The sequence below is a fragment of the Malaclemys terrapin genome, chromosome 15 (genome assembly GCF_027887155.1).
Source record: "Malaclemys terrapin pileata isolate rMalTer1 chromosome 15, rMalTer1.hap1, whole genome shotgun sequence".
Classification (NCBI taxonomy): domain Eukaryota; kingdom Metazoa; phylum Chordata; order Testudines; family Emydidae; genus Malaclemys; species Malaclemys terrapin.
The window spans coordinates 8,416,517-8,559,270 of NC_071519.1; the positions used below are offsets into that span (position 1 = coordinate 8,416,517).

General features: G+C 48.1%; 2 protein-coding genes, 2 long non-coding RNA genes and 4 other non-coding genes across 10 annotated transcripts; 3 read left to right on the forward strand and 5 right to left on the reverse strand.

The window, feature by feature from the left end:
- Positions 1-1,713: 1,713 nt before the first annotated feature.
- Positions 1,714-28,171, forward strand: LOC128823118 (uncharacterized). Of its 2 annotated transcripts, none has more exons than XR_008441670.1 (10): positions 1,714-2,268; positions 3,025-3,111; positions 4,847-5,068; positions 5,708-5,730; positions 7,148-7,263; positions 7,564-7,595; positions 9,572-9,596; positions 10,816-10,904; positions 11,598-11,724; positions 26,483-28,171. It is a non-coding gene; the product is annotated as an uncharacterized LOC128823118 (long non-coding RNA). The 2 variants fall into 2 exon arrangements; XR_008441671.1 differs by having other exon boundaries at positions 7,151-7,263.
- On the reverse strand, positions 1,747-1,818 carry TRNAM-CAU (transfer RNA methionine (anticodon CAU)). The gene has a single exon. It is a non-coding gene; the product is annotated as a tRNA-Met (tRNA).
- Positions 28,172-28,908: 737 nt separating the features above from the next.
- TRNAV-AAC (transfer RNA valine (anticodon AAC)) lies at positions 28,909-28,981 on the reverse strand. The gene has a single exon. It is a non-coding gene; the product is annotated as a tRNA-Val (tRNA).
- Positions 28,982-34,873: 5,892 nt separating this feature from the next.
- LOC128823028 (zinc finger protein OZF-like) lies at positions 34,874-84,159 on the reverse strand. Of its 2 annotated transcripts, XM_054005050.1 has the most exons (7): positions 83,999-84,159; positions 79,470-79,558; positions 78,672-78,798; positions 68,774-68,917; positions 65,417-68,444; positions 62,100-62,668; positions 34,874-34,957 (listed from the first exon to the last, which is right to left on the reverse strand). In XM_054005050.1, the coding sequence occupies exons 2-5, from the start codon at positions 79,548-79,550 to the stop codon at positions 67,192-67,194; spliced, it is 1,605 nt and encodes a 534-aa protein (XP_053861025.1). In that variant the 5' UTR covers positions 79,551-79,558; positions 83,999-84,159; the 3' UTR covers positions 34,874-34,957; positions 62,100-62,668; positions 65,417-67,191. The 2 variants fall into 2 exon arrangements, with proteins under 2 accessions (XP_053861025.1, XP_053861024.1); XM_054005049.1 differs by lacking the exon at positions 34,874-34,957 and adding an exon at positions 61,076-61,143 and having other exon boundaries at positions 62,100-68,444.
- On the forward strand, positions 34,920-35,872 carry LOC128823137 (uncharacterized). The gene is made up of 3 exons (XR_008441690.1): positions 34,920-35,008; positions 35,102-35,172; positions 35,497-35,872. It is a non-coding gene; the product is annotated as an uncharacterized LOC128823137 (long non-coding RNA).
- A 67-nt stretch (positions 84,160-84,226) lies between the features above and the next one.
- On the forward strand, positions 84,227-116,040 carry LOC128823025 (zinc finger protein 436-like). Its single transcript, XM_054005037.1, has 5 exons — positions 84,227-84,596; positions 105,518-105,600; positions 108,245-108,371; positions 112,264-112,380; positions 112,789-116,040. The coding sequence occupies exons 1-5, from the start codon at positions 84,425-84,427 to the stop codon at positions 113,946-113,948; spliced, it is 1,659 nt and encodes a 552-aa protein (XP_053861012.1). The 5' UTR covers positions 84,227-84,424; the 3' UTR covers positions 113,949-116,040.
- A 647-nt stretch (positions 116,041-116,687) lies between these two features.
- Positions 116,688-116,759, reverse strand: TRNAC-ACA (transfer RNA cysteine (anticodon ACA)). The gene has a single exon. It is a non-coding gene; the product is annotated as a tRNA-Cys (tRNA).
- An 11,221-nt stretch (positions 116,760-127,980) lies between these two features.
- Positions 127,981-128,053, reverse strand: TRNAK-UUU (transfer RNA lysine (anticodon UUU)). The gene has a single exon. It is a non-coding gene; the product is annotated as a tRNA-Lys (tRNA).
- Between the last annotated feature and the right edge of the window lie 14,701 nt (positions 128,054-142,754).

Consider the following 142,754-nt stretch of genomic DNA (forward strand, 5'->3'; position numbering starts at 1 on the left):
CAGGGTTGGAAGGGACCTCAGGAGGTCATCTAGTCCAACCTCCTGCTCAAAGCAGGACCAATCCCCAACTAAATCATCCCAGCCAGGGCTTTGTCAAGCCTGACCTTAAAAACCTCTAAGGAAGGAGATTCCACACCTCCCTAGGTAACCCATTCCAGTGCTTCACCACCCTCCTAGTGAAACAGTGTTTCCTAATATCCAACCTAAACCTCCCCCACTGCAACTTGAGACCATTACTCCTTGTTCTGTCATCTGGTACCACTGAGAACAGTCTAGATCCATCCTCTTTGGAACCCCTTTTCAGGTAGTTGAAAGCAGCTATCAAATCCCCCCTCAACTCAGTGGTGAGGCTGCACCTTTCTGCTGCCTACTCTAGGGGTCCAAAATGACATGCCTGCTGTCAAGGCTGTATCCCCACTTTGAACTTTAGGGTACAAATGTGGGGGGCCTGCATGAAGACTTCTAAGCTTAACTACCAGCTTAGTTCGGGTCTGCTGCCACCATCCCAAAGCTAATTCCCTTCCCTGGGTAGCCTTGAGAGACCTTCACCAATTCCCTGGTGAATACAGATCCAAACCCCTTGGATCTTAAAACAAGGAGAAATTAACCTTTCCCCCTCCTTCCTTTCACCAACTCCTGGTGAATACAGATCCAACCCCCTTGGGTCTAAAACAAGGAGAAATTAACCCTTCCCCCTCCTTCCTTTCACCAACTCCTGGTGAATACAGATCCAACCCCCTTGGATCTAAAAACAAGGAAAAATCAATCAGGTTCTTAAAAAGAAGGCTTTTAATTAAAGAAAAAGGTAAAAATCATCTCTGTAAAATCAGTATGGAAAATAACTTTACAGGGTAATCAAACTTAAAGAGCTCAGAGGACCTCCCTCTAGCCTTAGGTTCAAGAATAGCAAACAAAGATAAACACTCTAGTAAAAGATACATTTACAAGTTGAGAAAACAAAGTAAAACTAAGATGCCTTGCCTGGCTGTTTACTTACAAGTTTGCAATATGAGAGACTTGTTTAGAAAGATGGGGAGAACCTGGATTGATGTCTGGTCCCTCTCAGTCCCAAGAGCGAACGACTTCCCAAACAAAGAGCACAAACAAAAGCCTCCCCCCACCAAGATTTGAAAGTATCTTGTCCACTTATTGGTCCTTTGGGTCAGATGCCAGCCAGGTTACCTGAGCTTCTTAACCCTTTACAGGGAAAAGGATTTTGGAGTCTCTGGCCAGGAGGGATTTTATAGTACTGTACACAGGACAGCTGTTACACCCTTCCCTTTATAGTTATGACACCTGCGCTGTTGGGGAGGGGTGCATGACCACTCTTGTGACTTCCCTTTTCTTCCCCATAAGAAAGTCATTTTTTCTGCAGGGAAACAAATAACTCTGTGGGGGATGTGTATTCTGTGTTTGTGAAGTGGTGCAGAATTTCCAAAGGAGTAAGATTTGAATCTTTCAGATGGCTTGTTTTAGTTGCAGAGTATTAATGAGGCTACCTCTGCTCAGGAACCGTACTGCTCCTCCAGGAAAAAAAAGACCCTGCTGCAGAAGAAACCATGTGATTGGAGTCATAGCACATCTCTCGCCTTATAGGAATGGACTCTGTGGGATAAGGCTCTGCTGGGGCTTTATTCCTTCCTTTAATGACTGTGGAAGGGTAAACAGCAAGAGAATTTGTTCTTTTCTATGCAGAACAAATGAAGGAAGGCTGAATTATTTCCAGGGTTGTAATAAAACACAAGCTAGCAGAGGATGGTTTCGATCCATCGACCTCTGGGTTATGGGCCCAGCACGCTTCCGCTGCGCCACTCTGCTGTGGCAAAAAGGGCCTTCCTGAAGGATGTAGTCACAGTGCAGCTCACAAGCTGTGCACTGGAGAGTTGTGCCCATGGGATTTAGACGCTTTAGAGGAAGGTGATTATATATGTGTTGTGTTACATCTCCAACGTTGAACTGAAACGTGGTCGCTGCATTCTCAGCCGGGGTCTCCTTAGTCTAATGATTCAGGAAAACCAGCCCCGCCCCCTGCTTTTCTCCTGGTAAGATCCAGCCAGTCTCCTGCCCCCCTCCAGGTTGAGGATTTCCTGATTCCCCGAGTGTCACAAACCCCCTGCGAGGGGCCCGGCGGGGCAGGGCCAGGCCCCGGGAGGAGCCGCCTCTTCCTGCCCCAGCCCAGGAACCCTTTGTTTTTGCAGCGGGGCCATGGACGGGGCCGGGAGCGCAGCGCGGAGGCTGCTCCAGCCCTGCAGCCCGCGGGGCAGCGTGGTGGGTCCGGGGGCAGCGCGGAGCGGCCAGGGCCCGGGTGGGCAGAGACACGCGTGGGGCGGACACGCTCCTGCCAGGAGGGGCCGGGCCCGGCTGCCTGGTTCGCCCCCTGCCCGGGTGGGTCCCCGAGCTCCCCGCGGCTGGAGAGGGGCTGCCCGGGGATGCCCGGGGCGAGTGTCCAGGGCGGGACGGAGCGGAGCAGCCTCTGCTGCGGGGCCGGGGCGACGGAGCCCGGGAGCGGCTGGGCCGGGAGCTGCAGGAGGGGCCTGGAGCGCGGCTCGGCTGCAGAGCTCGGAGCCCAGGAGCGAGGGGATGGGGGAGCTGGGGAGTGGATCTGGGGTGTCAGAGCCGGGCTGTGGGGTGGAAGAAGCGGCTGGTACTGGGGACTGGGGCTGCTGGGAGTTTTGGGTGTGCTGGGGGGTCAGGGCTGGGGATTGGGGGATGTCTGGGGGGCTGCATGTTCGGATTTGGCCCTGCGGGAGCTTTGGGGACTGGAGCTGGGGAAAGTGGGGGACTGTCTGAAGTTGGCTGCTTGGGATGTGGGTGAGGCCCTGGGGAATTGGGCTGCAACCCTGTCACTGCAGCCTGGGGCTCTGCCTTTTCTCTGGAAAAGCTGCTCCCTGTTTCACCATCTCCTCTCAGTCTGAGTCCCAGCGACTCTGCACAGGAGTCTGCAAGGCAGGATGGGCCCTGAAATCTGACAGCTGGGAGGCCCTTTACAGCAGTTTCTAACCCTCCCTCCCCTGCTTCTTCCAGGAGGTACCAGAAAAGCATCTGGCCCCTCTGGGAAAAGAGAGAGAAGCAGCCAAAGCCGAGGAGGAGCGGCAAAGCGAGGAGCTGCTGGTAGGTCCCCAGAGCTCCCCGCCACTTAGATTTGCCTGGCATAAGAATGACATGGTGAATGCAGAGCCCACCCTGCCAGCCTCAGCCAGGGAACCATCCCCACTGGAGCCCAGGGAGCCTGCGGGGTCAGATACATGGGTAACATGAAGCCCTTAGGATGCAGGAGGCTGCTGGGCAGGAGAGGGTCAGTCTGCGTTAGCCCAGAGACCTGCCCACGGGCTGTCTGGATGTCACAGTGACTAGGGATCCTTTCTAGCTTCTGGGGGGGAGGGAAGGAGATGAAATGTGGGCTGCAGAGATGGAGGATTTGGCTCGGTGAGAGTTGATGAGGTTTTGGGGAGAAGAGTCTCTCCTGTTGGTGATGTACAGCTCACCCCTGCCCTGATCCCTCCTCTCTTCCCGGGATTAATGAACTTCTCATCACTCACCGCAAGAGATCTTGTGTTCTGGTAAATAACTCTGCCACCCGCCCCGAGGCGCATTTATGATTTTCCTCAGTTACCGAGCAGATGAATTTCAATGTTGATAAATGCAAACTAATACACATTGGAAAAGATCATATCAAATACACATAATATGATGGTATTTAAATTAGCTGTTTCCACACAAGAAAGAGATCTTGGAGTCACTGTGAATAGTTCTCTGGAAACATCCATCCAATCTGCAACAGCAGTCAAAAAAGCAAACAGAATATTGGGAATCATTAGGAAAGGGATAGACAATAAAACAGAAAATATCCTATTGCCTCTATATAAATCCCTGGTACGTCCACATCTTGAATGCTGCCTGCAGATCTGGTCGCCCCATCTCAAAAAAAATACATTGGAATTGGAAAAGGTACAGAGAAGGCCAACAAAATGATGAAGGGTATGGAACATGTGGGGATAGATTAATAAGACTGAGGCTATGGCTACACTCCGCAGCTTTTAGCAACATGGTTTTGCCGCTACAGCCGTGCTGCTAAAAGGCGCGCAGTGTAGCTGCTGTTTGTTGGCAGGAGAGAGGTCTTCTGCCGACAAAAATCTTCCACCCCCCACAAGCGGCAGCAGCTTTGTCGGTATGAGAGTGCTCCTGCTGACAAAGTGCTGTTCACCCTGGCACTTTTCATCGCTAAAATTTGTCATTTGAGGGTGTGTTTTTTTAACACCCCTGAATGACAAGTTTTGCCAGCAAAGTGCCAGTGTAGACAAAGCGTGAGACTGTTCAGCTTGGAGAAGAGACGACTAAGGAGGGATATGTTAGAGATCTATAAAATCATGACTTGTGTGGCGAAAGTAAATAAGGAAGTGTTATTTACTCCTCATAACACAAGAACTAGGGGTCTCTAAGTGAAATGAATAGGCAGCAGGTTTAAAACAAACAAAAGGAAGTATTTCTTCAGACAAAACACAGTCAACCTGTGGAACTGCTTGCCAAAGGATGTTGTGAAGAGCAAGACACTTACTGGGTTCTAAAAAGAACTAGATCAGTTCATGGAGGATAGGTCCATTAATGGCTATTAGCCAGGATGGGCAGGGATGGTGTCCCTAGCCTGTGTTTGCCAGAAGCTGGGAATGGGCGACAGGGGATGGATCACTTGATGATTCCCTGTTCGGGTTGTTCCCTCTGGGGCACCTGGCATTGGCCACTGTCGGAAGACAGGATAGTGGGGTAGATGGACCATTGGTCTGACCCAGTATGTCCGTTCTTATGTTCTATGTTCCCCTGTTACTGAGCCACCCTCTCCCTGTTGCAGAAACAGACGGAAGCTGAGAGGCAGAAGATCGTCTGGGAGTGGCAGGAGCTGCGAGGGTTTCTGGAGGGGCAGGAGCAGCGGCTGCTGTCCCGGCTGGAAGAGCTAGAGAGAGCCATTGTCCAGAGAAGGGATAAGGGCATCTGCAGCCTGTCCTGGGAGATTTCCCTGCTAAGTGAGAGAGGAGGAAAGAAGGGGCAGCAGCCGCTGAGCTAACCCCTGCAGGTCAGGCTGTTATTGCAATGATCATACGCAGCGTTTCTATAAGCACTTCTGAGCCCTAGATCTCAAAGCACTTTACAGAGTGGGGTCAGGGGCATTATCCCTATGGGGCAAATGGGGAAAGTGAGGCAGAGGGAGGGGCAGAGCCCTGCCCAAGGTCACACAGTGAGTCTGGCAGTGGCGACAGGGATGGGTCCTGGGAGTCCTGGATGCTGCAGCCCCAAGACCTTCTCTCCTGGAAATGTCTGTCTGCATTTGCACTTGGAGGGTGAAATCCCCTCTCCCACCATGCTGAGGTCCCAAGCCAGGCCTAAGGTCCCTCTCACTGCAGGTTAATGGGTTTAGTGGGGCCAGGGGACTTCTGGGTCTCTCAGCAGTGGAGGGAATTTGATTCTCAATGCAGAGATATATCTTCTGCCTATAAAGTGCCTGGGGAGAAGATTTCTGCAGTGGCGCCCTGCCCGCAGGGATTGCTGGGGCTGTGTAGGGGAAAGTCCCTGGTAGGGGGTGGCAGCTGCTCTGGGAATGTAAACCTGAAATTCCCCTACTGCCTGAGGCTTCAATGGTGACTTCTGCAGAGCAGGAGGCCTCCCCACCCAGGGACAATCCCACTGACGGCCTCTTCTTTCTCTCCCTTTTTAGGGTGCTGGGAGCACTGGGGGCAGGTAAGTTCAGGGCTCCATTTCCCTTCCCCTCATGGGCCGTTAGGTTTGATAACTGCACTGAAGCTTCCTGTGATTCTGTCTCCCCTAGTGGCTGACTCGGGTAGGAGAAGAGCCGTTTACTGTCTGATCACTAATGAGATCACAGCAGGGCTGCTAGACACAGGGCCGGTGGGACAGACCAGGCCTGTCTCCTGGACTGATGTGGCCATGTCATGTATTCAGAGGGTGCAGAATCTCAGCTTTTGCATTTTTTAAAGTGAGTTGGTGGCCCTCAGCACTCCCCAGTGTAAACGGAGACAGTGTTGCCTTGCTGGGGCTGGTAGCAGCCTGAAGCCATAGCTCTGACAGTGAACTCTCCCATCCCCTGTTAATGTAATGGGAATGTCAACTGAAATGACAACACTTTGATGTCAACATTAGTAGCTGATCAACTGAGCAGGTGGATCGGGGAGGGGGCGGAAGTATAGCCTTTTTAGGGTGGGAATAGGGGATTGCTGTAGGGAGGGAAGAACAGAGGAGAGACACAATGACAAGGAAGCAAGAGAGAAATGGAGAAAGGAGGAAGGGAAACACAGGGAAGAACTAGCAGAGGCCCTACAGGGGTGTCCGGGAGGGGGTTGTTTTCCTCCTGAGTGACACTGAGTGTGATAGACAAAGACTTGGCAAAATAATGAGAGCTAAAATTTTATTTCCGATATGAAGGGCAGATTCTCCCCTTGTTCCTTGTACATGGGTGTCCTATGTAGAGCAGTGGGTGTTCTGCTGTGAATAGAGCAAGGTCTCCTAAAATAATGCCCTGGGCCACTGACCATAACAGACAGTGCAAAATGGCCTTCTGCCAAAAGAGCGGAACGCCCCAGGGTTATGGCTTCAGCTGAATGGTTCAGGGTTTTTGGTGTTTATGGGCCCACGTTCATTCCCTCTTGGAGACCTGGGCTCTGTCTGTGGCCACTGTCAGCATGTAGGACCTGTCCACTCTTTGGTCTGTGTCTCTTGACAAAGCCCTGGCTGGGATGATTTAGCTGGGAATTGGTCCTGCTTTGAGCAGGGGGTTGGACTAGATGACCTCTTGAGGTCCCTTCCAACTCTGATATTCTATGATTCTATGATTCTTCCCTTTCCACATAATCCCAGTGCTGGTACCACTTGTTACTGCAGTAAACTAGCATAGGGGGTGGCTCTGCCCCCCACAGAACCAGAGCGTCCCTGAGAAAGATCCTGAACAATGTCTCCATTCCTTGCTCTAGTATCTCCCCACTTCCCATCTCTCTGGGGAGCACAGGGTTGAGGGCAGGTGACTCATCATGATAATGACCATCTCAGGCTACAAAGCTCAGATCCAGGTTTCCTGGAGTTTGGGGGTTGCTGGGCTCAGGGTCTGGGGATCAGGCCTATTTCTCACCCCTCCTTTCCCCAGCAGGGAGAACGGGATGTTTTGGAAACCAGAGCCCGGGTTTGTGGAGCTGGAGAAGAGACTCCGAGATTTCTCTCTGAAAAGTGCCATCCTGCAGGAGGTGCTGCTGGGATTCAAAGGTGAATTGGAGTCTGGAGGTGGCATCTCCTCTGGTTAGAGTGACCCTCGCCCTTGGGAGGAGTCAGGGACTCTAGTGATGTCACTGATCCTCGGCTCCATCTCACTGCCAAGCTCAGCGAGTCGCCCTTCCCCATAAAGCGGCCCTGTGGGGCTGGCTTTGTCTGCAGCAGCTGCGTTATCGGTCTCTGATCTCTGTCACCATCTCGTAGTTAACAGCAATTACATTAATAAGCAATGGGGATTTTTCCATGAATGCGAGGGCCTGAATTTTCACCTCTCCCATCTTCTCCTTCGCCTAGAGACTCTGCGACGGGGCTGGGGAGCAACACAGGTACGTGTCTGTCCCTGACTGGCCATGGGGAGATTTCAGACCAATAACCATGTTAACAACAGGGATCACAGCCTCCAGCACCTGAAAGCTGTGTAATGATGTGAAGCGATGTTACTTTGTTCTTGCACCAGTATATTTTAAACTGACTTCTCTAAAATATTTTAGCTCAGGGATCGGCAAACTTTGGCATGCAGCTCGCCAGGGTAAGCATCCCGGCAGGCTGGGCCGGTTTGTTTACCTGCGGTGTCCTCAGGTTCAGCCGATCACAGCTCCCACTGGGCATGGTTTGCCGCTCCAGGCCAATGGGGACGGCAGGCAGCACATCCGTCGTCCCGCGCCACTTTCTGCAGCCCCCATTGGCCTGGGACAGCAAACTGCAGCCAGTGGGAGCCGTGACCGGCCGAACCGGTGGATGTGGCAGGTAAACAAACCTCTCAGGCCCGCCAGGATGCTTACCCTGGTGAGCCGCTTGCCAAAGGTTGCCGATACCTGTTTGAGCTCATCAACATCACGTAAGCATTTAAAATGTTTTGCAGTTTTTTAGTACTCATTAATTTTATTTGCTTTTACTTTAATTGTTGCATTTTTTACTGACTACAATAATTTCAAGAATTTTATTTTGCAGTTTTAATTGCAGTTATATTAATAGTGTTTTTAATTGAGTTTACATAGTCTGATTTTAAAGCCTTTTTTTAAAGACCACTAAGACCTTGACAACTTTCTTGTTTTTGAATGGCTGCTTGATACCTTTTTAAAAAAATACAAAGGCGGAGCTTTTTCTTTAGCATATTTATTTGAAAGTTTGTTAGTAAAGTTAGAGTTTTTTGGCTTTTTAAAAAAATAGACTTTTTTTGTTGTGACTTTTTAAATGGGTAATCTATTCATATTTTTAACTTTAAATTATTTTACTGCACTATTTACCTCTTGTGACACAGGTTGTAGCTGATTTTTACACTTTAAATAAAACATCTATTAGCATCTAATTTTGTTAAAAAAAAATTCAATATTTCTTTTTTTGCATAACCTGCACTTCTTTAAGAATGCAACGTTTGTTTGGTTCTTTTAATTAACTTTTTAATCTAAACTTTTTTTTATGCTTACATTATGCCTTAAATTGATTTATATTTCTTGGAATGATTGCATTCATTTAAGATAGAATCTTAATTCCCCCCCCAAATACATTCCTAGCCATCCCAATGATAATTAATTTCTGGGAAATATCCTCAGCAGAATTATTTGAAAGTGTTGCACCAGAGAGTAAGGGCACAGAGGCAGTGGCTTGTGGGAAACAGGATAAGTTTCATTACTAATCCTACTCTTAAAAAGAGGGGTCTTTTTAGAAAAATAGTTTAGCTTACCAGCACTGAGAGACTTTAAGAAAGTCACTAATCATGGGAGCAATGGGTCTCTTTGGAACATATTTTAATTGACAAGGCCTTACAGCCTTTCTGAGAAACAGGATAGAACTATGGTCAAAATTAAGTGCACATTAATAATCATGCATCATGAGGAGAAAGAGGAGGGAATACAAGTTAAAATATAATGAAAAAAAGCCTCTCAGAAAGGAAATATATCAGTTTAGTAGCAGTTTTGCCATGTCAGGGGTGAGGTGGGAGATGATTTTCTTTCTCCTGTCCCCCCCCCCCCAATCTCTTTTTAAAAGTCCCAAAAGGACTAAAAGTGGGTGGCTTAGTTTATTTTTTATTATTTTGTTTACTAATTAAATCCATATCCCTAAGGCCAAATTTGGCATAGGTAACTTTGTTCCCATGTTTTCTTGTTCACCAAGCATAGATCTTAGTACTGGCCCTGAACGACATTAGCCCCCTTTTGTTTGGATTAATTTAATTTTCTGTAGTTGGTCTTCTTGCACCTGTGCATGGCCTTCATGGCTGCAAATAATTTAACCTACTTTTCATCAACTTGTTGCTGTAGAGTATGGTAAGATCTTATGAACTTTTGTCTTCTTTTTACAGTGAAGTAAGGAAGAGAGTTCAAAATGTGAGTGTTGTTGGAATTATCTTTGGTGGTTAGTAGAGATGGGGACGAGGCAGAAAGTTTGGATACAAACCAGCATTCAGTGCTGTCAGTGATCGCAGGAGAGCAAAGGAACCCATAGATCATTGGTTACTAAATCACCCAGGCAGAGGGAGGGGAGAGGGTAAAAGAGAAGACAGAAAATGAAGGAGAAATAAGTGTGTGTTTGCGGGGGGAGGGGGCGGGAGGTCACAAGCTCCCAAACCTGCCCACATCCAGTCATAGAGTCATAAAGTCTAAGGCCAAAAGAGACCACTGGATCATCTTGTCTGACGTCCTGTCTAGCACTGGCTGCCAACACCACCCAGCACCCGCCCACTAAACCCAACAGCTGGAGTGAGACAAAAGTCTTGCAGTCACCAGGAGACTAGACCCTTACATGCCCGAGGCAGACAATAGGAGGGACTGGGGTGCACCAGTGCTGCAGGCCCCTGCAGTGGCAGGGAAATGGTTAAGTGAGATAATTCCGAGTAATCCTAGTGAGTGCCCCACATCCCACACTGCAGAGGAAGATGAAAACCCTCCAGATCACTGACAGCCTGATTCGCGGGGGGAATATTCCTTCCCCATCCCACTTATAGTGATCAGTTAGACCCTGAGCATGGGAGCAAGAACCAGCCAGCCAAGCCCTGAGAGAGAGAGTGATTGATGTCACCTCACAGCCCTCGTCCACCCCGCCCAATAGCCTGTTGTCTTCTCCAGCATTTCCTGAAGCTTCAGAGGAAGGAGATTAAAAACCCTCTCAAAATACATTGGAGGGAAAAGATCCCTTCCTGACCCCTGTGAGTTGTGGCCCTGAAGCATGAGGCTGAGCAACGTAAAACAGAAAATGGAAGTGAGCCCCACTTAATGTTCCGCTATTTGTCTCTATTGACAATGGCTTCCATCTTAATATCACCGGCAAACTTCATTTAATTTATCACACCAGCATTATGGAGTCTTTGTCCTGTCCCTGCCTCTGCCTGGTCCCCACTGTTGTGGGAGTTGCTTCCAGGATTTTAAATCTAGCACAGTGGGTTTAGTGCTGCTGGAAGGGATAAGGTCTGCGCTGTGATAAAGTGATGGAATGTTTTCCCAGCATATGACTCAGAAACATTTTGTGCAGGGAAAGAGCCAGGGCAAATTATGATGTGACAGAAACTAACTTCTGAAATCTTCCCTGTTACCCTTCTCACCCTGATAGGCAGCAGAGTAACGCCCACCTTTGGCTCCAGATTGTCCCAGCCTCCCACACCACAGGGAAGGGAACTGGCTGTAGTGGAGCCAGTCCAGGTAGGGATTATTGCAGGGTTGCTAGTGAGTTCCTGCTGGAGGGAGAGGGGCAGGAAATACTGAGGGCCTGGGATCTTTGCGGGAGCTCAGTCTGGAAGTGGGATGGGGGCAGGAAATACCCAGGGTGGAGAAAGGGAGGGGGACAAGGCATGTGACAAACTTGCTGGGAATTGTTTAACCCAAGTCCTGGATTCCGGGAACAGACTCATGGGGTTTGGGGAGGAAATTATCGTATTTGTAGAACGGGGCTGGTGGGGGAATGCTGGACAGTGCTGGGAAAATGTATGAGATTCCCAGTGCAAGAACATAAACCTACTCGCCAGAGGCTGCTACAAGATTCAAAGGAGTGGGGTGGGAGGTTACCCACCAGTGTGGCCTAGAGTAGATAAGCCCTCCCCTTCCTTCCAGCTGCTGGCAATGGGAAGTTTGTTGGGATTCCTACTGGGAAGCCAACCCTGGAGCCTGCTGGGGACCCCATTTCCCATATCAGCCTCTGGCTTGTAAGTGTGTGATGAATGAGAAGACCCTTCCCCCTCTGTTTGCTGGGAGGGATGAGGGGATCTCTATCTCACTTCCTGTTTTGCCTCCTGGTTGCTCTGAGCAGGGTGGGGGTGGGACTCTGCTGACTGTGTCTCTGTCAGAGCATCCATTTGATTGGCTCCTTTTCCCCATGAATAGTTCTTGCTCTTTCAGGGGCTGGTGACTTTTGAGAAGGTGGCTGTGTATTTCACCAAGGAAGAGTGGGCTCTGCTGGACCCCCGTCAAAGAGCCCTCTGCAGAGACGTCATGCAGGAGAATGATGGGAATGTGACTTCGCTGGGTAAGGATTCCTGTCCCCTCTGTTCTTAGAAGGGGAAATGAAGAGTTAAGGTTCATGCCACTCCCACAATGTCACCTCTAATCTGCCCTGTCTCAGCAACAGCCCATTGAGTGCATTGAAATGGGGAAGGCTAGGTCCCTCAGGATTCACATGCACCTCTCTGCATACCACAGTAACAGCTCTGCCAAGGTGCTCCAACTACTCCCTCCACCATCCAGTTACAGCTGACCCAGTGCACAGAGCTGGAGGGCATGTCGATAAATGCTGGTATTTCCATCTCCAGAGGTGAAAGTAAGCCGGTACAGGCTGGTACAGAGGACCGGTAAGAAAAGGAGACTGGCTGAGGGAGGGAGAAGCCTGCCCCCTGCATAAGAACAGTTTAGTCTCAGCTGTTCCCTGCATGGTTCAGCCCCTGGGGTAAGGAGCCGTTTCTGGCATCCTTGTTAATTTCACTCACAGTTGCTGGGGGGAGGGTGTGTTTGACCATAGCAGGGGCAGGTCTTTTCTGCCCCCTGGATGAAGGGATCTCTCCAATACAAATATACATCACAAATACAAGCATTTGGCTGCACAGCTTAAATCCAGAGCTAATAAAAGCAGGTGGAAGGGGAAAACTCACTGTCACATTGGTTTCTCGTCTCCTCCCTCCTCCTCCAGCCAGGCTGCAGACAGTAAGGCTCTGCATTCCTCCCCACCCCGCACTCAGCAGGGGCTCTCCTCTAGGGTCTAGCTTGCAGTGAGCAGCGAGAATGGCTGAGATGCCTGCTGCTGCTGCCTGCAATAGGGGTTGGCAGGTGGGGGCTGCAGCTCCAACAGGAACCACTACCCACAGCAAAGCCACCCCAGCCCCCGGCTCAGTCCTGGCACATGGAAGGTGTGAGTGGGCCAGCCCAGCGTGGGCAAGAAAGGGGCATCCATGGGAAGGACTGGATGGAGCAAAGCATCCTTATAGCATCTCTCACATTGGGCCATACAGCTGCTCCTGCTGCTCTCCCTGTTGTCGTGCCATGCCTCGAGATGAATATGCTGCACATCGGCCCTTTCCAAGCCACAATTTCACATACGGCATGGGATTCCACTGAGTATAAGAAGGTCCCACACACGAAATGAATAGCGAGTCCGCTATTAGAGAAAGTTTTTCAATTTCAGCCTGTGCACTCTGCAGGCAGGACAAAACAAAAAGAGATCTGAGATTGCACCCAATGTCCTAAGGACATTTCAGGTGTTCAAATCAATATATAAAGAGGGTGGAATGAAAACTACTACTTCTTTCAAAGGAGGCACAATAATTTCCCTGAATATCCAGTTTTCCCCTCCAATCCCTTTGTGGTTTTGTCTATGGGGGCTATTTGCTTTCCCTGTGATCTTTAGTTGCTTTAGCAAAATTGATTTGCTCAAAATAAACCCTGATCATCATGACACATCTTTCCACCATGTTCTCCATGTTTTTTGTGTGTTTTTTTTTTTAAAGTAACATTTCAAAGAGGATCTGCAAGCCGTTTGGACATCACAACCATGATCTTCTGCTGGGGAGGCAATGGGATAGATTTGAACTTGGAAATGGTTCCTGATTTTGATTGTATTTTTTGTGTATAATAGATCCCATCATCCCAGGGGCAGAAAAGAACTGCCCCTTCCATGGTCACACACACCTTTCTCTGCCCTCCCCCTCACAACTGGGAGTGAATTAACAAGGATGATGCCAGAAACGGCTCCTAACGCTGGGAGCTGAACTGCGCAGGGAACAGCTGAGTTTAAACTCTTTTTATGCAGGGGACAGGCTTCTCCCTCCCTCAGCCAGTCTCCCTGCTCCCTGCTGCAAGCTAGAGGGAAGCCCCTGCAGCCGCTGCTGAGTGCCAGGCAGGGAGAAAGCAGGGAGCCTAGCATTGGCAGCCTGGCTGGAGGAGGAGGGAAAACATGGAGAAAAATGTGACAGTGAGTTTTCCCTTTTTCAGGCTTATTCCAGTATTAAAGTTTTATTACAGACAGTATTTTTAGTAGAAGTAGCAGCTTTATTTTCTATATCTATGTCATGCAATGGGAGGGATCCATGAAGTACGTAGGAGAGGTGGGTTGCTTGCTTGCGATTGGACCATATGGGTAAGAAATGTAAATTACTTTCACCCCTGCCCAAACCCCAGGGCTCCCAGCTGCCTCTGCAGCTGGTAGCTCCGGGGGTGATTTAAAGGGCCCGGGGCTCCTAGCTTCAGCCGGATCCCCGAGCCCTTTAAATCCAGATTTAAAAGCCCTGGGATTTAAAGGCCCCATCTCTTCCGGTAGAGGCCACGCCTCTTCCAGCCGAGGCCCCTCCCCCTCCGCAGGACTCTGGAGTACCGGTAAGTCCTTTAAGTTACTTTTACCCCTGCCCATTTCTGAACACAACACAAACAATGGCACGTTCTTCGTCCTTCATATCTATTGTAGAATCATAGATTTTATGGCCAGAAAAGGGCTATTAGGTCATCTAGTCTGACCTCCTGTATAACACAGGTCATAGAATTTCATCCAGTTACTGCTGTATTGAGCTAAATACCTTGTGTTGGACTAAATCTAACGTAGCTGGGGATATAGCTCAGTGGTAGAGTGCATGCTTTACATGTAGCAGGCCCTGGGTTCAATCCCCAGCATCTTCACATTTTTCTTTTGGGAAGGAAGGAATAGCTCAGTGGTTTGACTATTAGTCTCATAAACCTAGGGTTGTGAGTTCAATCCTTGAGGGGGCCACTTAGAGGGATCTGGGGCAAAATCAGTAGTTGGTCCTACTAGTGAAGGAAGGGGGTTGGACTTGATGACCTTCCAGCTCTATGAGATAGGCATATCTCCATATTTAAAAAAGAAAAAATATTCTCCTCCAGAAAGCCATCCACTCTGACTTAAAGACTTCAAGAAATGGAGAAACCTCCACTTCCTTTGTTCGTTTGTTAACCTTTGCACCAGCCTTACTGAGCCATTCCCAGTGGCTAGTGGGAGCTGCAGGGCTAGGGACAGAGTTAAGGTTGCATTTTAGGGGTGGTGTGTATATTAACACTTCCTTTTCTGGTTTTCAGAGGTGTAAGTTTAGCCACCACCCACATAGTGGAAAGGTATGCAGCAGAACTGGGCAACCTGTACTTGGTATTTATGTAGGTTATGGGCATTTGATTTCCTTATTTTTAATAGACTTTTTCGGCATTCGGTGTCTGCATGAGAGATTTTGCCAGCATAATTCTGTCAATTAAGGATGTGGTTTTTCCAATCCCTAACAAACAGAGCTCTGCTGACAAAACTTTGCAGCTCAGAAGAGGCCAGAGTCTGCAAGTAGATTTTAAAACACTTTAAAATATTGCTCTCAGCCCTGACATTTTAGAATCAGGGGGAAACATCTAAGAAGAACTCCTTCAGAATGCAACCAAAACACACAAAACACATAGCCTGAAAGTTAACAGTGGTATCGCTCCGACTCAGCTGAATGAGTGTAGCTCAGAGGCAGTGGCCACAGCAGGTCCTCTTGACCCAACCAACCAATGACTGTGAGAGCAGTGTGAGGTTCCTGTTCAGGAGTTCTTGTGGGGGTGGAGGGGGGAGGAGATCAGGGAGCAGTGAGGGGAGAATATGATGGGGGAGCTAGTGCTTTAGGGTGACACAAGGTAGGGCAGGCTGAGTGTAGTGGGAGGAAAGGGATAGGTATGTGGAAGACTAGACGGAATCAGGGAGGGATGGGTACCATGGAAGGAAGAGGAGGTGAGGAATCAGAGACAGAATCTCCTGGGAAGAGGCAGTGTGGTGGTTTGGGGGAGTGGGAGCCTGGGAATGGAGAAAAGGGGGTGGAGGTCCCAGCAGTGGTGCTGTTGGAGGGGGAGGATTGGGTAGGAGATCTGGGATACTTGGAAGTGGAAAAGACTGAGGTTAGTGGGAAGGGGATGGGGAGTGGTTGCTCCAAGGAGCAGGAAGGATCTGGTGGCAGTGGGAAGGGAAGGTTTCAGGGAGGCAGATATTTGGGGCCCTCCACTGAGAATGCTTTTGCCATAGTCTCTAATGACCTTTCTCTAAGCAAAGCTCAGAACCAATACTCCATCCTTATTCTTCTTGACCTGTCAGCTGCCTTTAATACCAATGACCATGGTCATCTTCTTGACATCTTGTCTTCTTCCTGGCTCTCCTCCTACCTCTGTAACCACTTCTTCAGCGTGTCCTTAGGAAGATCGTCCTCACCCCCACTCCGTTTTTCTGTGAGGGTTCTACAGGCCTCAGTCCTTGGTCACTTCCTCTGCACTTTATCTCTGGGAAATCTCACCCCCCAAACACAAATTCTGCTACTGTCCGTATGCTGATGAATCACAGATCTACCGCTCTACTCCAGACCTGTCTCCTTCTGTCCAAACTGAAATCTCAGCCTCCCTCTGATGACTCCTCGTGGATGGCTAGCCATCAACTCAAGCTCAACAGTTCAAATGTTGATAACAGAGCTCTTAATCCCCCAGACCAGCCCCCCTCCTCCTTTCTTGCTGTTCACTCCAGAATTAGCTGATGGAATGTCAGAGCCTCTGGCAATATTTCAAACTCAGATAACAGGAGAGGTCCCAGAAGATTGGAGAAGGGTTAACATAGTGCTCATCTTTACAAAGGGGAAAAAGGAGGAGCTGGGGAACTATAGACTAGTCAGCCTGACCTCAATACCAGGGAAGCTACTAGAGCAATGTATAAAACATTCAATTTGCAAATACCTGGACAATGAAGGGGTAATCGATAGCAGCCAGCATGGATTTACTAAGAACATAACATGACAAACCAGCTTGATATCCTTCTTTGATAGGGTACATGGTTTGATGGATAAAATAGACCTGGACTTCAAAAAGGCTTTTGACACAGTCACATGAGTAAGCTGGAGAAATGCAGGAACTCCCATGAAGTGGATATATATTTGGTTAAACAACCGCAAGGAAAGAGTAACTATTAACGGAATGATGTCAGATTGGAGGGATTTCTCAAATGGGGTTTCACAGGGTTCTGTTTTGGGTCTGGTGTTATTTAACATCTTCATTCACGACCTGGATGTAAGAATAGAGAGCATACTGATCAAATTTGCAGGTGACACAAAGCTGTGGGGGTGGGGGTTGCAAACACTTTGGAAGATAGAGCAAAACTTCAAAGGGATCGTGATTAATTGGTGAACTGGGCTATAGGCAACAATGAAATTCAGCAAAGACAAGTATAACGTGCTACACTTGAGGAAGAAAAACCCAATGTACAAATACAGAATGGGGGATAACTGGCATGGCAGGGGCACCGCTGAGAAGGATCTGGAAGTTGTGGAGGATCACAACCTCAACATGAGGTCAACAGTGTGGTGATGATGCAAAAAGAAGCAAATGCATTAAGAGAAGCATAGCATGCAAATCACAGGTGATGATAGTACTGCTGTACTCAGCACTGGTTAGGCCTCAGGGGGAGTCCTAGGTCCAGTTTTGGTCCCCAGTGACTAGATAGGATGTAGAAAAACTGGACAGAATCCAGAGGCAAGTGACAAATATGATCAAAGGGATGGAACACAAGCCAGTGCACAAACGCTGATGGAACTGGGTGTGTTTAGTTTGGAAAAAAGAGTTAATGGGGGGGATATGACCGTGATCTTCAAATACTTGAAAGGCTGTGTAATCGTGCATGGCCGTCCCTCCTGGTCTGTCTCTGAGGGAGGCCACACCTCCTCGCTGTTGGGCTCTTAGTACTGCAATCAATTAAGGGGGAATTAGGAGTCTTCAAAGCTCAGGGCACTTGATCCAGGCTGAGCAATAGTGAGTCTATGATGCCCGTCCCTCAGGCTGGACTGGGCACTGACAGTCAGTGCTCTGGCCTGAAATCAGGGCAGATTTGCAAAGTCTCCAATCCCAGGCCCTCAGTCAGGGTGGGACAGCAAACAATTAAGCGTTTTGCCCAGGGTGAGCACCAACAGTCTAGAGTTCAGGAAGGTGTGGGCACCAAACAGCCTAGCGTCCTAGCTCGGTGGAGGGTAGACCAACACAGGCCTCCTGGCCGAAGCTGAGGAGGCTACCGCCCCACAGGCGGGGTGGCAGGAAGTAGGGGGACCCAGGGCAATCTGACTCCACCAGGTCCCAGCCCAGTGCCCTAACAGTGGCAGTGTAGTACGCCACTGGATCAGTGGGGATCCACCCACAACACACTGACTTAGTGTCAGGTGAACCCTCAACCAGATGATGGTCTAGTTTCCCTGAGCTACTTCCAACAATTCCCAGGTACCTCTGACCTCCGTCGGTGGTCTGTGGCAGCCCCATCATCGGCTCATTGGCCCCTCGACTGGCTGGTGACGCTGGGAGCTCTGGCCAGTCCTCTGGCAGCAGCCCCAGCAGCTCCTCAGTGTCCCGCTCCGGCAGCTTGTGATAAGCATTTGTCTCCCTCAGCAGCTCCAGCCCAACTGAGCTGCAAGTCCCTCCTTTTGTATTTCTGCTTCGTTTCCCGCCCCTCATTCCGGAGGGGTGGAGGTGGCTTTCCTGGCTCTGTAGCCCAATGGGCGGGTTGTGGTCCTTGCTGGTCTTCCTCATTACAGGCTGCTATACAAAGGATGGAGAACCGTTCTTCTCTCTTGCCACAGAGGGCAGGACAAGAATCAGTTGGTTCAAACTACAGCACAGCAGATTTAGATTAAATCTCAGGAAAAACTTCCTAACTGGAAGAACAGTAGGACAATGGAACAGATGCCTGGAGGTTTTCAAAAGGAGGCTGGAGCCATCTGTCTTGGGTGGTTTAGTTGCAGCAAATCCTGCACCTTGGCAGGGGGTTAGACTAGATGATCTTTGGGGTCCCTTTTAACTCTATGGTTCTAAGGGGAACAGGGGGTCAGCCTTGGAAAAAGCTAAACCTAGCGTGTCGCCCATTAAGGGTATGTCTGCACAGTGTCTGGAAACTGCCTCCCAGCCAGAGTCCATGCTGACTCACTACAAATAACGGTGTAGGCACTGTTGGTTGGGCTGTAGCTTCGGTTCTAAAGCCAGGACTTGAGGGGAGTGGGTGGGCTGGACGGTCTGAGCTCCAAGAAGAGCCCTAACATCAAAGCAATGTCTCCACAGCCATTTTTAATGCACTAGTGTGAGACTCAGCCTGGAAGGCAGCTGACTCCCTGATGCACTGTAGACATACCCTAAAGAGGGGTTACCAAGGGAGACTATATGAAGGTTGGGTCACCGAACTCCCTGTAAATACATGACCCAGCCCCCTCCCTTGGCACTCTGTCACCACGCCTTAGTGGGTCACAACTGAGGATGCCAAATTCAGGACAAATTGCTGAGAAATAGGGAAAAAACAACCCAAAACTTGTGGTTATTCTTTTATAAGATGGACCAAACCACCCACAAAAGTAAACTCCTGTTTCACCACTCTGGCTAACAAGAAAACATAAAGGCAGTTTTCTCAGGCATTCCAGTTCTTATAACACCAGCAAAAACACTGGATTCAGAGATGAGTGGTTCTTTACAACCAGTGTCATTAAATAATAGTTTCTTCTGATCCCAAAGGGCCAGCCACTCCTGGGTCAATATACAACTTAGATCTTACCCAAAAATCACACTGGTGCCAATCCTTTAGTATCTAAAATCTAAAGTTTTATTCATAAAAAGAAAGAAAGGTGAGAGTTAAAATCGGCTAAGGGAATCAATTACATACAGTAATGGCAAAGTTCTTGGTTCAGGCTTGTAACCGTGATGGAATAAACTGCTGGTTTAAGTCAAGTCTCTGGAGTACATCTACAGCTTGGATGGGTCACAGTCCTTTTTTCAGAGCTTCACTCTGTAGCAAAGTTCCTCCAGAGGTAAGAAGCAGGATTGAAGAGAAAATGGAGGTGTTTCCAGGGCCTTTTATAGCTTTTGTCATGTGGAGGGCATTTCATTGTTCTTACTGTGAAAAATTATAGCAACAAGCTGGAGTTTGGAGTCTCATGAGCAAGTCACATGTTCATGCCCAATTTCCCTGTCATGCCATGTATTCTATCTCTCTTTGATGTGGATTTCTATCTTTCCTGAAGACTGTTTGGTCACCCAGTTGGATATTAGTTGAGTTTGATAGGATGTACCTCAGATTTATTGGAGAACTTAAGACATATGACCATTTGCTAAAGTCATCATTTCTCACTTCAGCTTTACTTTTTCCCAACCCTCCATGATGACATGGAGAAAGTTCAAATGCAGTTCTGTCAACAGGAGAGAACTCTCCAATTTACTGGACATGCTAACAAAGAAACAGCAGTGATTTAAAATCTCCATTCAGAAATGGTGAACAACAGCAGAACCCCAACTAACTGAAGGAAGTGCATATGGTCACAGTGTAGTTCAATTGTTGAATTCAATATTGTCTCACATGATCTGGGGAGGGAATTCCGTGATAAATGATTTTGAAGTAGGCAAAATGCCCATGTATTTTGTTCCCAAAAGATCTCTCCTAGCTAATCCTATGTTATGGGGAATGCTGCCCTTCATGACGCAGATGTTGAGGAAATAGAAGTGGGTTTTTTGTTGAATTAATCCATTGTAGGTGTTAAAAAATGTTTATAAAATTAGTGTTGGAAATATAATAGCTGCAGAAAAATAGCTATTTTTGAATAGAATCTCCAGCTCTGATAACAAATAAAGCTGCAATCGTCAACCATCAATAAGAAGAAAAAGGTTGAAGTCCATTACCTTTCAGGTCAATAAGACATCTAAAGGCTGGTCTATGCTGAAAAGCTGTGTTGACATAGCCACATCTCTCAGGGGTGTGAAAAGTCCTCTCCACTCAGAGTAGTAGTTATTGTGACCTGAGCCCCAGTGTAGACAGTGTTAGGTTGTCAGAAGAATATTTCCAGTCTTTGACAGATTGATTCCCTATGGGAAGCGAGTCATGACATCAATTCCAAATTTGACCCATCTCCCTGTATGTGAGAAAGGTGCTAGTATGGAGGGCTGAGCCAGCTGTCCTATCACCTGGTTCCTCAACTGTACCTACAGCTTTTAGTACCCATGAATGCAAAGACTGAGAGAAATGGAGAGTTCCAACCATTGTTATTTTGATATCTTATTGTTCCTTTTTCTATTTTTTGTGCTGACCTTTCTATTATATCAGGGTGTGACTGTATAGCTCATTGCATGCGTGACAAAAGCTTATTGGTGCCAATTGTCAAAGGGGTCACTGTTATTCACAAGCAACTCAGACCTGACAAATTCGCCACACCTAATTCAGTGCTTTTATATTATTTATCCAGGAAGCATAGCAGTGAGATCTCTACTGAATACTTGTAAATTATTGATAGTCCTACGCACTACGAGAGGTGTGTACATGTCATATTTAAGGAGTAATGTAAGTACATAGAAAATTATGTCCATGTGGTATTGTCATGAGGGTGAGTCAACCCAGTCATAGGTCTTGGTGGGGACGGCCCATTCAAATGGGAGGGAATTGTCTTCCGTCCCTTGCTAATCAGTTATGCGATGTATTGCTAAATTGTCAACCTTTGCACCAACCCAGAAAAACCAATGGAAAACCATCAAAGACAAACTATAGACATTGAAACCCTGTGGAAGTTAAAAGGACAATATGACAATCAGGAGATAGTCCTTTCTGTGAATAAAGACAAAAGACTGATTCAGTTTATAACAGGGTGGAGAAAAACAGTCTGGGTCCATTCACCAAGGAGATCCCTACTGACCAGTGGTGCTTCATGAAAGGCAGGGCCCTGGCTTCTAGGACTGACGTGTGAGGTGAGAATCTACTTAGATAGGAAAGGTAACTATTAAAAAGTGTAGGTTGCATTTTATGATTTTGTTTTGTTGGTTATGGTTCGTTTCCATCACTCACATTTGTTTCTGTTTAAATCTCTATCCCTTGTTAAATACATTTCCATTTCTTCGATGACTGTACTCAAGTGCTGTGTGTGATACAATAGCCATGGTCTACAGTAAAACTGGTAACCTGGGATATACCATTGCTTCGGGAAGGGAGGATCTGTGATTTCTCTGAGTATCTGGTGATTGGGGCTGGACCCCAGAGGGGGACACATTGAAGGAAGTCAGGGCTAGGGTGCCTCTATAGTCAACTGGCAGGGCTGCTGTAGCTCAGAGGTGGGTGCTTGAGTGCCTGACAGGCTGGTTGAGTTTGGTCACTAACATCCAGCTGCCAAAAGCAAAAGTCCCTCTTCCTAATGGCAGGTGGCAACAAGGAAACTCACAGCCCTCAGCTCCTTGAGAAGGGTCACAATGTGCATCTATGTTGATCCACCTGTCAAATTCACACCGGGAAGGCATCCTATAGTATGGCTACCTGAATCACAATAGCCCTAAAACTCTCCCCTATAAAAAAGCACAAAGTCCTGTGCTTAGGATGGAAGAATCCCGTGCACTGCTACAGGTTGCAGACCGACTGGCTAAGCAGTAGTTCTTCAGAAAAGGACCTGGATGAGAAGCTGGATATGAGTCAACAGTGTGTGCTTGTTGCTATAAGAAGCCTAATGGCAAATTGGCTGCATTAGTAGGAGCATTGCCAGCAGATCGAGGGCAGTGATTATTCCCCTCTATTCGGCACTGGTGAGGTCACATCTGGAGTACTGCATCAAGTTTTGGGCCCTCGACTACAGAAAGGATGTGAACAAATTAGAGAGAGTCCAGTGGAGGGCAATGAAAATGATTAGGGGACTGGGGTACATGGTTTATGAGGAGAGGCTGAGGGAACTGGGGTTATTTAGTCTGCAGAAGAGAAGAGTGGGGGCTTTAAACTACCTGAGCAAGAGTTTCAAAGAGGATGGGTATCAGCTGTTCTCAGTGGTGGCATTTGACAGAACAAGGAGCAATGGTCTCAAGTTGCAGTGGGGGAGAACTTAATTAACTCCACTCACCTGGGTTAGAAACATTTGTTTCTTTCAAGTAGATAGTGGGAAATGAGACATTAATTCAGACCCAAGAGGCAAGGAAGAGGCTTCATGAGTCAACAGTGTGATGCTGTTGCAAAAAAAGCAAACATGATTCTGGGATGCATTAACAGGTGTGTTGTGAGCAAGACATGAGAAGTCCTTCTTCCGCTCTACTCTGCTCTGGTTAGGCCTCAGCTGGAGTATTGTGTCCAGTTCTGGGCGCCGCATTTTAAAAAAGATGTGGAGAAATTGGAAAGGGTCCAAAGAAGAGCAACAAGAATGATTAAAGGTCTTGAGAACATGACCTATGAAGGAAGGCTGAAAGAACTGGGTTTGTTTAGTTTGGAAAAGAGAAGACTGAGAGGGGACATGATAGCAGTTTTCAGGTATCTAATAGGGTGTCATAAGGAGGAGGGAGAGAACTTGTTCACCTTAGCCTCTAAGGATAGAACCAGAAACAATGGGTTTAAACTGCAGCAAGGGAGGTCTAGGTTGGACATTAGGAAAAAGTTCCTAACTGTCAGGGTGGTTAAACACTGGAACAAATTGCCTAGGGAGGTTGTGGAATCTCCGTCTCTGGAGATATTTAAGAGTAGGTTAGATAAATGTCTATCAGGGATGGTCTAGACAGTATTTGGTCCTGCCATGCGGGCAGGGGACTGGACTCGATGACCTCTCGAGGTCCCTTCCAGTCCTATAATCTATGAATCTATGAATCTATAAGGGAGAGAGGAAAAGCCCAGAGCTGCTTTTAGTCCCAAGTTGAGGTCTCCTGGAAGATGGAAAAGTCTCTTGATCACTGAGGATCCCATGGGATCTTCCTGCTCCAGATTCTCCGAAGTCCTGGGTGCGGGGAGGGCGCCACTGCAGAACGTGAAATTCAAGGGAGGACCATGGAAGGGAAGGGAGGAACAGAAAATGGAGAGGAATGAAACGGGGGAAATGCCTCTTCTCTCTCCTGTTCCCCTTCCAGCAAGAAATGTGATCAGTGGGGAAACTCCCCACCATGATGTGCAGAAATCACAGAGATATTCGCCACACTGAGCAGTGATAGACTTGTTGCCTCCTATCCCAGTGAGAGCAAAGAGCCACCAGAGCTGGAGCTGTGGGCTACTGTGCTTTCCTTCCCAGATGCTGGAATAATTTGCAGCACGGAGGCCTGGCTCGGGGCTGATGAGGTGGAAGATCTGCTTACCACAGTGGCGGGGGGGGGGGGTGTCCTCGGGGAAAGAGGCTGAGGGGAGGCAGGACATGGGGGCAGAGCAGAGGCAGGGCCATGGTGAGAGTACCAGTGGTTTCCCCACTCCTCAGGAGGTTCTTTTGGTGGCACTCCAAAGGCGGTGGCCCAGTACTCCTCCAAAGAGAGGTGTGTCACATCCAGCATTTCTTGCCCTGTTTGGGGATTCTCAGCCTCCCCGAGCCCCTTATAGCCGCCGCCCACGCGCAGTGTCACTGGTAAATTCAGTCAAATGAGACTCTGGGAGCCTAGGGGGTGAAACACCTGGATGAAACTGGCTGCCTGAGCACAGCCCCTCTGCACTCAGGGGAGCGGTGAGAGGGGGAGGGGACTCAGTGAGTAAATCCTCAGAAATCTCACACCTGGGTTTGTAATGTCAGGCTCCAGCAAACAAGTACCTTTATGTGTGAAGGGAGGGGCTGTGAAGGGGAGACTCCATGTGGGTGTCAGTGTGAAGAGGAGGGGCTGTGAGGCGGAGAGTCTGGGGGTGTCAGTGTGAGGTGGAGGTGCTGTAAGGGGGAGAGTCCATGTGGGTTTCAGTATGAGGTGGAGGGGCTGTGAGAATATGGTCACCTCCGGGCAGCAGGAGCCTGCTGACATAGGAGTTGAACTGCCCCCTCTCCCCAGGTGGCCTAGAGACCAGCTGCTGTCCCTGCAGGGTCCTTGGGAGTCACAAAGGGGTGATGTGAGGTTACTGCCACATCAATCCTGGGGTGGGGGACTGGAGCCTCTGGAACAGCACTGTGGGGAATTCACTGTCTGTGGAAAAGCAAGTCTAGGAATTGGGATTCCCAGCTGCATTAAAGTGCCATGAAGGAGAAGAAAGAGTTAATGCTTTAGAAAAGTCTGGGTGCGCTGGATGTGAAGGAGAGTGCCCAGCTCTCAGTCTGCAAAATGGCCAACCCCAAAGGTTCAAAAACCCTGAGTCAGGCTCACCAAAAATCATGAGATTGGCTTTAAAATAATGACATTATGTAATATTAATAGATTTGGGGATCTTTTTATTTGCCTTCTGCTTAATGAGCCTTTAGGGCGCACTGGGGTGACATTTTGAATCTTTCTCCACAGCCATAAGGGCTAGAAAGGTACTGTTTCTTTAGGAGCGAAGGCTGAAATCATCACATCTCCACTTGACTCCAGGAGCTGGGGCTTTAAGGAAAACAATAACTCTCATGAGACTCAAGGCAAAACCATTGGAGTTGGCAGCACTGAGTCGGATTGAGTTTTTATTCTCTGGGATTCCCTGGAGCAGGGATTCCCAACCTTTTTCTTTCTGTAGCTCCTGCCCAACGTGGTATAAAACCTCCACAGCCTACCCATGGATCTTGATGGCCCACTTCATGATCTTTTCAAAAATTGTAAAAGAAACATTGGGGTGCAGGGTCTGGCCAGGAGCTAGGGTGGGGGAAGGGTCTCAGGGTTGGGGCACGAGGTTGGCTTGTGGAGCGCTTACCTGGGGCAGCTCCTCTTTGGTAAGAGAGGTGCAGGTGGGAATGAGTGGCGGTGCAGGAGCTCCCGTTTGGTGCTCTGGATGGGGGTGGGGATGTGGGGAGGTGCAGGAAGCAGGGCATGGGGAGGATGTGGGGAGGTGCAGGAGTCAGGCAGGGGTCTGGGGAGGTGTAAGGGGGAGCAGGGGTCAGGGCTGGGGACTGGGGAGGTGTGAGGGGGTGCATGGGTCAGGGCACGGGGCTGGGGAGGTGTGGGGGGTGCAGAGGTCAGGGCAGGGGGCTGGTAGTGTGTGAGGTGGGTTCAGGGGTCAGGGTGGGCACAGAGCTGGGGGTGTGGGCTGTTGTCATGGGGGTGTTCACAGCAGGGGGCTGGAGGGCCTATGCCCTGATTCCAGCCCCTTCCCCAAGACCCTGCCCCCACCTTGTCTCCTCCTCCTCCCTGGAGTGGGGAGTGCACTGAGGCTCCACTCTTCCCCTTCCCTCCTGCCGGCAAACAGCTGATCGGTGGCAGGGAGAGGGGCAGGAACGGAGCACACTGGGGGAAGAGGTGAGAGAGGAGCCTGGCTGCTGGCGTATGCTGCCCTGCTGCAGCAGGAACCAGCAGCATCAAGCTTCTGCCCCCACAGGAGAGAGCGGGTGCGGAGAAGAGTGGGCTGGGGCCCCTTTGGACCATGGGCCTGGTGCCATGGTGCTAGTTGAACCAAGGTAAAAACAGTACTGGTGGGAGGGGAGGCAGCTCTGTGCACTGCCGCTACCCCAGGCAGTGCATGGAGACCCTCTGCTCCCCTCCCCAATGGGTGTGCAGAGATGTGCCAGCAGCATTAAGGGGGCTCCCTGCCCACTCTACCTCTGTCCCTCCATGCTGCTCCCAGAAGTTGCTGGCATGTCCCGGCATCCCCTGGGGCGGGGGGGAGTGTCTCCATGTGCTGCCCCTGCCCCGAGTACCAACGCCTCAGCTCCCATTGGCCAGGAACTTCAGCCAATGGGAGCTCTGGGGGCAGTGCCTGCAGGCAGTGGCACATGGAAACCCTCTGACCCCACCCACCTAGGAGCTGCTGGCGAAGGACTGTGTGTACCGGTCACTTCGGGAGCTGCACTGCCCGGGGTAAGCGCCACCCCTCCTGCACCCCAACCCCCTCCCCCAGTGCGGAGACTGTAGCCCGCACCCAAATTTCCTTCCATAGCTTTGCTTGTCTTCCTTTCACCCAGAACCATCCTTCAACTCCTTGTGTGCAAGTAGCCATCCCTGGGATGCAAAGAGACAGTCACAGGATTCTACCTCCCAGCAGCCAACCACACCTTCCCAGGCTTTGGCAGAACGAATGATGGTGCTCTACTAACTCCACTTAGTTGCACTGGGGTGCTTAGCTTCCTCAGCATGACTTTCTTCTTTTGTCCCATTCCTGCCTCACTTCCGCCTTTGGCAAGTCACGCAAAGGAGGCCAGCAGGAATAGCCAGCCTTCATAGGCCAACGACCAAGGTCAGAGGAGACCAAACCACAAGGCTTCTAAAGGTGACTGGCCTAGGTCCTCTAGCTTTCCCCTGCTGATGCCAAGGCTTTTTCTCAGCTCATTTCACCACCCTCTGTCATGCAGGGGTTGGGGTTATTGCAGGTGTTATCCAAAATTGGGCCAGCTAGTAAGCTTAGGAAGGACTAATGACCCACCAGAGTTTGGCAGAAAGCAGCACGTTTATTATATTTGTATAATATATCCTATATAATATATATGCAGAGTCAGGATGAGCTCTACCCTGACATCTGGTGGTGAATTATGGCGAGTGTGGAAAAGAGCTTTAGGGGCTGATCTTGTTTGAATAGGCACACCCACACTGCCTAGCATGAGCCCACAGCAGCCCAAAATGGTCACTTTGGCAGCTGTAGGATCCTCAGTTTCTCTGTTATTGGGGCAGGAGGAATAAAGTGTTGTTACCCTGATGATGTGAATCAAGGACAATGAAACTGTTTTATGACAGAGGGTCTCACCATCACCTAAGTAGCACTCACTAGACAAGGGACATGGGTTCCAACACCCAGTGAAGTAAGAGTGGTTGGGGATATATATGTGTACTTCAGGATATGGGTTCCTTTTCAGGTCATTGACCACTAATTGTGCTATTCTCTTTTTCCACTGTTGAATAGCAGATCTGATTTTGTTTCTATTAGAAATCTAGCTAGAGGTTGCTGAACTGAATTCACTTTGGGCCAATGGTGTACTGGGGCTCTTCCACTACAAGCTGATATTACTAAGAGCTAAAATTGCTAGGATGAGATAATTGAGTACTGTGTTAACTAGTGGGGGAGCCTGAAGATATATTGCTAAGCAGCTAGTAGAGTGGAGCAGTTTGTGGGATGGTTGGAGCAGCCCATGGAACAGTGAGCGGAGTAGAGCAGTTTGCGGGGATAGCTGGAGCGGCGTGGCGCGGCTGGTAGAACAGAGCCATTTGTGGTGAAGGCTGCAGCAGAACTCCACGGAGAGGTGGGACAGTTGGCCTCGGACCACGTAAGGTGCCCCTTAACACCCCGTGTTTCCAACCAGGCTGGTGGGGGGGGGGGGGGTTAAACTCTGCAGATAAACATTTGAACTCTGGGGTGGCACTGACCAAGGACAGAAACTTTTGGGTTGTTGGACTTTGGGGTGATTGGACTTAAGACCCTGAGGGGAAAAGCACACTGCCAAAGTTACTTGGAGGTGGGTCTTTTGCTCATGGTTTGTGTTATGAATCCTGTTTGTGGTGTTTCCCCAACATAATGCCACATTGTTTCCCTCCTTTATTAAAAGGCTTTTGCTACACTCAGACTCCATGCTTGTGAGAGGGGAAGTATTGCCTCCTAGAGGTGCTCGGGGGATGGTATGTAATTGTCCCAGGTCACTGGGTGGGGGCTTGAGCTGGTTTTGCATTACGTTATTGAAACAGAACCCCTAGATACTGAACCTGGCCCTTGTTGGTGACAACTCAGAGGGGCAGAAGGGTTACATTTTGATAGCTAAGCTCAAAATAAGGGGGAGGTCACACTCACATACTCATGGTCCCAGGACAGGCACGGCCCTGGAGATGTCAGGATTCTTCAAGGTAAGTGTCCCACAGTGCAGCGACAGAGGGTGCTATGAAGGGAAGTCTTCCTGAGGCACAATGAAATACATCGCAGTGAACCACTGGCCAGGTGGTCCAGGTGAAGGGCATTCACTGGAGAGACAAGCTTATGAGTGCACTCCTGAGCACATGGCTCCTTCCCCTTTTAAGGACCTGCTCTTCATGGCCTGCGACTAGAGATGACTTGGCTGCATCTGGTTGGTCACACTCCACCTTGGGCAGTGTCCACGCATTGGGTGTGTGAGTGCTGCCTAATTAGAGTCCCAGATACCTTGCCTACCTGGGAGGTCTTCTGATCTTCCAGCTGTTCAACCAGCCCATTTATCCCACAAGCATTCCAGGAGGGAGGGAAAGGGGGAAAGCCACTTCACAGGTATTCAGAGAGGGAGAGGAGACAAAAGCGGGGGGGAAGTATAACAGACATTTTGAGCATACAGATTATACATAGCATAGTTATACAGAGAATACAGACCACTGCTGCTTCTACAACAGCAGGGACAGACCAATGGCAGCAGTAGGAACTGGGAAAAGTAAGCCATCATGTTTCTGCCCGGTTTTAAACCAGGGACCTTTTGCGTGTTAGGCAAACATGATAACCACTACGCTACAGAAACTCTGTCATAGTGTTCTGCCCCTCCCTACATAAGAACATAAGAATGGCCATACTGGGTCAGACCAAAGGTCCATCCAGCCAGTATCCTATCTGCCAACAGTGGCCAATGCCAGGTGCCCCAGAGGGAGTGAACTTAACAGGTAATGATCAAGTGATCTCTCTCCTGCCATCCATCTTCACCCTCTGACAAAGAGAGGCTAGGGATACCATTCCTTACCCATCCTGGCTAATAGCCATTAATAGACATAACTTCCATTAATTTAACTGCAAAAAGAACGAGGAGTACTTGTGGCACCTTAGAGACTAACAAATTTATTTGAGCATAAGCTTTCCTGGGCTAAAACCCATTCCATTGGATGCATGCAGTGGAAAATACAGTAGGAAGATCTATATATATATATAGAGAGAGAGAGAGAACATGAAAAAATGGGTGTAGCCATACACACTATAACAGGGGTTCTCAAACTATAATGAGAGTGATTAGTTAAGGTGAGCTATTATCAGCAGGAGAAAAAAACCTTTTGTAGTGATAATCTGCATGGCCCATTTCCAACAGTTGACAAGAAGGTATGAGTAAGAGTAGGGGGGAAAATAAACATGGGGAAATACTTTTACTTTGTGCAATGACCTATCCACTCCCAGACTTTATTCAGGCCTAATTTAATGGTGTCCAGTTTGCAAATTAAGTCCAATTCAGCAGTCTCTCGTTGGAGTCTGTTTCTGAAGTTTTTTGTTGTTGTAATATTGCAACTTTTAGGTCTGTAATCGAGTGACCAGGGAGATTGCAGTGTTCTCCGTATGGTTTTTGAATGTTATAATTCTTGACGTCTGATTTGTGTCCATTTATTCTTTTATGTAGAGACGGTCCGGTTTGGCCAATGTACATGGCAGAGGGGCATTGCTGGCATATGATGGCATATATCACATTGGCAGATGTGCAGGTGAATGAGCCTCTGATAGTGTGGCTGATGTGATTAGGTCCTATGATGGTATCCCCTGAATAGATATGTGGACAGAGTTGGCAACGGGCTTTGTTGCAAGGTTAGGTTCCTGGGTTAGTGTTTTTGTTGTGTGGTGTGTGGTTGCTGGCAAGTATTTGCTTCAGATTGGGGGACTGTCTGAAAGCAAGGACTGGCCTGTCTCCCAAGATCTGTGAGAGGGAGGGATCGTCCTTCAGGATAGGTTGTATGTCATTGATGATGCGCTGGAGAAGTTTTAGTTGGGGGCTGAAGGTGATGGTTAGTGGCATTCTGTTACTTTCTTTTTTGGGCCTGTCCTGTAGTAGGTGACTTCTGGGTACTCTTCTGGCTCTGTCAATCTGTTTCTTCACTACAGCAGGTGGGTACTGTAGTTGTAAGAACGCTTGATAGAAATGTTGTAGGTGTCTGTCTCTGTCTGAGGGGTTGGAGCAAATGCGCTTGTATCTTAGAACTTGGTTGTAGACAATGGATCATCTGGTGTGGTCTGGATGAAATCTGGCAGCATGTAGGTAAGTATAGCGGTCAGTAGGTTTCCAGTATACGGTGGTGTTTATGTGACCATCGCTTATTAGCATTGTAGTGTCCAAGAAGTGGATCTCTTGTGTAGACTGGTCCAGGCTGAGGTTGATAGTGGGATGGAAATTGTTAAAATCATGATGGAATTCCTCAAGGGCTTCTTTTCCATGCGTCAAGATGATGAAGATGTCATCAGTGTGGCGCAAGTAGAGATGGGGCATTAGGCGACAAAGCTGAGGAAGCGTTGTTCTAAGTCAGCCATAAAAATGTTGACATACTCTGGGGCCATGCGAGTACCCATAGCAGTGCTGCTGACTTGAAAGTATACATTGTCCCCTAATGTGAAATACTTATGGGTGAGGACAAAGTCATAAAGTTCAGCCACCAGGTTTGCTGTGACATTATCGGGGATACTGTTTTTCATGGCTTGTAGTCTATCTTTGTGTGGAATATTGGTGTAGAGGCTTCTACATCCATAGTAGCCAGGATGGTGTTTTCTGGAAGATCACCAATGGATTGTAGTTTCCTCAGGAAGTCAGTGGTGTCTCGAAGATAGCTAGAAGTCCTGGTAGTGTAGGGTCTGAGGAGGGAGTCAACATAGCCAGACAATTCTGCTGTCAGGGTGCCAATGCCTGAGATGATGGGCATCCAGGATTTCCAGGTTTATGGATCTTGGGTAGCAGATAGAATACCCCTGGTCAAGGTTCTAGGGGTGTGTCTGGGCAGATTTCTTCTTGTGCTTTTTCAGGGAGTTCCTTGAGCAGATGTTGCAGTTTCTTTTCCTAACCCTCAGTGTGATCACAGGGTAATGGCTTGTAGAATATAGTGTTAGAGACCTGCCTAGCAGCATCTTGTTCATATTCCGACCTATTCATGATGACGACAGCACCTCCTTTGTCAGGCTTTTTGATTATGATGTCAGAATTGTTTCTCAAATAAATTTGTTAGTTTCTAAAGTGCCACATGTACTCCTCATTCTTTTGGCTGATACAGACTAACACGGCTACCACTCCAAAACCTATTAATTTATCTAGTTCTCTTTTAAACCCTGTTTTAGTCGAAGGCTTCACAACCTCCTCAGGCAAGGAGTTGGACATGTTGACTGTGTGCAGTGTGAAAAAGAACCTCCTTTTATTTGTTTTAAACCTGTTGCCCATTAATTTCATTTGGTGGCCCCTAGTTCTTATATTATGGGAACAAGTAAATAACATTTCCTTATTCACTTTCTCCACACCACTCAATATTTTATATATCTTTATCATATCACTCCTTAGTCTTCTCTTTTCCAAGTTGAAAAGTCCTAGTCTCTTTAATCTCTCCTCATATGGGACCTGTTCCAAACACCTAATCATTTTAGTTGCTCTTCTCTGAACCTTTTCTAATGCCAGCATATCTTTTTTGAAATGAGGAGACCACACCTGTATGCAGTATTCAACATGTGGGTGTATCATGGATTTATATAAGGGCAATAATATATTCTCCATCTTATTCTCTATCCTTTTTTTAATGATTCCTAACATCCTGATCGCTTTTTTAACTGCCGCTGCACATTGCGTGTTCATCTTCACAGAACTATCCATGATGACTCCAAGATCTCTTTCCTGATTTGTTGTAGCTAAATTAGCCCCCATCATATTGTATGTATAGTTGGGGTTATCTTTTCCAATGTGCATTACTTGACAGTTATCCACATTAAATTTCATTTGCCATTTTGTTGCCCAATCACTTAGTTTTGTGAGATCTCAGTCTGCATTGGTCTTAACTACGTTGAGCAGTTTAGTATCCTCTGCAAACTTTGCCACCTCACTGTTTACCCCTTTCTCCAGATCATTTATGAATAAGTTGAATAGGATTGGTCCTAGGACTGACCATTGGGGAACACCACTAGTTACCGCTCTCCATTCTGAACACACTGATGGGCGAACTTGGAGAAAATGGTGGCAGCCCTTCGATAGGTCAGCTGGTAGAGCAAATGACTGGAGCCAGCACTCAGGAAGTTATCCTTATGTCGCCCTTGTGACACCAGCTTGAAGGAGAGCTTCTTTTTCTACTCATTGCTGAGAAAGTCCAAGAGAAGAAAGAAAGGTCAGGTGGGTCAACTCAGTGCAGAAGTCCATGCTGTCTTTTCTTGCTTGGGAGCCTGAAATGAGGGACTCATGGCAGGTAAAATCACTGTTGTGATTCTAGAAAACATCCCACCGCTGCACACAAAGGGACCAAAGAATATACCAAATTCTGGGATTGAACCTCTAGATCTTCAGTCTAACACTCTCCCAACTGAGGTACTTCAGCACCTGGAAAGCACATTTTTAGCCTGCTGCCTCTCTGTCTGGGATGTTTTTGTCAGCTATGGCACACAGAAAGGGCATCATTGTGAGCACCAATGAAGGCAAGATAATTATTTGCCTGCCTTGCTCAGCTTGACTTGCTTGCTCATCCCATTCCTGCCTTAGATCCTGGGTTACATGGTGGCTGAAGGTAGTCCATTGTCTGAAGCAGTGCCAGAGCCTGACACAATGCCCCAGGGCAGACTTTGCTCTGCACATGCCAGACATGCACATTTGCAAATACTTTAAACCTCCTGTCAGTAAGTTCTGGGGACAGTTGCTACCTTCAGAGGAAGTTCCCTAAAATTTGTCTGTCTCACCCAGTGGTACATTGACCTCTGTTCAGACTGAGCCAAAGCGGGGGCCTCACTGCTGTGGCCACCACTGCGGTTAGGGCGGCCAATGATGAGGATGAAGCCATGCTGTAATCACCTTCCACCTAGCCATCCACTGAAAATCCTGTAGGATGTAAGGTGGGAGTAGAAGAACATTAGAGGGGGTGGGCTTCCTAATCTTCTCCCCCTTCCGTCATCATCAGCCATCCCATACCCGGTGCTGCACCCAGTGGGATAAAAAAAATATGGCCATATCCGAAGAGTCATTTGTGTTCTTTGTGATTGCCCTGCCATTCCCCTCCAGCTCAGCCACCCACTGAAAACTGAAAAATAAAAAAGTAGAGTTGTAAAAGACTTCAAATCCCACCAGGCCCAACCCCCCTTCTAATATGGCAGAAAAGTCACACTTCCCCTGGCTAGGTAGGGACATCCTATTGCCCCACAAGTGGAAGGCCATCATGTTCAGTCTCAGCAACACTCGTGGAGCAGGGGAATATAAATGGATGAGGAAATTCCCCGCATCCAAAAGATAGGTCTTGAGCATTACAACCTTGTAGGTAATGACAAGGTCCACTCGCATCTTCAGGAACTTTGGTCTGTTTCAAAAGCTGGAGGAAGGGACTTACTTCCCAGACCCGAAAATAACCATTGGGGATGTTGAAATGCCTATCGTTATCCTTGGGGACCCAGCCTACCCCTTAATGCCATGGCTCATGAAGCCGTACACAGGCAGCCTGGACAGGATTCAGGACCTGTTCAACTATAGGCTGAGGAAGTGCCGAATGATGGTAGAATGTGCATTTGGACGTTTAAAAGTGCGTTAGCGCAGTTTACTGACTCGGATAGACCTCAGTGAAGCCAATATTCCAATTGTTATTGCTCCTTGCTGTGCGCTCCACAATATCTGTGAGAGTAAGGGGGAGACATTTATGGTGGGGTGGGAGGTTGAGGCAAATCGCCTGGCCACTGATTACGCGCAGCCAGAGACCAGGGCAGTTAGAGGAGTACAGCAGGGCACGGTGCACATCATAGAAGCTTTGAAAACCAGTTTCATGACTGGTCAGGCTAAAGTCTGAAACTTCTGTTTGTTTCTCCTTGATGAAACTGCGCCCCCCTCCGGTTCACTCTACTTCCGAGTAAGCTAGCCACCCTCCCCTCTCCCTTGGATCACTGCTTGCAGAGGCAATAAAGTCATTGTTACTTCACATTCATGCATTGTTTATTAATTCATCACACAAATAGGGGGATAACTTCCAAGGTAGCCCGGGAGGGGTGGGGGATGATGGAAGCACAGGGTTAAATGGGTGAGGAGAGAAGGACAAGGCCACACTGCACTTTAAAACTTTGAAACTTATTGAAGGCCATCCTTCTGTTGCTTGGGCAATCCTCTGGGGTGGAATGGCTGGGTGGCAGGAGGCCCCCGCACCGCGATCTTGGGTGTCTGGGTGAGGAGGCTATGGAACTTGGGGAGGAGGGCTGTTGGTTACACAGGGACTGTAGCGGCGGTCTGTGCTCCTGCTGCCTTTCCTGCAGCTCAACCATATGCTGGAGCATATCAACTCTTGCCTTCTGTCAGCAAGCTGACGCCACTTATCCTCTTCAGCCCGCCACTCACTCTCTTCAGCCTGCCATTCAGCCCACCACCTCTCCTCGCGTTCATATTGTGCTTTCCTGCACTCTGACATTGTCTGCCTCCACAGATTCTGCTGTACTCTGTCAGTGTAGAAGGACAGCAGGAGCTCCGAGAACATATCATCCCGAGTCCACCATTTTCTCCTTCTAATCGTCACTAGCCTCTGCGAAGGAGAAACATTTGCAGCTGGTGGAGGAGAAGGGAGAGGTGGTTAAAAAAGAAACATTTTAGAGAACAGTGGGTACACTTTTTCACGTTAAATTTTGCTATTCACATTACACAGCACATGTGCTTTCGTTACAAGGTCGCATTTTTCCTCTTATATTGAAGGCCTTCCGGTTTGGTGTGAGAGATCGTTCACGCAGTGCTAGGCAACAGAATTCGGCTTGCAGGCAGCCATGGTAAGCCACAGTCTTTTGGCTTTCTTAACCTTCATAACATGTGGGAATGGTTTCAGACAGCAGCACCCTCATTTCCCATACTAAGTACCCTTTGGGTGGGCCATTAAAATGGGTTTGCAATGTAAAAGGAGGGGCTGCGGTTTCTGGGTTAACATGCAGCACAAACCCAAGTAACTCTCCTCCCCCCCATACCCAATTCTCTGGGATGATCATTTCACCCCTCCCCCAGACCGCGTGGCTAACAGCGGGGAATATTTCTGTTCAGCCAAGAAGGAATGGGCACCTCAGAATGTCCCCTTAATAAAATCACCCCATTTCAACCAGGTGACCGTGAATGATATCACTTTCCTGAGGATAACAAAGAGAGATAAGGAATGGATATTGTCTGCATGCCAGCAAACACCGGGACCATACGCTGCCATGCTTTGTTATGCAATGATTCCAGACTACGTGCTACTGGCCTGGCGTGGTAAAGTGTCCTACCATGGCGGACAGGATAAGGCAGCCCTCCCCAGAAACCTTTTGCAAAGGCTTTGGGAGTACATAAAGGAGATCTTTCTGGAGATGTCCCCGGAGGATTTCTGCTCCATCCCCATACACATTAACAGACTTTTCCAGTAGCTGTACTGGCTGTGATTGCCAGGACAAATTTATCATTAATCATTTAACATGCTTCCTTTCAAATCATGTGCAATATTTACAAAGATACACTCACTAGAGTTCCCTTGTGTGCCCTCAGGGTCTGGGAGCAAGCCTTGGGTTAGTTCGGGGGTTACTGATTCCAGATCCAGAGTGATAAACATATCCTGGCTGTTGGGGAAACCGGTTTCTCCGCTTCCTTGCTGTGAGCTATCTTCATTCTCTTCATCATCATCTTCCTCGTACCCCAAACCCGCTTCCCTGTTGCATGATTGTCCATTGATGGAGTCAAAGCACAGGGTTGGGGTAGTGGTGGCTGCACCCCCTAGCATGGCATGCTGCGCCGCGTAGAAGCGGTATGTCTGCGGCTCTGCCCCAGACCTTCCGTTTGCCTCTCTGGCTTTGTGGTAGGCTTGCCTTAGCTCCTTAATTTTCACGCGGCACTGCTGTGCGTCCCTGTTATGGCCTCTGTCCTTCATGGCCTTTGAGTCTTTTTCTAATATTTTGCCATTTCGTTTACTGCTACGGAGTTCAGCTAGCACTGATTCGTCTCCCCATATGGCAAGCAGATCCTGTACCTCCCGTTCGGTCCATGCTGGAGCTCTTTTGCGATCCTGGGACTCCATCATGGTTACCTGTGCTGATGAGTTCTGTGTGGTCACCTGTGCTCTCCCCACTGGGCAAACAGGAAATGAAATTCAAAAGTTCGCGGGGCTTTTCCTGTCTAGCTGGTCAGTGCATCTGAGTTGAGAGCGCTGTCCAGAGCGGTCACAATGAAGCACTGTGGGATAGCTCCCAGAGGCCAAAACCATCGAATTCCGTCCACACTATCCCAAATCCAACCCGGAAAGGCCGATTTCAGCGCTAATCCCCTCGTCAGAGGTGGAGTAAAGAAACTGGTTTAAAGGGCCCTTTAAGTCGAAAAAAAGGGCTTCGTCATGTGATCGTGTCCAGGCTTAATTTGATTTAACACTGCTAAATTCGACCTAAACTCGTAGTGTAGACCAGGCCTGAGTGATCATTTCCAATTGTTTAACCAGACCAGCTTCCACAGCACACTCACTGCTGTGCCATTGTGTAAATGTGTCCATGGCTAAACTGCAAGAATTCCTGCTATTTCTGTTCTGGCTGGAGCATGTTGAGAGTATGTTTGTGGTTAATGATGTTGCTGTAGATTGTCGTCCATTTCCTGCTTTGATTAATCCTGCCTTAATTCAGACAGTCCCTTTCCCGTCATATTCCCAGAACATCATTGATTACAATAACTGGGGGCAGGTTTTCTCTGGGGCACTAATCTTTGCCAGGGTGGGTTTCATGGGAGGGGTAGAGAGGTGTGAACGGTGGGCAGGGCAGGTGTCAGGGGAGGTGTCAGAGAGGTGAGAGGGGTGGGCAGGGCAGGTCTCAGGGGAGGGGCAGATAGGTGTGGGTGGTGGGCAGACCTTCGGGTGGAGGGTGGAGCGGCACGAACAGGACGCAAAGAGGTGTCAGGGGAGGAGAGGAGTGGCCAAAAGGTGGACTAGCTTCTAGCACTCATGCCCAGCCTCTCCAAATGCAAGAGTCATGGGCCACCTATTCTCTGGACCTTCACTAACCAAGCGCCTCCCCAAGCTATGTTGATGGGAGAAGCTCTTCTGTTGACACAGTGCTATCTACACCGGGGTTAGGTTGATATAACTGCATTGCTCGGGGGGGGGGCGTGTAAATTTTGTACACTGGTTGGGAAATTACGCAGTTTGCTCTGTGTATGCAACTGAAATATGTTATGAGGTTGGGAAATGCCCACAACCAGCCTTTCAGGTGCGACTATGGAGAAGCCAGACTCGCTGCTGGCCCATTAAAGGTATCCACACTCCCAAGGACTATCCCAGGAACCGTGTACAATGCAGACTTCTCCAAGATAACACAGAGTCAATGGACACTGCTTGACTCACATCATAGCAAAGATTCACATTTACAGATTCAGACTAACACGGCTACCCCTCTGATACTTGACACCATGCAAGGCACTGCATTTAGCCATATGGAATGGAAATCTATCAACCTCATAAAGAAACTTGCACAAATACAGACAGATATCATCTTCCTTTCCAAATGCAAACTGATGGACATCATACCAAATGGACTGAAGGTGAAAAATCCATTGCTATCTACATACTGCACAGACCACAGTGAGAGATTATGCCATACACTATCATAGAAACTGAGGAACCACCTGATCAGCATCCTATACAGCAAAGAGAAAAACATCAAGAAAGAGCTCTCCAACCTGGAGACTTTCATAAATAACCAACCCTCGACACAAATGGACTTTACTAAAATAAGACAGGAGATCTACATTACACACTTCACCTCTCTACAAAAGAAAAAGGACCGTAAGCTGTCTAAAATCCTACCTGCCACATGGAGCAACAACAGGGGTACCCCTAACTCACCCAACAATATTGTCAATTTATCCAGCTACACACTCAACCCAGCAGAAGAGTCTGTCCTATCTCGGGGACTCTCTTTTTGCCCCAGCACTCCCACGAACATGATACAGTTATGCGGTGATCTGGAAGCCTACTTTCGCCGCCTCGACTCAAAGAATACTTTCAAGATAACACTGAACAGTGCACTGATACACAGATACCCTCCCACCAACAACACAGGAAGAAGAACTCCACATGGACTCCTCCTCAGGGTCGAAATGACAGTCTGGTCCTATACATAGAATGCTTCTGCCGATGTGCACAGGCAGAAATTGTGGAAAAACAACATCTCTTGCCTCATAACCTAAGTCGTGCAGAACGCAATGCCATCCACAGCCTCAGAAACCACCCTGACATTATCATCAAAGAGGCTGATAAAGGAGGTGCTGTTGTCATCATGAACAGGTCTGACTACCAGAAGGAGGCTGCCAGACAACTCTCCAATACCAAATTCTACAGGCCACTTTCCTCAGATCCCACTGAGGAATACACTAAGAAACTGCACCATCTACTCAGGACACTCCCTACACTAACACAGGAACAATTCAACATATCCTTAGAGCCCCGACCGGGGTTATTCTATCTACTACCCAAGATCCACAAACCTGGAAATCCTGGACGCCCCATCATCTCGGGCATTGGCACTCTCACCGAAGGACTGTCTGGATATGGGGACTCCCTACTCAGACCCTACGCCACCAGCACTCCCAGCTATCTCCGTGACACCACAGATTTCCTGAGAAAATTACAATGCATTGGTGACCTCCCAGAAAACATCATCCTAGCCACCATGGATGTAGAGGCTCTCTACACAAACATCCCACACACAGATGGAATACAAGCTGTCAGGAACAGTATCCCTGATGATGACACAGCACAACTTATTGCTGAGCTATGTGACTTGATCCTCATGCACAGTTATTTCAAATTTGGTGACAATATATACCTCCAGACCAGTGGCACCGTTATGGCCACCCGCATGGCCCCACAATATGACAACATTTTTATGGCTGACCTGGAACAATGCTTGCTCAGCTCTCATCCACTCATGCCCCTTCTCTACCTACACTACATTGATGACATCTTCATCATCTGGACCCATGGGAAGGAGACCCTGGAAGAATTCCACCATGATTTCAACAGCTTCCACCCCACCATCAACCTCAGCCTGGACCAATCTACATGGGAGGTCCATTTCCTAGACACCACCGTACAAATAAGCAAAGGCCACATTAACACCACCCTATACCGAAAACCCACCGACCACTATGCCTACCTTCATGCCTCCAGCTTCCAACCCGGTCACACCACACAATCCATTGTCTACAGCCAAGCACTGAGGTACAATCGCATCTGTTTCAACCCCTCAGACAGAGACCAACACCTACAAGATCTTCACCAAGCATTCTCAAAACTATGATACTCACACAAGGAAATAAAGAAACAAATCAACAGAGCCAGACGTGTACCCAGAAGCCTCCTGCTACAAGACAGGCCCAAAAAAGAAACCAGCAGAACTCCACTGGCCATCACCTACAGTCCTCAGCTTAAACCTCTCCAACGCGTCATCAGTGATCTACAACCCATCCTGGACAATGATCCCTCACTTTCACAAACCTTGGGAGGCAGGCCAGTCCTCGCCCACAGACAACCCGCCAACCTTAAGGATATTCTTACCAGCAACCACGCACCACACCGTAACAACTCTAACTCAGGAATCAACCCATGCAACAAACCTCAATTCCAACTCTGCCCACATATCTACACCAGCAACACCATCACAGGACCTAACCAGATCAGCTACAACATCACCGGCTCATTCACCTGCACGTCCACCAATGTTATATATGCCATCATATGCCAGCAATGCCCCCCTGCTATGTACATTGGCCAAACTGGACAGTCACTACGCAAGAGGAGAAATGGACACAAGTCAGATATCAGGAATGGCAATATACAAAAACCTGTAGGAGAACACTTCAACCTCCCTGGCCACACAGTAGCAGATGTAAAGGTAGCCATCTTACAGCAAAAAAACTTCAGGACTAGACTCCAAAGAGAAACTGCTGAGCTCCAGTTCATTTGCAAATTTGACACCATCAGATCAGGATTAAACAAAGACTGTGAATGGCTTTCCAACTACAGAAGCAGTTTCTCCTCCCTTGGTGTTCACACCTCAACTGCTAGCAGAGCACCTCACCCTCCATGATTGAACTAACCTCGTTATCTCAAAATTAAATAGAAGGGTTAAATCAAAAAGCAGATACTTGTTTTATTCAACTTGGAATACAAAGTGTTTGGATAAATCAGGAAAATGGGTTATACTAAAGTCTAATACATTTGCTTAAGTAAGAAAAAGAAACTTCATTGGCCAGATTTTTTTTAATTGTAAAATTGTTGTTAAAATTTGCATACCAACAGTCTTTGGAAGCAAGGATATGGAAGGTTAACCCACTCCCCATATTGCACATGGGATCCTTCTGGCTACCTCAGATTTCTAGCCAGAGGGCTGGGGAGGGAAGAAAGCTATTGGACACCAGAGGTTGTACCAAGTGGACTCCTTAAAAGTGGGTGTGCTTGTCCTGGTTTGTTGCTCCAAAGCTCTGTATAGAAGTTATTTTACTGGAAGGGTGTATATGGCATACATTGAATAATAAGACTAATGTACTGTATAATGGCAATGTGTATGTGTTCATTGTTGGGAAAAGGTGTATGAGTGAAGAGTGGAAGTTTCCTTTGTAGATTAAAAGAAGCCAAAAAGGGGAGAAGGAAAAAGAACAGAATGAGTTAATTGAAAAAAATAGCTAGGAAGCTCAGTCTAAAGATAAGATGCTGGCCTCATTCAAGGACACTGCTACAGCTAAGACTTGGCTGACAACCAAGAAAAGGGGGGGCCTGAATGTGCCCAAGCAACTATGAGATCTGAAAAACACTGCCAGGCATTAATAAAATGTGTTAGGTTTATTTTCTCACAGATAAAAGAAGTGCTACCCAAAGACCCTAGTAGCCCTGCCATTCATTGAAACAAGAAGACTGAGTCTACTTAAAGTCCATCAACAAAAGACTGCTTTGGCTCCACACTGGAAAGGCCCTGTTCAAGTCCTGTTAACCACCAACACCACTGTGACGTGCCAAGGACTACCTGCCTGGACCCATGTTTCTCACTGGAAAAAGACCCCTCCACCTAGGGAGGACTCTCTGACTGATAAGCCTATTTCTCCTTCTAGCTCTGCTGTGCCTTCCGGACAGCAGGAAAATGGAAAACAAGACAAGTTGAAGTGCTAGTAACCTCTCCCTTGTCCACTGACAGACCTACTGTGCCTTTGGATTTTTCTGGAAGAAGCAAAACCATTACAGGGTGATGTGCTGGTAACCTCTCCTCTGAATGATGCTGAACCACATTGTTTCAGGAAAAGAGAAGAAGGAACACTTGCTTCATTGAAACCACAAAGTCCAGGGATTCCTGACTACAAAAGACATTAAGAACTGACCCTAGTGAAGAAACAAAGAATTATACGCTGGCAGGAAGAAACGTGTGGGACCCATGCTTGGGAACGTGGTATTGATTGGATTTTGGGGTTTATTCTACAGGCTGCGCCCTGTTTTTTTGGATAAATCTTTCAGCATTTATAGCCCTCCCTAATTGGATTTTAAATTATGAGTACCAAAGGCACCTTGTTGCCATTGCCCCTGCCATCTCCTCCATTACATTATTACCCCTGTAACACATCCGAATATAGACAATGCCATATATTTGATAAAACCAATGGCCAAGGCCTTCACACGTCAGTGATTTATTTTAATATTGTTTGAAAATTTTTTTTGAAGGTTCAGGATATCCCATATAAATGAAAAATTGAATGGAAAAGAATGGATCAGTGGAGATGAAAGTATATGATATCACTACTAGTGAACCCCAAGAATCTGTAATTGCAATTGATGGGTTCTATAGTGAAGTAGATATGATGGCTGTTCCTGGAATTTGCACTGTGTTAAATGAGAGAGGCCCTTATTGTTATTTGGTCACCCAATTAGTGAACAATTAAATGAATACCCACGGAGCTTGTTTTGCCACTGGAAATTTTACCTGCATAGAAATTATTCCAGTGACTAATAATGTTACTTCCGCCCTTAGTTCTATGACCTAGAAGTTGCTGACAGAGATGGTATTGAATATCACTGAGGCTGGGAAGGCATTGAAGTGGGATCTAGCATGTTCAGAAATTCAGGATTTCCTGAATGACCAGCTAATGGCCATTCAGAATGATCTAGAGCATCAGGCTTGGCCCACTGCCCTTACAGACACATCAGGAATACCAACTGATCTGTGGCCATGGAGACATACTTGGAGACTTTCTGGGTGGAAGTGCAGATGTTCTCAGTGCTCCTCCCAAGCATATGGACCGGTTTGGGGGGGTTGTGGGCTCCCACATACCGAATCCTGCCGAGTCCATGGGGAGGATGCACGTGGGATTGGGTAATTCACCGAGATATCTGGGAAACTAGACCTCCTGGTATGCCCAATCGATTTTTAGTTCAGTGCTCCTGGGATTACATCTGACATTTGGATGGGGTTAGGGAGTCAATGGACATTTTGGCCGTTAGAATCCCCACAGCTTCAGTGTATCCGTAAACTGAAGCCAGGAGCAGTTGTTACTCTTCATGACTACATTTGCTGGGAGGGTAGAGGACAAGGAACTACCCTGACATGATCAAGCTAATGATAGCTGTGTGTATGTTAAAGCCACCACATTGCAAGACATACATTTTAATCTCATTACCACTTCAGGCAATCATATTAATTACTGGCCTGCAGATAGAATTTTGCAAGTAGCCCTTACGTTCCAGATATCCTTTAATTGGACTAGTTTAGTACCTGATCGATTTCAAAGTTTGCTTTCACTTTTACCAAAGGTTCAGAAAATCTCTGAAATACAAGGGCAAATTCACATGCTTTAATATATATATTAAGTTGAAAAGTATGCCTTTCATATAGCTTATAGAGTGTCCACTTTATGTACTAAGTATGATGTATTGTGTTTTATGACTAAGACTGTACAACAACCCCATCATATTATTGCTATGGGAATATTATTGTTTGTGTTGGTGTTAATTAGTGTAGGAGTATGTTATTGTTGTTGTAAAGGACGTAATAATAGTAATACCTTTCATGTCCATGCTCATCATGCATTGTCATTACATCCAATCAAAACCCTTAAGGTTGAAGCATCTGAAGTAGAATCTGAATTCAAAGACTTAATGCAAATAGAGGTTTGAAAACGTTTGTTGTACTAATAGTACAAAAGGGGGGGTTGTGGAAGCAGAGAAAGAACTGACAGGAAGGGGATGCAATATATGACAGTTCGTTAGCAAGAGTCAGGCTAACTGTAACCCTAATAACATGAGATTTGTAGAAACGAGGAATGTGTGAGGCGAGTAGGAAAGAACTGTGTGAGACGTTGTTGCAACCTTGTGTAGATAACGTGTAGATAATATGGAATGTAGACTAAAAGTCTACATTAGTGAGCAAAACAAATATCAGAATGACCTATGTATAAGCAAAATGCAGCTGTTGCTTATTATTGTCTGTAACAAAAGGTATAAATGCTTGCTGTAATTGTTTACCTGTTGAGAGACCTGTTTAGCTCTCTCCCTCTATGCAATTGCTTGAGAAAATAAAGTATCTGACTTGCTGTACCCAAACAAAAAGTGAGAACTCTGTTATTCTCCGACAGCCTGCTCCCCCCACCGCCAGCTCACCTACCTGCCCACCTTCTGCCACTGCCCCGATCCCCATCGCTGGCTCATCCTCACTCCCCAGCCTGCCTCTGGCCTCTTCACCACCCTGCCCAGCTGCCGGCTGGCCAGCCAGCCAGCCAGCCATTAGCTTGTCCCACCCCATCGCTTGCCTACTTACCCCCCCCCCCGGGCCGCACAGTGAGCCCATGTGGGCCACATGTGACCCGCGATCCATATGTCGTGCAGGCCTGAGCTAGATCATATCACTACAACTGTCCCTGCTCTAGGTGGGCAACTATTCTCCACACTTCTAGTGATGTCTCTTCTGACAAGAGAGGGGGCGTGTGTGTTAGGACTATTAAGCATTACTGCTGGCTACGTAGGGAGAAGAGAAGACCCCCGAATGAAGAAAACAAATTCTGCAGACTATAGAATCTATGATGTGACTGGGCTGTGAGTGGCAATCTACAAATGCCTGTCTCGTTGCTCTGCCGGGGTTTTGGACAGAAGACAGAGCAGATGATAGGCAAATAGCCTGGAGGCCCTGCAGTGCACCTGTTAGTATACTAGAGTTTAGCATCCCATTAATCAGTCACAAAGTGGGGATGTGTGTAAAATACTCATTTAAACGAATTTCAGCCAGGCCTGGCAGAGCATTAAAAGACCTAATGCTGAACGCATCTGGTGTGTATAAGCAAGCTCTGTAGCCAGTCCCTGTCTAGTACAGAGGAACATCATTATCTTCAACTCAATGGCATTTCTCTTATTGTCCGTGGTTGGGTCAATCAGATGTGCTGATGCATTTGTTTTTGAATATGATAGTCTATAATTTTCATTCACAAACACAGTGCACAAAACAGAGATCAAATCTCATGGAGCATAAATGAAGGTACCTCACATTCAGCAGACTGTGGCATATTAGAGATGAGATTTGCACTTCCGAAGACAGACAATGTCAGCTGGGAGGGGAGTGTAACATTGACCAACCAGCTTTACACTCCCATACATTCTGGAACTTTGTCACTAGTGCCTGTGTAATTTAAACCATCCCACCCCCGACTCCCTACCAGCCTCCACCTATGCCTGACAAGCTCAGCTTGTGTTAGGATTCTATCAAACAGAGCAGTGAGTTCCAGCAAGCATTTTTGACTTCTTGCAAGGATTTTCTTGAAAAGTGTGTGTTTTTGTGTGTGTGTGTGTGTGTGTGAGAGAGAGAGAGAGAAAGAGGATGTTTGTGAGTAGCATGTTTGGTCACTAATATTACAACACTAAAAACAAAAGTAACAGGAAGTTTCATAGCAGCATTTCCACCTGTGTGGAGACACCCCAATGAATATCTGTTCCATCGCATTAAGCACTCAGCCAAAATTACCTAACGTCCAACTTCTTCACAAACCTTCAGTTGAGCTCTCTATAGGAGGGAGCTTCTAGGAATTGGTATTCCTGGCTGCAGGTTGGGTCTGGCTTCCCCCAGCCTTCGGATCCATGTAATACATGATCCCAAGGGGAGCCATCTCCTAGAGCTTCCCCATGTCCCGTGGAACTCAGGACAGTGAGAAACATGTAAGTTATCTGTAAGGTGAAAATTTATGTAAACCATGAAAACATTTCTCCTTTAGTTGCAGTAGAGGGAAGCCTAATAATTCCTATGAGGCCAAATTCTGATATTTCTGTGGATGTCTGCTTATACAGGGAAATTGACAGTTTATATTGATATCAGCAATTTCTGGGTATCATTTATATAAAGATGTGCTCTTTAATAGTCTATCAAATTTATCATTCAGCAATGTAGTATCTGCTCACTTTTATCAATGTGTATGTAGAGAGGATATCAATTATTCTCTGAATTCACACATGGGCATGGTCCTCCCCTCCTCTTGCCCTGCCCTCGGTTGCTCTGTGGCGTTTAAGCCTTTCCTTAGAGCTGTAAGCAACAGCTGTCTCTGCTCTAGGGCCCAGAGGAGGAAAGATGTGCTGGCTCCAGCCTCGGACTCTCTCTCCCTCCTGCTTTTCCCTGACTATTAAGCCTGGCCCTGGTACTGCTTCCCTTAAGTGCCGTGTAGGGAAGAGGGAGAGCATGGCAGCTGCAGTTACAAGGACCAAATTGTGGGCATCAGGTGAAGCAGCAAGAAACACAACCATCAGGTCAACCCGCAGGAATCTCACATCAGACTTAAATTCTAGGGCCCCAACCTATTGAACCAGCCAGACCAAAGACCTAGCTCTAGTGGGCATCAGTCACCCAGCAGGAAGGAAAGAAAACCTCACTTTGGTGCACCTAGGAACAGGGAAGTCAAGCATGTTGAGCTCGAAGGCATTACAACAAACCAACATAGCACCAGAAGGTCCCACTGAGATTTGAACTCAGATTGCAGGATTTAGAGGCCTGAGTGATCACCATTACACAATGGGACCTATAGCCATGGTTTCTTCAGGACTCCTGTGACCCTCAGATGGTCAGTTTGCACTCTGCATTCATTGCTTCCCTCCACTTGCTTCCTCTCTTGGGACTCTTTCTCCTACCCTTGACATTGAACCCAGCCCTTGTTGCTGCTAACACCAACTGGCAGAAGGCCCTATAAGTGCCCTGCCTGAGGGGAGGCCAATGCATGTGGTGGGCCATAGGCACCACAGGTTTTAACGCTGTTTGCTTCCTTCCCCATGCCTCTTACTTAGCCTATATGGAAGTACACCTATGGCTGCGGATATGAATTTGTGGACACAGCATTGTGCAGTGGGCTTCCAAGACAGCCTGTAATTCAGCAAGGAGTTTGCAGCTGGGCCTGGCCTGGAGGCGATTTTCTCTTCACACAGCAGATGGGGGATGCACTGGGACCAGCTCCTTGCTCTTTTTTGTGAACTGGTTCCCCATGAGGACACACCAGAGATCACTGCAATCTACATAGGGAACAACCACCTGGAATTATTCTCCAGGCCCCAGCTGATTTGGAAAGTTAAACATGATATTGCACAACATGGCCCTATAGTTCTAGGTCCCATAAGAAACGAATGGGAGCAGGGGAAGAGAGAGCACAGAGAAGAGAAGGAGAGATGGGATAGAAAAATGTCTCTAGAGCGGGAGCAGCTGGAGAGAACCAAGGAGTGCAGTGGACAACAGGGGCAGCAGGTTTGTAGAGATTTTGGTGGTGCCCAGAACGCACAGAGCCTGCCCCCCCAAACTCTACCCCCACATGCCTAAGGCTCTGGGAGGAATATTGGTTGGGGGGGGGTCATCTCGGGTGCAGAGGATTTGGGTGCAAGCACTGGGAGTTTGGGTGCAGAAGGGGTGAGAGGGTGGGCTCTGGGAGGGAGTTTGGGTGGGGGAAGGGGTCTGGGCTGCAGGCTCTGGGATGGAGTTTGGGTGCTGGGCGCAGGCTCCAGGCTAGGGCAGGAGGGGGTGAGGGGTATAGGCTTTGGGATGGAGTTTGGGTGCAGGCTCTGGGAGGGAGTTTGGGGACAGGAAGGGGTGCAGAGGGAGGAGGTGCAGGCTCTGGGCTGGGGAAAGTAGTGAAGGGGTATAGGAGGGGGGTGCAGGCTCCGGGAGGGATTTTGGGTGAAGGCCCCTGCCTTAGGCAGGGGCTGGGGGTACAGAAGGGGTGAGAAGCATGTAGTCAGTCATTTCATAGGGCAGAATTTTAAGGCTATTAAGATTTGGGGAACTATTCTTCCTAGCATCTTCCCTTTGTAGATTTCAGAGGCGTTCACACACTCACACCCACTGAGCCACCCTGTTACACCCCAATCTAAAAAAAGGAACAAAACGTTTCTAAGATTATAAGGGGTTGGATCTCTGCACCTCTCGGTCTTTGGATTCACCTGGAGTAGGAACTGTAGCTGCAGTTTAGGAACCAGGTAATCGCAGAGATGGTCCAGCACTTCGGGCTAGCAGGCTTTTCAGGTACATGGAGATGAGTGAAGGCTGCATAGTCTGTAGACATTGTGCTTCATTCCCCAGAGGGGATCAGTCCTGGGATCCTGGCAGTCAGTCTCTCTGAGGCTATGTCTACACTGGCAGAGGTACAGTGCCGGGAGATACAGTGCTGCTCAGAGAGTGCTGAAGGGAAACCGTTATTGTGTTCGCACTGTCAGCTGCCTGTGCAATAGCGTGTTCACACTTGTGGCACTTGCAGCGGTGTTCAGAACGGTGCACTCGGGGCAGCTATCCCACTGAGCATCACTTACTCTCCTGCCGCTAAATGTCGGGAGAGGGCAGAGGGGGTTGCGGGGCATCTTGGGTCCTGTCTCAATGCCCCGTGGTGCATTGCTTCCCATCCCAGAAATCCCTGTGCTTCCATCCACATTTGGCCCCATCGTTCAATGGTTGGTGTACTGCGCATTCTGCCTCTTCGCGCTGCAGGAATGGATCCAACACAGGTGACCAATATACTACGTGTCACGAGTGGCACTGGAGTTGTTCCTTAAAGTACAAAAGCGGAGGAGTTCAACATTGATCTCACCACATATAGTAGCTATGACATGAAATTGCTTGTGGCATTCACGGAGGTGCTGACCACAAAGGAATGCCACTTTTGAGCTCGGGAAACAAGCACTGAATGGTGGGATCACATTGTCATGCACATCTGGGATGACGAGCAGTGACTGCAGAGCTTTCGGATGAGGAAAGCCACAGTCATCCATCTAGCCCAGTGAGCTGCCTGAGAGTGACCAGTGCCAGATGCGTCAGAGGGAATGACCAGAATAGGCTTGTTGACCTACAAGGTGAGAGTCTTTCACCCTTCCCTTTAACTTTATTGTTGTCAATTCCTACTTATCCTATCTTACCCCACCTCCCCCGAGATCTCTGGGCAAAACAGGTGTGAACCACTCCTTTGATACAGATGTATCCTAATCCAGCTGAATAGAGGCAGACTTTGGGCCAATGTCAGTTTGGAAAAGGCCCGCTTAACCCAGCAGGTTTCTCAAAGTAGCTGTTGCTGTGAACCGCATGTAGTGTGGAGTGTGAACCCCAAAGATATCAAACATGACAGAAACACAAGGCCAGTTCTGAGGAGATTTCCAGAGCCAGGCCTGTGGGTTAAACAGCTGTGCTCAAAAGGAAAAGGGGCCTCAGCACCTATAAAAATAACTGGTTGCAAAAACAAAACAAAAATTACATTAAAAAAACCAAACAAACAAAAAACTCAGAAAAGCTACCATCACACATCCATCACCATTGCAGATTTTGACATCTCCTGCCTGCTGAGACATCTTTGCTTTGCAAACAAGAGACACGGAGAACTCTGTGGCTGTTACCCTCTAACTGGGTCACTCACTCACTCAGTCATGCCCATCACCCCAGTCGGGGTATGGGCCGCCAACCACAGATCTCCAGAGTCCTCTATCCTGGGCCATTTGCTCTAGCTGGTTCCAGGTATAGCCCATTTTTATGTTATTAGCCTGAAGGTCACGTCGCCAGGAAGATCCAGACCTTCATAAATAGTTGCCTTAGAAGGATTCTCCAGATGCGCTGGCCAGACACAATCAGCAGCAGTAACAGCAGCATCTAACTGGGTAAAAGGTTCCAAATCTCACAGATCTTGGGAGACAGACCTGTCCTCGCTTACAGACAACCCCCCAACCTAAAGCAAATACTCACCAGCAACCACACATCACTGAACAAAACCACTAACCCAGGAACCTATCCTTGTAACAAACCCCGATGCCAACTCTGTCCACATATCTATTCAAGTGACATCATCATAGGACCTAATCACATCAGCCATACCATCAGGGGCTCGTTCACCTGCACATCTACCAATGTGATCTATGCCATCATGTGCCAGCAATGCCCCTCTGCCATGTACATTGGCCAAACCGGACAGTCTCTACGCAAAAGAATTAATGGACATCAGGAATCAAATACTGACATCAGGAATTATTCCAGTTTAGTACTAATGTGGACACGAGAACGAATGGATACAAACTGGCCGGGGGGAAGTTTAGGCTAGAAATTAGACGAAGGTTTCTGACCGTCAGAGGGGTGAAATATTGGAACGGCCTTCCGAGGGAAACGGTGGGGGCGACGGACCTGTCTGGTTTTAAGATTAAGTTGGATAAGTTTATGGAGGGAATGGTTTAATGATAAAACATAGTAGCCAAGGAAAACCAAGCAATGGTACATGAACAACATAATGGCCAACAAGGGTCAGGCTAGAGACTCTTGCCTATATGCTCGGGGTATTACTGATCGCCATATTTGGGGTCGGGAAGGAATTTTCCTCCAGGGTAGATTGGCTGAGCCTCTGGAGGTTTTTCGCCTTCCTCCGCAGCATGGGGCAGGGATCACTAGCAGGAGGGTCTCAGCCGATTGAAGTCACTAAAACACAGGACTGGGGACTTCAACGGTAGAGTACAGGGAAGGGTCTTGCGGCCTGCAGCATGCAGGGGGTCAGACCAGATGATCATAATGGTCCCTTCTGACCTTAATGTCTATGAGTCTATGAGTCTATGAATCAAAATACTCAAAAACCAGTGGGAGAACACTTTCTGTCTGGTCATTCAGTGACAGACCTGCGGGTGGCTATATTACAACAGAAAAACTTCAAAAACAGACTCCAAAGAGAGACTGCAGAGCTAGAATTGATATGCAAACTAGACACAATCAACTCCGGTTTGAATAAGGACTGGGAATGGCTGAGCCATTACAAACGTTGACTATCTCCCCTTGTAAGTACTCTCACACTTCTTATCACACTGTCTGTACTCGGATAGCTTGATTATCACTTCAAAAGGTTTTTTTTTTTTTTTTCTTAATTAATTGGCCTCTCAGAGTTGGTAAGACAACTCCCACCTGTTTATGCTCTCTGTATGTGTGTATATATATCTCCTCATTATATGTTCCATTCTATATGCATCCGATGAAGTGGGCTGTAGTCCACGAAAGCTTATGCTCTAATAAATTTGTTAGTCTCTAAGGTGCCACAAGTACTCCTGTTCTTCTTTTTGCGGATACAGACTAACACGGCTGTTACTCTGAAACTTGTCTCAAATAGTTTTCCTCTTAACAGAAGATTTAAAATTTATCAAAATAAATTCCATTTGAAATAGAAATAATTACAGTCTATACTAGGTCTCTATTCTCGTACATGCTATTTCTCTCACATATTCCCCCACTCTAATTCCTTTTGTTTTAATTTCAAGATTAGCCACTATTTCCTATATAGTAGGAGGGGGAAGGGAGAGAACTAGAAGAAAACCTGAATTATATTGTAACACTGAAAGTTATCACATAATCAGCCTCTTACGTTACACTAATTAACTTCATGTTTAATTTAATTGTCACTGGTAACAACTTATTAAAAGGTTACAAAATATAAACTCATAGGGCAGTTTTCTCTTCATTCCCATTTCCACCCAGTCAGCTTTGTGTGAAGTCACATTCTACAATAACCTAGAAGCCTTCCATTTCTGTGAGTTCATTTCATAGATTCAAGGACTGGAAGGGACCTCGAGAGGTCATCGAGTCCAGTCCCCTGTCCACATGGCAGGACCAAGTACTGTCTAGACTGTCTAATTGCTTCCTGGGTCTTCTCCCAGAAGTGTGGGTGGAAGGGGTCTCACACTATGTGGGAAAGCTGCATCATGAGAAAAACCACCTGTGCTCTATTTTTGCATTTTCTAATTTTTCAGAGTAGCAGGAGGTGGAGAAGTGATACAAATGCATTAGACTTCCTAGCAAAACTAAGAAACCAAACCACAGACTCTGGCCTCAGCACTCACATTTCCTGCAATCTGAACTTGGAATCTGATACAGTCCCTCTCTGGCTACCACCATTTGCCCAGCATGGAAGTGCTTCTTGTCCAACAAGGAAGCCAGACTGGGACCCATAGGCATGGAATGGCTCTGAAAGAATCAGTTGTTGCCTGGGAGTTTGCCTGGGGGGAGTTCCCACAGAGTGTTTTTGCCTTTCAGGCTTCTGTGAGAATACAATATCTGAAGACACTTTTAGGCCTGGTCTACACTACGAGTTTAGGTCAAATTTAGCAGCGTTAAATCGAATTAAGCCTGGACATGTTCACACGACGAAGCCCTTTTTTTCGACTTAAAGGGCCCTTTAAACCGGTTTCTTTACTCCACCTCCAAAGAGGGGATTGGCGCTAAAATCGGCCTTTGTGGGTCAGATTTGGGATAGTGTGGACGGAATTCGATGGCATTGGCCTCCGGGAGCCATCCCACAGTACTTCATTGTGACCGCTCTGGACAGCACTCTAAACTCATATGCACTGACCAGGTAGACAGGAAAAGCCCCGTGAACTTTTGAATTTCATTTCCTGTTTGCCCAGCGTGGAGAGCACAGGTGACCGTGCAGAGCTCATCAGCACAGATAACCATGATGGAGTCCCAGGATCGCAAAAGAGCTCCAGCATGGACAGAACAGAAGGTACGGGATCTCCTCGCCATATGGGGAGATGAATCAATGCTAGCTGAACTCCATAGCAGTAAACGAAATGGCAAAATATTAGAAAAAGACTCAAAGGCCATGAAGGACAGAGGCCATAACAGGGACGCACAGCAGTGCCGCGTGAAAATTAAGGAGCTAAGGCAAGCCTACCACAAAGCCAGAGAGGCAAATGGAAGGTCCGGGGCAGAACCGCAAACATGCTGCTTCTACACAGAGCTGCATGCCGTGCTAGGGGGTGCAGCCACCACTACCCCAACCCTGTGCTTTGACTCCATCAATGGAGAAACACACAACAGGGAAGAGGGTTTGGGGTACGAGGAAGATGAGGATGAAGACAATGAAGATAGCTCACAGCAAGGAAGCGGAGAAACCGGTTTCCCCAACAGCCAGGATCTGTTTATCACTCTGGACCTAGAACCAGTAGCCCCCGAACTCACCCAAGGCGTGTTCCCAGACCCTGAGGGCACACAAGGAAACTCTGGTGAGTGTACCTTTGTAAAGATTACACATGATTTAAAAGCAAGTGTGTTTAATGATTAATGATTAATTTACCCTGGCAATCGCGGCCAGTACAGCTACTAGAAAAGTCTGTTAATGGGTATGGGGATGGAGCAGAAATCCTCCAGGGACATCTCCAGAAAGCTCTCTTTCATGTACTTCCAAAGCCTTTGCAAAATGTTTCTGGGGTGGGGGAGGCTGCCTTATCCCATCCGCCATGGTAGGACACTTTACCACACCAGGCCAGGAGCACGTAGTCTGGAATCATTGCATAACAAAGCATGGCAGTGTATGACCCCAGTGTTTGCTGGCATGCAGACAACATCCATTCCTTATCTCTCTTTGTTATCCTCAGGAGAGTGATATCATTCATGGTCACCTAGTTGAAATCGGGTTATTTTATTAAGGGGACATTTAGAGGTGCCCGTACCTGCTTGGCTGAACAGAAATGTTCCCCGCTGTTAGCCACGTGTAGGGGGGAGGGATGAAGTGATCATCCCAGAGAATTGGGTATGTGTGTGTGGGGGTAGTTGGGTTTGTGCTGCATGTTAACGTGGAAACCACAGCCCCTCCTTTTACATTGATATTACTTTTTTAAATGGCCAACCCAATGGGTGTTCGGTCTGAGAAATGAGGGCGCTACTGTTTGAAACCATTCTACATGTTAAGAAGGTTAAAAAAGCCAAAAGACTGTGGCTTACCATGGCTGCCTGCAAGCCGAGATCTGTTGCCTGGCACTGCTTGAGTGATCTCTCACACCAAACTGGCAGGCCCTCAATATAAGAGTTAAAATGCGACCTTGTAACCAAGCACATGTGCTGTGTTATGTGAACAGCAAAATTTAACATGGAAGAGTGTACCCAGTGTTCTCTAAAATGTATCTTCTTTAACCACTTCTCCCTTCTCCTCCACCAGCTGCAAATGTTTCTCCTTCACAGAGGCTAGAGAAGATTAGAAGGAGCAAACGGCGGACTCGGGATATGTTCACGGAGCTCCAGATGTCCTCCCATGCTGACAGAGCACAGCAGAATGAATGGAGGCAGTCAATGTCAGAATGCAAAAAAGCACAATATGAACTAGAGGAGAGGTGGCGGGCTGAATCGCGGGCTAAAGAGAGCAAGTGACGGGCTGAAGAGGATAGGTGGCATCAGCTTGCTGAAAGAAGGCAAGAGTCGATGCTCTGGATGCTGGAGCATCAAACTGATATGCTCCAGCGTATGGTTGAGCTGCAGGAAAGGCAGCAGGAGCAGAGACCACCGCTACAGCCGCTGTATAACTAACAGCCCTCCTCCCCAAGTTCCATAGCCTCCTCAATCAGACGCCCAAGAACGCGGTGGGGGGGCCTCCGGCCACCCAGTCTCTCCACCCTAGATGATTGCCTTCAATAAGTGTTAAAGTTTTAAACTGCAGTGTGTCCTTTTCCTTCCCTCCTCCCCCACCCCTTCTGGGCTACCTTGGCAGTTTTCCCCCTAGGAGTGTGACGAATTAATGAAGAATGCATGAATGTGTAATAACAATGACATTATTGCCTCTGCAAGCGGTGTTCGAAGGGGGGAGGGGAGGGTGGTTAGTTTAGAATGGAAGTAGAGTAAACCGGGGCGGGGGGGCGGAGGGTTCATCAAGGAGAAACAAACAGAAGTTTCACACTGTAGCCTGGCCAGTCACAAAACTGGTTTTCAAAGCTTCTCTGATGCGCACCGCGCCCTGCTGTGCTCCTCTCACCGCCCTGGTGTCTGGCTGCGCGTAATCAACGGCCAGGTAATTTGCCTCAACCTCCCACCCCACCATAAATGTCTCCCCCTTACTCTCACAGATATTGTGGAGCGCACAGCAAGCAGCAATAACAATTGGAATATTGGCTTCGCTGAGGTCTATCCGAATCAGTAAACTGCGCCAGCACGCTTTTAAACGTCCAAATGCACATTCCACCACCATTCGGCATTTGCTCAGCCTATAGCTGAACAGGTCCTGACTACTGTCCAGGCTGCCTGTGTATGGCTTCATGGGCCATGGCATTAAGGGGTAGGCTGGGTCCCCAAGGATAACGATAGGCATTTCAACATTCCGAACGGGAAGAAAGTCCCTTCCCCCAGCTTTTGAAACAGACCAGAGTTCCTGAAGGCGCGAGCATCATGTACCTTTCTGGCCATCCCACTTTGATGTTGGTGAAACATACCCTGTGATCCACCAGGGCTTGCAGCAGCATTGAAAAGTACCCTTTGCGGTTTATGTACTCGGTGGCTTGGTGCTCCGGTGACAAGATAGGGATATGGGTTCCGTGTATCGCCTCACCACAGTTTGGGAATCCCAGTGCAGCAAAGGAATCAAGTATATCCTGCATGTTTCCCAGAGCCACTTCCCTTGATATCAGCCGGTCTTTAATTGCATTGGCTACTTGGATCACAGCAGCCCCCGCAGATTTGCCCACTTAAAATTGATTCCCGACTGACCGGTAGCTGTCTGGCGTTGCAAGCTTCCACAGGGCTATCGCCACTCGCTTCTCAACTATTAGGGCTGCTCTCATCCTGGTATTCTGGCGCTTCAGGGCAGAGAAAAGCACGTCACAAAGTTCCTTGAAAGTGCCCTTACGCATGCGAAAGTTTCGCAGCCACTGGGAATCGTTCCACACCTGCAACACAATGCGGTCCCACCATTCTGTGCTTGTTTCCTGGGCCCAGAATCTGCGTTCCATGGCATGAACCTGCCCCAGTAACACCATGATTTGCACATTGCTGGGGCCTGTACTTTGTGAGAGGTCTACGTCCATGTCAATTTCCTCATCACTCTCGTCGCCGCCCTGCAATCGCCTCCTCAGCTGGACCTGGTTTTGCTTTGGCATGTTCTGGCTCTGCATATACTCCAGGACAATGCGTCTGTTGTTCATAGTGCTCATAATTGCCACGGTGATCTGAGCGGGCTCCATGATCCCAGTGCTGTGGTGTCTGGGCTGAAAAAAGGCGCTAAACTATTGTCTGGCCGAGGGAGGGAGGGGCGAGTGATGACATGGCTTACAGGTACAGGGAATTAAAATCAGAAAGGTGGCTGTGCATCAGGGAGAAACACAAACAACTGTCACACAGAATGGCCCCCCCAAAGATTGAACTCAAAACCCTGGGGTTAGCAGGCCGTTGATTTCATGGAGGGAGGGGAAAGCAAATGAATACAGAACAAATCTGGTCCATCTATTTTTTACATCTTAAGCTGGCAGCATATGGTGCAGCATGACTGTTGGCTACCGGCATCTTCTGGGTGCTTGGCAGAAGATGCTGTATTACGACTGCTAGCCATCATCGTCAAGACAGTTCAATAGGACTGCCGGGAGGGCTGAGTCTCCAGGAAAAAAAACATGTCTGCCCAGTTGCCTCTGATCGAACTCACTGCAGAATACGATGATGATGGATACCAGTTGTAATACACCATCTACTGCCAAAAGGCAAGGAGCTGCTGCTTTGTAGCAATGCAGCCCCACGTCTGCCAGCACCCAGATAGCCGATGACAGTTACAAGTCATACTGCACCATCTACTGCCAAAAGGCAATTAGCTGCTGCTGTGTAGCGATGCAGTACCACGTCTGCTGGCACCCAGATGACATATGGTGAGGGTGAGCTGAGCGGGCTCCATGCTTGCCGTGGTACTTTGTCTGCACAAGTAACCTAGGTAAAAAGGCACAAATTGATTGTCTGCCATTGCTCTGATGGAGGGGGAGGGGTCTGACGACATGTACCCAGAACACCTTGCGACACTGTTTTTGTATCATTCAAGCATTGGGATATCAACCCAGAATTCCAATGGGCGGTGGAGACTGTAGGAACTGAGGGATAGCTACCCACAGTGCAATGCTCCAGAAGTCGATGCTAGCCTCGGTACTCTGGACACGGTCCGCTGACTTAATGCACTTAGAACATTTTATGTGGGGAGACACACAATCAACTGTATACAACCGATTTCTATAAAACCGGTTTCTATAAATTTGACCTAATTTCGTAGTGTAGACATACCCTTAGAAGGAAGACATGGATACTGAGTGATCAGCTGTTGTGACCTGCACAGGATGTGCCATGTTTGTCTTTCTCCCAGAGGATAGAAGCAACCTTGTCTGTAAAAAGTGCAAACTGGTCTCCTTATTAGAAGGTTATAGGACTAGAGCTGCAAGTATGAACCTTGCGTTGCATCAGAGAAAATGAAGACTTCCTGGAGAGAAGTCAGTGTTTGGTTCTGGAGGGACAACATACTGAAGAAGCAGAGAGGGCAGTGTAGAACAGGGAAGAAAACTGGCACCATGTGACCTCCAGAAGAAGAATGAGGAGAACCCATGTACCCCCAATGCAGATAGAGGTAAGAAACCGTTTTCAGGCTCTCTGCACAGGTTCTACTGCGGCAAATGATTTTGAAGAGCAATCTAGGGATCAGAAGGAGACCCCATCGACCAGAAGGCATGAGATGCATTGTCCTAGGGATGGGGGTTCCATGACCACCACTCCCAAGAGAAGGAGACGGGTGGTGGTGGTCGGAGACTCCCTCCTAAGGGGGACAGAGTCATCCATCTGCTGACCAAGTGTGCTGCTTGTCTGGAGCTATAATTCAGGATGTGACCGAGTGTCTGCTGAGACTGATCAAGCCCTGGGACCGCTAGCCCTTCCTACTTCTCCATGTGGGCACCAATGATACTGCCAAGAATGACCCTGAGCAGGTCACTGCAGACTACGTGGCTCTGGGAAGAAGGATAAAGGAGTTTGAGGTGAAAGTCATGTTCTCGTCCATCCTCCCTGTTGAAAGAAAAGGCCCAGGTAGGAACCATCGAATTGTGGAGGTAAATGCGTGGTTACACGGGTGGTGTCGGAGAAAGGGCTTTGGATTCCTCGACCATGGCATGTTCTGGGAAGAAGGATTGCTAGAAAGAGATGGGAAGAGCATCTTCACAGGCAGCCTTGCTAACCTAGTGAGGAGGGCTTTAAACTAGGTTCGCCAGGGGATGGTGACCTAAGCCCTGAGGTAAGTGGGAAAGTGGGATACCGGGAGGAAACGCAAAGAGGAGGATGCAGTGGGGGGCTTCCTGATTCATACTGAGAAAGCAGGGCAATCGGCTCCTTATCTTAGGTGCATGTAAATGAACACAAGAAGCCTTGGAAACAAGCAGGAAGAATTGGAAGTCCTGGCACAGTCAAAGAACTATGATGTTACTGGAATATCAGAGACTTCATGGGGCAGTTCACATGACTGGAGCACTGACATGGATGGGTATAAACTGTTCAGGATGGACAGGCAGGGGAGGAAAGGTGGAGGAGTTCCATTGTATGTAAGAGAGTGGTACGATTGCTCAGAGCTCCAGTATGAAACTGGACAAAAGCGAGTTGAGAGTCCTTGGGTTAAGTTTAGAAGTGAAAGCAATGTGGGTGATGTTGTGGTGGGTGTGTGCTATAGACCAGGAGCATGAGGTAGACAAGACTTTCTTCGGACAACTAACAGAAGTTTCCAGATCACAGGCCCTGGTTCTCGTGGGGCACTTCAATCACCCTGACATCTGCTGGGAGAGCAATACAGCAGTGCACAGACAATCTAGGAAGTTTTTGGAGAGTGTTGGAGATAACTTCCTGGTGCAAATGCTGGAGAAACCAACCAGGAGCCATTCTCCTCTTGACCTGCTGCTCACAAACAGAGAAGTATTGGTAGGGGAAGTAGAAGTGGGTGGCACAGCAACCTGGGCAGCAGTCACCATGAAATGGTTGAGTTCAGGATCATCACAAAAGGAAGAAAGGAGAGTAGCAAAATACGGACCCTGGACTTCAGAAAAACAGACTGACTCCGTTAGGGAATTGATGGGCAGGATCCCCTGGGAGTCTAAGATGAGGGGGAAAGGTGTCCAGGAAAGCTGGCTGTATTTTAAGGAAGACTTATTAAGGGCACAGGAACAAACCATCCCAATGTGCAAAAAGAATAGCAAATATGGCAGGCAACCAGCTTGTTTCAACAGTGAAATCTTCATTGAGCTTAAACACAAAAAGGAAGCTTACAAGAAGTGGAAACTTGGTCAGATGACTAGGGAGGAGTATAAAAATATTGCTCGAGCATGCAGGGGTGTAATCAGGAAGGTCAAAACACAACTGGAGTTGCAGCTAGCAATGGATGTGAAGGGTAACAAGAAGGGTTTCATAGGTATATTAGTAACAAGAAAAAGGTCAGGGAAAGAGTGGGACCCTTAATGAATGGGGGAGGCAACCTAGAGACAGACGTGGAAAAAGCTGAAGTACTCAATGCTTTTTTTTGCCTCGGTCTTCACAGACAAAGGCTATGTCTACACTATGGGATTAATCCGAATTTACAGAATTCGAAATTTGGAAACAGATTGTATAAAGTCGACTGCATGCAGCCACACTAAGCACATTAATTCGGTGGTGTGCATCCATGTACCAGGGCTAGTGTCGATTTCCAGAGCGTTGCACTGTGGGTAGTTATCCCATAGCTATCCCATAGTTCCCGCAGTCTCCCCCGCTCATTGGAATTCTGGGTTGAGATCCCAGTGCCTGATGGGGCAAAAAACATTTTTGCAGGTGGTTCTGGGTACAGCTTCACCCCTCCCTCCACGACAGACAACTGTTTTGTGCCTTTTCTCCTGGGTGAACACAGCAGACGCCATACCACGGCAAGCATGGAGCCCGCTCAGCTCAAGACAGCAGTCATGAACATTGTAAACACCTCACGAATTCTTGTGCAGTTTATGCTGAACCAAGACCAGAAAAATGAGGTGAGGAGGAGGCAGCGATGGCAGCGCAGCGACAAGAGTGATGAAGAGATGGACATGGACACAGAATTCTCTCAAACCGCGGGCCCCGGTGCTTTGGAGATCATGTCATTAATGGGGCAGGTACTATCCATGGAACGCCGATTCTGGGCCTGGGAAACAAGCACAGACTGGAGGGACCGCATAGTGTTGCGGGTGTGGGACGATTCCCAGTGGCTGTGAAACTTTCGCATGCGTAAGGGCACTTTCATGGAACTTTGTGACTTGCTGTCCCCTGCCCTAAAGCACCAGAATACCAGGATGAGAGCAGCCCTCACAGTTGAGAAGCGAGTGGCGATAGCCCTGTGGAAGCTTGCAACGCCAGACAGCTACCGGTCAGTAGGGAATCAATTTGGAGTGGGCAAATCTACTGTGGGGGCTGCTGTGATGCAAGTAGCCAAAGCAATCACTGAGCTGCTGCTATGAAAGGTAGTGACTCTGGGAAATGTGCAGGTCATAGTGGATGGCTTTGCTGCAATCGGATTCCCTAACTGTGGTGGGGCAATAGATGGAACCCATATCCCTATCTTGGCACCAGAGCACTAGGGTACCCAGTACATAAACCGCAAGGGGTACTTTTCAATGGTGCTGCAAGCACTGGTGGATCACAAGGGACGTTTCACCAACATCAACATCGGCTGGCCGGGAAGGGTTCATGATGCTCGTGTCTTCAGGAATACTACTCTGTTTAAACGGCTACAGCAAGGGACTTACTTCCCGGACCAGAAAATAACTGTTGGGGATGTTGAAATGCCAATAGTTATCCTTGGGGACCCAGCCTACCCATTAATGCCATGAAGCCATACACAGGCAGCATGGACAGGAGTCAGGAGCTGTTCAACTACAGGCTGAGCAAGTGCAGAATGGTGGTAGAATGTACATGTGGACCTTTAAAAGGTCGCTGGCGATCGCTACTGACTTGGTCAGACCTCAGTCAAACCAATATCTCCCTTGTTGTTGCTGCTTGCTGTGTGCTCCACAATCTCTGTGAAAGTAAGAGGGAGACCTTTATGGCGGGGTGGGAGGCTGAGGCAAATTGCCTGGCTGCTGATTACGCGCAGCCAGACACCAGGGCGATTAGAAGAGCACACCAGGAAGCGCTGCGCATCAGAGAAACTTTGAAAACCAGTTTCATGACTGGCCAGGCTACAGTGTGAAATTTGTGTTTGTTTCTCCTTGATGAAAACGTGCCTCCTCTCATCTTCCTGCCGCCACCTCTCATCTCGAGCGTCTCTCCTCTCCTCACGTTGGTCCCTCATGTCCTCATGTTCACTGGCATCTTTCCTATACTTTGAAACCGTGTCCTTCCACTCATTCAGATGAGCTCTTTCACTGCGGGTGGATTCTATGATTTCCACGAACATCTTGTCTTGCGTCCTCTTTTTCCAACACCTTATCTGAGATAGCCTTCGGGAAGGAGGAGGGAGGCTTGAAAAATTTGCAGCTGCTGGAGGGAGGGGAAAAAAGGAGAGAATTTTTTAAAAAGATACATTTTACAGAACAATGCTTATACTCTTTCATGGTGTACAACACTATTCACATTACATAGCACATGAGATTTCTGTGCAAGGTCGCATTTTGCCTCTTAATATTGAGTGCCTGTGGCTTTGCTGCTAGAGATCACAGACGCAGGTCCGGGCAACAGAATTCAGCTTGCATGCGGCCATGGTAAGCCATTGTCTTTCAGCTTCTGCGCCCTCCTTTCCCACATACCAAGCAAAGCCAGTTGACTGCTGTGGTTTTCCTGTTAACCTTCAGTAGCAGAAAACAAACTAACCCCCCCGCCGTCCAATTCTCTGGATGATAGCTTTACCCCTCCCCCCACCGAGTCGCTGGTATCAGGGAAGATCCCTGCTAGCCAAAAGTGAAAAGCTCAGGGCCATTTTCCACCCCCACCCCCATGCTTGGCTAACTGCAGGGAAGGATTTCTTTTCAGCCACAGGCAAACAGCCCAGTAGGAATGGCCACCTCTGTCCCCTTAATTAAATTTCCGTATTTCAACCAGGTTACCATGAGCGATATCACTCTCCTGAGGATTACACAGCGAGGTAAAGAACGGATGTTGCTTGAATGCCAGCAAACACCTGAACCATACGCTGCCAGGCTTTGTCATGCAATGATACCAGATTACTTGCTACTAGCATGGCGTGGTCAAGTGTCCTACCATGGAGGACGGAATAAGGCTGCACTGCCCAGAAACCTTGTGGAAAGGCTTTTGGAGTACCTCCAGGAGAGCTTCATGGAGATGTCCCTGGAGGATTTCTGCTCCATCCCCAGACCCGTTAACAGACTTTTCCAGTAGCTGTACTGGCCGCAAATGCATCCCAAGTCCTCAGGGAAAAGTAATCATTAAAAAAATGCTTGCTTTTAAACCATGTTTTATATTTTAAAAGGTAAACTCACCTGAGGTCTCTTCCATGGGGTCATGGTCTTGGATACTGGCTTAGGAGGGTACTTCAGTCAGGCTGAGAAAAAGATCCTGGCTGTTGGGGAGAATGGAGTGCTGTGTCCGCTCCACAAGCTTGTCCTCCTCTTCCCCGTCCGCAGAATCCTCAGGTGTGGCTGATGAGATTACCCCCACCTCGGAATCCACGGTCAGAGGTGGGGTAGTGGTGGCAACCTCCCCAGGAATTGCATGCAGCTGGTGTAGAAGCGGCATGTCCGCGGCTCAGACCCGAAGTGACAGCTTGCCTCCTTTGTTTTTTGATAGGCTTCTCTGAGCTCCTTTACTTTAACGCAGCACTCATCCGAGTCCCTATTGTGGCCTCTCTCCATCATGCCCTTGGAGAATTTTTCAAAAGTGTTGGCATTTCGTCTTTTCGAACGAAGTACTGCTAGCACTGAATCCTCTCCGCATATAGCCATCAGATCCAGTACCTCCCATACGGTCCATGCTGGTGCTCTTTTTCGATTATCGGCCTCCATGGTTATCTGTGCTGATGAGCTCTCTGTGGTCACCTGTGCTCTCCACGCTGGGCAAACAGGAAATAAAATTCAAATGTTCGCGGGGCTTTTCCTGTCTACCTGGCTAGTGCATCTGAATTCAGATTGCTGTCCAGAGCGGTCACAATGGTGCACTGTGGGATAGCTCCTGGAGGTCAATACCATTGAATTGCGTCCACACTAACCCTAATTCAAAATGGCAATATCGATTTTGGCGTTACTCTGCTTGTTGGGAAGGAGTACAGAAATCGATTTTAAGAGCCCTTTATTTTAAAAAAATGGCTTCGTTGTGTGGATGGGTGCAGAGTTAATTCAATTTAACGCTGCTAAATTCGAATTAAACTCATAGTGTAGACCAGGCCAAAGTCAGCTCCCACACTGCTGTCCTGGGCAACACAGTATGGGGAGGAGGTGAGCAGCCCTCAGCAGTGAAAGAACAGGTTAAAGAATATTTAGAAAAGCTGGACATGCCTAAGTCCATGGGTCCAGATCTAATACACCTGAGGATGCTGAGGGAATTGGCTGATGTGATTGAAGAGCCATTGGCCATTATCTTTGAAAACTCATGGCAATCAGAGGAGGTGCAGGATGACTGGAAAAAGGCAAATATAATGCCCATCTTTAAAAAAGGGAAGGAGAACCCAGGGAACTACAGACCGGTCAGCCTCACCTCAGTCCCTGAAAAAATCATGAAGCAGGTCCTCAAGGAAACCATTTTGAAGCACTTGAAGGAGAGGAAGGTGATCAGGAACAGTCAACATGGATTCACCAAGGGCAAGTCATGCCTGACCAACACTCATTGCCTACTATGATGAGATAACTGGCTCTGGCGATATGTTGAAAGCAGTGGATGTGATATATCTTGAGTTTAGCAAAGCTTCTGATATGGTCTCCCACAGTATTCTTGTCAGCAAGTTAAAGTACAGATTGGATGAATGGACTATAAGGTGGATAGAAAGCTGGCTAGATTGTCAGGCTTAACACGTAGCGATTAACAGCTCAATGTCTAGTTGGCAGCCAGTATTAAGCGGAGTGCCCAAGGAGTCAGTCCTGGGGCCACTTTTGTTCAACATATTTATTAATGAATTGGATGATGGGATAGATTGCACCCTCAGCAAGTTCACAGATGACACTAAGCTGGGGTGAGAGGCAGATACGCAGAAGGGTAGGCATAGGGTCCAGAGTGAGCTAGACACATTAGTGGATTGGGCCAAAAGAAATCTGATGAGGTTCAACAAGGACAAGTGCAGAGTCCTGCACTTAGGAAGGAAGAACCCCATGCACTGCTACAGGATGGGGACCGACTGGCTAAGCAGCAGTTCTTCAGAAAAGGACCTGGGGATTATAGTGGATGAGAAGCTGGATATGAGTCAGCAGTGTGCCCTTGTTCCCAAGAAGGCTAAGAGCATATTGGGCTGCATTAGTAGGAGCATTGCTAGCAGATCGAGGGAAATTATTATTCCCCTTTATTCGGCACTAGTGAAGCCACATCTGGAGTATTGCATCCAGTTTTAGGCCCCCCATTAGAGAAAGGAGGGCAACAAAAATGATTAGGGGGCTGGCACATGACTGAGGAGGAGAGGCTGAAGGAACAGGGCTTGTTTAGTCTGCAGAAGAGAAGAGTGAGGGGGGATTTGATAGCAGCCCTCAACTGCCTGAAGGAGGGGGGGGTTCCAGAGAGGTTGGAGCTCAGTTGTTCTCAGTGGTGGCAGATGACAGAACAATGGGCAATAGTCTAAAGTTGCAAGGTGGGGAGATCTAGGTTGGATATTAGGAAAAACTTTTTCACTAAGAGGGTGGTGACGCACTGGAATGGGTTCCCTAGGAAGGTGGTGGAATCTCCATCCTCAGAGGTTTTTAAGGCCCAGCTTGACAAAGCCCTGGTTGGGATGATTTGGTTGGTGTTGGTCCTGCTTTGAGCAGGGGATTGGACTAGATGACCTCCTGAGGTCTCTTCTAACCCTAATCTTCTATGATTCTCTCTGTGCTTCATGAAATTTTGGATCCAAATGGTAAAGACAGTTGTTCCCAATTTAATCATGGCATCCTTTAGGAGTGTGATCAATGCCACTTAACTAGGGAACAGTGTTCTAAAAATACTTTACCTGGGCCACAGGTCACCATAGCTTCCATCTCTGGGATGAAAATCAACCACCAGTACCTGCAATTTCTACCTGAGTTCTTGTCAAATCTTTGACCTTATTTGGAGTAATTTTACACTTCTCTGGTGTAGAATACTTCACCAACCACACAACATATCAGTAGTGATAGTGAGGTATATAATAAATAATAATAATATATGGAGATATCCGATCTCCTAGAACTGGAAGGGACCCTGAAAGGTCCTCGAGTCCAGCCCCCTGCCTTCACTAGCAGGACCAAGTACTGATTTTTACCCCAGATCCCTAAGTGGCCCCCTCAAGGATTGAACTCACAACCCTGGGTTTAGCAGGCCAATGCTCAAACCACTGAGCTATCCCTCCCCCACAAAAAACCTGTCTGTAAGCAAGGACTGGCCTGCCTCCCAAGATCGGTGAGAGGCCTTGGCTACACTTGAGGATTCACAGCTCCGAGGGGAGTAGCTTGCAGCGCTGCAGGCGCTGATTACACTGGAGCTTTACAGTGCTGCACTCGCTGTGCTCAGGGGGGTGTTTTTTCACACCCCTGAGCGCAGCAAGTTGCAGTGCTGTACAGCGCCAGTGTAGCCAAGGCCAGAGTGAGGGATCGTTTTCCAGGATAGGTTGTAGATCGTTGATAATGCGCGGAAGAGGTTTTACTTGAGGGCTGTATGTGATGGCCAGTGGTGTTCGGTTATTGTCCTTGTTGGGCCTGTCCTGTAGTAGGTGATTTCTGGGTATCCGTCTTGCTCTGTCAATCTGTTTCCTCACTTCCCCAGGTGGGTATTGTAGTTTTACGAATGCTTGATAAAGATCTTGTAGGTGTTTGTCTCTGTCTGAGGGGTTGGAGCAAATTCGGTTGTATCTTAGGCTTGGCTGTAGACAATGGATAATGTGATGTGCCCTGGATGGAAGCTGGAGGCATGTAGCTAAGTATAGCGGTCAGTAGGTTTCTGGTATAGGGTGGTGTTTATGTGACCATCACTTATTTGCACTGTAGTGTCCAGGAAGTGTCTCTCTTGTGTGGACTGGTCCAAGCTGAAGGTTGATGGTGGGGTGGAAATTGTTGAAATCGAGGTGGAATTCTTCAAGGGCTTCCTTTCCGTGGGTCCATGTGATGAAAATGTCATCAATGTAGCGCAAGTAGGGGAGGGGCACTAGGGGATAAGAGCTGAGGAAGCGTTGTTCTAAGTCAGCCATAAAAATGTTGGCAGACTGTGGGGCCATGCGGGTACCCATAGCAATGCCACTGACTTGAAGGTATAAGTTGTCCCCAAATCTGAAATGGTTGTGGGTGAGGACAAAGTCACAAAGCTCAGCCACCAGGCATGCTTTGGCCTCATCAGGGATACTGTTCCTGACAGCTTGTAGTCCATCCTCATGTGGAATATTGGTGTAAAGCGCTTCTACATCCATGGTGTCCCGGATGGTGTTTTCAGGAAGAACAGCAATGCATTGTAGTTTCCTCGGAAGTCGGTGGTGTCTCAAAGATAGCTGGGAGTCCTGATAGCGTAGGGTCTGAGGAGAGAGTCCAAATAGCCAGATAATGCTGCTGTAAGAGTGCCAATGCCTGAGATGATGGAAAGTCCAAGGTTTCCAGGTTTATGGATCTTGGATAGCAGATAGAATAGCCCTGGTTGGGACTCTGGGGATGTCCCCGTGTAGATTTGTTCCCATACTGTAGCCGGGAGTTTCTTGAGCAGATGGTGTAGTTTTTTAGTATTCCTCAGTGGGATCAGAGGATAGTGGCCTGTAGAATGTGGTCTTGGAGAGTTGACACGCAGCCTCCTGCTCATAATCCGACCTGTTCATTATGACTACAGCACCTCCTTTGTCAGCCCCCTTGATTATAATGTCAGAGTTGTTTCTGAGGCTGTGGATGGCATTGCATTCTGTATGGCTGAGGTTCTGGGGCAAGCGATGTTGTTTGTTCAAATTTCAGCCTGTGCACATCTGCGGAAGCACTCTATGTAGAGGTCCACTCTGTCATTTCGACCGTCAGGAGGAGTCCACGCAGAGTTCTTGTTCTTGTAGTGTTGGTAGGAGGGTTCCTGTGGGCTAGTGCTCTGTTCACTGGTGCATTGAAAATATTCCTTGAGTCAAGAGACGACGAAAGTAGGCTTCCAGTTCACTGCAAAACTGTATCATGTTTGTGGGGATGGTGGGACAGAAAGAGTCCCCGAGATAGGACAGACTCTTCTGACGGGCTAAGTGTGTGGTTGGATGGACTAACAATATTGTTAGGTGAGTTGAGGGTGCCATTGTTCTAGCCCCCTGTGGGAGGTAGGAGTTTAGATAGTTTACTGTCTTACTTTTTCCTCTGTAGAGAAATGAAGTGTGTATTGTAAACGGCTTGTCTCATTTTTGTCAAGTCCAGCCATGTGGAAGTTTGTGTGGAAGGTTGGTTTTGTATGAGAGTCTCCAGTTTTGAGAGCTCATTCTTGATCTTCTCCTGTCTGCTGTACAAGATGCTGATCAGGTGGTTCCTCAGGCCTCTCCCCTGTGTGGATTCTCTGATGTTTAGAAAGGCCTGAGCTCCTAATGAAACTTTTCCCACACTCATGGCATTTGTAGGGCCTCTCCCCAGTGTGGATTCTCCAATGCTGAAAAAGGCCTGATCTTTGAGTGAAGGTTTTCCCACACTCATTGCATACATAGGGCCTCTCGCTTGTGTGGATTCCCTGATGTGCAGAAAGGGCTGAGCTGGTAATGAAGGTTTTCCCACACTCACTGCATTCATAGGGCCTCTCTCCTGTGTGGATTCTCTGATGCGAAGTAAGGTGAGAGCTGTGAGTGAAGCTTTTCCCACACTCAGGGCATTCATAGGGCCTCTCCCCTGTGTGGATTCTCTGATGTTTAGAAAGGGCTGAGCTCTGAGTGAAGCTTTTCCCACACTCACTGCATTCATAGGGCCTCTCCCCTGTGTGGATTCTCTGATGTGCAGAAAGGGCTGAGCTGCTAATGAAGTTTTTCCCACACTCACTGCATTTATAGGGCCTCTCCCCTGTGTGGATTCTCTGATGGCGAAAAAGGACTGATCTGTCAGTGAAGTTTTTCCCACACTCACGGCATTCATAGGGCCTCTCCCCTGTGTGGATTCTCTGATGTTTAGAAAGGTCGGAGTTGCTAGTGAAGTTTTTCCCACACTCACTGCATTCATAGGGCCTCTCTCCTGTGTGGATTCTCTGATGTTTAGAAAGGACTGAGCTGCTAATGAAGTTTTTCCCACACTCACGGCATTCATAGGGCCTCTCCCCTGTGTGGATTCTCTGATGTTTAGAAAGGTCGGAGTTGCTAGTGAAGTTTTTGCCACACTCACGGCATTCGTAGGGCCTCTCCCCTGTGTGGATTCTCTGATGTACAGAAAGGGCTGATCTTTGAGTGAAGCATTTTCCACACTCACTGCATGTATTTTTCCTCTTTCCCATGAGGATTTCCTGCTGTGTTGTGGTTTCCTTGACACTCTCCTGAGTTCCCCAACAGGAAATAAATTTACCCACTTTCTCCCCTGAGTGGTGTCCTTGCTCTCTTTCTGGTCTGTGCTGAATCTCACAGGATTTTTCCTTCTCATAACTCCTGGACACATTTCTTTTTGATCTTTGTGATAATGCTCTGTGTTTATCCACTTGCTCAACGTTTTCCTGCTGAGAATTCTGCTCCTCTTTCTCACATACCATTGCATCACCTGCTGTGATAGAGACAGAAACCTCAAACAGGGATGGAAAGGGGAAGGCCAAACCAAAACAAGTGCTGGAGAGAGGTCAAATAAAAACAGGAAATGAACTCTTCCAAATTCTTCCCCTAAATAGGAGAGAGGAGGGGATCATTTTGGCTTTCACATCCCATCCAACTTCACAGGGGGAAGGGAGGAAGCTACTACCTGGTGTCTGCTAGGATCTACAGGAAGCCATGAGCTATATTTACCCTGAGGATACAATCCCGCTAGGAACAATAATGAACTGAGAGAAGTCCCAAAGGCTTTGTAGGACATCCCAGATGTTTCTTTCAGGCACTTACAGATTCTGAGTTGGTTTAATGTTTCCTCATCTGTGCAAGGAGCTCTCAGGATCTCTCTTTCCTCTGAATCCTGGAGGTCTGGGACCCAGGGCTCTTCCCCTTGTTCCAGCTGGGAGATCACATCAGATTTGGAAACTAGAAACCCTGCTCAGATGAAAGAAAACAAAGGAGTTCAGTTGATTTCATACGACTGTGTCATAAAAAACACTATTAATTTAACTTCAGTACTTAGTGTGACCTGGTGTGCCTGGGCAGTCCTCACTGAAAATGCCAAGATCAGGGTAGGCTGAAAAAGGCAGAGCAGATGCTCCCCAAACTGATGGTTAACACTGAAGTTAAATTCACCGACCACTCACAAACTGTGCTTCTGATCCCCCACGCTGGTTATCGAGAAACTGAAAAAAGAAATCACAGCCCCCTTTATTGCATTGCACTTCTCTGACTCCCAATCAGCACCTAGGTCCAGTACAGTGAGAGGTTATTTAAAAACTCTGCTCATATAAACAAACTGTTCTTCTGACCTCAGAGTCAGCCACATTACCTGGTCACTATAGTATTTTGGGTAAGAGCCAAACCTATGATGCCAGCCAATCCTTTAGAATCTAAACTAAAGGTTTATAAGACAGAAAGCAAGAAAGCATCTCAACTAAAGGTTTATTATAAAAGAAAGAAAGAAAGAAAGAAAGAAAGAAAAAGGGAGTTGTTCAATGGGAAAGCAGTTAGATACATTCAGAAATCTATATATCTGGTTCTTAGCAGCATTGATAAGTTCCTGGCTTGAAAGCCTGTCTGGAACACATCCACATTATTCAGTTCTTTGTTCAAGGCTTCAGTTTGTAGAGAAGTTGATCCAGAGGTAGGAAGAGGGATTGAAGACAAAATGGAGATGGTGCAACTGCCCTTTATATTCCTTTTGCAGTGTGGCTTCTACTTCCTTTGTCCCAAACACAAGCTTCACAGCACATGGCATGGAAAAGCCTTGGAGTTCACAGTACACAGGCATACCCCTGCATGTCTTGCTGACTCAATAGGTGTATCCCCTTAGTTCTTTCCAGGGGCTCATTGTAAAGCTGATGACCCTGGATGGGCCATCGAACAGGATAGGCAGCGCTGATGCCAATGTGTCTGGGAATGTCACCCAGAAACACTGCACAAGTCTGGAAATACAGATATACCCTACATATCTATAACTCACAATACAAAGGTGATACAAAGATAGAAACAAAATTATCATACTTGGAAAATCATAATATTTTCATTGACACCTTACATGGCACATCTAGCTCTGACGTTATTGATATAATCTGGGACCATATAGATCATTGTTGCAACCAAGGTCCTGTAGTGGCACGCAAATCTTGCATAAAGGGGGTCAAATGGGGTGTCTAAGACAAGGTTATGGTTTACTGGTTATGATTATGCTGTCTATATGTGTGTATCAATTTTGTAGTTGAAGTTATGAATATTGTCTCTATACTGTCTGTATTTCAAACTTATGCTATGCTGCTGGGTGACATCCCAGACAAACTGGTGTTAGCTCTGCCTAGCCTCCTTGATGGCCCATTAAGAACCATCAGCTATACAATGGACCCATTGAGAGAAGACAAATATGCCTTGAGACTCAGCAAAATATGCAGGAACTTGCCCATGTGACTCCAGACTCCATTTTGCTGTAATTTTCCACAGTAAGAACAAAGAGGTGTTCTTACACCTGGAAAAGACTATATAAGGCTGATGCCTCATCTCCATCTGGTCTTCAATCCTGCTTCATACCCCTGGAGGAACTTTGCTACACACTGAAGCTTTGAACAAAGGACTGAGGATCCATCCCAGCGGGGGATGTATTCTAGAGACTTGATTTGAATCTGCAGTTTATTCTATTGCTGTTGCAAGCCTGAACCAAGAACTTTGCCATTACTGTATGTAATTGATTCCATTTAACCAATTCTAACTCTCGTCTCTATCTTTTTCCTTTTATGAATAAATCTTTAGATTTTAGATTCTAAAGGATTGGCAACAGCGTGATTTGTGGGTAAGATCTGATTTGTATATTGACCTGGGTCTGGGGCTCGGTCCTTTGGGATCAGGAGAACCTTTTTCTTTTACTGGGGTATTTGTTTTCATAACCATCTGTCCCCATAACGAGTGGCACTGGTGGTAATACTAGGAAACTGGAGTGTCTAAAGAGATTGCTTGTGAGACTTGCTGTTAGCCAGTGGGGTGAGACCGAAGTCCTCTTAGTCTGGCTGGTTTGGTTTGTCTTAGAGGTGGAAAAAACCCAGCCTTGGGCTGTAACTGCCCTGTTTCAGCAATTTGTCCTGAGTTGGCATTCTCAGTTGGGTTCCGCCAGAACCTCATTGTCACACTAGCAGAATTCATTGCAATTTTATCATATTGGTATTCATAATAAAATAATAATAATATAAAGTGTCTCTCAATTCCATACAGAGTCACTTAATAAACCAGTGAATTCCCAGGACAGACTCCCCTGGTCTTTGAAGATGCCAAACACCTTGATTGTGAGGGATTGAAATACCCACATATATGTTGGGAAAACACATAGACACTGTGCAAGTCTGTACCCCTATGTTCACTCTTCTACAAAATAATGATCAATTTTGTACATAGTATGTGTCAGGGCTGAATCCCCACTCTATCACTCTAAGTGCAGAAAGTGGGGGCCTGCAAGGATTCTAAAATTAATTTGTGCCACTCTAGGCTTGTAGTAAACCTCCAAGGTTTCAGCTTTTCTCTTACCTTGGCTTGGTAAATGTTTCCACGACCCAAATGCAAAAAAACCCCTTTGGGGCACCCTCAAGCCCTTTCATCTCCCCTCCAGAAAAGAGGGGAGAAAGAAAACAAAGGAAATTAGCTGTGGCTACCAGATAATCAAACAACATGCAAAAACCTCTTAGGACACCAAAAATCCAATCCCATTCTTAAAAGAGGTAAATTTTATTAAAATTAAAAAGGAAAGGAATATATCTGGAACTTAGGCTGTTAGCTCTTAAAAGAAAATTAACTTTTGTAAGCACCCCAAATAGCTTTCTTGGGGGTTCAGCTTAAAGCTTACAAGCAAACAAAAGCATCTAGGATAGCACAGAGGAGATCCAAAAGCCAAAATAAAAAATAAACCTGATTTGTCTGTCTAAACATTCCTTATTCAAATAATTTATTCTAGGTAGGGAAGATGAATTTTCATACCTGGTTCAAGCCATGCACAGCATTGCTACTCCATGTCTCCTTCTAAGGAGAAGGACAGACAAAGGGAAAGTTACTTTCCCATTTAAAAAAGTTTAGCCTTTCCATTGGCTCTTTTGGTCAGGTGCCCACTCCTTTTCTTTTACCTGTGGGCTTGTTAATCCTTTACAGGTAAAGCAAGCAGAGAACTCACACCAACAGGGATTTTACAGCAAACTGGCTGGCTGGGTGTTACAAAAGGGAGCTCTATCCCCTCCCCTTCATTTATCATTTGAAAAAGACATTATTTACTGAATATCCTCCTGTTAAAATGTGTAGCAACAGTGTATGTAAAGTTATGAGATTTTACGGTATGATATTACTGAAAAAGTTGCAACCCTAACCCTAAGTTCCTCAGAGACAGCAAGGCAAACACCTGGTCAAAAAGCCATTCTCCAGCAGGGGGAAGGTGTGAAGAAGACATTTACATTCCACCACAGGGACCAGTTGAAGCTCATATCTACAACAGACAGTCTGTCACCATTACTCAGATGAGAACTGAAGTTGTTTCTAGTACAAAGGACTGAATTATAAAAAGAGGTGAGGAAAATGCTTGAGACTCTCTCCCCTTTCCCTCTGCTCATGACAACTCCTGAAGAACTGAACTTGGGCAGCAGGGGCAGGTTAGGGGGAGTCCTGGGTGAAAGGAAAGCCAGCCTGTCTCAGCATATGGGGAGAGAAACATTTGTTTTCAATCTGTTTTAGCTTCTCACGTTAAACATTAGTTTGTGTTTTATCTTGCATTTCTTTTGTAAACAATTCAGAATTTTATGCCTCCTTATTTGTAGTCACTTAAAATCTTTTTTTCCCCCAGTAGTTAATAATTTTGTTTTATTGTTTTCTCTAACCAGTATGTTTGGATTAAAGTGTATTGGAAACTCCATTTGGGATAACAAGGCTGGAGCATGTCATTTTCCACTGATGAAATAACAGACTTCATATGAGCTTGCGTTGTTCAGTAGTGTTCTGGACAGGGCAAGATGCACATTTCTGGTGGAAAGTCTGGAACCAGAGAATTTTCTGCAGTTCTCCTGTGGTGTACTGTAATTCGTGAGTCGCTGACTATCAGCACTCAAAACTGTGTAGCTGAGAGCGAGTTACATGCTGAAGACTGTGTGTTAACTGCCCAGGAGTGGCTGCTCTCACAGTAAAGCAGTGTAAAAGGCACCCCAGCCTGGGGAACTGAGGGGACACAGCTGGTTCAACAGTCCAGACTGCACTGTGGTGAGTGTCTGTGACATTAAATTTCAAAGAGGCTCTAAAACACCAAGAAACTAAATCCACGTCCCAGAAATCGAATTTAACACCATTAATCTGGGCTTGAATAGGGACTAGCTGGCTCATTACAGAAGCAGTTTTTCCTCTCCTGGAATTGACACCTCCTCATCTATTATTGGGAGTGGACTACATCCACCCTGATTGAATTGGCCCCGTCAACACTGGTTCTCCACTTGTGAAGTAACTCCCTGCACTCCATGTGTCAGTATATAATGCCTGCATCTGTAACTTTCACTCTCTGCATCTGAAGAAGTGAGGTTTTTACCCATGAAAGCTTATGCCCAAATAAATCTGTTAGTCTTTAAGGTGCCACCAGACTCCTTGTTGTTTTTCCAGAAATCGAAGTCTCCAGAGAGAGGGCAAGTCTCCCTGGCACTGCTTCTTGCTGACAGACAGGTCCAGTGACAGAGAGAGAGTCCTGGGGAAGCTGGGAACAGTAAGCATGGGCTGGTGGGGTTCAGTGGAGAAAGGGAACAGGAAGGGCAGGGATATTACTGAACGCAGGATCTCAGCAGTACTAAATGTCAGGATAGCACATACTGCAGCCCATTGGAAAACATAATGCCAAATATACATATAAAATGAAGGGGTCTAAATTAGTTGTTTGCATTGATTTATATAAGGGCAATAAGATATTCTCTGTATTATTGTCTATCCCTTTTTAAATAATTCCTAACATCCTGTTTGCTTCTTTGACCTCTGCTGCACACTGCGTGGATGTCTTCAGAGAACTATCCACAATGACTCCAAGATCTTTTTCCTGATTAGTTGTAGCTAAATTTCCCCACCATCATATTGTACGTATAGTTGGGGTTATTTTTTCCAATATGCATTACTTTATATTAATCCACATTAAATTTCATTGGCCATTTTGTTGCCCATTCACTTAGTTTTGTGAGATCTTTTTGAAGTTCTTCACAGTCTGGTTTGGTCTTAACTATCTTGAGCAGTTTAGTATTATCTGCAAACTTTGCCATCTCACTGTTTACCCCTTTCTCCAGATTATTTATGAATAAGTTGAATAGGATTGATCCTAGGACTGACCCTTGGGGAACACCACTAGTTACTCCTCTCCATTCTGAAAATTTACCATTTATTACTACCCTTTTTTCCCTGTCTTTAACTAGTTCTCAATCCATGAAAAGATCTTCCCTCTTATCCCATGACAGCTTAATTTATGTAAGAGACTTTGGTGAGGGACCTTGTCAAAGGCTTTCTGGACAGTGTCCACTGGATCCCCATTGTCCACATGTTTGTTGACACCTTCAAAGAACTCTAATAGATTAGTAAGACATGATTTCCCTTTACAGAAACCATGTTGACTTTTGAGCAACAATTTTTGTTCTTCTATGTGCTTAACAATTTTATTCTTTACTATTGTTTCAACTAATTTGCCCCAAGAGTACAGACGTTGGACTTCCTGGTCTGTAATTGCCAGCATCGCCTCTAGAGCCCTTTTTAAATATTGGTGTTACATTAGCATCTTCCAGTCATTGGGTACAGAAGCTGATTTAAAGGACAGGATACAAACCATAGCTAATAGTTCCTCAATTTCACATTTGAGTTCTTTCAGAACTCTTGGGTAAATACCATCTGGTTCCGATGATTTGTTACAGTTAAGTTTATCAATTAGTTCCAAAACTTCTTTTAGTGACACTTCAATTTGTGCCAGTTCCTCAGATTTGTCACCCACAAAAGGTTTGGGAATCTCCCTAACATCCTCAGCCGTGAAGACTGAAGCAAAGAATGCATTTAGTTTCTCTGCAATGACTCCATCGTCTTTTGTATCTCGATCGTTCAGGGGCCCCACTGGTTGTTTAGCAGGCTTCCTGCTTTTGATTTACTTAAAAAACATTTTGTGGTTACCTTCTGAATTTTTGGCTAGCTGTTCCTCAAACTCCTTTTTGGCTTTTCTTATTACATTTTTACACTTAATTTGGCAGTGCTTATGCTCCCTTCTATATACCTCACTAGGATTTGACTTTCACTTTTAAAAAGATGCCTTTTAATCTCTCACTGCTTCTTTTACATGGTTAAGCCACGCCACAGTGGCTCTTTTTTAGTTCTTTTGCTGTGTTTTTTAATTTGGGATATACATTGAAGTTGGGCCTCTAATATTGTGTTTTTGAAAAGTGTCCATGCAGCTTGCAGGGATTTCACTCTAGTCATTGTACCTTTGAATTTCTGTTTAATTAACCCCTCATTTTTGCATAGTTCCCCTTTCTGAAATTAAATGCCACAGTGTTGAGCTGTTGAGGTGTTCTGCCCACCACAGGAATTTTAAATGTTCTTATATTATGGTCACTATTTCCAAGCCGTCCTGCTATAGTTACCTCTTGGACCAGCTCCTGCGCTCCACTTAGGATTAAATCGAGAGTTGCTTCTCCCCTTGCGGGTTCTTGTACCAGCTGCTCCAAGAAGCAGTCATTTAAAGTATCAACAAATTTTGTCTCTGCATTTTGTCCTGAGGTGACATGTCAATATGGGGATAATTGAAATCCCCCACTATTATGGAGTTCTTTATTTTGATAGCCTCTCTAATCTCCCTTAGCATTTCATCCTCACTATCACGGTCTTTGACAGGTGGTCGATAATAGACCCCTATTGTTGTATTCTTATTAGAGCATGGAATTACTATCCATAGAGAGTCTATGGAACATGCAGTTTCATTTAAGATTTTTACATCATTTGAGTCTACATTTTCTTTAATATACAGTGCCATTCCCCATCCCCCAAAAAGGTACGACCTGCTCTGTCCTTCCAATATATTTTGTACCCTGGAATGATTGTGTCCTATTGACTGTCCTCACTCCACCAGGTTTCTGTGATGCCTATTATGTCAATATCCTCTTTTAACACGAGGCACTCTAATTCACACATCTTATTATTTAGACTTCTAGCATTTGTGTACAAGCACTTTAAAAACTTATCACTGTTTATTTGTCTGCCCTTTTCTGATGTGTCAGATTCTTTCGTGTGTGAATGCTTCTCCTCTGATCTGGCCCCTACTTTATCCTCTTCCAGCCTCTCTTCCTGACTAAAACTATAAAATCTCTATCACTAGACTCTCCTCTAAGAGAAGTCTCCGTCCCATCCACCTGCTCCTCTGCAGACATCGGCTTTCCCCCATCTCTTAGTTTAAAAACTGCTCTGCAACCTTTTTAATGTTAAGTGCCAGCAGTCTGGTTCCACTTTGGTTTAGGTGAAGCCCATCCCTCCTGTATAGGCTCCCCCCATCCCAAAAGTTTCCCCAGTTCCTAATAAATCTAAACCCCTCCTCTCTACACCATCATCTCATCCACTCATTGAGACTCTGAAGCTCTGCCTGTGTACCTGGCCCTGCATGTGGAACTGGAAGCATTTCTGAGAATGCCACCATAGAGGTCCTGGATTTCAGTCTCTTTCCTAGCAGCCTAAATTTGGCCTCCAGGACGTCTCGCCTATCCTTCCTTATGTCATTGGTACCTACATGTTCCACGACCACCGGCTCCTCCCCAGCACTACACAAATCTATCTAGATGCCTCGAGAGATCCGCAATCTTTGCACCAGGCAGGCAAGTCACCATATGGTTCTCCCCGTCTTCACAAACCCAGCTATCCTTGTTTCTAATGATCGAATCTCCCATTACTAACAGCTGCCTTTTCTTAATGACTGGAGTTCCCTCCCCACGGCGAGGTAACCTCAGAGCAAGCGGTTACCCCAACACCATCTGGAAAGAGGGTCCCAACTACGGGAAGGTTTCCCTCTGCTCCCGTTGACTGCTCTGCTCCCCTGGGCCTTTCATCCTCCTCAACAGTGCAAGGGCTGTCTGACCGGAGGTGGGAGAAATCTACAGTGTCCCGGAAAGCCTCATCAGCGTCCTTCTCTACCTCCCTTAGCGTCTCCAGTTCCACCACCCTGGCCTCCAAAGCCTCCACGCTGTCTGAGGGCCAGGAGCTCCTTGCACCGAATGCACACATACGCCACCCGCCCACAGGGCAGGTAATCATACATGCTACATTGAGTGCAATAAACAGGATAGCCCCCACTCTGCTGCTGGCCTTCTGTCTGTATTCTCTCTTACAGCTACCTAGGTTAACAATAGGGGTTTTGTTTAAATCAAGATGTTTGTATTATAGCTTTAAATGTTTTAAAGAATGGCAAGAGTACCTCGCCCCCTTCCCACTCCCCTTCCAAACTCTGTCACGAAACTCCGTGTTAGCAGCCCTGGTCGCAAAACTCCCTGGTCTCCTGCTCACTGCTTTACTAAGGACTCCCCTATCACATACCCCCCCTCATCCCCAGCCCCTGCTGTGAGCCACTCAGGGTAGGGGGCTGGGAGCACCCCCCTGGCCCCAGCCCACACCCCCAGTCCTCAGACTGGACTCCTGCACCCCCCCCACACACACACACCCAGCCAGCCCCCTGCTCTCCCCACACATATCCAGCTCTCACACCCCATGCCCTGATTCCTGGACCTGACCCCACCCCCACACCCTAACTCCTGGACAGACCCTGGACACCAACCTCCAGCCTGCTCCTGCACCCGAATTCCCTCCTAGACCCTGCCCCCCAGCCCTGAGCCCCCTCACACACCCTAAACACTGGCCCGTCCCCGCACCCCAATGTTTTTTACATTTTTTTTTATAAAGGGCTCTTATCCAAAGCGCTTTACAATAGTTAGCTAACAGTATAAACAATATTTGGAAAGATCATTAAGTGGTGCACTGAGACCCTCAGCGATTTTCAACTGGTCTGTAGAAAAATCAGTTGGACTACAAGAACAATCAAGGTACCTCACTTTATTTTCATTTACTTCCTATTACTACAGGAGGAGGATGAAGAAAAAAAAAGAATGAAAAATCGGGGTGGGGGGATAAGAGAGAATGTTCTTTTTCTTGCCTGGGTCCCAAGGAGGAGCCCTCAAAATGCAGCTGAGCACAGGGCCCCACTAACGCTAAAACTGCCACTGAGCTTCCTTCTCTGGATGCCCCCAGCCAGCATTCAAGGACGCACGGAGTGTCTGTGTGATACGCAAGCCTAGACCAGCAGCTCTGACTCCAACAGCCTGCTCGTTACACCCCAAGCACATTCAGGTTTGGGTGGAGAAGGCTCAGGGTTTGAGAGGTCAGGGGTAGGAAGCTTCTGTTGATTATGCCGCACCTAACGCTCAGTTTTACTTGAGCAAAGAGGAGATATTTGACACTGCACGATACTGCTCCTGTGCGCTGTTCCCAAAGTGTTCTGCAGTGGGGGAGGGTCTCAGGTAGTGTGTGTGTGTCTCACTGGCATATTGGGGTGATGCTGAAACTGGGCAGAGTAGAGGTGGCATTGTGGGGCTGGCGTGAAACTTAACTCTTCTTTTCCCCTTCCAAGAACCGAGGGGACGGGAATCCTTACCCAGCGAGGTCACGTTCTCATAGTTCTCCTGCATGACATCCCAGTAGAGGGCTCTCTGAGTGGGGTCCAGCAGAGCCCATTCTTCCGTGGTGAAATACACAGCCACCTCCTCGAAGGTCACCGACCCCTGAAAGACCAAGAGTCCAACACTCAGTACCTGCTGCTCCACTCACAGTCCCACTATTTGTGGGGGAGAGGAACCCATCAAAGGGAAGCCCTGGGTGGATTGCAGTCAGAGTCCCACTCCCACCCTGCTCAGAGCATCCAGGAAACACCAAGGTGAGGGAACCAAGAGAGAGCCCCTCTGCTCTCCCAGCAGATCCATCACACACCTACTAGCCACAGACCGATAAAGGAGATGGAGCCCTGAGCAGGGTCCAGGAAGCCCAACACCCGCCCCATTCTGAAGAGCTGAATATGAAGGGAGGGGAATCTCCCCTAAGCCGGACTGGTGGGTACCCCCTTCCTATCTCACATCAGCCACTGGTTAGTCAGATCAGCCTTCAGTACTACGAGTCTGGTCAGTTTTTCTAGCCTCATGTACCTGGGTTATTTTCTGTTCAACAAATTAGGTCATTTCCACCAAAGCTCATGGGTCTGTTCCTAGAATCTAGGCCACTTATTAAACAACTCCCAGCAGGTTTGCCACACCCTGTCCTCCTCCATTTCTCCACCCTGTGCATTTCCTGCCCCACTCCAACCTCCAAACCAGACTGAGAAAACCTTCCCATATCCGGTGTATTTGCTGCCCCCCTCCCACCTGCAGGAACCCATCAGCAACCCCCTGATAATACCTACCTGGACTGACCCCTCTGCAGCCATTTCTCTCCCCTGTCCCATGGGAGGCTGGGATGAACTGGAGTGAAACATGGACATCATTCTGCAGCCTGGCAGGGTGAGAAGGGCAGTTGCGGAGGTTTCAGAACAGGCTTTAATTAATTTCACAGTATGATTCCCCCAGGCTTTTTCCCTGCAGACAGACATCCTAGAGTCTGCCATGCTGAGAAAAGGCTTGATCTCTTTATACAGTGTAGACTTGGCCCCTCCTGCCAGGCTAAGCCCAGAGACATTTTTAACCTCCCTTCTCCCTCCCCCATCCCATAACAAAGTCTTTGAACCCAATGCTAGAAAAGAGCAGAACGAAAGGATTCACTGTGGGGGATTCCCTCAGACACTGACCCCATGGCAGCCACACCCCAGCAGGAGGGATATGGAGTCAGAAACTGGATTTTCCTCTGATTCTCATTTTCTCCACAGGAAAGTGACTCTATCCAGGGTGCAGTAATACATCTGTCTGGGCAGATTAGAGATCTGGAAATCTCTCTCAAAACTCTTCTCTCCCACAGCCCCTTTCAGTCTCTCTTTCTCTGTCTCTCTCTTTTTCCCTGTCCTCTCTCCCTGCCCGTCTGCTAGGAAAGTCCAATTCCTGGGTAGTTTGCTCTCCCATTGCTGGATTTGCTCCTGCAATTGCTAATGGGATGAGAAATGAAGGGGGTCTGTTTGTGTAGAGTCATTTTAAGGCCAGACCCCCAGCATTTTCCCTTCCTTTCTTTCAGTTACTTGGAATGTTTGGCTCTGAATTTAGTATTAACAGGGCTCAGGGCTGCCCTATGGGGCTAGCACCAATTGGAGAAAGTTATCACCTGGGCTGGGCAGAGAAGAAGCTTTAATTAAGGTCACTTCCCAGCACAGAACCCCCACTGGGGGAGCAGCAGCTGCTAAGCCTGGTCTCCCAGATCACAATGGAGGCTGAAGTGTGTGACCCAGGAAGCTGAACCCCAATATCCTGAGCAGAGAGGGACAGAGCGTTTGAGCAGCTTCCCTCCTTTAGCTCTCTGGGGAGAGCAGCTAATGAGAGCCCCTCCTCACAGGGAGAATTGCTGATCTCATTTGCCCCACTGTCCATCTGGAGTCACTCCTCCTCTTTCCATGCAGTGACTCTTGATTAACCTTCGTCTCAATTAAACCAGATTTCAGAAAGAACGAGTCCAGAATGCTGTGGAAGAGACCATTGTGTGGCAGTGCTAACCCCCTTCCCACCTCCCTCGCCCCTCAGATTAAGAACAAGGACTGGGGGGCACTAATTTTCCAAACAGAACCGAAAATTCCTGACGTTTTCAAAAGAGAAGAAAAGGAAAACCTGTGATTTCACACTAACAGTGTTTGATAAATAGAAGAACAGGAGTACTTGTGGCACCTTAGAGACTAACAAATTTATTAGAGCATAAGCTTTCGTGGACTACAGCCCACTTCTTCGGATGCATGTTTGATAAGTGGATAGAAAGTTATCACAGTGACAGGGCATGTGACTGGGGAATGCCGGGCAGTGCTTGGAGCCAGGACTCTGGCACAAGTTGATCAGAAAGAAGAATCATGGTTAGTAGCAGTTGCCAGAGCCCACAGGCAGGGTCCCACCAGATATTCCCTGGGACGCAGCCCCCAGAGTCCCTGGCCAGGGACCCCAGATACCCCTCAAAGCCCCACTGGCCAGGGAATCCCCACCACACCATGACTGCCAGGTTGGGAATCCCAAAGGGTTCCCCCCACCAAGAGCCCCTAGCAGCCAGGGACCCCCGCAAGGGAACCCCCCACTGGCAACTCAGTCCCTCACTGCCTGCGTAGGACCCCCCCCCCCCGCCCTCCAGCAGGATCTGCCATGCTGTTTGTAAAGCATCAGGGGGTCCCGCTGGGCAGAGGAGGGGGTCCCAGACAGAGGGACCACTCACTCTGCTTCCCTGGCATTCCGTGACCTAGTGCCAGAGCTCCGCCTCCCCACCCCCCACCAGCTCTGTGCACCGGACATGGCAATGATCGCAGGAGCCAGCGGGGGAAGCCCAGACACAGCCCCTGGCACAGCACCAGGCTCCCTCTAACCCCGTCCCGCCTCCCCAAGAGACGCCCACCCCCGCTGTTCTGCACCCAAGAGGCCCCCAGCGACACCCACCTCCAGGACCCATAGCCTCAGGGCTGGGCACATCAGAACCACCCTCCCAAACCTCCAGAACCCACCAAATTGATTAGGGTACCCCCTGCCCAGTCACCCAAACACCTCCCCCTACCATAATGCCCCTTCTGCTGCAATCTCCCCACACAGACATCCCTTGCCCCCAGAGCAACAGTGTTACCTCACAGTGTCTGGGAAGTGGATAGAAAGTTATCACCACCCCCTGCTGGCCAGTCACACAGGCAGAGGGAGCCCTGGGGGATGCCTCTTGAACAGGAGAATGGAAGGCCTGGAGGGCAAGAAAGGTAAGAAATGTCCATGGCCTGTCACCAGCAAATAATGGTCACCATGGATCCACCCCAGAGGTGGCTACATCTTAGCACTGCGGGAATCAACCCCTCATGGAGACCATTTGTCATGCGGTTTGGGATACTTCTGGACCCACGCTGCACTCAGAGCAACCTCCTCATCCCGTGCCAGCTGGAGAAAAGAAAAGGGTCCAGCCAACTCTCCTGTTTCCAGGTGGGGGCCACTGATCCCCAAACAGGGGGAGGCCTCTGGCTTTGATGTGTATTAAATATGTGGCTGGTCTCTTTTATCAGCAAAGATTTTAACAGAGATAAAGGGGGGAAGAAATGATTCTCAAGTGAGAGGGGAAAGATAATCACTGGACAATTTAATCCCCTGCATCCTCCAGGATGGAGAACGACTCAGGGCAACTAGTTCCCTCCAAGGAAGGAGAAGTTGCTGGGATTGAGAAACATGGGGAACAGCCCCAAACATGAAAGGATTTTTAATTGACATTTGATAATAACGTAGAAACAAAAGAGAAAGGCTGGAAATCTGAGAGATTTTGGATCAATTTTGCAAATAATAGAGAGGAAAGCGGAAAATGAGAGGGATTTTAGATCAGTTGTTGATATGAGGTAAAATCTGAGTGTTTCCCATCAATATTTGTTAAATGAATACAGAAGAAATGGGCACCATTTTATATCCATGTTCAAGAATCTGAGAAAAGGTGTAAATCTGAGATTTTCTTTGTATTTTATAATTAGAAAGACAGGCAAAAATCTCAGGGCATATTCAATTAGAAATAGACAACTAGAGAGAAGTGGGGCAAATGTTTAGGGTATTTTACATCAATATTTGAGATTTGCAGAGAAAACGTGTTACGAAGTATGCAATTGAAGGTGGAAAATCAGAATTATGGAGAGACCAGGGGGAAATCAGGAGAGACGAGAGAGGTGATCATTTGAGGGGAAAGGGGGGAATCTCCCCGGATTTTATAGGCACGTGTGAGCTGATGAAAGAGAAAGGGGAAGAATTAGAGAAAATTTGTATCAAGGGGTGGGAGGCAAGTGGCACAAACAGGGACAGGATCCAATTAACCACCCCACCCACCCACCAACCACTTCTCCCCCCGGGGATTTTCTGGCTGCACCGAAACAGTTCAATACCCCTCCTCCCCCGCGTCCCACTGACCTTCTCTCCCGCCCCCCCGCAACTCTGGGTTCTCCCCGCCCCCATCTACGGTGACCAGATGTCCCGATTTTATAGGGATAGTCCCAATATTTGGGGCTTTGTCTTATATAGGTGCCTATTACCCCCCACCCTGTCCCGATTTTTCATACTTACTATCTTAGGGTTACCATACGTCCTCTTTTTCCCCGAACATGTCTGGCTTTTCGGCACTCAAACCCCGATCCGGGGGGAATTGCCAAAAAGCCAAACATGTCCGGGAAAATGGCGGCTCTGCTCCTCCCCTGACTCTTCGGTTCTCTTTAAGAGCCGAGCTGCCCGAGCGCTGCTGGCTTCGGGCAGCCCCCATGCCTCCGGACCCTGTGCCACCGGAGCCCAAGAGGGGAAGTGCCCGGCTGGGGTCTGGAGGCAAGGGGGCTGCCCGAAGCCCAAGCGCTACCGGCTTCATGGTTTGCCGGGCAGCCCCCAGACCCTGCGCCCCCGGCTGGGCACTTCCCCTCCTGGGCTCCAGCTGCGCTGGGCAAGCGCCAGCCGGGGGCGCAGGGTCTAGGGGCTGCCCGGCAAACCATGAAGCCGGTAGCGCTGGGGCAGCCCTTTCCCCGTGGCTGGGAGTGGGAGTGGGCGGAGTTAGGGTGAGAAGGGGCGGGGTTAGGGCAGGGCCAGGGCCCGTGGAGGGTCCTCTTTTTTTATTTAATACATATGGTAACCCTATACTATCTGGTCACCCTACCCCCATCCCTTCGGGCCCCAGTCTCTGCCCCCCCCCAGCGGGGAAGTGGACAGATCCTGCTGCAGCTCCACTGGGGCCGAGGCAGCTCCGAGGCTTCTCCCAGGTTCCCGGGGCGGAGAGTCACTTTCCTGCCCGGCCCCAGCGCCCCCCCCTCTGCCGGGGTCTCTCACTCACCGGGGGGCTCCGGCCCGGGGCTGCCCAGGGGGCGGGTCCCAGCTGGAGAAAGCCCCCCCCCGGCCGGGCATGGAGGAGTTAATGCCGGGCTCCCCCCGCACGGACCCCGGGGAGCAGCAGCTGCTCAGCTCGGAGCCCCGGGTTACACGGAGGCAGCAGCTTTGTTCTCCCGCCCCCACGTGGACTCGCACGGAGCATGCGCAATTTCAGCTCACCTGGGCTGGAGAGGGCGGAAGGACGCCCCGAAGCAGGCGGAGAGATGTAGTTCCTGACTCTGCAGGGAGCGGAAGTGACGTTCGGCTTGGGGTGGGAGGAGGAGCTGGGCTGCGAACACGCACGGGACCCTGCGGTTCTGCCCGGCTCGTGCGGGGCCCTGGGAGCCTCCCCCGAAGCTGGAGAAGAGTTTTGTGTCTCTCGGCTCTGGGCATGCGCAGAGGCAGCGCTCACCCGCTGCTGCTCCCTAGCGCTGCGGGGCCGGGCGGAGCAGGAGGGTCTGTGCCGGGGAGACCCATTAACCCCCCCGTGCCCGGCCCGCGCCCTGCTCCCGCTGGGGCCGCCCCGAGTTCTGCCCGCCCCGCTGCGGCGCTGCAGCCTCCAGGTACCGGAGCGAGCCCCGGGGGCGGGGCCGGGCGGTGACTCTGCCCCAGTGTCCGTGGGGGGGACCCGGCATCTCGCAGCGCCGGGATCTGCTCCCTGGGGCAGCGCCCGCGGGGGGCTCGGAGCTGCTGTCCCCGCAGGAGCCCAACGCCCCCGGCCCGGCCAGGCTCTGCCCTGGGGCCCCACGGGGGAGAACCAGCCCCCACTGGGGTCCCTGCGTGGGGCCGGGCGGGGGCTGCCCGGCGCAGGGTGAGGAGTGAGACCAGGCTGGGAGGAAAAGGGGGGAGGGGCGGACCTGGGAAAAGGGGCAGATGGAAAAATGTCTGTGCAGCCAGCACATGGCAGGGAAAGGAGACGAGCAGGTGACCTCCAAGGAGTGGGGAGAAAAGGTGGGGGCTGAGATCCCCTTGGATTTACTACTACTCTCTCCTGTGGGGACCCCATCCTCTTCAGTCCTGCCCCCTTTCTCTCTAGAGAACAATGATCAACATCCATGGTGACTCCCCCTTTCTCTCAAATTCCTGAAAAGTTCTCTGTTCTCCTCCACCGATTGTGCCCCATTTTCTCTCCACTTCGCCAGTGGCCAGTTCCAATCTCAGGTTTGGGGTGTTTCCCCCCATTTTTACCTCCAGTGATTTGTCCTTGTTCAGGTGGGAAATCGTTCCCCTGAGTGATTTCTGAACTGGGAAGAGGGTTAATGGCAGAGGCTGGGAGAGCCCTGAGACCTGGGCTGGGCTGGCCACTCTCTGCAGGCAACATAGGCGTGCGCACTGGGTGTGTCGGGAGGGGCCGGATCCTCAGAGCTTTGGATCCGGCCCGTGGGATTTGTCCCCCGTGGTGCCACAGGCCAGGCGCTGCTTTCAGAAGCAGCTGTCAGGGTACCATGTCTCTGGGGAGGGGGGGGTTGCTCCAGGCACCGCCTCCCGAAGCTCCCATTGGCCGGGAATGGGGAACCGCGGCCAATGGGAGCTTCAGGGGAGGTACCTGGAGGCGTGGCAAAGGGCAGCATGCAGAGCCCTATGCCGCCCCCGCCCCCGTGCTGCGAGGCGCGGCATGGCGCCATGGCAGGCAGGGAGTGTGCCGCTGCGGGTAAGCGACGCCGGGCTGGAGCCCGAACCCCTCTTGCACCCCCCTCCCTGCCCTGAGCCCTCTGCCTGCATCCTGTTGAGCCGGGCTTGCTGCTTTAACAGCCCCATGTGCTCCCTGGCAGCCTCCCTCCCGGCAGCACCAACACAGCCGCTTAAGGTGGCCCGCGGGGGTGCTGCCACAGCCCCCCCCCCAGGCAGCTGTCCCCCTCCAACGCGCAGGGCCCCAAACCCGCCTGCGGCTCCCTGCGCTGGCCGGGGTGCCGGGCACCACCCGGGGGAGTCAGGCCGTCCCAGAGCCCAGCCCACATTAAGAGGGACTTAGGAGCCAGCAAGCCCGGGACAGGGGGCGAGCCCGGCCCACAGACCATCTCCCCCCCCCACCCCACCCCCAGCCTGGCTGCGAGCTCAGCTTCCCAGCGCTGTTCGGGGCACAGGTGTATCAGCACAAAGTGCTGCCCTCCCCTTTTGCTACTGGGAGCGGTTTCTGCCACGCAGCGTAGCAGTTTGATAAACTGTTTGTTAACTTGCTACCGCCTGTCCATGGGGTTGCGAATCAGGAGGGGATGGGGTATGTGGTCAAAAACGATCCCGATCTGCTTCCTGACCGGAGTGGCCGCTTTCATTGCATTCGTGAAAGGGGAGGTAGGGTTTGTAGGTATAGAGCGTGCCCCTGAGCCCAAGTTGAGACCACAGTGGCCCCTTTTCATTTTTTCCACTGGCTTCTCCTTGTTTAGTTCCAAGAACTGGGCTGCTCATGCACCTGTCACTGGTCCAGGGATGGTTGGAAAACGGGAGGGATGGGGTTGTGGTGGAAAACACTCTCGGTCTGCTTCCTCTGGGGGGATGGTTGCAAAACGGGAGGGATGGGGTTGTGGTGGAAAACACTCCCGGTCTGCTTCCTCTGGGGGGATGGTTGCGAAACGGGAGGGATGGGGTTGTGGTGGAAAACACTCCCGGTCTGCTTCCTCCTGGCTAATGTGCCAAATTGATCTATTGCATGATTGTGGCATGCTGTTTCACTTTTTTGTGTGAATCCGTGAAAAGGGAGGTAAGGTTTGGGGGAACGGAGCATGCCCCTGAGCCCAAGGTGAGACCACAGTGGCCCCTTTTCATTTTTTCCACTGGCTTCTCCTTGCTTAGTTCCAATGACTGGGCTGCTCATGCACCTGTCACTGGTCCAGGGATGGTTGCAAAACGGGAGGGATGGGGTTTGTGGTGGAAAACACTCACGGTCTGCTTCCTCTGGGGGGATGGTTGCAAAACGGGAGGGATGGGGTTGTGGTGGAAAACACTCCCGGTCTGCTTCCTCTGGGGGATGGTTGCAAAACGGGAGGGATGGGGTTGTAGTGGAAAACACTCACAGTCTGCTTCCTCCTGGCTAATGTGCCAAATTGATCTATTGCATGATTGAGGCATGCTGTTTCACTTTTTTTTGTGTGAATCCGTGAAAAGAGATTTTTTTTACTTTACTCTTCCAATTTGCATCATATACAAAGCAATTTTTGGGGCCCCTTCCATAAAAAAAGGTTGCAATACTCTAGTAACATGTATTTGGAAATGTAAAAAATAACCAGTGAAATACATTCAAAAATTAATTTGTAATAATTTGAAAATACACTAAATCCAGTATTTGAAAACATTAAATGCTTTAATGGGATGTAGACATTTGCAGTTACATAATGGGCTCTTGCTGGGTGATGGTGATGGTTGGTGCAAATGGGCTGTCGCTGCCTGGGGGTGGTGCTGCTTGCTCAGGGCTCCGGGGGGAGCTGGGTTCTGGGTTGGGGGGCGCCCGGCTCACAGGGGCTGGGCTCAGGGATGTGGGGAGATAGGGTCAGGGGGGTGTCCGGCTCAGAGGGGCTGAGCTTGGAGCTGGGGGTCATGGCTGTGGGGGGATGGGGTCAGGGGGTTGTCTGGCCCCTCCCTTACATGCCGCTTACCCCCTCTACCGGAGCCTCAGCGTGCCACATCCAGGACGCCGGGGGATGGGATGGGGGAAGACGGAAGTGTGGGGAGTCTCCGACATACTCCGGGCCTGGGGCAAATTGCCCCACTTGCCCCCCGCCCCCCCCAGCGGACCTGCTGAATAGTGGTGACTGGGAATGGGCCGGGGCGGGGAGGAGGGAGTGTAGCAGATGACAATTTGAGGTGAATATTCTCTTGGCCAGATTCTACTGGGTTTATGGTGCTGTGTGCTATGGACTGGAGTGAATAACCAAGAATCTGGTTAATAATTATTCTCTAAATTCAGCTTTCTTCTTTCTCTCTCTGTGAATTATCACTAATTCAAAATAGTGGTGTGCAAGTTGACTGGAGAATGATAATAGCAGAATCTCTTGTTAGAACATTGTACACCTACTACCTGATTTGTATATAATACACTCACTATACATAATACAAGAAATCCCTGATGTTAGAACCTGGCTATGCCGCTGCTGTAGGGGGCTCATCACCCAGCAGCTGGGGGCCACCATGTGGGCTCGGCAGGGCTGCTGGCCACGGGGCCAATGGCTGTGGGTGGGATCTCAGGAGTCATGTCCCAGGGATATGCCCCACTCCCCAGCACTGCTCCAGCTCTGAGCTGTCTCCACTGCCACTGTCTGGGACCTGTGGGGCCCCACCTGCCTCCCCAGGGAAAGAGCCACCTGGGATTGGTGCAGAGGCTGGGCCAGTCTCAGCCAGTCCCAGAGGACGGCTGGGGGAGGGGGAGAGTGTGGGAGGCTCAGCTGGGTCCTGCCAGGCATGTGGGTCCTGAGGGAGCCTGGCCCGGGTAGGCCCTGCTCCTGCTCCAGCCTGGCTGATTGCACCCCCAAGGGCCGGAGTTATCCTGCCCCAGGACAAGCTCTGGCTGCGCTGCCGGCTCAGCCTGGCAGACACAGTCACCTCCCATCAGGGCCGGGTATTGTGGCTGGGGGTTAGGGTGTGGGAGAGTAGGTCTCTAGTGGGTCTGGGGGGGGTGCTGTGCAGTGGGGGGTGGGGAGATCTGTGTGTGTTGGGGCACTGGGAAGTGTGCAGGGGTCTGGGTGGGGCACTGTGCAGTTGTGGCAGTGGGGCGGTGGGGGGCACTGGGCAGTGAGGGAATCTGGGGGGGGGCTCTGGGCGGGGAGGGGCAGGGCACTGTGCAGTTGTCGGAGGGCTGTGGGGGGGGGTCTACAGCTAGGGGGCACTGGGCAGTGAGAGGATCTGGCGGGGGTTCAGAGTGGTCTGTGGGAGGGCACTGGGCATGGGGGTTTGTGGGGGTCTTTTCACGTATTCACACACAAAAACGTGAAACAGTGCGCCTCAATTGACCAATAGAGATCAATTTGGCACATTAGCCAGGAGGAAGCAGACCGTGAGTGTTTTTGACCACAAACCCCATCCCTCCTGATTCGCAACCCCATGGACCAGTGACAGGTGCATGAGCAGACAAGTCATTGGAAATAAGGAAGGCGGAAGCCAGTGGAAAAAATGAAAGGGGCCACTCTGGTATGACCTTCGGCTCAGGGGCATGCTAGCCAGGAGGAAGCAGATCGATGAAAGGGGCCACTCTGGTCTCACCTTGGGCTCAGGGGCATGCTCCGTACCCCCAAAGCTTACCTCCCTTTTCACGGACTCACACACAAATACGTGAAACAGCGCGCCTCAATCATACAATAGATCAATTTGTCACATTAGCCAGGAGGAAGCAGATCGACCAAAGGGGCCACTCTGGTATCACCCTTGGGGTCATGGGCCCGCCCCGAAGGGGAAGAAGCATGATGGGAGCACAGTGCCGGGCTGGCCAGTGTGCGTCTGGCAGCTCCCGGTTTGTAAACAGTGCCATTGTACTGGGCTGGGTGGAGCAGGATTGTTCCTGCCATGCCATGACCCATCTCCCATTGCCCCCGGCCAGCCCGTCGCTCTGAGGACTCTGCCCCCCATGTCCCCATTTCCCCCTTGGGGGACCACAAATATGTTTAGCACCAGGCCCACAAAAAGTTAATCCATCCCTTTTTGGGGTGCAGGCTCTGGGATGGAGTTGGGGTGCAGGAGGGTTGCAGGCTATAGGTAGTTTGAGTGAGGGGTGCAGGCTCTGACCTGGGGCATGGGATTGGGGTACAGGAGGGGGTGCAGACATGTGGGCTCTGGGAGGGAGTTAGCAACTCAGCACGTTATATAAGAGAAATGAGCTGCAGTGATTTCATATAGGCATAGAAACTGATAGAAGACACTTTTACATATTCAAAATGTGAGAGGCAGAGTTGGAGGGAGGGGGTGTCTGTACAATATTTCACCGCATTCAGTCTCCTGGCTGGATCAGTAACGTAGCCGTGTACAGCGCTGCCCAGAGGATTCAGGGGGCCTGGGGCAAAGCAATTTTGACGGCCCCTTCCATAAAAACAGTTGCAATACTATAGTAACATGTATTTGGAAATGTAAAAAATAACCAGTGACATACATTCAAAAATTAATTTGTAATAATTTGAAAATACACTAAATACATTATTTAAAAACATTAAATGCTTTAATGGTATGTATACATTTGCAATTACATAATGGGCTGTTGCTGGGTGATGGTGATGGTTAGGATGGGGTCGGGGGGGGTGCCCCACCCCTTACCATGGCGCTTACCCCCTCTCCTGGAGCCTCAGCGTGCTGCGACCAGGAGCGGCCCCGGACAGCGTTGGAGCCACCGCGCTGCAGTGCGCCAGGGCCGCTCCCGGACGCGGCACGCTGAGACCCCGGGGGAAGACGGAGGCGGGGGCAGCCTCCGACATATTCGTGGGGGCCCCTGCAGAAAATTGCCCCACTTGGCCCCCCCGTCTGGGCGGCCCTGGCCCTGCAACACTTGTATAGGATAGAGAGGAGCTGCGTTGATTAAGCTTTGACAGGCTAGGAATTGGAGGCCTGTGCCTTTAAGACCCCAGCCCCAGGAACCCGCCCCCTGCTCCGAGGCTGACATGCAGCGTCCCTGTGAGAACAACAAAAACAGCCTCTGCCCCCCCCCACACCCCTAGATTAGCGAGCACAGTGTGTGGCTCATCCCACGGGGTCACTGTTCCCCCCCCTCCCTAAACGGGGGTTTTGTACCCGCACGGGGTCTGGCAGTGTCTCCCCCCCCCCCCCAGCTTAACCCCGGCTCTCACCCCCCACCACCGATTTTTGCCCTTCAGCCCCTCTTCTGCCGCTAGCTACAGTAGCTTGAACCCCCCAGGCCAGTAAAATTCTGCCCCCTGCTCAGACCCTGACAGTCTCCCCGCTGCGATTTGCCCCCCTTAATCCTTTTAAACCCCCCCAAAGAGGAGGCAGCAAATCGTTAGCAGAAGTAAGGGCAGAGAGAGGGCAGTGGCTACAACGAAGGTTACTGGGCATGCTCAGTTCGAGTGAGCATGCTCAGTACACCCAAAGTAGCAAAACGGGAGTGAGAGCACTTTGTGCTGATACACCCTGCCCCATACCCTCGGCCTTGAGTCCAGTCCTGGGAGCTCCTGGCCCCTCTACGATCCACCCCGGCTGCCTCTGCCCGGCCTGGCCCCTCTGCCCGGCCCCCAAGCCTTCCCGCCGGGACGGGGGAGCCCAGATCCCCAACCCCGGGCCTGCCTACAAACAGCCTACCCTCCTGCACCCCAACTCCCTGTCCTGAGTCCCCTGCCTGCACCTCTCACTCCAACCCCCTGCCCTGAGACCCCCTGCCCTCCAACTCCCTGCCCTGAGCCCCCTGCCTGCACCTTGCATCCCAACCCCCTGCCCCACAACTCCCTGCCCTGAGCCCCCCTGCCCGCACCTTGCCCCACAACTCCCTGCCCTGAGCCCCCCTGCCCACACCTTGCCCCGCAACCCCCTACCCTGAGCCCCCTCCTGCCCCCAACCCCCTGCCCTGAACCCCCTGCCTGCACCCTGTTCCCCTCCTGCACCCCAACTCCCTGTCCTGAGCCCCCTGCTGCACCTCTCCTGCACCCCAATCCCCTGCCCTGAGCCCCCTCCTGCACTCTGCACCCCTCCTGCACCCCAACCCCCTTCCCTGAGCCCCCTCCTACACCCCACACCCCTCCTCTGCCCCAATCCCTTGCCCTGAGCCCCTTCCTACACACAGCACCCCCTCCCACGCCCCGCCCTTTATGATGTTCGCCTTTAAAAAAAAAATTCCCTGGGTGCACACCCTAATGAAATGTGCTGCACACGCCTACGGCAGGCAACAGGGCATGGAAAGACCCAGGAAGGGAAGGGGGAGGAGCAAGTGTCCCCCATGGAGACTGCCCAGCCCCAGGTTTCCCAATCCCAGCTACGTCTCCCTCCCCCACCCTACCCAACCCAGCAGTCTCCCCAAGACACCGCCTGCTAGTCATATTCCCAGACCCCACTGCCTGCCCCTCCCCACAGCCAGTGACCACCTCACTCCAGCCCCAGTCCTTTCCCCTGTGAAAGTCACATCACCCAGGGCTCCCTGCCGGCCATGTGAATGTGAAGCAAGAAGAATCCATCCTGTTCTGTTGTTGATTGAATATCGCTGTATAATCCCCTCAAATTTCCCCCCTTTTCTTTCAAACTGTCAAATGGTGACATAAAATCTCCCCAGATGTTGGTGCTTCTCTCTTATATTGGGAAATATTTACTTTGTGCCCCATTTTCTCCTCAGTTCTGAAATACTGGTATCAAATTCATTAAAATCTTCCTGCTTTTCTCTCCAAGTGTTTGACTGAGATCAGGGTTCTTATCGTACTGAGCATGGCACAGGCCTTGCCTGAGAACAGGTCCCCCAGTGTGCTGGACGCTGTAGAGACCCCATCTGACATCAGGACCCCCATTGTGCCAGGTAAAACTGAGACCTGGACCGAGATCACAGCCCCCCTTGTGCCGGGAAGTGCACGACTGTGGCCCAGATTGCTGCCTCCGTTGTGCTGGGCACTTCAGAGACCCCGACTGAGATCTGTGTCCCCGTTGGGCCTGGCACTGCACTGACCCCGACCCAGATAACACGCCACCACTGTACTGGGCACAGCACAGACCCTGACAGAGATCTTGCCCCCACATTTTGCCAGATGCTGCAGGGACCCCAAACAAAATCAGGGATCCTGTAATGCCGGGTGTTGCAGAGACCCTGACGGAGGTCAGGCCCCCTGTTGTGCAGGGCTCTGCACAGACACTGACCAAGATCAGGGTCCCCATGTGACAGGAGCTGAACAGATACCAAGGGTATCTCTACCCTGCCATTAAAAACCCACAGCTGGCCCATACTAGCTGTCTCAGGCTCACAGGGGTCAGGCTAAGGGGCTGTTTAATTGCAGTGTAGAGTCTGGGCTTGGGCTGGAGCTAAGCTGTAAGACCCTGTGAGGTGGGAGGGTGCCAGACCTTAGGCTGCAGCCCAAGCCGGTACATCTACACAACAATTAAACAGCCCCACAGCCTGAGCTGTGTGAGGCCAAGTCAGCGGGCACGGGCCAGCCGCTGGTGTCTAACTGCAGTGTAGACATGCCCACAGTGACAGAGAGTCCTTGCCACAAAAAGCTCAAAAGCTAAATAGGCAAGTGATGGGCGGCTGCTCTCTATTTTACAGATGGGGAAACTGAAGCTCAAAGAGCTGATGTAATTTGCTCAAGTTTGCATGGAGAATTTGGGGCAAAACTGGGAACTGAACCCAGATTGTTTGAATTCTTGCCTCTCCCCTTTTCCGCAAGTCCAGCTTGTCTGTGTACAGCATTGTTTTGGTCTGTGTTTGCATTGCACTGGCTTCTAGGGGAGGCTGTGGAATTTCCTTCATTGGAGGTTTTTAAGAGAGGTTAGAGGTATACCAGTCTGGGAATGTCTAGGGATACTTGGTCCTGCCTCAGCACAGGAGGCTTAAGTAAACAACCTCTCAAGATCCCTTCCATGTCTACATTGAAATAATTCTCATTTGTGCTGTGTCCTGTTCTACGCTGAGCTGTTTTGAATGGTGCCATTTGAAACTCTGATTGCACCGTGCTGTGTTGCATAGTTTTATAGTGCATTGTTTTGCCTCAGTTTGTTTCTTGTCTGTATTGTGTTGATTTGAGTTGAGCTCTTTTCCATTGTGTGCTTTTGTTTTAGGGTGTGTTAGTTTGCATTGCATTGCATTGCATTGCATTCTTCTCCTTTGTATTGTGTAATTTTATGCTGTGGAGTGTAGTTTTTTGTTGTTTTTTAGAATTGCCTGACATTATGTTATGGTCGGGTTTCTTCTGTATGTTGTGTTTTTATACGTATATATTACAAAGCATCATAGAAATGTAGGGCTGAACAGGACCTCAAGATGTCATCAAGTCAAGCTCTCTCTGCCAAGGCAGGACCAAGTATATGTAGATTTTCTCTGACAGAGGTTTGTCCCAGGGCTGCCCAGAGGATTCAGGGGACCTGGAGTCTTCGGCGGCGGGGGTCCTTCCACTCCAGGTCTTCGGGGCACTTAGGTGGCGGGTCCCGGAGCGAGTGAAGGACCTGCCACCAAATTGCCACTGAAGGCCCGGAGTGGAAGGAGCCCTCGTTGACGAAGACCCGGAGGGGAAGAAGCTCCGGGTCTTCAGCAGCAGGTCCTTCACTCGCTCCAGGTGTGTTCGGCGGCACTGAAGGACCTGCCACCAAAGACCCGCCGAAAACTCTTGTGGGGGCCCCTGCAGGACCCAGGGCCTGGGGCAAATTGCCCCAATTGCCCCCCCTCTGGGCGGCCCTGGTTTGTCCTACCTGCTCTTAAAAACTTCCAGGGAAAGGGATTCCACAGCCACCCTTGTAGGACTATTCCAGAGCTGAACTACCTTAGCTCTGGTGACACCCACACAGATATTAGTGGTGACCAGCTGTGGAGAAAGAAGAGACCCCAGTGAGTGGTCAGCTGGGTAAAGAAACTAAAGTTGGGAGGAGAAACATTGACGTGTCCAACGTTACCCAGGCTGTCCGTGACAGAGCTAGAAATAGATCCAAGTTCTAGTGCCACCGTACTGCTGTTTTGGGTACTGAAAGTTTCTGCCACACTGGTGTTTTAGGCGTTGGTGCAAACCCTTAGTATAGACAGAATTTACACTGGTGCACTCTGATTGGCACTGGTGCACCATGTCCCAGTTTGAAGGCTGGCGGGGGGTGGGGGGGCAGTGACCTCCCCGAGGCCTGGGGCTGGCTGAACAGTGCAGCTGGTAATGGAGGGGCACCAGTGAGTGCTGGAGGTATGAGCCAGGAGCATAGCCCCACAGGACTGGACACTGACTTCTCCTGACCAAGGGGACAGCCCCCCAGCTGTGTGCAGGGACGGCAGCTGAGCAGCCCTGCCAAGACAGCCTGTGCATCCATGGACAAACCACCTCTTCCTGCAGCCTAATACGCTGGGGTCTGGGGACCTTTCCAAACTGCGGGTGATGGGGCTCTGGAGTTACTGGGGTCTGTTCCTGGCTCTGTCACTGACCTGCTTGGTGACCTTGGGGAAGTCACAACTCCTCTCTGTTTTCCTCCTACCCATTGTCTACTTGGATTGTGATCTCTTTGGGGGCAAGGACTGTCCCTCTCTGTCTGTGCAGTGCCCAGCACAATGGGGTGCTGATCTCAGTCAGGTTCTCTGCCATATGCAGCACGATGGGGCCCTGATCTCCATCAGTGTCTGTGCAACACAAAGCGCAGTTTATAGACTCTCAGACTTCAAGGCCAGAAGGGAAAATCATGATAATCTAGTCTGACCTCCTGCATGTTGCAGGCCACAGAACCTCACTCACCCACTCCTGTAATAGACCCCTAACCTCTGGCTGAGTTAATCAAGTCCTCAAATCATTATTTTGTAACTTGACTTCAAATTACAAAAAAAATCCACCATTTACACTAGTTTAAACCTGCAAATGACCCATGCCAGGCCCCATGCTGCAGAGGAAGGCAAACAAAAAAACCCAACCCAGGGTCTCTGCCAATCTGAGTCTGGGCAAACTTCCTTCCCATCCCCAAATATGGCAATGCAATAGACCCTGAGCATCTGGGCAAAACCCAGGAGCCAGAAACCTGGGAAAGAATTCTCTGTAGTAACTCAGAGCCCTCCCCATCTAGTGTCCCATCACCGGCCTTTGGAGATATTTGTTGCTTGCAATCGCAGATGGACTACATACCACTGTAGGCAGTCCCATCATACCAATCCCTCCATAAAAGTATCAAGCTCAGTCTTGAAGCCAGTTAGGTTTTTTGCCCCCACTGCTGCCCTTGGGAGGCTGTTCCAAAACTTCACTCTGATGGTTAGAAACCTTCGCCTAATTTCAAGCCAAAACTTACTGATGGCCAATATTCATTTGTTCTAGTGCCAACATTGGTGCTTAACCTAAATAACTCCTCTCCTTCCCTGGTACTTATCCTTCTAATGTATTTATAGAGACTAATCATATCTCCCCTCAGCCTTCTTTTGGTTAGGCTAAACAAGCCAAGCTCTTGGAGTCTCCTCTCATAAGGCATATTTTCCATTCCTCGGATCATCCTTGTAGCCCTTCTCTGCACCTGTTCCACTTTGAATTCATCCTTCTTAAATATGGAAGACCAGAATTGCCCACAGTATTTCAGATGAGGTCTCATTGGCATCTTGTATAACAGTACTAACTTATTGCTTACTGCAAAAATTCTTGCACTATTAATTTTCATTCCATTTCTATTACTCCAGCTTTAAAGGTCATTCAGATCTTCTTGTATGATATTCCTGTCCTCCTCCTTATTGGCAATCCCTCCCAGCTTTGTGTCACACTCCCACTTTTTGTGCCAAGGTCTCTAATAAAAATGCTGAATAAGATTATTTGCAAAACTGATCTCAGAGGAACTCCACTAGTAAGCTCCTTCTAGCCTGACAACTCACCGTTCAGTATGACCCCTTGTAGTCTCCCCTGTAACCAATTCCTTATCATCCTTTCAGTTCCCATATTAATCCCCATCTTCTCCAGTTTAACGAATAGTTTCCCATGTGGAACTTACTGACATCCAGATAGATTAGAGCTACTGCATTTCCTTTGTCCAAAAAATTAGTTACCTTCTCACAGAAGGAGATCAGGTTTCTCTGGCATGAGCTACCTTTTGTAACACCATGTTTTATTTATTTATAGTGCTGAAGGCTGGAAGGAACTGTTAGCAATAGGCTGAGAATGGCCATGTGGAGGTGGGGGAGAGGATGGGATATTGGAGGTTTATCTGGGATTTTGGTTTGTAGGAGTCCATGTCTCTGCGCCCTGTGGCCGTGGTGCATTCCGTACCAAAGCAGCATGTCAGCAGAGCAGACACACACACCATAGCTCCGTCTGGAACATGCAGCATTCACTGCCAGACGGGATTGGTGATTTTTCAGGGGCCCAGCTTGATATGCCTGGCTGGGGTGGATTCAGTTGGACGGGGGTCTGGGGCTCTGATAGTTTGGGATGTTCCTTTTTGCTTAGTCAGTTCTTTCCCTTTATTGTTTTACCCCCACCTGTGCCCTATGTCACTCTCTTCTTAACTTGCTTTGGTTATTTCAGTTCTAATTTTTAAATGGGATCTAATAATTGCAAAGCTGAATGAAAGATAAAACAAGCAGAACCATTTGAATTTTGGCACATAACTGGTAGAACTATACCTAGTGAAGTTATGCTGTAATTACCTGGTTACCTATAGCATTTTCTGGTGGGGCGGATAAAGCATTGTCGAAGAGCCAAAAGCACTTTTTAGGGCAAAAGGGCTCATCAGGTGTTTCCTCTCTAGGGAGCATGTCACCGGCCAGGGCTTGCAGTCTTTCAGGAGTAGTGCGCTGCATTATATTTAGTACTCACAAAAGAAAAGATTAACAATATCCAGTGAAATCTTGCAAACAATGATACAAATATAGACCCTAATGCTATTAAAGCAACTCGGTATTAATACTGATTCAAAACTGAAATTAAAATTACAAGATAAACGCATGAGAAAGGAACTGACACCTAATTTCCATTTCTTAATGCCTGAAATTTTGACACTCGCTTACATCATCTTTTTTTTTAAAAAGCGATGCACAGCACACAGTCAAGTTAATTAATGAAAGCACAGCAATTATTGACTGTTTTGTGTTGCATAAGCATCTGATTAAGCATCTAATTAAAACTGTAACGCTGTAAGTGGAAATACCTCAACACAGCTTAGCTCCAATGTGTTTAAATGTGAATGAAAAGTTTCCAAATTAAATACATGGCAGAATGGTAAACAGGGGGAAAATACACAGAAGCGCCTCTACCGATTCCTGTTGACTTCTTGTCCCAACCCCGCATGAGTTCTGGACTCTTGGTCAACTCAGTTCCCAGTCCCACATCAGCTGTGCCCTCTCCCAGCCTAACCCGTTTCTACTGCAGTTCTTCATCCTCGTGCAGGCAGGGGTTGCCGCTGCAGCCACTAAGGAACCTGCATTAATCACTGTCTCACATACTGGAACTATTTAGATTTCAGGGAACGATTTATCAGAGTCTGACTCTGGGAGGTGGGAGAGAGGAGAGGCTGAGAGGGAGTTTGCTCCCCACACTCTGTAGGGCCATCACAGGGAGGGTGTAGCAAGTATTACAGTCTAGGAAGTGAAAGAATTAAAGTACTTCATTACTTAAAAGTACACTTGAAAGGATTGGATTTTTATTAAAATAAATTGCAGTAATTGTTGATTTCACTGTACACACACAGATGAAAAAATATTTATCTAGGTAATATAGAGAAATGCTTCTGGAGAAAGTTGAATTTGATTTACGGATATTTACACTATATTTTGCCTGTGACATTGACAATTTGTGTTTGAACAGTTATAAAGATTTGGCTTTTTGAATCTCAACATTTACTGTAATTAAATAATTGTTATCTGACCACCCCCATAACTTCCCACAGCTCTGAACATTGAAATAGTAAACATTAAAAGAAGGGCTTTAAAATAAATATCAATATCATCTATTTAAATTTAAAAAAGAAATAGACAAACTTAATTTTGCCAAACCCACTTAACAGTAATCGCAATATGCTAGAGGATGGAAATTCACAGCTAAGGCACCCAACCTTAATTCTTCCCTGTAGGTCCATGGCAGATGGCTCTGGTGGCATCAAGTGGGTCTATCACTGCAGGGGACAGTTGGGGTAGTGTCTGAGATCGGGGTGAGGATTGTGTGTGTGTGCGCAGGGGGAGGGGAGTATCCATGCCCCGGAATGGAGGATGGAATTCACCTCCACACCCTTCTGCAGAGCGGAAGAACTAGGGATTATCCAGTGAAGTGGGTGACTTTGAGCCGGTCACTGAAAGATCCTTGTGCCTTCAGTTCCATACTGGCCACAGGAGTTTACTAGTACTCCCTCCCCAGACTCCTGTGGGCAGCCAGGGATAATTAGTGGGTTATGGGAATTAGAAGATGAAAATTCATTAAGAACGATTATATTTGTGTGTTTATTATTAAATCCCCAGACACCCACCAATCCCCGATGAGCTATAAATATCTATGGGGCTCAGGTACTGATCCTACAGTGAGTTTCTGCCCCTCCCCACTTTCTATAGCAGCACTTTTAAGAACAGGCCAGGGAAACATGGAAATACTTTGAACCAAATTCCGGAAGCTGCTGAGCATGCACACATTAAAATGAAACCAAGGTTCTGTCTCTCCAAGGACCTGGTCCCTTGTGCAAAATAATAGACACTCCCCAGAAATCTTAAATGGCTACTTTATAACTGATAGAATGTTATTGATCTATTAACTTCTGGCAATTACCAATAAAAGAAAGAACCCAGTGAAGTTGATACCATGAGGGAAAGATCTCATGTGTGTTTACAAATTGGTATAATCTAATCTGGAACTTTATATAGTAAAATGCCTTATATGTAGCCCTATGGCGATTGCCTGTATCCTTTAGGGACCTTAATTCTGCCCAGTCCCAGCTGCTTCTGTCCCCCACCATACCCCCAAACCTCTTTACTCCTCCAACTATCCATTGCCAGTCTTCCCTCGCTGCTACCCCTTCTTGACTGGCAGAGAAATTCTAAGCTCTATCCCCTTCTCTTTGCTTCTGAAAGTTGCCTTTCCCAGGGCTTTGCTGCCTGTGTGAATGTCAGGTAGGGATGGGGAGCCATCACTTTCTGTATATTTACTGAGCATTCATCTAGTCCCTGACACCTTCATTAATGCAGAGGTAAGGTTGCCCAGCAGTATGTTGGACCCTGCCAGAGTGTCAAGTTCAGCAAAATTCAAACCTCCAAAAACTAGGAAATAGAGAGCTAACGTACATGCAACCTTAACTCTGCCCCCTGGAGCTGGCAACAGCCACTGGGCGTTTTCGGCCAGCACTCCAGCTGCACTCACTGTGTTAGGTGTAGCTGCACCGAAAGGTAGAGACTTGGTGGAGGTGTAATTGTGATATGAGAAGACCTGGGTCTGAGTCCCCCATGTGTGCGATGAAAGGAGAGAGGTGCATGTGTACCTTGAGCTTCTAGTCTGTATCGTTTCTGCACTGAGCTGTGCATGTTGTCAGGAGGAAACGGGACTGTTTGCCATGGGAATGGTCAGCAGTGAGATGGGATCTGAGAGCAGACTGTTTGCTTAACGATGGGTAAGTGAATGTAGAATGTTAGCTGGAACTTCTGTGAGTAAGGATGAAAGAGTTCTAAAAAGGGGTGAAGAGGAGTTCAATTGACCAAGTGTGCAGCTGTTTCTGGGGAGCAGGCTCAGTGTCTGTGTGTAGAACAGGTGTCAGTAGCTCCTGTACAGCGCAGCTCACCTAAAACCAAATTCTGTCTTAGCAAAGATAAAATGCTTTATTGTGTGCCCTGGTTGACATTTTCCTTAGTACTTCAGTGATAGGCAGTATCTCAAATGACTGGGTGCACATAGGTGTGTTGTAGGAATAAAGAAAGGGTCATTGCTCACGTGGGTCAGAATTAGGATTACTTCGGTGTGTACCATATCTCTGCATTTCCTGATTATTACAAGTTTGAGATTTCCTGATCTCTTCTGGAGTGGCACGACACAGCTCCAGGCAACCTTAAATCCTGAATTATCATTTTTTATAAGTGAATTTTTTAGAAGTGAATTCCCTAGCTTTTTGCACAGAGCAATGTTGGTGGGAGGAGTTAGCAGCCCTCTAGGCAGTTGTGGGTCTCACACAAGTTTGCAATCAGAGGCACAGAGAAATGCAATGATTTACCCAAGGTCACCCAGCAGGTCCGTGGCAGAGCCAGGAATAGTCCACCCATCCAGTGCTCTCTCCACGTAGTTGCTGGGTGATTCTGAAGTGCAGCTCCCCTCTCCTGTACTTTTTGTTACAGTGGAATGGGAATAATAGTCATGCTTTCAAATGTCTCTTTCCTTCTCCACCTCCTCCTCCTGCCACTATTTCCAGCTCGGCCTCCCCTTCTTTCAAGTGTTTGTCATGGGCAGTTGGTAACAGAGCCAGTGAGAGAAATCTCTGACATGGTCTGTGCCACAAGAGCTTCACAGTTTAATCACATGGTGGTTACAGTAACTAAGTACATGAGAAAAGATTGGTGTTTATCTCCCTCTCTTTCTCCACCTCCTCTTCCTGCCACCATTTCCTGTTCAACCTCCCCTTCTTGTCCATCCCATCCACCCCTCTCTTAGCGCTGTAGGAGCCAGTAGCTGTCTGCTGTCCTTGGCTGCTGCACACACCTATTACAGGCAGCAGCAGCATACGAGATAGCATATGCCACCTTGGTGATGTAGCCTGAGATGGGCCCCTCACTGCTACTTCCAGCTGGGCCTCCTGCCCCTGGTCCAGCCATGCCCTAGCTCTGCCCATTCTGCCCTCCTCCAAACAAGCCCCCTCCTCTATACACTCTTGCCTGCCCCTCCACATCGTACACGGGTGACATGTGCCTTTAAACTATTCCTATTTTGGATTAAGGGTGATTAAATTTGTGTTACCTTCAGCTCCCCCCCACACCCCAGTTTCACTTGTTTGGTGGTGCCCTGATGGTTTTCCATTGATAGTTTGGGAGGGAGCAAGGCTGCTCGCTTGAGCCTTGTGTTACCTTGCCAGCTGAAGAGTTAGAAGTGACGACTCCATCTTGGGTGGATGGGCCAGTCCTGGGGCCCGTTACCTCTCGGTGATTGATTTTTCTATTCCAAGTCCATAAAGTAGATTTTCAATATAAATGCTTTGTTCCTTACATATGACCCATACATTGATCTCTCAGTCACTGAGTCTTGACCAGTTATGAGATTTCTGTAGACACCTCACATGATCATCCTCCAAGAAATGTGTGTGGTGTGAGGGGTTTGTCAGGTCTCAAGTGAGAGCTGCCAGCAAAGACCAAGTAACCCTTTGCCAAGGGATCTCTGTGTCACTGTCTAACTCCTTTAGGCCAGGGAGAGGACAACTTTCTGCCAATGGCCTTCAGGACAGGTGCTGAATTCACTGCAGTGCCCCTCGTCCCCTCTCCATTTCCCTTCTCAGTGTGCTGTCTGGGATGCTTCCCTGCTTCCTGCTCCCCGGGCCACCTCATATCTACTCCATGTACCAGGCTTCTGGCAGCCCCCAATGAGAGGCCATTCAGCCCATGAAACTGGTGCTCAACTGCTGGGCCTCCCTTGGTGATGGCCAGAGCCCCAAATGCTGCCAGCCCTCTCTTTAGGGCTGGAGATGCTCCACAGACTGTTCCCTTCCCAGGGTTGCCCCCTTCTGAGTAGAGTAGGTCTCTCCTGTTAACTCCTGCTCCAGGCCTGGCATGGTTTGCAGGTGTGGAGGGACCAGGCCAGTTCAGACTAAAGCAGCAGTTTAACCCCTTCTGTGCCAGCATGGGGTTTATATAGCCCTTCACAGGCACCCAGGCCCAGGGAATGGCCCCCTATCAGCCCCATACTTGATGGGGTGGGGCAACCCACTGGCAGCATTGCCTTTGAGGATGCTGCTCCCTCCTGCTCCCACTCCCTCCTCTCCCCCTTTACTGCCACCACAATGCCTGTCACCTTCACTTCATGAGGGGTGACCCCCAGAAGGTGTGTTTTGTTATCCCTTTCTCTATCTCCCAGGATCTGTTATACACCCTCTGTCACTCACCTCTGTCTCATGAGACAAGGTGGGTCATGGGGCACAAGTAATGCTATGCTGGAGATCCATCATCACTGAAGGAGTGGCAGCCTTGACCCTCTTTGAAGGTTGCCGGGATGCTGACGTGCACTGGCGGAGAACCGGGGCTTGACTGAGTCCATGGACCATTTGGCCCACACTGTGTCACTGTAAAGCCTGCTCTGCATTGCTGCCAATTGCTGCTGGTGGCGTTGTGCCCGTAAGTCTCTGTAACGCTGTCTTCAGTGACTCGAGAGCATGAGCACCAGCCTCAAGCGAACTGGAAAGAAGCAGGAAACAAACCCCAAATTGGTTGTGAGGTCTATATGTAGATTTCACCAACCAAGTATCCCATGTAAACGCTTCAGGCACTGTAACAGCATTAACATGGAATCACAGACCGTCCCTTTGGGTCATCCCACATATCCCACTACACAGGTGAGCTCACCTTTGTGACAGATGGTCCCTTACTCCAAGGGTTCTCAACCTTTTTCTTTCTGAGGCCCCCCCAACATGCTATAAAAACTCAATGGCCCACATGGGCCACAATAACTGGTTTTCTGAATATAAAAGCCAGGGCTCGCGTTATGGGGTAGCAATCAGGGCAACGGCCTGGTGCTCCATGCCACAGGGGCCCCCACAAAGCTACATTGTTAAGCTTTGGTTCAGCCCCATGCGCTGGGACTTCAGCTTTCTTGCCTCAGTGTGTCTAATGCTGGCTTTGCTTGGCAGCCCCTCTGAAACCTGCTCATTGCCCCCAGGGGGCCCTAGACCCATGGTTGAGAACCACTGTCTTACACCACGAATCACAGCAATATTCAGGTTCCTGCCAGTCCCAAAGGACCAGTCACTTTCTTAAGTTAATTGAATCTTAGATCTCACAACAAAGACAACACTTCTAGCCAGTCCTGTAATAACCTGTATTAAGGTTTATTTAAAAGGAAATGAGAGTTGTTTACAAAGTTAAAGCAGGTAATCATATAGATGAAGACGAGTTAGTCTTAAATTTCAAAAGGTAATAGAAGCTTCTATAATAAGCAAGCCCTACATATTCTTTAGGACTAACCCCGGCTAAGCAGCTGGGGATCTCTTGCTTATGCCTAGAAACTTTGCCCCCCCAGAGTCTAAGCAGGCTACAGATAAGCAATTCCTTCTGTATGGGTTTTTTTTATCCCCTTCCTGCCATGTGCTCTGAGCTGCAAACTCAGCTAATCTGAAGTGAAGAGCACAACAACAGTCTTTTGTCTTCTTGAATGTCCCATAATAGTCTACCTGGTGTTGATGGACCTTTCCTGCCAGGCAGGATATAATGTATTCTGTTGCCAATGAGCACTTCACCTAGGTAAAGTTTCTTGTCTGGTTATTTACATAACCACAGAGGCTCACAATGCAACTAGTCAGATGTTAACCCAGGCAGCAACTCAATAAAGCATTCAATAAAGTCTAAACACTAAACACATTCTTATAATTCTAATACCTGTTTTAACAATACTAACACAGGTGAATCAGACTGATTCCAGCTATGTGTTTGTTTGTACCTGTTCAATGAAGACATGGGGGCTTTTGCAAGAGTCAGTGTCACAGACAGGATGGGCATGAATGGTGTCTTTAGCCTCTGTTTGCCAGAAGCTGGGAATGGGTGACAGGGGATGGATCACTTGATGATTACCTGTTCTGTTCATTCCCTCTGAATCACCTGGCATTGGCCACTGAGCTAGATGGACCATTGGTCTGATGCAGTGGGCCGTTCTTATGTTCACAGTCTCTATAAGGAGTATCTACTCATTTGGACTCACTGGGGAGCCACAGAAAGAAACAAGGTGTCCTGAGGCAAGGAGGCCCAGTTTCAGAGCTCCCGGGGTCACACTTCCCAAAAGCTAAAACTAGGCCCAGCTCATGAAAGGGGGCACTCCCAAAAGAGACTGCATAAAGGCTGGAGCATCAAACAATTTTGTAAACCTGAGACAGCTGCCTTGGGGACAATGACAGGGAGAATCCCCCAAAGTGCCTCCTTTGATTCTTCTGTGGCCTTTGGTTTATAGAATCCTAGAACTGGAAGGGACCTCGAGAGGTCATCTAGTCCAGTCCCCTGCACTCAAGGCAGGACTAAATATTATCTAGACCATCCCTGACAATGATGGAGATTCCACAACCTCCCTAGGCAATTTATTCCAGTGCTTTATCACTGTGATAGTTAGAAAGTTTTTCCTAATGTCCAACCTAAACCGTCCTTGCTGCAATTTAAGCCTTTTGCTTAATTATTACTTCTTCTGTCTTGTTTACAATACTCCCCCAATACATCCCAGAATGATATTTTATTTTGTTTTTTGTTTGTTTGTTTGTTTGTTTTTTTTTGCAACAGTGTTACACTGTTAACTTATGTATAGCTTGTTATCCACTCTGACGCCCAGATCCCTTTCCACAGTACTCCTTTCAAGGTAGTTGTTTCCCATTTTCTATCTGTGCAACTGCTTGTTCCTTCCTAAGTGGAATACTTTGCATTCGTCCTTATTGAATTTCATCCTATTTACATCAGACCATTTCTCCAGTTTGTCCAGATCATTTTGAATTTTAATCCTATCCTCTAAAGCACTTGCAGCTCCTACAAGCTTGGTATCCTCCGCAAACTTGATAAGTGTAACAGAGAGAATCTGTTATTGCGTTATTGCGAGGGTTTCACCATGTGTCAGAGGGTTACACCCTGGTGGGAGGGGGCTAGGCCTGTATTGGAATAAGGTCACTCTGTGCTTCACAGTGTGGCAGAACCTAGAATGTCCATTAGCAGGGAAAAATCCTGTGGAGAATTGGCTTGTGGAATGGACGAAAGCCCCATCTGAATTCTCTCACATTGCCCTTCTCGTCCTGTCAGGCTACAGAATAACATCCAGGTTTCACTCCAGATCATCCCATTCTCCCAGGGGGAAGGAAATGGCTGCAATGGAGCTGGCTCAGGTAAGGGATTATCAGGGAGCTGGTGGTGGGTTCTGCTTGGAGGGAGAGGAGCAGTAAATGCATAGGAGGGTGGGAGCTGCTCGAGGTGGTGGGAGGCAGGAAATCTCTAGGGTGCGGAAAGGAAGGGGACAGGATGTGACAAACCTGCTGAGACTTGTGTAATCTAGGGTGTGATGGGTTGTCACCTGGGGGTGCAGTCTGGAGGACTTCTGTGAACTGCTGTGCCCTCTAACCCTCAAGCTGGGCTGGCCCTTCTCACACTTCTTTGCTGGATATTCAGCCAGCCTCTCCAGGCCCTGTTATCACACAACACGAGAGCAGGTGGTGCCATACACTCAACTAAGCTACCTGAGTGCTTTACCTAAGCCACTCAAGGACAGATAGAAGACAACAGCCAATTTCCCAGCGATAAGTGGTAGCAAACAGATCAAAGCAGATTATTTAGCAAATAACCAAAAACTCAGACCAAGCCTAATATACTAGATGGATAGAATTTGAATTAGCAGTTTCTCAACCTGACTGATGATAGAAGCAGTCCACCAAATTTCCATATACAAGCTAGAAATCCCTTGACCCTGGGGCCAACACTTCCCCCAGTTCAGTCTTTGTTCCTCAGATGCTTCCAGGAGTTCTTTTGTCTGGGGAATGAGGCCAAGAGATGTCACACCCCACCTTATGTAGCTTTTCCACATGGCAGGAACCCTTTGTTCCAAACTCAGTTGCCAGTTCAATTTGTGGAAAAATAGAGGTAACAAAATGGAGTTCAGTGTCATGTGGTCTGGTCACATGCCCTAGCATGCCATGCTGAGTCATAGTAGCCATGACTCCTAAGCTGGCTGGAACATTCACAGGAAGGCTAAGCTCTTCCACGGTCCATTGTCTTTGTTGATGAGCCATTAGCACTGTCTGGCTTCTTCACTGTTGTACCTGAAAGGCTCGTTGTGGGTGTTACCCAGAGTAAGCACATTTGAAATACAGATACATAGTCAATATCCATAACTTCGGATACAAACATGATCCATGCACACAGGTAGGATTATAATCAGCAAACTATAACTTTTCCAATGATACTGTACATGACACATCTTGCACAAAATGCATCATAATTATGTCCTAATCATTTTATAATCATACCACTATGCCAAATATGGGGTGTAGTGTCAGATAGGGCCTAATTTCAAGGCACAGGATTTGAGAATGGAACTTCCCCTCTTTGTGGAACAGGAAATTGCCCTCCAGCCAAGGCTGGGAAAACTTCCCAGACTCCCAGTGCTGAAGCCTGAATCTACTGACACTTCATTAGTTACCACCACCCCCAATCTTTGTGGCAACGGCAAACTTTATCAGTGATAATTTTATATTCTCTTCCAGGTCATTGATAAGAATGTTAAATAGCACAGAGCCAAGAATCAATCCTTGTGGGAACCCCCTGGAAATAAATCAACTCGAACATGGTTCCCCATTTACAATCACAGTTTTTAATTTATTTAATATATGCTGTGTTTATTTTGTATCTTTCTAGTTTTCTAGTCAAAATGTTGTGCCGAACCAAGTCATATGCCTTACAGAAGTCTATGTGTTATTACATCAATACTATTAGCTCTGATGAAACTTTTTATCTCATCCAATAAGGATTTCCAGTTAGTTTGATATACTCTATAGTCTCTGAACCTTTGTTAATTGGCTTACTAATTATATTACCCGCCTTTAATTCTTTATTAATTAAATCCATATTCACTGCTCCATTATCTTGCCCAGTATCGATGTCAGACTAACACTTGTAATTAGCCAGGTTTATCTCTTTTACGCTTTTTAAATATTGGCACAGCATTAGCTTTATTCCAGTCTTCTGGAATTTCTCCAGTGTTCCAAGTCCTAATTAAAATCAACATTAACAGTCCTCCACACTCCTCCACCAGGTCTTTCAAACTCTTGGATACAAGTTATCTAAATCTGCTGATTTAAACATGTCTAACTGTAATATTTTCTGTTTAATGTCCTTGTGAGTTATTGCTGGAATGGAAAGAGTGTCGTTGTCAACATTTTATGATATGACTATATGACTGTTTTTCTCCAAATCCAGGAGAGAAATATTTATTGAACACTTTTATTTATTCTGCATTATTTTTGATAATTCTGCCATTTCCATCTAGTAATTTACCACTACCATTGTTAGGGATTAATTTTGTACTTAATATACTTTTTTAAAACTTCCTTCTTATTTTCATTAATTGGTCATTGATTTCTGATAGCTTTCCTTACCAATTTTCTACAATTCTGACGTTCTAACTTTTATTCTTTACTATTGACTTCCCCTTCCTTCAATATATTTTATTTGGAGTGTGTTGGAATTCCTACCTGGGAGCCACCAGTAGGGTCCAGAGACAGCCCCATCTCCTATATCGAGCTCTGGCTAGTAGGTATGTGATAAATGTGAAGACCCCGCCTCCGTCTGTCAGCTGAGAGAGACAAAGGTTCTCTCTTTCCACCCTCTGATGCCTCCTGGCTGCTTTAAGGAAGGTGAAGTGGGACTCTGTTAACATGTGCCTCCCGGAGCTTCCATTTACCTGGTGCTGCTGTTCCGTGAATAGTGGGGTTGTGAGTGGGGCAGCAGGTACTGAGTGTTGGACTCTTTCTCGTTCAGGGGCCGGTGACTTTCAAGGAGGTGGCTCTGTATTTCACCAGGGAAGAAGGAGCTCTGCTGGACCCCACTCAGAGAGCCCTGTACAGGGATGTCATGCAGGAGAACTATGAGACGGTGGTCTTTCTGGGTAAGGAGTCCTGTCCCCTTGGTTATTAGAAGCTGTCTCTAAAGAACCTGAGTAGTAATAACTTTATACCTTTATTCATAATACAAGTTTGGACATGTTTCCTTGCTCTCCTTTTTTTGCCTTATGTCCCACCCACTAGAATAATTTTTGGACATGTGCCTTTCTGGTGCCATCAGTCATTTTAAAATTGTATTTAATGTATCCTTATTGGCTACATTAATAACTACATTAATAACTGTAGCTTTCATGCCTTTTCCTCATTTTAACAGGAAAATATGCCATCTGTAGAATTCTAAATTGAGTAAATAGCTGTATGACTCATGCATGGGTTGTGTGACAGTCAGATGAGCTCTTCTTTTGATAGGAGAGCGTATAATGTTGCCATTCACGACCCCCACGGGTGAAGGGATAAGAGAGCCGTGGGAGGGGAGGAGAAGCAGGGGCGTAGATAATTCTGGTGTGTGAGGACATGGGGAGGGTGTGTTCAGGATGAGAGCTAAGAAGCAGCAGGGAGGGATGAGGTAGAGATGAGGAGAGAATACAAGAAGCTGCCAAGGTACCGGGAGGTGGTGATAGCTGAGAGTAATGGGTAGAAGGGGAGGGGAGTGTGGAGGAAGGGCACCCAGAAAGTGGGCTGGGTGGGTCAGTGGGAGGGAGAAGAGGTTTGGGGATCTAGAGCTGTGGGGGATCCCAGACTTTAACCCCAAATCCCTACCCAACCCTTGTTGCTTTAAAGCCTACAATCCAGTTTTATTTCTGTTCAGTTTCACTTCATTATAAATTTTCCCCCAAATATTATTATATTTACCCTTGACCTCCCTCTCCCACTCATTACCCCCCTACCCATCTCTATGCACAGCGACCCAGCCACTGATCCTGAGTCCTTGCTGCATTCCTCTCTCCCATAGCAAGGCCCCTACCCAGGCACAAATGGCCACTTTGTTGATGATGTCACAGGTTGGTAGTGTAGCCTGTACAATTTTTACACCTATAAGATTACGTATTCTGAAGCTTTTCACAACGGTCAGGCTTATCTCTATACACCGATACAGTCTGTTCCCCAGTGTTCCTTTCCCAGCTCTGATGCCACAAAGCGTTTACTCTGTGTCCCCCTTCTCAGCTCTGATGCCGCCGAGGCTTGCCTATATCCCTGTTCCCTTTTCCCATTTCCCACCCCTTTTAACAAACATTCAACATTGGTGAGGCCTCATCTGAAGTATTGTGTCCAGTTTTGGGCCCCACACTACAAGAAGGATGTGGATAAATTGGAAAGCGTCCAGCGGAGGGCAACAAAAATGACTAGGGAATTGGAACACATGACTTATGAGGAGAGGTTGAGGGAACTGGGATTATTTAGTCTGCAGAAAAGAAGAGTAAGGGGGGATTTGATAGCTGGTTTTAACCACTTGAAGGGGGTTTCCAAAGAGGATGGATCTCTAGACTGTTCTCAGTGGTAGCAGATGACAGAACAAGGAGTAATGGACTCAAGTTGCAGTCGGGGAGGTTTAGGTTGGATATTAGGAAAAAACTTTTTCACTAAGAGGGTGGTAAAGCACTGGAATGGGTTACCTAGGGAGGTGGTGGAAGCTCCTTCCTTACAGGATTTTATGGTCAGGCTTGACAAAGCACTGGCTAGGATGATTTAGTTGGAGATTTTTCCTGCTTTGAGCAGTGGGTTGGACTAGATGACCTCCTGAGGTCTCTTCCAACCCTGACATTCTATGATTCATAGAATCTATGATTCTATGATTCCAATTTCTCTTCCCTTTCCTGTTTGACTCCATTTATATAGTAATATTCTCAGCTATACCTTAGCCAATCATTATGCTGAAATTTAACTAATCAATTCTAACATAGTGTAACATAATTCTCTAACTAATTATATCCGACTATCCTAATTAACTTACACCTAGCAAAATTAATTATACACCAGACAGAAACAATTAGAGAACCAAACTGATTAACAATGTAAAAGTGGTGGCCATAAAGATAAAACAATACAGAAATGAGTGTTTCACAACCATTGATAAGTGATTTCTTGCCAGACAGTATAGCCTGATTTGGGATGTGTTAGTAATGTTGATTTAATTGATCCACTTAATGTATTTTTATTTATTTATTTTTTTAATTAATTGATAATAATTATTATTGATATTAATTAGCATGGGTTTAGGCTCGCAATTTGTTTGAGCAGAAGATAAAAGTTCGTCCTGAATCAGGCTTCACAGATGTTATAAAAGGACCTTCGGGGGTATGACAGGAAGCTCACACTTAGACAGATATAGTCATAAAGATCTTTTATTAAAATCAATGAAATAGTAAGCAGATGGTAAAACAGTTAGAATTACAGAGTTGCAATTGTACTACTGTTATTTAAGAGATACATATGATAATACAATATTATGTGCTGCAAACTTTGATTAATACTCACACTCTGTTTTAATAACCTGGTGTTGAAAGATACAAGACCCCACCTCTGGCGGTTCTGGCTTCACACCTCTAGCAGAGGAAACTGATGCAAAGAGCTGTTAAAGCTGTTTACTCTCTAACTTAACTTAATAAACCTTAAACTGAAACAAAGCGTAGGGAAACCAAGCTTAGCCTAGTCCCCTTAAAACTTAAAGTTTGAAAAGAAACGAAGTTTGGCCTATTAATAGTTAATAGCCATCGTAGATGGGGAGCATTGATACATTTTTGAAGATGGAGACAATGAAGAGTAGATTGCCTCTAAAATGGCAAGATGAATCATCTTTTTATAGAGCATTGGTCAGAAATCCTTCCTCTTATGCCCAAATTTCATCCTTCCCCACAGAAATGTTAGGGTACACTTACCTCATAGGCTAGTATGTTTGTGCATATAGATGACAGGTATGTACGCACTTGTGGTGTACTTGTTACATCTGTGGGTACAACTTTGAAAAATCCCCTTTGCCATCCTGCATTGTCTATTGGGTTAGGTAAAGGTCTCTATACATCTGCATGGGTGTTTTATCTATTTGGGTCATCTTTACTTTTTTGGGTAAAGGGTCCCAATATAGATATTCTAACTTTGCCTTAGCTTAACATACAGGGTTTTAGCCTGTAGGTCTCTTGCATTACAGCCAAACTTATTTTTAATATAAATCTATAAACCTATTACATCAAATACTCAAATTTATAAGAAAAGATATATCTATGCAAATAAGCAGATTAAACCTGAGGGCTACAACAGGATGCTATCAGACTAAGTTTTCTTTAACTATCTTAAGATCTGTTTCTTTATCTGGTGGTGATGGGCGCTATACGGACAGGATTGTCTTCCTAACAGCCCAATAGCACCTTATTTCAGTGTGATTGGTTTGGGATGTGAGGACGTGACCCTTCGCTTCCCAGCTTATGGCTGCCCCTGCTGCTTAGCCAAAGGCCTTAGCCTAAGAACAAGGCCTCAGACTCTCTTAGTGAGAGAAGGCCCAGACACAGGCAGACTGTGATTTTGATTCTTAGCTAGTTACAGGGGTATAAAGACAAAGTGATAAAAATACACCTAAGTTCTTAAAGTATAGGCTTTATAGACAGGCCTGAATATCTCTATTCTAACAGTGGGTTCTACCCCTTCCCCCATTCTGTGTCTGTCTTGTCTATTTAGATTGTAAATTCTTCAGGGCATGGGCCGTCTACTATTCTCTGTTTGTACTTTGCCTAGCACAATGGGGACCCACTGTTAGTTGGTCCTTAGGCACTAAGGTAATGAATATGGTTTATAATAATAATAACTCTCCTGCCACTTTGAGCCAAGGAAGCTGGCCTTGGGATGTTACTGCTTAAAAATGAACTGGGGTTAAAACCATGGAATATTCTTTGTGACAAGTATCCCACAAATTCCACTGACCTCCCTTGTTTTCTTTGCCTGCAGTAGGGTTTCCAGTTTCCAAACCTGATGTGATCTTGCAGCTGGAACGAGGGGTAGAGCCATGGGTCCCAGACCTCCAGGGCTCTGAGAAAGAAGTGCTCCTGAGAGCTGCCTCCACAGGTGAGGAATTGGTTAAACCAACTCAAAAACTGTTTGGGAATGCAGGAAACATTTGGAATGCCCTACTAAGACCCTGTGAGCTCTCCAAGTTCAGGATTGTTCCCTGCAGATGTGGAATCATGATGGCAGATGTCACTCATGACTTCCCTCGTATTCTGACTGACAACTGGCGGCAGGTCCCTCCCCGATCTCACATTCTCCTGAGTGTTCTGGTGAGATGTGGACCAAAACTGATCCCTTCCTCTCTCCTATGGGGAAGGGTGTGCGGAAAAGCAGCTCCTGATAGGTTTGATATCTCCCACACATATTTTGGTTTGTTCATCCGTTTTCCATTCCTCTCTCTGAGATTTCTTTTCTTTCTGGCGCAAGGAGTGACCTATGTCTGGATTCTCTTTGTCTCCCATTCAGGTGATGGGATGATGAGTGAGAATGAGGAGGGGAAACCCCAGCAGGAAGATGCTGAGCAAGTAGAATCACATGGAACGTTATCAGGAAGGTCCAAAGGGAATGTTTCCGGGTGTTGTGCACTCCCAGAAAAAGCAAAAGGCTGTGAGACTCAGCCGATGCCCGAGGAAAACCTCAGTAGCCTCTCAGATCTTATAACACATGGCAGAATCAACTTGGAAGGGAGACGCTACACGTGCCATGGGTGCGGGAAAAGCTTCAGTTGTAGCTCTGCCCTTATCAGACATCAGAGAATCCACACTGGAGAGAAGCCCTACACGTGCTCTGAGTGTGGGAAAAGCTTCGGTCAGCACTCAACCCTTATCACACATCAGAGAATCCACACAGGAGAGACTCCCTACACGTGCTCTGAGTGCGGGAAAAGCTTCAGTGATCATTCAGCCCTCAACATACATCAGAGAATCCATACAGGAGAGAAGCCCTACACGTGCTCTGAGTGCAGGAAAAGCTTCATTGATAGTTCAAGCCTCATCTCACATCAGCGAATCCACACAGGAGAGACACCCTACACATGCCCTGAGTGTGGGAAAAGCTTTAATCACAGCTCTACCCTGAGCAAACATAGGAGAATCCACATGGGTGAGAAACCTTATGGATGCTCTGAGTGTGGGAAAAGGTTTAGTCAACGTTCAGACCTTATCATGCATCAGAGAATCCACACAGGAGAGAAGCCCTACACATGCTCTGAGTGCGGGAAAAGCTTCGGGCAGCACTCAACTCTTATCACACATCAGAGAATCCACACAGGAGAGAAGCCCTACACATGCTCTGAGTGCGGGAAAAGTTTTAGTCAGCACTCAACCCTTATCACACATCAGAGAATCCACACAAGAGAGATGCCCTACACGTGCTCTGAGTGCGGGAAAAGCTTCATTGATAGTTCAAGCCTCATCTCACATCAGCTAATCCACACAGGAGAGACACCCTACACATGCTCTGAGTGTGGGAAAAGCTTTAATCACAGCTCTACCCTGAGCAAACGTAGGAGAATCCACACAGGAGAGATGCCCTTCACATGCTCTGAATGTGGGAAAAATGTCAATGATCGCTCAAACCTTATCACGCATCAGAGAATCCACACAGGAGAGAAGCCTTACACATGATCTGAGTGTGGGAAAAGCTTTAGTCAGCACTCACAACTTATCTCACATTGTCGAATCCACGCAGGAGAGACACCCTTCACATGTGTGGGAAAAGCTTCAATTGGAGCTCTGACCTGATTATACATCAGAGAATCCACACTGGTGAGAAACCTTATGGATTCTCGGAGTGTGGGAAATGCCTCAAAAAGAGCTCACACCTGATTAGACTTCAGAAAATCCACATGAGAGAACTGTAACACATGCCTTTATTAGGGCTGGGCAAAGATTTTTTTTTTTTTTTTTTTAAATCACATTTGCTAAATCCCACATAGTGATTTTTGCACCATCTTCACTGTGGTCTCTCAGGTCCACCAGATGAGTTGCCTGCTTCTGCCTTTTGCATCTCACCTTCTTTGGGGTCAGTCCTGTGATCTTTTCTGTCAACTGCTTTCCTTTTGAGTCACAGGAATGTGTGTCCCTCCAGCCAGGAATGTTCATCAGCGCCAGGTGGGAGAGAGAGGTTTGATTCCCAACAAGCTACACTGAGGCAAAAACTACCTGTGCCTTACGTCCACTAGGACTGTACATGACGTTGGCTGCTCAAGTTAATGATCTTGGTGTAAAAAGACCATTATAGTTGTAGTGCAGATGCAGCCCAGGTGCAGTGGTTGGCATTAGCTTTCCCCTTGACCTGATCTAAACTTCATCACTTTTCCTAGTCTAAACTGTGATTAATGTGCATAAGTCTTGTCAAGTAATGTCAGGCTAAGCACCGTTAGGCCTCAACCTTCCGGAACTTGCAATAAGTGAATACAGTTGAATCCTGCAAGCATAAGCAAAATCTTTCTAGGAAGTTTTATAGACTAAAAAGGAAACTCTGTAAAGATAGATAGACTTGTGGTTACTAAGGTCTGCATCCAAATACCTCTTTAAGCTACTCGAGCATTTTTGCATCTAGCAAATTGACCACAATTAGCCGCATAGAGAAAGAGATGAGCTAAGCACAGTTGCACAGTTCTTAAGTTCAAAACAACCGCAAATACCACACTGAAACATTTGTCCACCTTCCTTGGTTGACTTGTTTTAAAACATGGCCAGCAAATACCATATAAAAAGGGTTCAAAGATGCAAGTATGTGTGTGTATGTGTTGACCTAAAAGAGATCACTCTTTGTCAGGCTCACATACACCCCCTGAACCAAAGGGGCTTGTGCTTCACTGACTATCTGTGCCTGGCCAGTGCAGGAAACGGTCAACTGAAGGTAATGTATCTTTGGAAGAACGCAGGGTAAGGTTTCGGAGTGAAAACGTCTGGTTGTGCTCGAGCTAGTTAATCTTAAATCTGTATTAATATTATAGTTTAATTATATTAGTAAATTGTTTATGTTCTTTAAAAATAGTACACCGCTACCTCGATATAATGCCACCCAATATAACACGAATTCGGATATAATGCAGTAAAGCAGTGCTCCGGGGGGGCAGGGTTGCGCACTCCGGTGGATCAAAGCAAGTTCAATATAATGCGGTTTCACCTATAACGCGGTAAGATTTTTTGGCTCCCGAGGAAAGCGTTATATTGAGGTAGAGATGTTTTAGTCAATAGTTAATCTATATATAATAACTGTATATATTTTGTGCCTAGCTGAAAGTGGGTACAGTGCTGGTGAAGCTAGTAGTTTATAAACCATAATAGCTTTACAAGTCGCTGTGCCTGTCTTCAGTATAAGTTACCATCAAGTTTATCATAAAAGTCAATACAAGTTTATAAATTGTTATATAAGGTTATAGGTAGGTTAAAGTTAGTAAAATATAGTTAATCTGTATTAGTATTGCATATAGAATTGTATTTAAGGGTGGTTACAGTACATGTGAAGTTGCTAGGCAATCAGTAATTGTAGCGTTGCATGTGCTTGTTACTATTTTCAATATTATTTACTTTTTATATGTGCACTTAAAGGAATAGGTAGTTAATGCATATTACTTGTACTTGTCTCCAGTATAACTTGCCATTTGTATTAATCCTCACTCAGTGCTGGTCTTTAATTCTGTTTTTCTTATTCTGTCTGTGTTGCCTTTATACTCGTAAATCATTAAAAACCTTTCTTGAGGAATAATTAGTTGTTTAGTTTCTCTTTTGCGGACACTACTCAACCTCATTACATCTGTGTGCGGTGGTGGGAAGTAGCGATCACCTAGAGCCCCATTAGGGCCCTGACATGAGACCCCCGAGGGCTCTGACATGTGCCTCCTCCTTCCATTAATCTCCACAACCACATTCTAGACATGGACATGGTGACCTTCCTGGGGATCTTGACAGCTTTAGCCAGCTTCTTGGTGGTTATTTTCCTGTTCACAGCCACTGTCTTCTTCTCATTCCTTGTCCTGGGGGCCCAGCTGCTGGTTGAATGTGAAGGAGCCAAGGTGCTGGTGACTTGCACCAAGTTGCCTTTTCTCATCAGACTCCTGAACTGCAACGGATGTGGTTCTTGTTGTTCTGCAAAACATAACCCATGGAGAAGAGGGAATCTGCAAATGTACATTCATATTATACCTTTGTTTAGTTGATGAAAACATAAACTAGACACTTGGAGGATTGGAACTGATTTCAGCTGATGGACTGGTTTGCTAGGTTTTTATGCATTTGGACAGTGAAATGTTGAGTGTTTACATTCATTTCAAGCATCCCCGTATAGTGGAGCTCCTGAACATAAGGGACAATGGAAAAGAAAATGTTTTCCTTAAAAAAAAAAAAAAGCTTATAAGAGGGCACTTGGGTTTGAACCAAGGACCACTTGATCTGTAGTTAAACACGCTACCACTGAGCTATATCCCCATGACAACAGTAGCATGAAATTGTGATCTCCAGGACTTTGAAGTACAGCCCCTGCTTCATTGCTTTGCCATTCCCAGACCACAGTGGTTTTAAAAATGGGTTTGATTAAACTTCTTAAATGTGGTAAACACCACAGCTTGCACACCCACATATAGCTTCTCCCACTGACATAGCTGCCACCTCTTAGGGAAGTGGATTAACTACACTGACAGGAAAACTCTCTCCCCTTAGCCTAGAGCAGTGGTTCTCAAACTGAGTCAGGACCCCAAAGTGAGTCATGACCCTGTTTTAATGGGGTCTCTAGGGCTGGCATTCGACTTGTTGGGGCCTGGAGTGGAAGCCAACATTCTGAGCCCCAGCACCCAGGGCTGAATCCCTCAAGCTTTGGTTTAGCCCTCCCCCCACTGGGGCGGGGCTCAGGCTTTGGCCTCCTCCCCCGACCAGTGTGGAGGGGCTTGGTGCTTGGTCCCTCTTTCCAGGGCCATGTAGTAAGGTATTTAGCAGAAGGGGGTTGCAGTGAAATGAAGTTTGAGAAACCCTGGCATAGAGCATCTCCATTACTGAACTGCAGTAATGTAGACTCAATGTTTGAAATGTTGACTTGTCCTTAGCCTCTGAATAAGTCTAGACTTGGCTCCCTGTGGCACCGTGGGTGATCAGACACTGAAAGTACAGCCATAAAAACACCACACACCAGCCTTGCCTAGCTGGCAAGAATCAAACTTCCACAGAAAGACGCCCATGGTGTTCTAGCCCATCTCCCTAAGCAGTCAGCCATAACCACTTAACACAGGGGCTTTTCTACACTATGGTTCTGTTCTCACTGAATGGTCATTTCCAATTGTTTGTTCAGACCAGCTTCCACAGCACACTCACTGCTGTGCAGCTCTGTAAGCATGGCCATGGCTGAACAGCGAGAATTCCTGCCCATTTTCCTACTGGCTGAAGCATGATTAGAGTGTGTTTGTGGTTAATAATGTTGCTGTAGATCAGGGGTTCTCAAACTGGGGGTCGTGAGGTTTATTAAATGGGGGGTCGTGAGTTGTTAACCTCTACCCCAACCCCCACTTTGCATCCAGCATTTATAATGGTGTTAAATATATAAAAAAGTGTTTTTAATTTATAAGGGGGGGGGTCGCACTGAAAGGCTTGCTATGTGAAAGGGGTCACCAGTACAAAAGTTTGAGAGCCACTGTTGTAGATTGTTCATTCCCTGCCTTGGCAATTCAGACAGTCCCTTTTCCCAACATATCTCCAGCACATCAATAACAGGGGCAGCTTTTCTCTGGGGCACTAAGATTTTTCAGGGAGTTGGTGGCTCCTTTCTTTCCTCACCCTGGAGTAAACTCAGCTTTTATTCCATGGTTCATGTTTCACGGAACAACAACAGCCGCATGAAGAAAGAGGAGAGTGAATATCTCACTGTCAGGGCTGAAGGTGGCCACGTCCCCTCTGTCTGACCATTGCCATTGCAGGAGGGAAGGTTCCAATGGAATTGAATGCCCTGGCTCAGACTAGAGACACAGAAAGTTTGTGCTGTTCATGGATCTGTACAAAGGAAATTGTGTCTCTGTGTGAAACTGAGGAGGGAAACAAAACGCCCACACATTGTCGCAATGCCCTAAGGCATGAGGGTGAAGGACTCAGGCTGAGAAATGACTGAAGTGGACTCACCTGGGATTGAAATGACATTTGTTTCTGTCCAGTAGTGAGAAATGTGACATTAATTGAGATGCGGGGTTGAGGCTTCTTTAGCTCCCTGTAAAAACTTGAACTTGATTTCCCAGAAGGGAGAAAGGGAAAGTCTGGAGCTGCCTTTAATCCCAGTCTGAAATACAAGGGAGGATTCTGGAATTGAAGGAATGGGGAAAAATGGAGAGGAAAGAAACAGAGAGAAAACACCTCTTTTCTCTTCCTTCCCTCCCAGGAAGAAATGTTATCAATGGGGAAACACCCCACCAGGACTGGCCTTAGGGAAAATGGCACCCTGGGCAAAACTTGCAGTTTGGCACATCCCTATTGCCCCTGGCCCCTGTGGGCTCCCAACTCCCCCTTTTCCCCTAGTTCCTGCACTCCCAACCTTTGTGCCTCCTTCACCCCATCCCCTGCCCCCTCCTTTGCCCTAACCCCCACACTGTGTCCCCTTTGCTCTTAACTCCTGCACTCCCCTCCTGTGCTCCCAGCCACTGCCCCCCTCCTACACCTCCTTCACCCCTAACCCCTGCGCCCCTCCTGCACTCACGTGGGGACACTGACTTGTGTGCATGGAGCAGCTGGCATTGCTGCCTGCTCCCTGGAAAGCTGCTCCTCTGTGCACCCCTTGAGAGCTCTGGGGGGGCAGGGAGGAGCGACATCAGAGATCCCTGCATCCAGGTCACTTTCCTCACCCGGGCTGCATAAGGGCAGGGTAGAGAGCAGTAGCTTCTGATGCTTGCCTCACAGCACAGCACAGGTGGGGAAAGTGACCAGAACGCATAGAGCACTTAGTGTTGCTCCTCATTCCCCCTGAATCCTCTATGGAGCCATGGAGGAATGTTGGGGGTGGGGGGGGAGCTGTATCTGTGTGTCATCACTTCCCCCTCTCCATGATGTTCCTCTGCTGGGAAGAAGCAGGGAGAAATCTGGGAACTACCCCAGGCAGTAGTTTCTGACACTACACTGGCAGCGTGCACATTTGCATTGCCACATGGTGCTCCTTTGAGCACTGGGTGCCCTGGGTGGCTGCCAGGGTGGCCCACCCCTAAGACCGGCTCAGATCTCGACCATGAACAGCAGAGAACACAGAGATACTGGCCACGCACTGAGCAATGATCGCATGGATGGCACGTAATGGAGGCTTGGGGAGGCTAAGCCTCCCCAAACCTTGTGTCATCAAGAGGGCAGTGGCAAGTTGCCGCATGGGCAGTGAGGCCCATGACTAGGGGTCCTGGCCAATTTAGGCTCCCTGGAAAAGTCTCCCCTATGTTGGCCTCAGGGCTGGAAGTGCTCTCACTCCCTGCTATGGCCCAGGGGCTGGAGCAGGGGCACAGAGCTCCTCTGGTCTCAGGGCCAGGGGTGAAACAGAGGTGACTAGTGGATGAGGCCATGGGTGGAAGGCATGGAAAGGTTGAAAGAGGGCAGGGCCGCAGGCAGAAGGGGATTCAGGGCCATGATTCCGGTGCCAGGGCTGCTGCCCTTGTTGTTCTTTTCCCTGGGCTTTGGCATCACTAGCCCCTGCTTAGCGAGTAGGGGTCAGTTTAGGGCAGTGGTCCCCAAAATGTGGGGCATGCCTCCTAGGGGGAACAGAGGAAGGTTCATGGGGGCACCTCAGGGCCCAAGCCAGCCCCCATGCAGGGCAGGGAGGAAGCAACCTTTAGCCCCACTCTTCCCCAGCTCTTCCCCAACCCCACCCTCAGCCTGGACCAGCCTTATCTCCCTTACCCCATCCACACCCCTCTCACCAGGAAGTAACAGCTCCACTCCAAGCCCCGGTTCTTGACTGTGACTTTCAAGGGGCCACAGACACAGATAAGAGGGCACAATGTGAAAAGTCTGGGGACCACTGGTTTAGGGTGACGTCCTCAATCGTTTCTATGCAGTCCAATATAAGGTATTCCTCACCCACCTACCCCTCCATTAGGATGGACTAGGTATGTTCTGCTGTCTTTCACTCATACAGGAAGGATAATAACATTTCATTCCACTCAATGCTAAATTGATTTGTAACCCAACACCATTCAAAACTGGTCATTTTGGCAAACCTACACTGGTCCCATCATGCTGCATACCTAGGCGGAGTAGGCGTGTCTATGCAAACACGGTCTGTTCCTGAAGTCTTTCCAACAGCTCATCACTAGACGTGAGGGGGGAGCTCATTCAGCCCCTGCTTACGCTTAGTATTTAAAAACTCCAGATTGACCCTATCTCTGCTGGACTTAGATTTCTCCTCCTGTCCCTTTCCTGACAGCTCAGATGAGGTGCCAAGTGGGTAAAATCCATTGTGCTCTGCATGCATGTGTTTGAATCCTCATCAGCCACATTTAGTCTTTCCCCCTCCTTGACAAACAACTCTTTCCCCTTTAGTACAATGACAAACCAAACCAGGTTGCTTCCTGCAAACAAAAACCTTCTTAGGAACTCAGACCTCCTCTGCTTTAAATAAAATGTCTAAACCCCAGATTTCTAAAAGAGTTCTGTGTTTCTTAGTTTTTATCTCAAAAGGTAACATCCTCATAATCTCCCCCAAACACCCTGAGACCTTTCCAAATTATTAAAATGCCCCCACCTCAGCAAGGCCACAACAGTGACCCACAGCTAGAGTGTCTAGGCCAAGCTGTTCTGAAGGAAGCAAATCAAACATTTTCTCTCTGCTTCCATTGCCAAGGTCTAATTGGGAAAACAAAATCCCTCACATTGAAAATTTTCTGCTGAAAAACGAATACTAGTCTGTTTGGGGACTTTGATTTGAATGTATTATTATTATTCTCTTCAGATTTCTGAATTATTTCAGTTCAGTCTTTGTCCTTGTTAGAGCAAAAGGTCAACTATTTGCTTATAAGCCCAGCTGTCATATCAGGAGCAACGGCTGTCTCTGCAAAACACCCGCTGCAGCCCTCTGTGCAGCAAGATTCTGCGATAAGACAAGGTGGCCAAACCACCAGCCTAGGTGAGACAGACAGACACTGCTATTTTAGTCTAACATATGCCTCAGAGTGGAGTGCAGGGGGGAGGGAAGGGGGGTGCTAAGGAAAGAGGTGATAAGTTCAAGTAAAATGTTAAACCGCATCCTGTTATGTATCCATTCCCTTGCCTCTCTCTCAATCTGCATACAAGGCCTTTTGAAATGTTCCTTCCTCATACGCGTATAAGGTATGCATGCTAAGTTGTTTGTTGCTAGGTATAAAAAGGCTGCTCCGCACTTGTAAGGGGCTCTCTCTCTGGCATTAGCCGAGGAGAGCACCCACTCAGCTGACTGGTCAATAAAAACTTAAAGCCGTCTTCTAGACTCCCGTGCCTCCTTGGGGTAATTGGGCAGCTCCAGGGGGAAACGAGCCCATTTGGCTAACATCCTCCAGATGTGTTTCTAGCTGTCAGGGAGAGAGGCCAAGTCATGAGGTCTCTACCCCTCTTCCACAAAAACAACAAGGAGTCTGGTGGCACCTTAAAGACTAACAGATTTATTTGGGCATAAGCTTTCATGGGTAAAAACCTCACTTCTTCGGATGCATTTTACCCACAAAAGCTGATGCCCAAATAAATCTGTTAGTCTTTAAGGTGCCACTAGACTCCTTGTTGTTTTTGTAGATACAGACTAACACGGCTACCCTCTTCCACAGTTTCTTCCAACTTGCTAGAAAGCTTCTTTGCTTGGATGTGAGTCAAGCAGTGTCCATTCTCACAAGGCAGACTTTGTACAAACCATATCATCATTATATGAGAGTGGTGAATATGGGGCTTCCAGGGTGCTACTTTGAGCACAGCATGCCACATCTGGGCTTATATTTCAATGGAGCCATACCCTTAGGCCAGGTCTACACTACCCCCCCTAATTCGAACTAAGGTACGCAACTTCAGCTACGTGAATAACGTAGCTGAAGTCGAAGTACCTTAGTTCGAATTTACCTTGGTCCACACGCGGCAGGCAGGCTCCCCCGTCGACTCCGCGGTACTCCTCTCGCTGAGCTGGAGTACCGCAGTCGACGGCGAGCACTTCCGGGTTCGACTTATCGCGTCCAGACTAGACGCGATAAGTCGAACCCAAAAGTTCGATTGCTTGCCGTCGAACTAACCGGTAAGTGTAGCCAAGGCCTTAGAGTCCATCTCTCCCAGGATAAAGATTGCAGCATGGCTGGCCTGGGTCATCTGACTTGGACTCGTGGAGCTAAAGCTATGGGGCTAACAACTGTGGTGCAGCTATTTGTGTTCATGCTGAAGCCTGGGTTCAGAAACCCTCACCCCTCGTGGGGTCTCAGAGGTTGGGCTCAAGCCCATATATCTGCACTGTAATTTAATAATCCTGCAGCCCAAGCCCCATAAGCCTGAGTCAGCTGACCTGGGCTTTGAGACAGGTGCCCTGGGTGTTTTAATTGCAGCGTAGACATAATGTTAGGATACGTCTACAGTGGAATGAAACACCTATGGCTGGCCTGTGTTGGATTAATCCAGGACAGCGGCTTGGGCTGTAAAGTTGCAGTGTACGTGTCTCAGCTCAGGCTCTGTACCCTGCTCTAGGAGCCCAGAAGGTTGGGAGGGAGTTTAGCAAGTGGAAATGGTAAAACCACAGTGAAGTATTTCACTGGCATTTCTCCACTGGTCTGTCTGCTTTGGGGCAGTGACAAAACACATCCTGCTGCATTTGTTATTTCAAAGAGTGATTTAGGATGTTCATTCTCAGACACGGTGCATTAAGCAGATCTCAACCCTAGGTGTAAACTAAATGAGCTGCCCACAGATTCTGACAGCCACAATGAACCATTTGGTGTGAGAGCTCAGACCTGCCCCTGTCCCAGAGGGAGGGGGTCATCTGTGAGGGGACTGAACCACTGACCTATCAGCTCTTAACACCCAAACTTTCAGTAACTCTATTATCAGTGCCAGTGAGTGTTATTTAAACCATAAGAAAAACCACACTGAGCTAGACTAAAGATCCAGCTAGCTCTGAATCTTGTTTTCTGACAGTAGCCAATACCAAGTGCCCCAAAAGCCACTCAACAAGGCACCACTGGGAGCTGAACCCAGGATTGTTTATTTACAAGACAGGGCCCTTTAGCCAGCTAAGCTATGGTGCCTCCCTCAGCCTAAAACATTGTGTCTGCCCACACCTGACTCCCTGCCAACCCCGACAGGGCCCTGACAAGCATTGCTTGTGTTTGGATTCTGTAAAGCAGAGGAGCAGGTGAAGTTTTACTTCCAAGGTGTGTGTGTGTGTCTTTGCACAGGTCTATGCTACAAAATGAGGTCGGTGTAACTACAAAACTTAGGGGTGTACAAAATTTACCCCCCCCCCCCAAGCAATGCAGTTATATTAAACTAATCCTGGTGTAGATAGCACTGTGTCAACAGGAGGGCTTCTCCCATCAACATAGCTTGGAGAGGGGCTTAGTTAGTGAAGATCCAGAGAATAGGTGGCCCATGACTCTTGCATTTGGGGAGGCTGGGCATGAGCACTGGAAGCTCCCTAAAAGTGTGGGGGGGCATCGGTACCTGGACTGTGGCACTGCCCCCCACTCCACCCCGCTCTTTCTACTCCCTCTGAATCCCCACCTGTGCTCCATCCTTGCTCCCGTTTGGCCACTTCCCTCCCCCACTTTGCCTCTTTGGCTGAGGCCTGCTGGACCACCTTTCACTCACTCTTCTCGTCCCCTGCTGACTCCTCACTTGCTGCTTTGGCCTCTCCACCCTCTACCCCAAAGCATGAGTCTGCCCACCATCCACATCTCTCTGCTCCCTCCCCAGAGACCCAGCCTACCCACCTCTTACTTTGTGCTGCTGTTGTTATTCCATGAAACATCAAGGATGGAATAAAAAGCTGAGTTTACTCCAAGGTGAGGAAAGAAAGGAGCCAACAACCCCCTGGAAAAGCTCAGTGCCTCAGAGAAAACCTGCCTCCTGCTATCGCAATCACTGATGTACTGGGGAAAGGGACTGTCTGAATTATCAAGGCAGGGAATGGACAACTATCTACAGCAACATCATTAACCACAAACACACTTTTCTCACGCTCCAGCCAGAAAGGAAATGAGCAGGAATTCTTGCTGTTCAGCCACGGACACACTTACAGAATGGCACAGCAGTGAGTGTGCTGTGGAAGCTGGTCTGAGGAAACAATTGGAAATGATGACTCAGTGAGAACAGAACTAGAGTGTAGTGAAAAAGCTGTACAAAACAAGTAGTTGTGGCTGAGTGGTTAAGGTGATGAGCTATATCCATTGGGGTCTCCCTATGCAGGTTTGAATCCTGCCTGCTATGGAGACAGCTGTTGTTCTTTAGTTTCAGTGCCTGAGCATCTTTGGTGCTAATAGGAGCTGGATCTTGTCTCACTCTTACGCTATGTCTACACTACAGAGTTATGCTGCTTTTGTTAAAGCATTTTAATTAAACCATTGTGGCATGTCTACAGTAGGCTGCTTGTGTCACCAGGATGCATCCACGCTCGTGGATCACCACAGAGAGCAGTGTACTGTTGGTAGCTATCCCACCGTGCAACTGGCTACAGGGTGCTCTGGGAAGGGTTTGCAATGTCTCATGGGCCGGTACAGCATCACATGATGCAGGTTTCTCTATCCCATTGTTCCATGGGCATCCTACTAGATTGCCAGCTGCTTTTTAACTGCAGTGTGCGTGGCGGGCAGAGAGTGTGTGACAGAGAGCTTGTGTGTGGGGGGCAAAGACAGTGTGTGTGTTGGGGAAGAGTGAGTGTGTGGGCACCCTGTCTCTACGTTCAGACAGCTGCGGGAAGCAACCAGTCCTGAGTTGGGGGAGGGGGATAGCCCCGACGTCAGCCCCCCACTTCCCTCACTGGCTCAGCACAGCACAGCCATCTCTCTCTCACACATACACCGACACACAGACACTGCTGCCTTCCTAGCTCTGTGTCAGGGGTGCCGGAACAAGGAGGTTTAGAGGGCCATGGCCCCACCACTTTTTACCTGCCCTAAAGATGAACAACGGAGGGGACAAGGCAGAGTCTTGGGGGGAAGAGGCGTTCTGTGGGTGTGGCCTTGGGGGGAGGGATGGGGTGGGGTCTCAGGGAGAAGGGGCAGTGTGGGGTTGGGGCTTCAGGGATAAGGGGCGGAGTGAGTGAGGGGCCTTGGGGAAGGGGCATCATGGGGGCACCACAGTTCGGACTCCGATGCCCCCCACACTATGAGGAAGCTCCCACCGCCCTGCTCTGTGTTCGCAGTGGGGGAGAGAGCAGCATTCCACGGTAGTGATTTGCTCCTGGCTGCCGGAGCATAGCAGGAGGCTCAGCTGTCAGAGTTTTCCGCAGCGATGACCGGGGTGGGGCCCAGCCTCTGTAGCAGGAATGCAGGGCCGCCAGTTCACAGCGGGCATTGTGGGATACTGGCAGAGGCCAGTTATGGTGATATAATGACCAGCAGTGTTTACACTGATACTTTGTTGCTTTAAGTTTGCTGCAAAAATCTCTAGCCCTCTCATCGAGGTGGTTTTATTTTGTCACCAAAACAGGGCAGTTTTGTCGCCAGATGTGGCATTGCAGTGTGTACACCAGCCAAAAGCTGGCGACCGAGGGAGCTTCATGTGTTTTTCACATGCCTGAGCAATATAATTATGCTGAAATAACTTTGTAGTGCAGACCTGGCCAAAGATTCACACACACAGCTTGCAAGGAAAACTTCACCTGCTTCTTTGCTTTGCAGAATCCAAGCACAAGCACTGCTTCTTAGGGTGTGGACAGACACCATACCTTAACCACAAGCAGGCACTGTGTTTAGTTGGATAAAGCATCTGTTTTGTAAACAGGAGATCCTGGGTTCAACTCCCAGCGGTCCCTTGTTGACGGGCTTTTGGGGCACGTGTTATTGGCTACTGTCAGAGGACAAAGTACAGAGCTAGATGGACCTTTGGTCTAGCCCAGCATGGCTATTTTTATGGTTTAAATTACACTCATGGGCACTGATAATAGAGTTACTGAAAGTTTGGGAGTTAAGATCCGATAGGTCAGTGTTCCAAGCCCCTCGTGGATGACTCCCTCCCTCTGGGACAGGGGCAGGTCTGGGCTCTCACACCAAATGGCTCATTGTGGCTGCCAGAATCTGTGGGCAGCTCATTTTGTTTACACCAAGGGTTGAGTCCTGCTTCATCCACCGTGTGTGAGAACGAAAACCCTAAACCCCCCTTTGAAATAACAAATGCAACAGGACATGTTATTGTTCCTGCCCCAAAGCAGACAGATCAATGGAGAAATGCTATTGAGTCCAGGATAATACTCCACTGCCATTTTACCTTTTTCACTTGCTAAACTCCCTCCCAACCTTGTGGGGTCTCAGAGCCCAGTATTGAGTCTGAGCCAAGATGTCTACACTGCAAATTTACCACCCCACAGCCCAAGCACCGTGAGCCTGAGCTGGCATGGGCCAGCCTGAGTGTTTCATTTCAGTGTGGACATAGCCTAACATTATGTCTACGCTACCATAAACACACCCAAGTCACTATTCTCAAACCCTGGGTCTGTTGATTCAGGTTTGTGTTACAAGGTGCAAAAATTGATCTAACATCTAATTTTTCATACTAAGACCCAAACCCCAGCCCATTTGGCTTTGGAACCCATGTCTCCTGCCTAGCAAATGCTATTGAATTGAGGGTGAGTCTCTCAATCAGGGTCTGCCAAGCATAGTTCTGCTGCCCTCCATTCACACAACAAGGATAACAACCCTTTATTTCTCCTGCCCCAATAACAAGGAAATGGGGAATCCAACACCAGCCAAAAGTGATCATTTCAGCAAGTAATCCCATCATGCTGAGCACCTAGACAGGGTGGGTGTGCCCATGCAAAGGAGATCAGCTCCAGAAGTGCTCTTCCACAGCTGATCCCTAGATGTCAGGGGAGAGCTCATTCAAACCCTGCTTACATATTTAAGATAGAAATTTGCAACATCCTGTGAAGTCCATATGCACACTCACACATGAAACCTTGCAAGAAAAACTTCCTGAGGGGGTCTGAAGCACCCACTGCTGGAGGGAAGGAGGGAGCCGTGGGTTGGGATTGAGGAGCACTGTAAAAAGGAGTGGGCTCTGGGTTGGGATTGAGGGGCAGCGTGAGGAGAAGGGGCTTGGGGGTTGGGATTGAGGGGCACTGGGAATAGGAGGGGCTGTGGGTTGGGACAGAGGAGAAGGGTGAAGAGGAGTAGGCTCTGGTTGGAAGTGAGGAGCACTGTGCATAGGAGGGCCTGTGGGTTGGGACTAAGGGGCACTGGGAATAAAGGGGACATGGGTTTGGGCTGAAAAGCATCATCATTTGTGGATCCAGCAGGACAGGGGAAGGCAGCAGGTGATTCTAATTCCTTAGGGATATTTTGTGTGTGCATGTAGGGGAGGAACATGCAATATGCCCAGAGGCCTTTATTTCTCTAGCCTGTGAGGACAGAGGGGATGTCAGGAATTTGCCCCTTCAATCTCACATACAGAAAGGCCCTTCTTAGAAAAGGCAAAATCCTGAAGAGAAAAAGTAACATCAAAGAGGCCTCTAAAGAGATATCTAAGATCTTAGTAAATAGTTTATCACCTGACCAGGGACTTGAACCCTGGACCCTCAGATTAAAAGTCTGATGTTCTACCAACTGAGCTAGTCAGGCTGACAAAATAAGAAAGCAAGTTGGTGCAGAGGAGAAACTGGTCAAGAAAAAAAGAGCAGAAAACAGTAGGGGAAATCTGCTGCTCTCTCTCTTTCTTCCCAGCCCTAGCCTTGCTTGGTATTAGTGCTGGTTAGGAAGAGAGGAAAGTATCTGCATCTATCAACCTTTTATAGCTGTATAAGAATCAGGCACAATACAGAGATACCCATTTGCAAGTGCCAAATGGCTGAATTGGCTAATGCAACCTGTAGAAGTCCATGGCACACTGGGATATAAAGTCAAGTGTACTTCATCATCTCAAAGGGATAATGATAGGAAGGTTCACAATTGACTAAGTAGTTACATACAAAGATCATTGGCTATTCATGCTCATTAGCATCACTGTGGACTGAGCTTTTTTCCTCTGTCTCCCTTCTAGAACATCAGAAGTACCTCGAGCAGGTATGTGGCTCCTTCAGACTCCCACTTAGATTTCAGGATGCCGGGAAGGTGTTTGGAGACTGTGTGAAAATCAAAGCTCTCTCAAATAGCAAAATGTGGGCATATGCCCACTGAGCACCTAAAACCCCAGGCTTAATACCCTTTTATACAAATAGACCTGTGCAAATAATTTAATATTTTGCTTGCTAGCCAAACCCAAATTATAACAATAATAATATTTCTGGTCAACCCAAGATGAATTTTTTGGAGAAAGTTGCCTGAAAAAGCCTAGCATCATCATCAGCTGTCATCTCCCTGGTGGTCTTTCGGTCAAAATTTTGCACTCTCATTGCCACAGCCTGGGTTCAATTCCCAGTCAAGGAAACTTTTCATCACCACATATCAAACAAATCAAACTTTTCTAGATCCTAAGAGCCAAAATTAGGCATGTTCCAATGTGGACTGTTTATATAAATAGAGCTGTGCAAATCATTTGTTGTTTTGCTTACTAGCTAGACAAACCAATAAAATAATGATCGCCATCATCATAATAATTCACATAGACCCCACATGATTTTTTTCAGTTTTCTTGCTGAAACAAAACTAAAAAAAATTATCATTTTTGGTCAAACCAAAATATTTAGTAAATAAAATATTTATCCAAAAAACCTTTCACCCATGTCTATAGACAAGTCTTTGGAATTAACCATCTGGAGAGAAGGATCACTAGCCTCTTAATTGTGGGTTAATGGCAGATCTATTTCTAGCCCTCTGTCCAAATGCCCACAGAGGTGTGTTTGTTTCACATTGCATAGAAAACAAAAATAAATTATGTGGAAACCTAAACTGTGATCATGATACAACATTGTGATGGTAACTAAAGGAGAAAATTTCTCCTGAGTTCAACGGAAGGAAGGTTTTCTCATCAGCTTTTAGCAACTGCTCAAAGTTCTGATAGTTCTTGGAACTTCCAGACATATCGGCCAGAATGTTCAGAAGATCTGGCACTGGAACCCACCTCTAGAGCCACATTTTCAAAAGGTCTCAACACATGGAGTGCTGAGCTATTTTGAAAAAAAGCTGGTACAGATTGTGGGTTCTTGACTATATGGTTCACAGTGCAGGAGTTTGAGGTTCACCATTACTTTCTCATAAAGCTGAATGTCTGGATTCTGCCTCAGTCCTGGTGTACATCTTTTCTTCACATAATAAGTCAGTGGTGAGACTACAACACCTCACTCAAGGGACTCCAGGAAACCTGCAAATTTCACTCAGGGAGATTGTGTATTAAAACGAACTATGCTGTAGAAGGGCCCTAGAATTTGAAAGAAATATGGCATCTTGGCCTCCCTGAACAGCTCATAACACTAAAGAAAACAAGGAATATTAAAAGCACTCTTTTGTGGTGTCTGAGGCCTTGTCTACACTTGCAGCTGTACAGCGCTGTGAAACCTGTCTTCGTACAGCTGAGTAGGGAAAGCTCTGCAGTCTGTCCACATTGACAGCTGCCAGCGCACTGTCATGGCCAGATTTGCGGCAATTGCAACACCATTGGGAGAGGTGCATTATGGGCAGCTATCTCACAGATCACCTCTTCCCATTCTGGTGCCGTGGGTTGTGGGAAGGGGGCGTGGGTGCGGGGGATTCTGGGTCCTGTCCCAATGCCCCGTGATGCATCACTTCGCATCCCAGAAATCCTTTTGTTTCTGTCCACCTTTGGCGCCATCTTTCAACAGTTTATGTGCAGTGCGATTTGTCTGCGGAAAATGGAGTCCGAACTGCTGAGGCGTATGCTGACGAGTCTCGCCAGCATGTTACGTTTGGCTGTTGAACTATTCCTTAAGATCCAAAGTGACAATGAGAGAGAGGAGTCTGACGATGCTATCGAGCCGCGTAACGTGTATGACTTGAAATTGCTTGTGGCATTCATGGACATGCTCAGCACCGTGGAACGCCACTTTTGGGCTCGGGAAACAAGCACTGAGTGGTGGGATCACATCATCATGGAAGTCTGGGATGAGGAGCAGTAGCTGCAGAACTTTCGGATGAGAAAAGTCACTTTCATGGGACTGTGTGAGGAGCTCGCCCCCACCCTGCGGTGCAAGCACACGAGATTGAGAGCTGCCCTGCCAGTGGAGAAGCGGGTGGCTATTGCAATCTGGAAGCTGGCAACTCCAGACAGCTATCGGTCCGTCGCGAACCAGTTTGGAGTGGGAAGGTTGACCGTTGGAATCGTGTTGATGCAAGTTTGCAGGGCCATTAATCGCATCCTCCTCTGGGTAACGTGCAGGACATTGTGGATGGCTTTGCACAAATGGGTTTCCCTAACTGTGGAGGGGCGATGGATGGGATGCACATTCCTATTCTGGCACCACCCCCACCTAGCATCCGAGTACATTAATCGGAAGGGGTATTTCTCTATGGTTCTCCAGGCGCTTGTGGATCACCGTGGGCATTTCATTGACATTAACACAGGCTGGCCCGGAAAGGTGCATGACGCAGGCATCTTTCGGAACACTTGGCTGTTCAGGAAGCTGCAGGCCAGGACTTTTTTCCCAGAGCGTAAGATCACGGTAGGGGAAGTTGAAATGCCCATTGTGATCCTTGGGGATCCCACTTACCTGTTAATGCCGTGGCTCATGAAATCCTACACAGGGAGCCTTGACAGCAGCAAGGAACGGTTCAACTACAGGCTGCGCCAGAGCGGAATGACTATGGAGTGTGCCTTTGGCCATTTAAAGGGCTGCTGGCGATCTCTGTATGGGAAGCTGGACTTGGCTGAACACAGCATCCCCGCGGTTATATCCGCGTGCTGTACCCTCCATAATATTTGTGAAGGAAAGGGTGAAAGCTTCACTCAGGCAGGGACCTCCAAGGTTGAACACCTGGAGGCTGAATTTGCACAGCCAGAGAGCAGGGATATTACAGGGGCCCAGCACGGGGCTGCAAGGATTAGGGATGCCTTGAGGGAGCAATTTGAGGCTGAAAACCAGCAGTGATATCTGGTGCCCAGAACGGGAGTGAAGTGCAGTAGTTCCAATCTTTAGGGATCAGTGTTTGCTAAGCAGACTTGCAGTGCCTGTTTATTTCCTGGGCTAAGGAATCTTTTACTTTATGCATTAATAAAGAATGTTTTCAAAGCCAAAAAATCCATTTATTGAAAAGAACATTTATTTATTGAAAAGAAACACAACTGCTTGGGAATCAGAAAGAGCAAGGGGGTAGAGTGGGGAACGGTACAATCACAGATTCGCGTATGTCCTGTCTGGTGTGCTGTGCAGTGAGTGCTGCACTTCAAGATAGCTATACTGCATGGTGATGGGGGTTGAGTGCAGAGGGTAAGGGTCATGGTTTTCAGGGCTGGGTGGTGAAGATACTGGTTTTGGAGGCAGCTGGTGGCATGAAGAACCCCGAAGTTGGGGAAAGTGGGTTGGAGGTGACAGTGGGGCAAAAGGGAAAGAATTCTGGGACAAGGACTGTGGGGGGCGGGGCGTTTGCTTTTGCGGTACTGCTCCTGCATGGCTACAAGCTCCTGGATAGCGACTGCTTGGTGCTCCACGATGCTTATGAGCCAATCCGTGCTTTGCTGCCAGTGCTCTGTGCTTTGCCACTGGTGCGCTGCATTTTCCTGGTGGATCCTGCTTTCTCTCTTCCTCAAGTTCTGTGCTTTTTCATTCTCTTTAATAGATTGCCGCATCACTTCTTGCAGCATGTCTTCTTTGCTTTTTCATGGTCTCTTCCTGAGTCTTTGCAGTCTCTGAGCAGGCGATAAGAGGGACGGCTGAGGTCTCAAGGTTGTTGCAGCTGTATAGGCAAAATGCAACATTTAACAGAGGCAGCATTGTTTATAGCAGACAGAGTAATGATTTCCCCCGCACTTAAGGACGGCACACACAGGGGCTACACAATAGCATAATTTTCCCGTCCCAAACAGAGCACACATAACCCATGGGAGCCTCAAAATGGTGAGTAAGGGGGACTGATTGTTTCACAGCTGTACTGTCCTCTGGGTTTCTGTGACTTGGGGAGAGCCAACAGCTGCAGGGGGCACCTACACTGAACACTGTCCCAACATTTTCCACAGGAGTTCATCCTGGATGATATCTCGCTGCTGGGGGTGACCCGGGAAGCAAGAGAGGGTCTTCTACTGCAATGTGGCTTCTGCCCTGGCCCATATGGAGCTTGCCTGCGTGCAGCAATGGTCCCCCCGCCCCTCGTGGCACAGTGGTGCGGAAATGTTAGCCTGGCTGGGACAAGGACCACGGTGGCTTTCCCAATAAACCTGTGCAAGCGCATTGCACACGTTCTGGATGAGACATTTGAAGAGATTACCGAGGTCAATTACCGCGATGTGATAAACCACATCAATGCAGTATTCCGCATCTAGGCATGCATGCCTAACCCTCCTCTCCCAAAAAGCCTGCACCAAAAATATTCCTTCCCGAAAAAAAAAACGCTTACCGGGAACCTGCTCTTCTGTTTGTCCTCCACCAAGTGCCAGCCCCTGTGACTGGCTACCTTCCTCCTGGCTCGAGAAGAGCTCCTGGCTGAATGCATCCAGGGATTCTGAGGTGTCTCCATCCGCCCCACCACCCTCACTCCCATTTTCCTCCTCCTCCTCCTCCTGCCCCCACACTGGCTCTGAAGTGTCCATGGTGGTGCTCAGAGTGGAGGTGGGGTTAACCCCAAGTATCGCATCCAGCTCTTTGTAGAATTGGCAGGTTGCGGGGGGAGCACCCAAGTGGCCGTTTGCATCGTGGGCTTTGCGGTAGGCACTCCGCAGCTCCTTCACTTTAATCCTGCACTGCAGGGTGTCCCAGTCATGGCCCCTTTCCATCACGTTCTTTGATACCTTCCCGAAGGTATCGTCATTCCTACAGCTGGAGCGCAGCTGGGTCTGGACAGCTTCCTCCCCCCAAACACTGATGAGGTCCAGCAACTCGCCATTGCTCCATGCTGGGGCTCGCTTGGCGTGTGGAGGCATGGTCACCTGGAAAGATTCACTGATAGAATTCCACGCCACACCTGGCTGAGCAAACAGGAAGGGGATTTTTAAAATTCCCGGGGAATTTTAAGGGAGGGTCAAATGTTTGGTTACCTGAGGCCAGGACAGTAGAGTATGAACTGATGACCAGAGTGGCTAGAACAGGCATTGTGGGATACTGACGAATACTTCTGGAGGCCAGTCACAGTGCACTGGATGGCCACACTGGTGCCGCAGCACTGCAGGGACGGCACAATACACGCTATTCCTCTCAGGGAGGTGGAGTACATGCAACGCTGCAGCCACGGACATACAGCGCTGCAAATGCCTTGCCAGTGTGGACGGGGAGTGAGTTACAGTGCTGTGGATGGCTTTAAAGCACTGTAACTCGCAAGTGTAGCCAAGGCCGGAGTGGTCTAAAGCACCAGGCATAGAACTTCATTATCTCCTGTCTTGGGTGTTCTGGTCGCTGGATGGAGGCTTGGGTTTAAATCCTACATCTGAAAAGTGTACTTTTTTCAACCCCTAGCAGTGTGTATGTAGATGCGGGATGGTTTCAACTCAAGAACTAGCACAAAAAGATAATAAACTTCCCACTGAAATGAAAAATGCAATGAGGTGGTGGATTACGGGATTTGTAGAAACAGGCTGGGAAAAATCAGCGAAATAAACTTAACTGCACAAATTTCCCATTTGAGATATTTGTTGCTGGATTTCTACTGCATTAATACCCAGAGTCACTTAAAAACTAGCCCAAAAGTAGCCCAGTCTATTAATTGAACCAAAGATATTTTATTAACACATAGATCTATACCTTTGAAAAGGATCACTATCTAGAGTATAATTAGATAGTGGATGTTGGCAGCTTTGCCATTTTCTTTTTGCAACAGGCACCTGCCAAACTCCAGTATTGTTTTCAATCACATACGAAAGTAACGTACTTACCTCACTAGTCCATTCCTCCCCGTATTCAATCAAGGACCAGAATGTTAGAATGAGGCAGAGTACTGTAAAAGTATCTCAATAAGAATCAATTGAAAACTTGCATAATCAAAGCTGAGATGGAGACACAGCCTATTGTACAGCTGGTGAGGTCACAGGGACACACTCCCGCTAGTGCTGGTTCTGAAATAACAGCAGAAGCACATCAAAGAGAATGAGCCTATGTAGGAGCTATGGGCAGCTGCCTTCTCAGTGCATCACTCACCTGGGAGGTGTTACACAAAACACAGCACTTCCCCTTGCAAGAGACACCCGCCCCCGCCCCAGGTCACTGTACTTTCCATGGGGCTGTTTGTGCTGAGGGACGTTGATCTCTCTGGCCAGTTCAGGGTGATTCATAAAGAGCCATTTGGGGAGCAGGAGTCATCCCAATGGAAATCTCTTCACTTCTTTCTCGGTACCATCTCCTTAGCCCTGGCTTTGGCTGCTTTGGATGTGGCTTTAGCCTTTTTCTCTCCCTTCTTGATTTTTGGTGGGATCTTGGCCATCGCCTGGGTCTTGGCAGCTTAGACCGTTTGAGGGCTTTTCCCTGCGTTTTTTGGTCCTGCTGCAGACACCACCTTCTAACGACTATTCCTGGACACGGGATGGTGGCATTTCCAGGGATCCTGGCAGCTCTAGCCAGCTTCTAGGTGACTATTTTCCTTCTCAAAGCCACTGGCTTCTTCTCATGCCTTGTCCTGGGGGCCCAGATGTTGCCTGAATGTGAAGGAGCCAAGATGCTGGTGACCTTTCCCTCACCAAGATGTCTTTGCTCATCGGAGTCCTGGTTCTTTTTCTTCTGCACAGCATAGCCTCTGGAGAACAGGGATCTGCAAATGTGCATTCATGGTATACCTTTGTTTATTTGATGAAAACCTAAACTAGACACAGAAGACTGGAACTGATTTCAGCTGACGGACAGGTTAGCTAGGTTTTTATGCATTTATACTGGAAAATGTTGAGTGTTTAACTTCATTCCAAGTATCCCCATCCAGTGGAACTCATGAACATACTGGAAATGGATATGAAAATGTTTTCACTTAAGAAAAAGGCTTCTAAAGGGGGTACTTGGATTTGAAGCAAGGACCACTTGACCTGCAGTTGAACATTCTATCACCGCTATATCCCCATGACAATATTATGTTGCAGTCAGTGATCATAAGGACCTTGAAGGACAGACCCTGCTTCAGAAAGCTCCTGTTCTATTCCAAGACGTATCTACTGCCTCTCAGGGAGGTGGATTAACTACACAGATGGGACAGCTTTCTCCCATCAGCTTAGAGCATCTTCATTAACATACTGCAGCAGCATCAATGCAGCTCTGCCAGTGCAGCATTTTGAATGTAGACTTGCCTAAGAGTAAGACCAGAAGTCCAGACTGGCTCCATTTTGCACCTTGGATGGTAAGACACCACATGGACTGCTGTGCAGTTCTGTAAGTGTGTCCATGGCTGAACAGCAAGAATTCCTGCCCATTTCCCTTCTGGCTGGAGCATGATTAGAGTGTGTTTGTGGTTAATGAGGTTGCTGTTGATTGTTCCTTCCCTGCCATGAGAATTGAGACAGTCCCTTTCCCCAGCATATTTTCAGCACCTCTGTTATTCCAATAGCAGGTTTTCTCTGGGACACTGAGATTTTTTGGGAAGTTGTTGGTGCTTTTCTTTCCTCACACTGAAGTAAACTCAGATTTTTATTCCATCCTTGATGATTCATGGAATAACAACATCAGCATGAAGAAAGAGGAGAGCCAATATCTCACTGTCAGAGGTGAAGGTGGCCACATCCCCTCTGTCTGACAATTGCCATTGCAGGAGACAAGGTTTCAATGGAATTGAGTGCCCTGGCTCAGAAAAGAGGGACAAAAAACATTTTCTTGTTCACGGATCTGTGCAAAGGAAATTGTGTCTGTGTGAAAATGAGAAAGAAAATGAAACGCCCACATGGTGGTGCCTAAGGCATAAGGGAACCCTATAGAATTGGAGTAGGATAAGTTTTCAAGCAGCATCTTTCTTACTTTGCTCATCTGTCAATTTTGATTATTATCAATGGAAATATGTTGCCATTGTGTTGTGTGTTTACAGAGAAATTGACATTCACCAACAAATATGTAATTCTTCCAAGCCTGCAATTGGCTAGCTTAGAAGGACCCTTTGCTCTCCCCAGGCCCCATGCCAGTCCTGTGCTCTCCATGCTGCCCACTTCCCACACTGCTAGGATCCTTCCCTGATCTCTCCCATTTCTGATATCCCCTCACAACACTGTCCATCTCCCCTGCTGACAGGATCCCTCCCGGTTCCTTTCATGGCCTGCCTCCCCTCTGAGCAAAAGCTCTGCACTGCTCCCACACCAGGAGTTGAACCTGGGTGAAAACCAGGAATCCTGACCACTAGACCATATGAGACAGGTATTAGGGGACCCCTCCAAGCCAATCCCTTATGAGAGCAGCAGCGCCACCCAGCAGGGACTGGCACAGGGCTGCATTAACCTTTGAGGAACTAAAGTTTTTCTTCTATCCATTCCCAGTGCCTGTGATCAGGAAACAGAGATCAGGGCTCCCAGGTGCTGCACAGACCATGACTGAGATCGGGACCTCCTATTGTGCTAGGTGCTGTACAAATCCTGGCCAACACTGGGACACTCATGGGGTTCCCCTCAATTTCCCTGAGCCTCTGCTGCCCAACTTCTTCTGACTCAGGCTGAATTCCCTCTCAGCCTGGGACCAATCTCCCCAATTCAAAGTCTTTCTCTTCTGGACAATATTCCAGGTGTTGACATGGGGGAAGTGAGAGACCAGGCGGTGGTGTCACCAACCTTCATTTATATTTTCTGTCCAGATGCTAGAAGAACCCTTGCTGTGACATGGGGGTTAGGTAGCTCCCACTGTGTACTGTGCCCTCGCTGAGAAGTCTCTGGGAGAGTGGATTCTTCTTGATGGGCCACCAACACATGTCTCATAGGTCCTGATGTCAGCTGCTCCTTTGTCGATACTGAAAAGCTAGCTTTGTGCCTTTCTCACTCACCCCATATTTCAGGAATGAACAGATAGCAATACTTTGTAACTTCACATACAATGATAGTACATACAATCCAACAGGAGAATAATGCTCAATGGACCAAGACTTTTTAAGCAATATCTAACAAATCATGCTTTGTACAAAGCATATCATAATCATAGCACAGCGGTGAATATGGGGGTCCAGGGTGCTACTTTGAGGTCCAGAGTGTCACACTCTGCCAAAGCCTTTTTTCTCTAGCAGGGACCTCTCTGTGCACAGAGCTCCTAATAGCTGCATGTCTGCAGGCAGTGGAGAACTCTGCTTTGGCATCTCTTTCTCAGTGAGCATCCACAGTGGTTCTTGCAAGATCTCTAGAGAATGACCTTTCAGAAAAGTTGGCTGAAGAGCCTGTCCAGGAACCAGGAGCTCCTCGCTTGGCCTGCCAGTTTTTCCTTGCTGAGCTGATTTTATCTGTCAGGCTCCCTTTTTGGTATCTCTTTCTTCTAAACAGAAAAGACCTTCCTGGGCAATGCTTTAAATGCTTGTTCAAGACAGAGAAAGCCTTCCTTGTGGATGTCTTGGAATACGGCAAATGAGAAGTTTGGAACTGATGAAAAGTTTACTGTTACTCAGAGTCAAACTGAAGTTGCTGTGACCAGTGATGAGCTGCCAAAAACTTAACAACTGGTTCCCTCTTCACCCCACGAGGGGGTTGTGGCCCACCCCCTGGGACTCCTGCCCCATCTACCCCCCATGTTCCTTGATGCCCTCAAAGGAGTCGGGACCCTTGCCCCTCCACCTCCCTTCCCTGTCCCCTGACTGCCCCCTGTTGCTCCATTCAACCCTTCCTCTCATTCCTAATGGCCCCCTGGGACCTCTGCCCCATCCAACCACCCCTTCTCTCTGTCCCCTGACTGTCCCTGGAACCCCTGCCCCTGACTGCCTCCCACCGCCCCATCAAACCCCTGCTCCTTCCTCACCATCCCCCCGGGACCCTTGCCCCCATTCATTCTTTCTGTTCCCTGCCCTCTGACCACCCCGACCCCTATCCACCCCCCTGAACTCCCCTGCCCTCTATCCAAAACCCTCTCTCTGTTCCCTGCCCCTTACCGCGCTGCCTAGAGGTGGCTGGTGGGGCTATAGCCGTGCCACTGGAGCCGGGCCAGGCTTGCATCTCAGCCCTCCCAGGCTTCCCATGCGAACAGCTGATTCGCGGGAAGCAGGGGGGGAGGAGAAGTGATGCGGAGCATTCAGGGGAGGAGGCGGAGCAGAGGTGAGCTGGGGCCAGGGGCAGGGAGCTGCCAGAGCTTTACCAGTTGTTAAATTTGAAAGCCCTTTTAGAACCAGTGGTCCTGCGAACAACTGGGTCTAAAAGGGCTTCTAAATTTAACAACTGGTTCCTGTGAACCACTGTGAACCGGCTCCAGCTCACCACTGGCTACGACCACAATGCAGTGTACTAACCACTATACAATCATGGCTGCTAGCAGGAAAAGAGTGCCTTAGAAACCCTTTCTCACATCAGCTGTGGCTTTCTGTGCATAGAGAGCCAGACAACTCGATGTCAGCAGGTCTTGCAGGAAATGATTTCGAATTTGGACATGTTGTCTTGGAGTATCAAGTGAAGCAGTTGCTAAGCACTTCTAGAGGTAGGTGTGCTGGCTAAGGCACCTATCTAGTTAAACAGAAGATCTTGGGTTCAACTCCCAGTGGTGCCTTAGCGTGTGTCTCTTGTGTCTCCTCTACTCATCATTTCCAATGTCTTTCTCGGAAACAGAAGAGACCTGTCTTGGCAATCCAAGTAATTGCTTGTTAAAGAGATGGCTTATTTGCAGAGGAGAATTGGAAAGAAACAAATCACCAGCCTGGAGTTAATGAAAAGGCTATTGTGTTGGCAAGGAGGTTGTCTTGACAGTAATTGCTGTGATATGAAATCCTATGTTTTTTTTCTTTGTTGTTAATTAAAATATCGGATCCAGTAGAAAATACTGTTATACAAAGCAAAATGAAATCACAGACAGAAGTGCCATTAAAAATACAAAAAAAAGAAATAATGCAATTGCTAGTAATGCACACTTACCGGGCCAATCCTGTGTACTGAGTACCCGTTAAGGGCTCTCTGTGCTTAAGAGAAACCTGGAGGAACTCATACAGTCCCTGAACATGAAACTCAACTGTTGCCAGTTGAAAACCCCTTCTTACCTAGCAACAAAGACCAGCAAGAGGAAATCAAGGCCCAACCTGGTCCCAGAGCCTAGCCCCACGCCCACCTCCACTCTGCTACTGACTCACCTTTTTCCCACCACGGCCAGCTCAAGGGGCTCAAGGGACAGCCCTGTCATATGCCTGCGTGCACAGGGATTTTGTTATCCAGCCAACCATTCACCAACAGGCAGACTGAGGCCTGTTAGTACAGCACCTGCAGCCATCTGATAAAGTCCCCCAGAACTCCATAGTGTTTGAACACTCACCAGAAATAGTTTAGGTTGACTCAGTCAAAGGCCTTGGATTGATCCAGAGCCAACAAGTAACCTTCCAACTGCTTCTGGCATGTACATTCGCAGACCTCCCACACACTGCATAAGGAGTCTGTGACTGTCTGTTCTCACACTGCATTGGATGGGCTACAATGCACCAGTCGGTCTGCTACCTCTCCCAGCCTCCTCTCGAGTATTTGGGCCAAGATCTTGTTGTCAGTATTAATCAGAGCAATGGGCTTCCACTTTTGGATGTCAGGCATGTCTCCCATCTTGGCCAGCAGTACCAGGATAGCATTGTATTGTGATGGACCCAGTGTCTAGTGGTGCAGGGAGCTGTTGAAGACGTTCATCAACGCTGGTGTCAGAGGCTCCAGCAGTTCTCAGTAGAGCTCTGGGGGAAGGCCGTCCAGGCCAGGAGATGTGCCGGTCCTCAAGGACAAAATTGCTTCCCTCACCTCACGTTTGTACATGGGCTCCAGGAAACTCGCCTGGTCGTCTCCTGACAGCAGCTGTCAGCAGTCCCCAGATAAGGAGAGAAACTGCTCATGCACCTGCTGAGCAATATCCCGGCCCTGGACCAGCTCCCCATTATAGGCCTCCATGATGGCCAGCATTCTACTGTGGGTCTGCACTACCAGATCCGCGGGTCCCGCCCTGAGTCCCCGCATCCTCCTGCTTTGTCTCTGTTCTCTGCAGGCTGCAAAAATGTCCATGGAGGCCGCCCCTCCCTTCACTCGGTGGTCCCACTCAAATCGGGCCCACTGCAGCCTCATCTCCTGGAACTTGCCCAGCTGTCGCTTGATACAGTCGCACCATCACACGTTGACTATCTCACCTGTCTGGATGGTCTTGTAGAAATCCCACAGGCAACGCTGCAGGACGTGGCACCGTTGGTATTCTTTAATGTTGAGGTGTTTGCCGGGCTGCCGGAACAAAGGCGTCAACTCTTCCTTCACCAACTCCCACCAATCCCCCTGCTTGACATAGAACCCTCTGATGCTTTCCTGTTCTGCCAACACCGCCAGGCCTCACCACCCTCCCCCTCTGTCTTGCAAGCTGTGGCTGTTCAGCTTCCAATATCCTCTGCTATGGGCCAGGATATTGCCCACATTGAGACACATGGTGAGTGCTGCATGATTGGAACAGTCCATTGGTGCTACCCTGCACTGGGCTGTCAACGTGCTCTTTCACAAAAAGCCACTCAATGCGACTCCTGGCCTGTCCCTGCAGAAAGGTTTACCCCATTTGCAGATGGTGTGAGCTTGGATCAGAGGAATAGGAGGCTACTGCCTGCCTGCTGCTGGTTCCACTATGGAGAAACACGTCCTCTAAATTGACCTCGCTACAGACCTGCTGTCATAACTATAAAGGGAAGGGTAACAGCTCTCCTGTGTACAGTACTATAAAATCCCTCCTGGCCAGAGACTCCAAAATCCTTTTACCTGTAAAGGGTTAAGAAGCTCAGGTAACCTGGCTGACACCTGACCCAAAAGACCAATAAGGGGACAAGATACTTTCAAATCTTGGGGGGGGGGGAGGCTTTTGTTTGTGCTCTTTGTTTGGGAAGTTGTTCACTCTTGGGACTGAGAGGGACCAGACATCAATCCAGGTTCTCCAAATCTTTCTGAACAAGTCTCTCATATTTCAAACTTGTAAGTAAACAGCCAGGCAAGGTGTGTTAGTTTATCTTTGTTTTCTCAACTTGTAAATGTACCTTTTACTAGAGTGTTTATCTCTGTTTTCTATACTTTGAACCTAAGGCTAGAGGGGCTCCTCTGAGCTCTCTAAGGCTGGGTCTACACTACCCGCCTGAATCGGCGGGTAGAAATCGACCTCCCGGGGATCGATTTATCGCGTCCTGTTGGGATGCGACAATCGATCCCCGAATCGACGCTCTTACTCCACCAGCGGAGGTGGGAGTAAGTGCCGTCGACGGGAAGCCGCAGAGGTCGATTTTGCCGCCGTCCTCACAGCGGGGTAAGTCGGCTGCGATACGTCGAATTCAGCTACGCTATTCACATAGCTGAATTTGCGTATCTTAAATCGACTCCCCCCTGTAGTGTAGATGTAGCCTAAGTTTGATTACCCTGTAAAGTTATTTTTCCATCCTGATTTTACAGAGAGTATTTTTACCTTTTTCTTTAATTAAAAGCCTTCTTTTTAAGAACCTGATTGATTTTTCCTTGTTTTTAGATCCAAGGGGGTTGGATCTTGATCCACCAGGAGTTGGTGGGAGGAAGGAAGGGGGATGGTTAATTTCTCCTTGTTTTAAGATCCAAGGGGTTTGGATCGGTATTCACCAGGGAATTGGTGAAGGTCTCTCAAGGCTACCCAGGGAAGGGAATTAGCTTTGGGATGGTGGCAGCGGACCAGATCTAAGCTGGTAGTTAAGCTTAGAAGTTTTCATGCAGGCCCCCACATTTGTACCCTAAAGTTCAAAGTGGGGAAGCAGCCTTGACACCTGCACCAGGTAGTGTTCATCATAAAAGAGTTTCCTCTGATAGTCGGGAAAACAGGACCAGTGGTCCTCAGGCTGGCTGACACAATTAAAATCCCCCCCAAAAAACACCAAGCAGCTTGAGGTCCAGAGGAAGGGAGCCAGTTCCTTCCAGAGATCTTTCCTTTCACACCTTTACTGGGGACATACACACTAATATAGCGATAAACAGTCCTTCGAGCACAAAGTCCACCAATAATGCCCTCACTGATTTCAGCCGAAACAGTGGCCAACCTTACAGCAGTGTCAGCCACAGCAGTGAGACTTCCCTTTAGCTTGGTCCATATGGAGGAGAAAGTACCACAGGGTGAGACAGGACAATTTTAGAGAGGTTCCTCTG

Excerpts from the sequence above, each read along its gene's own strand:
- LOC128823028 (XM_054005050.1), bottom strand. The coding sequence starts at position 79,550 with ATGATGTCCATGTTTCACTCCAGTTCATCCCAGCCTCCCATGGGACAG. Across the intron at positions 68,918-78,671 it reads TGAGAACGTGACCTCGCTGG|GGTTTCTAGTTTCCAAATCT; the intron begins GTAAGGATTCCC and ends TCATCTGAGCAG. Across the intron at positions 68,445-68,773 it reads ATTAAACCAACTCAGAATCT|CAGGTGATGCAATGGTATGT; the intron begins GTAAGTGCCTGA and ends TCTCTATCACAG.
- LOC128823025 (XM_054005037.1), top strand. The coding sequence starts at position 84,425 with ATGCGCAGAGGCAGCGCTCACCCGCTGCTGCTCCCTAGCGCTGCGGGG. Across the intron at positions 105,601-108,244 it reads CTGCAATGGAGCTGGCTCAG|GGGCCGGTGACTTTCAAGGA; the intron begins GTAAGGGATTAT and ends TTTCTCGTTCAG. Across the intron at positions 112,381-112,788 it reads CCTGAGAGCTGCCTCCACAG|GTGATGGGATGATGAGTGAG; the intron begins GTGAGGAATTGG and ends TCTCCCATTCAG.